The sequence below is a fragment of the Ranitomeya variabilis genome, chromosome 5 (assembly GCF_051348905.1).
Source record: "Ranitomeya variabilis isolate aRanVar5 chromosome 5, aRanVar5.hap1, whole genome shotgun sequence".
In the NCBI taxonomy this organism is placed as follows: domain Eukaryota; kingdom Metazoa; phylum Chordata; class Amphibia; order Anura; family Dendrobatidae; genus Ranitomeya; species Ranitomeya variabilis.
The window spans coordinates 82,085,261-82,222,083 of NC_135236.1; the positions used below are offsets into that span (position 1 = coordinate 82,085,261).

General features: G+C 44.5%; 1 protein-coding gene across 3 annotated transcripts; it reads right to left on the reverse strand.

The window, feature by feature from the left end:
• Positions 1–15,438: 15,438 nt before the first annotated feature.
• Positions 15,439–74,909, reverse strand: LOC143774904 (cytosolic purine 5'-nucleotidase-like). Of its 3 annotated transcripts, none has more exons than XM_077262687.1 (18): positions 74,546–74,909; positions 68,924–68,997; positions 68,481–68,598; positions 65,981–66,076; positions 60,416–60,507; positions 57,912–57,969; positions 49,588–49,681; positions 46,675–46,728; positions 45,642–45,725; positions 45,521–45,562; positions 33,582–33,689; positions 32,733–32,799; positions 30,563–30,733; positions 30,218–30,269; positions 23,246–23,306; positions 19,622–19,798; positions 16,430–16,519; positions 15,439–15,813 (listed from the first exon to the last, which is right to left on the reverse strand). In XM_077262687.1, the coding sequence occupies exons 1-18, from the start codon at positions 74,668–74,670 to the stop codon at positions 15,703–15,705; spliced, it is 1,674 nt and encodes a 557-aa protein (XP_077118802.1). In that variant the 5' UTR covers positions 74,671–74,909; the 3' UTR covers positions 15,439–15,702. The 3 variants fall into 3 exon arrangements, with proteins under 3 accessions (XP_077118802.1, XP_077118804.1, XP_077118803.1); XM_077262689.1 differs by lacking the exon at positions 74,546–74,909 and adding an exon at positions 73,801–73,843; XM_077262688.1 differs by lacking the exon at positions 65,981–66,076 and having other exon boundaries at positions 15,566–15,813; positions 74,546–74,791.
• Between the last annotated feature and the right edge of the window lie 61,914 nt (positions 74,910–136,823).

A 136,823-nucleotide genomic window follows, 5' to 3' on the forward strand; every position in this document is an offset into this window, starting at 1 on the left:
GATTACATCTATGGTTGGGAATAGAGTTGTGATTAGGGTTAGGGGTGTGTCTGGGTTAGAGGTGTGGTAAGGGTTACCGTTGGGATTAGGGTTAGGGGTGTGTTTGGATTAGGGTTTCAGTTATAATTGGGGGGTTTCCACTGTTTAGGCACATCAGGGGCTCTCCAAACGTGACATGGCGTCTGATCTCAATTTCAGCCAATTCTGCGTTGAAAAAGTAAAACAGTGCTCCTTCCCTTCCGAGCTCTCCCGTGCGCCCAAACAAGGGTTTACCCCAACATATGGGGTATCGGCGTACTCGGAACACATTGGAGAACAACTTTTGGGGTCCAATTTCTCCTGTTACCCTTGGGAAAATACAAAACTGGGGGCTAAAAAGTAATTTTTGTGTAAAAATGTTTTTTTTGTTTGCATGGCTCTGCGTTATAAACTGTAGTGAAACAATTGGGGGTTCAAAGCTCTCACAACACATCTAGATGAGTTCCTTAGGGGGTCTACTTTCCAAAATGGTGTCATTTGTGGGGGGTTTCTACTGTTTAGGTACATTAGGGCCTCTGCAAACGCAATGTGACGCTTGCAGAAAATTCCATCTAAGTCTGCATTCCAAATGGTGCTCCTTCCCTTCCGAGCCCTCCCATGCGCCCAAACGGTGGTTCCCCCCCACATATGGGGTATCAGCGTACTCAAGACAAATTGTACAACAACTTTTGGGGTCCAATTTCTCATGTTACCCTTGGAAAAAAACAAAACTGGGGGCTAAAAAATAATTTTTGGGGGAATTTTTTATTTTTTTTATTTTCATGGCTATGCATTATAAACTGTAGTGAAACACTTGAGGGTTCAAAACTCTCACAACACATCTAGATGAGTTGCTTAGGGGGTCTACTTTCCAAAATGGTGTCACTTGTGGGGTTTTTTTACTGTTTGGGTACATTAGGGCTCTGCAAACGCAATGTGACACCTGCAGACCATTCCATCTAAGTCTGCATTCAAAATGGCGCTCCATCCCTTCCGAGCCCTCCCATGCGCCCAAACAGTGGTTCCCCCCCACATATGGGGTATCAGCGTACTCAGGACAAATTGGACAACAACTTTTGGCATCCAATTTCTCCTGTTACCCTCGGGAAAATACAAAACTGGGGGCTAAAAAATAATATTTGTGGTAAAAAAATGTTTGTTTTATTTTTACGGCTCTGCATTATAAACTTCTGTGAAGCAGTTGGTGGGTCAAAGTGCTCACTACACCTCTAGATAAGTTGCTTAGGGGGTCTATTTTCCAAAATGGTGTCACTTGTGGGGGGGTTTCAATGTTTAGGCACATCAGTGGCTCTCCAAACGCAACATGGCGTCCCATCTCAATTCCTGTCAATTTTGCAGTGAAAAGTCAAACGGCGCTCCTTCCCTTCTGAGCTCTCCCATGCGCCCAAACAGTGGTTTACCCCCACATATGGGGTATCAGCGTACTCAGGACAAATTGTACAACTTTTGGGGTCCAATTTCTTCTCTTACCCTTGGGAAAATAAAAAATTGGGGGTGAAAAGATAATTTTTGTGAAAAAATATGATTTTTTATTTTTACGGTTCTACATTATAAACTTCTGTGAAGCACTTGGTGGGTCAAAGTGCTCACCACACCTCTAGATAAGTTCCTTAGGGGGTCTACTTTCCAAAATGGTGTCACTTGTTAGGGGTTTCAATGTTTAGGCACATTAGTGGCTCTCCAAACGCAACATGGCGTCCCACCTCAATTCCTGTCAATTTTGCATTGAAAAGTCAAACGGCGCTCCTTCCCTTCCGAGCTCTCCCATGCGCCCAAACAGTGGTTTACCCCCACATATGGGGTATCAGCGTACTCAGGACAACTCGTACAACAACTTTTTGGGTCCAATTTCTTCTCTTACCCTTGGGAAAATAAAAAATTGGGGGCGAAAAGATCATTTTTGTGAAAAAATATGATTTTTTATTTTTACGGTTCTGCATTATAAACTTTTGTGAAGCACTTGGTGAGTCAAAGTGCTCACCACACCTCTAGATAAGCTCCTTAGGGGGTCTACTTTCCAAAATTGTGTCACTTGTGGGGGGTTTCAATGTTTAGGCATATCAGGGGCTCTCCAAACGTGGCGCCCCATCTCAATTCCAGTCAATTTTGCATTGAAAAGTCAAATGGCGCTCCTTCGCTTCCGAGCTCTGTCATGCGCCCAAACAGTGGTTTACCCCCACATATGGGGTATCGGTGTACTCAGGACAAATTGTACAACATCTTTTGGGGTCCATTTTCTCCTGTTACCCTTGGTAAAATAAAACAAATTGGAGCTGAAGTAAATTTTGTGTGAAAAAAAAGTTAAATGCTCATTTTTATTTAAACATTCCAAAAATTCCTGTGAAACACCTGAAGGGTTAATAAACTTCTTGAATGTGCTTTTGAGCACCTTGAGGGGTGCAATTTTTAGAATGGTGTCACACTTGGGTATTTTCTATCATATAGACCCCTCAAAATGACTTCAAATGAGATGTGGTCCCTAAAAAAAATGGTGTTGTGAAAATGAGAAATTGCTGGTCAAATTTTAACCCTTATAACTCCCTAACAAAAATAATTTTGGTTCCAAAATTGTGCTGATGTAAAGTAGACATGTGGGAAATGTTACTTATTAAGTATTTTGTGTGACATATCACTGTGATTTAATTGCATAAAAATTCAAAGTTGAAAAATTGCGAAATTTTCAAATTTTTCGCCAAATTTCCATTTTTTTCACAAATAAACGCAGATAATATCAAATAAATTTTACCACTATCATGAAGTACAATATGTCACGAGAAAACAGTGTCAGAATCACCAGGATCCGTTGAAGCGTTCCAGAGTTATAACCTCATAAAGGGACAGTGGTCAGAATTGTAAAAATTGACCCGGTCCATAACGTGCAAACCAACCTTGGGGGTGAAGGGGTTAAACTTGTTTGGGTCACTGCCGTTTCACTGTGTATGGTCATACCGCTGCATCACAGTACCTAATGGCAGTCAGGCTAACTCTGGCGAGCACATGGAGGGCTGTGCGGCCCTCCAAAGAAATGCCACCCCACACCATTACTGACCCACTGCCAAACCGGTCATGCTGAAGGATGATGCAGGTAGCAAGAGGAAGACATAACATCTAGAACATCTACTACAGTTGTGAGGACCTAAGGGCTCATTTCCACTGGCGAGGAAAACGGACGAGTGCAATCCGATAAAAAATCGGATTGCACTCGGACCAATGTTATTCAATAGGTGTCTTTTCATTTGCGATTTTTTTCTCTGCCGAAATCGGACTGAGAAAAAAATCGCAGCATGCTGCGATTTGCTGCGAGTCTCGGACAAGACTCGCCAATGCAAGTCAATGGGTGCGAGAAAAAAAACGGACGGAATACGGACCATCCGTATTCCGTCCGTTTTTAACGGATACATCACCATTCTGTGGCCTAGAACACTGTCCATGGTCCTGTAAATGACTGTCTAAAAATAGTTGCAGAGAAAAAAAACGGATGTCATACGGATGTAAAACGGATTGCACTCGCATTACACTCGCATGACAATCGCATGATAGTCGCATACGCTACATCCCTTTTTTCGGTCCAGATTACGGACCGATTTGTCTCTCGCCAGTGGAAATGAGCCCTTACCGAGAAGCTCAGCAGGGAGGTACTACAACACACAGGCACTAGAGGAAGGCTACTGATTTCCACCTGGATAAGGGGACTCTGGATTTGCCTTCAGACTGGCCGGACTCTGCCTGCCCTGTGGTCTGTACCCTGGACTGTGGATGCTGAAGTCTTCAGTAAGGCCGGCGTCACACATGCGAGTTTTACGGACGTAATAGCGCAGAAACTACGTCCGTAAAACTCGCATTACATACGGCACAATTATTCTCAATGGGGCTGCTCCTATTAGCCGTATATTACGGTTCAGTATTATACGGCTTTCTACGGCCATACAAAATCGCAGCATGCTGCGTTTGTCAGCGTATTGCGCAAAAAAATCGCTAATGAAAGTCTATGGGGGCGAGAAAAATACGGATTCCACACGGACCAGCAGTGTGACTTGCGAGAAATACGCAGCGCTGTTAGTGACAAGCCGGTAATTCAATTGCCGGCTTTTCATTTCTCCTGCCTAAACCCGACAGGATATGAGACATGGTTTACATACAGTAAACCATCTCATATCCCCTTTTTTTTTGCATATTCCACACTACTAATGTTAGTAGTGTGTATGTGCAAAATTTCAGCGCTGTAGCTGCTGAAATAAAGGGTTAAATGGCGGAAAAAATTGGCGTGGGCTCCAGCGCAATTTTCTCCGCCAGAGTGGTAAAGCCTGTGACTGAGGGCAGATATTAATAGCCAGGAGAGGGTCCATGGTTATTGGCCCCCCCATGGCTAAAAACATCTGCCCCCAGCCACCCCAGAAAAGGCACATCTGGAAGATGCGCCTATTCTGGCACTTGGCCACTCTCTTCCCACTCCCTGTAGCGGTGGGATATGGGGTAATGAAGGGTTAATGCCACCTTGCTATTGTAAGGTGATATTAAGCCAGATTAATAATGGAGAGGCATCAATTATGACACCTATCCATTATTAATCCAATTGTTGGAAAGGGTTAAAAAACACACACACATGATTTAAAAGTAGTTTAATGAAATAAACACAGCGGTTGTTGTAATAATTTATTGTTCTCTCAATCCATTTGCAAACCCTCGCTTGGCAAAATAATAAACGCACAAGATACATACCTTCTGATGTCCTATCACGTCCCACGAGGTAATCCATCTGAAGGGGTTAACTAATATTACAGGCAGGAGCCCTGCTAATGCAGCGGTGTGCTCGTGCTTGTAATCCCCCGGCAAATGAATGAAATGTAGGTCATTGACCTACATTTCCTTCAGTCGCGGTGATGCGCGTGGATGTCCTCATATGACCTGGAGCGTGGGAAAAAGTTCCCAGGCTGCAGTTCATGAGAACATCCAGCAGGGGCGCATCACCGCGACTCAATGTAAGTACAGATCCAGCTTTCCTTTCAGCACCCGGGGATTACAGGCACGAGCGAGTGGTTTATCGCAGCTCGTGCCTGTAATATTAGTTAACCCCTTCAGATGGATTACTTCGTGGGACGTGATCTGACATCAGAAGGTATGTATCTTGTGCGTTTATTATTTTGCCAAGCAAGGGCCTGGAAATGGATTGAGAGAACAATAAATTATTACAACAACCGCTGTGTTTATTTCATTAAAATACTTTTAAATCATGTGTGTGTGTTTTTTAACCCTTTCCAACAATTGGATTAATAATGGATAGGTGTCATAATTGACGCCTCTCCATTATTAATCTGGCTTAATGTCACCTTACAATAGCAAGGTGGCATTAACCCTTCATTACCCCATATCCCACAGCTACAGGGAGTGGGAAGAGAGAGGCCAAGTGCCAGAATAGGCGCATCTTCCAGATGTGCCTTTTCTGGGGTGGCTGGGGGCAGATGTTTTTAGCCACGGGGGGGCCAATAACCATGGACCCTCTCTAGGCTATTAATATCTGCCCTCAGTCACTGGCTTTACCATTCTGGCGGAGAAAATTGCGCGGGAGCCCACGCCAATTTTTTCCGCCATTTAACCCTTTATTTTAGCAGCTACAGCGCTGAAATTTTGCACATACACACTACTAACATTAGTAGTGTGGAATATGCAAAAAAAGAGGGGATATGAGATGGTTTACTGTATGTAAACCATGTCTCATATCATGTCGGGTTTGTGCAGGAGAAATGAAAAGCCGGCAATTGAATTACCGGCTTTTCACAGATATCGCGCAGAATGAAATATAAATACAGAATATATATGTGTCTCAATGACATATATATATATATATATACTGTATATATGTTTTCCCTAACATTTGAGCACATAAATCCATTAGATGTCGGTTTTGCAAGCCTGCGCGAAAATCTCGCAGTACGGATGCCATACGGATTACATACGGAGGATGCCATGCGCAAAATACGCTGACACACCCTGACTACGGATCAATATTTTGGGAACATTTCTCCGTATTTCGGCCGTAGTACGGACGTATAATACGTGGCGTATTGTCTTACGCCAAGTGTGACGCCGGCCTAAAGGTAAAGAGACTGCAACCTTTGTGTCCTCGTTCTTCACTGCGCCTCTCACTATCATCATCTACACACTGGGATGCCCTGGGGATACACTTCACCTGTGGGAAGGTATACCATCTAGCTGCCATAACATCACCCCAGCGGACCCCTAAGCAGCGTCAGTCGCCCTAACCGAATACCACAGGTGACGTCATGAACCACCCCTTTAAAGACCTTTCCAAAAACCATAAAAACTATTCCTTTTCTTGGACGTCCCTCAAAGGGCCACGGACCGGGTCGGGCCACCGTGACATCCCCGAACCGAAGGACCCGGTGCCGGGTACCCAATTGCCCTTACGTGGGGTGATGCACAACCGTCGCACGCGGATGCAACGTGTGGCAATTCGTCGTTAATGCAAGTCTATGGAGAAAAAACGCATCCTGCAGGCAATTTTGCAGGATGTGTTTTTTTTTCCAAAACGACGCATTGCAACGTGCGTCGTACGACGCTAGTGTGAAAGCAGCCTTTGCTGTTCATTCCTTCCTATCTTCAACATCTGATCTGCCCTCCCTGTTAACTTAAATGCTATCCCCCCTCTCCATGCATGAAGTAAAAAGGCCCAAATCTCTGGAACTACTGTATATGGCAGATAAAAAAAAAGAAAAACTAAACTGAGTACTTCTGAAGCCGCGAGAATAAAATAAGAAACTGGACACTTATAACTTGGTGACAGGTTCTCTTTAAGTCTTGAAGAAAAAAAATTAGGACTTTGGAGAGAAAATAGTTTGTGCTATGTGTCGCTGTTTTTCGAGACCTGTAACATTTTTATTTTTCCATTGATGGATCTGTGTGAGGGTTTGTTTTATGTGAGGTGAGTTGATATTTTTTGTTATTGATACTAATAGGGGGTACATACAAGATTTTGATTGCGTGTGTTTTTTTGTTTTTTTTTGTTTTTTGTTTTTGTACAGAGGAAAGTTCACAAAAAAAGTTATTCTATACTTTGACTAGACTTTTGGAGATGTGGCGATACCAAAAATAGTTTATTTTTATCGAGGGGGGGGAAGAGTGAGATTGGAATTTTATTTTCTAATTGTTTTTGTCCCCTTAGGGGATTTGAACCTGCAACTACAGTGTTGCGGTATGTAGGGAAAATCATGGTCTCCTATAGAGCTCAACTTGTGGTCAGGGGTACCACGAGACCCCGGCTGTCATAGCCTGCAGTCAGAATACTGAGGGCTGATGGGAGATTGTGCACACATGCATCAGCAACCGCTCTATTTATATGTTGCTTTCAGAAATTGACAGCAGCATCCAAATGGTTAACGGCCCGAGCTCAGCTCTTGCTGCAACTATCAGACACAGATGCCGACTGTGTAATATAGCCGGCATCTACCGCATGTGGAAGGCGGGCTCGGCTCTTCAGCATCCTCCACACTTGCGGACCCCTGCCCAGGACGTTTATTGACGTCCTATTGTAGGAGGGGGCTAAATAAGATGTGTTCCTTACCTTTCCCGCTCCCCGCTGCTTTGTTGGGAGCAGAAGTGTTTACTGTATGGACAGGATCTCATCATTTCTGGTCCTGGGGGACACCGGAGTGGCTGCTACGGCGGCGGGGGTCGGAGCGGTAACCTTCTTTTAGATTACAACATCCCTTCCTTCTCGCCGCTTTTGCAAAATGGATGGAAAACACCTTCAGAAGGTAACTATCATTAAGAAAACAAAATTATCCATCAGAGGTCTGTGCTGGGTTTTGAGCAATTAGTGGGGGCTTCAAAATACCGCTCTGAAGTGCACATTTAAAAAAAACAAAAGCTACCCTATTAGTAAATTATTGCCTCACTTTGCATATTTTTTACATAGTTGGATATGAAATGCAACCATAGAAATGTTTATAACCCAGTATTTGTAAGAAATTGACCAAGTTTTTATTGCAATATTTTTTATTAAAAATCCAAAGTAAAGCTGATTTGGAAAGAAGTAAAGAATGGACTTTTTTTTTTTTTTTTTTTTTTTTAATCTTCATTTTATTATTTTATTTGTTTTGAAAGTGTGGTTTAGCATAGCACCCAGCCTTCTCTCATTGTGCGGGACTCTCCCGGTTTTGATGCTTTGCCCCGCTGTCCAGCACGGGACACTCTGCTTCCCACAGACAGCAGGAGAAGCAACCGACACGCCCCCTTGTGTTAAGCCATGCCCCTTCCATATGTAGTGCAGTACGTATCAGCCGGTCATCCCTGCACCAACAGAGCCTTACACCACATATTGGCTGCCTGCTTTGTGCGCACAGGACCTGTGATGAGGTCACAGGAGGGGAGGAGTCAGGGGTCACATGATCCGTGGATTGCAGGACTCAGCTGTGCTGGTTGCCAACTTGCCATGGTGCTGCTGGATGAGGTAAGTAAGCTGCCTTGTGTGGGGTCAGGAGGTGTTTACAGTGTGGATGTAGCAGAGCCATGTGTGTACGTGGTGTATGGAGCGGAGCCGAGTGTGTACGAGGTGTACGGAGCAGAGCTAAATGTGTACGGAGCGAAGCCGTGCGTGTACGAGGTGTGCGGAGCAGCGTGTGTACGAGGTGTATGGAGCGGAGCGCGTGTGTGCGGAGCGCGTGTGTGCAAAGTACTGAGCGTAGCAGCGTGTGTAGGAGTAGCTATGCGTGGCCATTATACGGTACGAAGTATCATGTGCGGCCATTATACAGTATGGAGCATCATGTGTGGCCATTATACAGTATTGAGCATCATGTGCGGTCATTATACAGTATTGAGCATCATGTGTGGCATTATACAGTATGGAGCATCATGTGCGGTCATTATACAGTATGGAGCATCATGTGCCGTCATTATACAGAATGGAGCATCATGTGGGGCCATTATACAGTATGGAGCATCGTGTGGGGCCATTATACAGTATGGAGCATCATGTGCAGCCAGTATGGAGCATCATGTGCGGTCATTATACAGTATGGAACATCATGTGTGGCCATTATACAGTATGGAGCATCATGTGCGGTCACTATACAGTATGGAGCATCATGTGCAGGCATTATACAGTATGGAGCATCATGTGCGGTCATTATACAGAATGGAGCATCATGTGGGGCCATTATACAGTATGGAGCATCATGTGCGGTCATTATGCAGAATGGAGCATCATGTGGGGCCATTATACAGTATGGAGCATCATGTGGGGCCAGTATACAGTATGGAGCATCATGTGCAGCCAGTATACAGTATGGAGCATCATGTGCGGTCATTATACAGTATGGAGCATCATGTGTGGCCATTATACAGTATGGAGCATCATGTGCAGTCACTATATAGTAGAGCATCATGTGCGGGCATTATACAGTATGGAGCATCATGTGGGGCCAATATACAGTATGGAGCATCATGTGCGGTCATTATACAGTATGGAGCATCATGTGCGGGCATTATACAGTATGGAGCATCATGTGTGACCATTATAAGGTATGGAGCATCATGTGTGGTCATTATACAGTATGGAGCGTCATGTGTGGTCATCATACAGTATGGAGCATCATGTGTGACCATTATACAGTATGGAGCATCATGTGTGACCATTATACAGTATGGAGCATCATGTGTGGCCATTATACAGTATGGAGCATCATGTGCGGTCATTATACAGTATGGAGCATCATGTGTGGCCATTATACAGTATGGGGCACTGTGTGGCCATATTTTTTTGTTTATAATTATTGTATATGAAACAGTGTGATCAGCAGTGCTAAATGGGTGTGGTTGGGATGTGGATATAGGTGTGACTAGTTATGAATGGGTGTCCCCCATGAATGGGTGTCCTTTGTCCCTCTTTCCCATCTTCAAAAGTTGGGAGGTATGGGTTTAGTGTGAGATTGTGGCCAACCGCAACCCGACAAGTTCACCGTAATGTTGTCCAAAAAAGTGGTGTAAATTCTATCAGAACCTCCCCAGGTTTATTGCTGGAGTAGGTTTCTGATCGTGCGGGTGCCATACTAATACCTGGGGAAGGTGGTGAGGATGGAGGTGACGGGCAAGTGATCAGAAATAATCTTTATTATTGTTTATGGAATACCGGGGGCAGCACTGGACTCGTCATGACTTTTGTCCTCGGCCGGATCTTCTATGCTTTCTCTAAAAAAACGGTATTGTTTTCGAGTAAAATACACCTGCATGCAATTGCACAGACAAACTCTGCTTCATGCTGCCCATGATTCGGGAAGCATGAGTCTTATCACATGATCCCTTTTATTGTAGGTAGTGTGTGGTGACCTAGATGGCATATGTCATGTCACCTCCTAGTCCTGTAGTTGCCCCTCTGCAGTACACAAACGGCTCCTCCTCGCCGCTTAGTCACAGAGCTCAGCAGTTTTCCTCCTCCCATGGTGCCCACTCCACCTTTTCCATTTAAATACTATTTCTACAGCTTTCTAGAAATTGATGTTAGTCATTGGGAGCCCTGCACCACCCTGATGACCAGAAGCCAGCAGCTGCAGGGAGAATATAACTTCAATCTTCATTTCTCCCTGCAGCCGCTGCTCCAGTAAACCAGTTCTATAGGATTTTAATGCTATTTACCTGCAAATTAGCCCTATATATGCGGGTAAATAGAGTTTCTGGAAGTGACAGGTACCCTTTAAGTGGTGGGGGCGGGGTCCGTCCCATGGCGCTTGGGCCTTTGATCTTGACCCTGGGGTGTACACACATTTACTAGGATAGACACGGCAGGAGAGATGATGGCTCTCCTTAAGTGGGTGGGCGTTCAATCTACGGGACATTTTTGGGTACATAATGGGGGCATATAGTAATGCAAAATTAAAGATGTCATGGACTTGTCATTTATTTATTAAAAAAAAAAAAAACACAATAAAGATGGATAGAAAACAGACTTGACCTGCATAACATAGTGTAGCTGAGCAGTGCTACAAAGGGGATCTGACATGTTGGAAATGGATCTGCAGGCAGGACGCCTCTCCTGTATGACTGTGCATGCAGAGTTAGCTGTCAATCACTAGTAGACCCGCCCACTGGACTCTTCTACAAACACCAGGGATTTCAATGAATAGCATACAAGTCATCCTGCAACTTTCCCCATAAATCTATATATCATCCACTCAGGTTATCTATACCGTGATGTCCACAGATCGGACTCCAGGTACAATGTGACCGGCTCCCTGGGGATCATCCTCATTGCTGTGTAATCAGTTTATTTCGGCACCGCTGCTTTTGGTAGCCATGTTTGCATCCTCACCAGGATTTGTACTGCTGTCTGTTCGGCACATGTGCAGTGAGATCAGTATGGAGCACGGCCGAGCCTGCGCTGCCCCCGTACAGGTCTATGGGCCTGATGCCACATTCATGCAGCTGTGTCCATTCTTTCCTCTGTGTAAGCGGACGCTTTTATCTGTGTTGCATTCGTTTTTCCCCTCATCCATTTTTGAAACCTGAAGCCGGTAACGGTCTGCCTCTGTTTATCCATGGACCCTTCACGGATAAAAGGAAACACTGATGTCTCCCATTTTACATCCAAAAACGGATGAGAATAGGACGTGCTGAGAGTCAGACGGGTCCAGTAAGGGCCTCCCTCATGTGTCTGTATTTCAGGGATGTGTTATATCCATGTTTTTTCACAGATACCACACGTACCCATTATAATCTATGGTGCTGCACACATGGAAGCAGAACTGAGCCTATGCCATAGATATGGGAGCGGAACAGAATTTACCACTGAAATATGGGAGCAGAACAGATTTACTCCAGAGATATGGGAGCAGAACCGAGCTTACTACAGAGATATGGATCAGAACGCAGAATACTCCAGAGATATGGGAGCAGAACCAAGCTTACTTCAAAGATATGGGAGTAGAACCAAGATTACTACAGAGATATGGATCAGAACAGAGAATACTCCAGAGATATGGGAGCTGATCGGAGCTTACTACAAAGATATGGGCGCAGAACCGAGCTTACTACAGAGATATGGGAGGAGAACCAGATTAGTACATTTACCGCACATTTAGCGTTTCCTACTCCCATACTACCTCTTCATCTCGCCATCTCTCTGTTGGTGTCCCTCAAGGCTCTGTCCTAGGGCCCTTACTCTTCTCAATCTATACTCTCGGCCTGGGACAACTCATAAGGTCCTATGGCTTCCAGTACCATCTATATGCTGATGACACTCAGATCTACCTCTCTGGCCCAGACGTCACCTCTCTGTTCTTCAGAATCCCAGAGTGTCTATCAGCCATATCCTCCTTCTCTCGCTTCCTCAAGCTCAATGTGGACAAATCTGAACTAATTATCTTTCCTCCATCTCACATATCTTCCCTACCTAATCTATCAAAATAAATGAAATCACACTTTCCCCTGTCCCCAAAATCCGCTGCCTCGGAGTAACTCTTGACAACCCTCACTCTACCAAAATGCTTGAGCATGCCCTCATCATCTCCCGCCTTGACTACTACAACATCCTTTTCTGCAGCCTCCCTGCTAACACTCTCGCACCCCTCCAGTCCATCCTTAACTCTGCTGCCCGACTAATTAATCTCTCTCCTCGCTACACTCCTGCTTCCCCTCTTTGCAAATCCCTTCACTGACTCCCAATTTCTCAGCGTATCCAGTTTAAACTACTAACACTGACCTACAAAGCCATCCATAACCTTTCTCCTTCATATATTTCCAAACTAATCTCTCAATATCTTCCCTCATGTAATCTCCGGTCCTCCCAAGACCTCCTTCTCTCCTCCACGCTTATTCGCTCCTCACCCAATCAACTCCAAGACTTCTCCCGAATATCACCCATCTTCTGGAATTCAGTGCCCCAACACGTCCGGTTATCCACCACATTTCGATCCTTCAAAAGAAACCTGAAAACCCATCTCTTCAAAGAAGCTTACAACCTGTAATGACCACACGGCCACCTCAACACCATCGGAGCTACCGCAACCCCCGACCTACTGTCTCCTTCCTCATAATCCTGTAGAATGTAAGCCCGCAAGGGCAGGGTCCTCTTCCCTCTGTATCAGTCTGTCATTGTTAATTTTACTGTAAGTGATATTTGTATTTTTATGTAACCCTGTCTAATGTACAGCACCATGGAATTAATGGTGCTATATAAATAAATAATAATAATAATGCCCTTTCTTTACCAGCAGCTCGGATGACAAGGGCCAATACAAGTCTATGTGTCCGTGTAAGACACAGCGCTCTGTGTCATCCATGTGCTGTACATGTCTAACATTGCAGAGTATAGGAGAAGCTGTGGAATTGATTTTTCTTAAACCATACTGGAAAAAAACAGATTGCACACTGATGACCCGCTGATGGCACACTGATGACACTGGCACACTGACCCGCTGATGACACTGGCACACTGATGACACTGGCACGCTGATGACCCGCTGATGGCACACTGGTACGCTGATGGCACACTAATGACTGGCACGCTGATGACCCACTGATGGCACACTGATGACCCGCTGATGGCACACTGATGACCCGCTGATGGCACACTGATGACACTGGCACACTGATGACCTGTTGATGGCACACTGATAACACTGGCAAACTGATGACCTGTTGATGGCACACTGATGACACTGGCACACTGATGACCCGCTGATGGAACACATTACACTGGCACACTGATGACCCGCTGATGACACTGGCACGCTGATTGCACACTGATGACACTGGCACACTGATGACCCGCTAATGGCACACTGATGACACTGGCACACTGATGACACTGGCACGCTGATGACCCACTGATGGCACACTGATGACACTGGCACACTGATGGCACACTGATGACACTGGCACACTGATGACCCGCTGATGGAACACTGATTACACTGGCACACTGATGACCCGCTGATGACACTGGCACGCTGATTGCACACTGATGACACTGGCACGCTGATGGCACACTGATGACTGGCACACTGATGACCCACTGATGACACTGGCACACTGACAACACGCTGATGACATGGGCTTGCTGATGGCACACTGATCCAAAGACAGTGATGAAACCAGTACTATTTTTTCCGCTACCTATATTCTACAGATGTGTGAAGGAGGCTCAAGAAACACAGGACATGATATGCACAACAGATGAGTGAATGTAGTCGCATACAAATGGCTGAGTGCTCCCAGTAGATCTGTTTTATGCTGAAAAACCTTGGAATCACAGAAAGGCTCCCTTCCAGCAGTCACACAATGCCATCCCTCACCCGTCTGCATCCTTAAAGCACCACTCCAGAGTGGTGTTATTAATGTAAGTTCCATGCCCCTAGTAATATATTTACCAGTCGCCGTCTTCTGTCCTTGCGCCGCTCCGGTCGCCTGCTGTTAGTTGTGACCGGCCGGGTGGCTCCAGTGTTTGCTGGGTGAACAATGCAAGTTTGTCAGATGCAGAACGAGGCCCTCATCGACTTACACTGAGAGCTTGGGATCGTTACCCCCAACTTACCTTCAGTCAGAAGCTGCCGTCACAAGTGGCAGTGGGTCCATGGTGCGGCGCTGGGAAGAGTTGAAGACTGCGACTGGTGAGTATATTACCAGGGGAAAGGAACTTAGATTAGTGGCACCTCTCCAGCGGTATGACTGGAGTTGGTGCTTTAATCTGATTTTTCTGGGACTGTGAGCGGCGATCATGTTACTACTTAGATATAGACGAGTATACATAGGCAAACGCCTGACAAACATGCAATATGCTTTTTTTGTCTGGTGCAATGGTTTTTCAGCTTGTTTAAATCTGACATCCACTTTTAGAAAATCTTCTGGACTCGCCTTGAATCAATTCCACCAAAAGCTGACAGTCTTCAGGCTTAAGCTTAACAACATGATCCACAGGTTGAAAACCCTAGTTCTCCGCTCCTTCTTGTCACGCACCTTAGAGGGGTCATCCTATTAATACTGGATAGATAATAAATGTATGATCCTGATACCCGGCGCTGATCCTGAGGACAGGAACCCAAAGTCGCACAGGTCAATGAGCATTGAGCATGTGCGACCACTTGAAACAGTGGTCGCACGTGCTCACTACTGATCTATTCTCACAGGAGACTTTGGGACCCTCTTTCTCGTGATTATTGAGATTCTCAACATTAATACATTTATGAATATGACCCAGAATGATAATCTATAGGTTTGTAGTGCTCCATAATAGCATTTTTGGAGTTCAAAATAGCTAAGTGACAACCCCTTTGCCGGCTGTAATGACCGTCATTCCGATAGTGATGGAATAAAAATTGGAAAAATTGCAAAATGTAACATTTTAACAGAAGAGACTTGGAATTTGTTGTGATTTTCCTTTTCTTTTTTCATGAGAGGCAATTATTTATCTGCAATTATTCAGCGTAACACACAAATCTGCCCATTTATCCGACGCTGTAGACCAGGCATTATATATAGTGTAAACATGTGTCCTGTAAACTGAGTTCATTACTGTAACAACCACAATTCCCATCATTTCTCGACGCACGGTGTGTGATTATTGCCCCTCCAGCTGCCTTCTGCCATGAGTTTTTAGTGAGTGTCTGATCTAATCCCATAATATGTGCCCGTTCCTCTAATGGCTGCTCAGGACTAGTACAGCATGACGCTAGGGGGATTTTTCTCCATTTCAGGCTTTAATGTTGGCGAGTCGTGAAGACTTAACCTGGCGGTGTTCAACAGCTGCAGCCAATCGTCTTGAACCTGAATCAGGAGAACAAAAATGGTGGAAGGGTTACTATTATCCACAACACTGGGACATATTTACTAATCCTGGTCCCTCTTTAGACTACACCGTTCAAAAATCTGCCGGGGCACAGTGGCTCATGCTGGATGATAAATTTTAAGCTCTTTTCTAGCAAGGCCTTACGACTGCTCATGAAGTCAACTCCAATTTTTTGTGTGAGCCGCTAGACATAGCAGAAACAGAGGTAAAGCTATACCAAATTTGCATGGAAATGTTCCAAAATTTGACGTATTTTCCACCAAAGTCATGGCACATGCACAATAGTAAATATGTGCTAATATCTTTATGTAAACCCGACATCCATCCAGAAAATGTCTAGGTGCGTCTTATGGTCTGGAGCATCTTATAGTCCAAAAATAGGTAATTATGATATACGGTTTTAATAATAGAAGTCAGTACAAGACAAAGCCTAACGAGTGCATGTTTGACCTTCACATTCACCTCGCCACAGAGCAACACTGCCATGTATACATGCAAATTCACCCCGGCGGGGAGTACCACCATCATGAATACTGCAGTCTCATATTTTCATAATTTTTAACACATCGGAGGTTACACATGTCCCGTACTTACATGTTCCCTTTTGATATATTTCAGATGTTGACCAAGAACCTTGCTGGCATCTGCTCCACTTACATGGTCCATTGTGGATTCATGTGGCATCTGGAAGCAATAACATGAAAAGTTGTTACAGGGAAGGTATTAAATAACATAGAAACCTATTACTACTAGACATGTGCTGCCCTGTCCAGTGTCCACTTGAGTCCTCCAAATCAGCCTGACCAAAGCAGTCTTGATGCCTGCACCTGGAATCTTGGGCACCTCTTGCACTTAATATGCCGCACAACATCTGTCATGATGGAGGACAGGACTGGACGTTGGACCAGGGCAGTGCAAATCTTTCTCAACTCTATTTACTATGTAAGATTACATTTCCTATTCTTACTTTATTAAAGTTTACATTGCTGATACATGCCAAATATAAAATGACCTCGAACACGTTTCATTAGGATATTTTATTACATGGGTTACCCCACTGTTGCCCATCTTTTGTGACCATCCACTATTTAGTTTGAGCAACACATAAAAAAAATCTCAAAATGACTAGGGGCAATACATAGTCAGTCTCCCCATCTGCCACTCATCTTTTTTCTCTAACTTTCGCCTTTGGCCTTTCACAGCTGACTAACTCTCCTACACATGAGAACAGGAATACTCTGGACCTTGTCTTCTCATGACTCTGCTCGCTGAATGACTTTACTAACTACTCTCTCCCACTCTCTGACCACAACCTTCCTTCTTTCTTTGTCAAGAACTGTCTTAACACCTAAGACACCCCCACTTACCACACACAGAAATCTACGTGAAATCCATACCCTGCAGCTTATTAACAATCAACAGATATCTTTAGCTCCCTTCTCCTACCTCTTCTGTCAAGACTTAGCATTGTCACATTATAATGCCTCTGATGCCGGTGGCCGTAGCTTATATATAAAATGGGGTGACAGATTCCCTTTAACTAAGTGATGGCACATGAGTGCTGGCATATGCAACTTGAGGCATGGTGCCGTGTATAGACTATGGGGGGAATGGACCCTGTGGTGATGTTATTAGATATATTGTGATTCAATATCTGGTAATTGGTGGGGTATTTTAGGGGGGTGTTGTGTCTTCATGTTTATAATTTTCATAGTTGTAAAATAACACACACCTGTCAATTTTTTCTTTTTTACTATTTTCAATAAAGATTATATAAATTTTATTAGGAGTAGTACATCTTTATTCCCTAGTGGAATTGGGCTATGAAACTGCCCTTACTAAAGTCTCTAATGGCCTATTAGCAGCAAAATTCAACGGTCACTTCTCCCTGCTGATTCTCCTGGATCTCTCTGCCGCACTTGACACTGTGGATCACCAGCTCCTCCTCACTATGCTCCGCTCTATAGGCCTCAAGGACACAGCCCTCTCCTGGTTCTCCTCCTATCTCTCTGACGGCTCCTTCACTGTATCTTTTACTGGCTCCTCTTCCTCTTATCTTTTCCTTACTATCGGTAATCCCCAAGGCTCAGTCCTAGGCCCCAGACCTCTTCTCCTTGTATACTGCCCCTATTGGAAAAACCATCAGCAGATTTGGTTTCCAGCATCATCTCTATGCTGATGACACCCAACTAAACATCTCTTCACCTGACATCTCCCTACTTTAATACAAAATAGCAGGAATTGTCTGTATGATGTCTCTAACAGTATGTCCTCCTATCTGCAACAAAATCTCTCCAAAACACAACTTGTGTTTCCTCCCTCTACTATCCTAACTATGGCCGACTTTGCAATTTCCTTGGATGGTTCAACCATAACTCCCAAGCAGCAAGCTCGCTGTCTTGGGGTCATATTTGACACAGAACTTTCCTTTATTTCTCATATCCACTCACTCGCTCGTGTCGCCTTCACATTAAAAACAAATCCAGAATCCGACCTTTTCTCACCTTTGAAGCTGCAAAAACTCTTACTGTCGCTCTTATTCACTCTCTTCTGATCAATCTCCCTCTAACCAAACTTTCTCCTGTCCAATCCATCCTGAATGCAGCAGCCAGGGTCGTATTTCACAGACGCCTCTACACTGTGCCAGTCCTTGCACTGGTTACCCATTCATTACAGAATACTATACAAACTCATCTCTCTCACCCACAAAGCTCTCCACAGTTCTGCACCGCCCAACATCTCCTCCCTCATTTCTGTCTATCGCCCTTCCCGTGCCCTCCGTTCTGCAACTGATTTAACACTAATATCCTCCATAATCCGATCCTCACACTTCTGTCTCCAAGACTTCTCCCATGCTGCGCCAGGATTCTGGAATGCGCTACCCCAAACAATCTGACTGATATCTAGCCCCATGTTTTTAAGCGTGCTTTAAAACACATCTGTTTAGACAGGCCTATCACCTCCACTCACTAACCTAACTCTCCCCTGTTCCCTTCTAAATGTTAATCATAATCTACTCCCTTCTACTCATCTCTCTCCACATCCTCCCTGCCCCCAATAGCATACGGTAACTGCACTCGTCGGATCATACAGCTTTATATGATAACTGTTATTTATTATAATGATGTCTGGACCGTACCTGACAGCCCGTTCTACCTATTGTGTCCCCCTATTTCCTTATAGATTGTAGCTGAGCTGTAGGACCATCACTCCTCCTGCAGAGCTGCAGAATATGTTGGCGCTATAGAAATAAAAATTATTATTATTATTCTGAATCACTCTCTCCCCCATGAGACAAGAGGATGGGGTTGTCTGGCTGAGCTTCTCATTATATGTGACCACCAGCACTAGATAATTTAGGGTATGACAACACTGCCTGCACTGCATCCATGCTTTCTGGATTTGCAGGTGGAAAATCCTCAACATGGTTTTTGTAGCAGCAAAGTGGATGAGATGTTAACAAATTTGATCTATGATATGTAGAAAAAAATCTGTACGGAAATTATCATGTGGAGTGGGTTTATATCCACAACATGTCCGTTTGTCGGAAATTTCACTCGCTGTAGTCCATAGGGTGATATTTGTGTTGGAAGAGTCCGCAAAATTCCCCTAGGTGACCATTGGGAGAGGGTCTTAGACCATCACTGGGGATGGGGGACGCCATGAAAATTCGTTTACCCCATATCAGAGCACTCCGTCAGAGCTGGACTTTGTGAGTGTTCCCTCTATGTGACATCAATGTTGGATTTACATGGTCGTATAACCGGGGCTGGTCCAGATACAAACCAGTACAGGAAGAGCTCGGAACACGTAGCTGAAGGAATAGTACAGGAGGTTGAGGAAGGAGGACGCGTACAGGTCTGCGTAACGGATCAGCTGGCTGGAGAAGAGCGTCTGCCGGGAACCGCAACGGAACAGGCTGCCCATCTTCCCGTAACATGAGTCCATCTCTTGGGTAATTTTCTGTGAAGAAGATCACACTTTTACAAGAAATGCAACTGCTGGTGAGCTAGTCATAATATACTCTATAAGGACAAAAGGAATATACTCTATAAGGACAAAAGCATATTACACCTACAGGAGATCTTATGACCTGCCATTCTAAATCCATGGACATTACTATGGAGTTGTCCACCATTGCAGCTATTACAGCTTCCACTCTTCTGTGAAGGGTTTCTACAAGATTTTGGAGGTGTCTATGGGAATCTCAGCCCATTCATCCAAATGATCATTTGTGACGTCAGACACTGATGTTGGAGGAGAGCCCGGGATCACAATCTCCGATCTAGTTCATCCAAAAGTGTTCAGTAGAGTTGAGGCCCAGGCTCTGTGTGGCCGGTCAAGTTCTTCCAAACGAAAGTTGCCCAACCAAGTTTGAAGCAACAATTGTACAAAATGCCCTGGAAAGCTGAAGGATTAAGATTTCCCTTCACTGGAACTAAGAGGACGATCCCTGAAAACCAACCCCAGAGCTTATCCCTCTTCCATCAAAGTTACAGCTGGCACAATGCCGTCGGGCAGGTAACATTCTCCAAGCATTCACCAAACAACCAGTGGTCTCAGATAGAGAAGGGTGATCCAGCACTGCACAGAACATGTTTCCTCTGCTCCACAGTCCAGTGGTGGTGACTAGGGTTGAGCGACCTTTACTTTTATAGGATCGGGTCGGGTTTCACGAAACCCGACTTTTTCAAAAGTCGGGTCGAGTGAAATCGGCCGATCCTATAAAAAAGTCGGGGTCGGGGTCGGCCGAAACTCGAAACCCAATGCAGTGCATTGGGTTTCCAATGGTTCCCAGGGTCTGAAGGAGCGGAAACTCTCCTTCAGGCCCTGGAATCCATATTTAAGTGTAAAATAAAGAATTAAAATAAAAAATATCGCTATACTTACCCTCTGACGGGCCCTGGTACTAACCGGGAACCTTCCTTCCTTAGAATCAGCCTTCCAGGACCTAGCGGTGACGTCGCGGTGACGTCCCGGCTTGTGATTGGTCGCGCGGCCGCCCATGTGACCGCTCGCACGACCAATCACAAGCAGCGACGTCACCGTGACGTCACCGAAGGTCCTGGAAGGGCTGATTCTTAGGAAGGAAGGCTGCCGGAAAGAAGCAGGGCGTGTCCGAGGGTGAGTATATACCTAATAGGAATATACTCACCCTCGGCTTCGTTCCGGCAGCCTTCCTTCCTAAGAATCAGCCCTTCCAGGACCTTCGGTGACGTCACGGCTTGTGATTGGTCGCGCGAGCGGTCACATGGGCGGCCGCGCGACCAATCACAAGCCGGGACGTCACCGCGACGTCACCGCTAGGTCCTGGAAGGCTGATTCTAAGGAAGGAAGGTTCCCGCTTAGTACCAGGGCGCATCAGATGGTAAGTATGGCGATATTTTTAATTTTAATTCTTTATTTTACACTTAAATCTGAATTCCGATACCAATTCCCGATATCTTAAACATATCGGGAATCGGTATCGGAATTCCGATTCCAGATTCAGAAGATCGCCGACTTCATGGCCGACCCCACACAGGGGTCGGGTTTCATGAAACCCGACTTTGCCAAAAGTCGGCGACTTCTGAAAATTGCCGACCCGTTTCACTCAACCCTAGTGGTGACTTTACACCACTCCATCCAAAACTTGGTATTGTGCTTGATGATTTAAGGCCGCATGCAGCTGCTTTGCCATGAATCTCCAAGCAGGGGCGCAATGTTTGTGTCACGCTGTAGTACTGAGGTGGCAGCGGAGAGAGCCGAGTCAATACCAGGAGATAACGCAGTATCAAGGGATAACCAAGGAGCAGAGTCAGACAAGAGCAAAAGATCAGTACAGGTCAGTAGCAGAAATACCAGAAGGAAGAAACAGAATCTGGTCAGAGCCAAGCTAAAATCAGTACCGGGAAATCCAAACACACAAGGGAAAAGGGCAGGAACGGCTAGAAGGAAGGTAAATACACATGGGTCGGGTCAGAAAAGCGCAGCAGCACAGATCAGGGACTCGCCAGAGCCAGCTAGCACGCCGAAGGCAAGCAATATAACTGGCACTGCAGACAGGTAGCAGCACCAAGATATAGCAGACCGGACATGGGAACGAGGCAGGGAAAGTTAACCCCTGACAAGATCAGACCGGGAAAGGAGAGGCAAAACCCGGCCTGGATCTTGACAGTTTGTGCTGAGTTTAATACCAGAGGAGGTCTGGACAGTTATGAAGTCAGCAAAGCGTTGGTAGCTTTCCTGTCCTCTGTTCCTCAGCACTTGGTGACCCCGCTCTGTAACGTTACGGAGTCTCCACTTCGTGGCTGAGATGCTGCGGTTCCTTCCCATCTCAATATTATCACTCACAGGTAAGATTTAGGACGGAAAAAATGCCATGATCAGACTTGTTACCCCAGTGGCCCCAATTACAGGACCGCGCTGGTATCAGTGAGATCTTTACCACCTATTCTGTCACATGTTAGTAAAGGCAGACGGCATGGCGGGGGTAGTGCGGTTATACACTGGGGTGTTATGATCTGGTGACCTTGGAGCCGCATGAAACTTTCTCTGGAGTCGGTGGAACCTGTACTGACCGCAAATCCTGAACTAACACCGCAACTAGAAGTAGCCGTGGGGTGTGCCTAACACTCCCTAGACACCTCGACACAGCCGGAGGACTAAATACCCCTATAGATGGAAAAAGGAATGCTACCTTGCCTCAGAGCAGACCCCCAAAGGATAGGCAGCCCCCCACGAATAATGACTGTGAGTAGGAGAAGAATAGACACACGCAGGTAGAAAACAGGATTTAGCAAAAGAGGCCACTCTAGCTAAATAGGAAAGGATAGGACAGATTACTAGGCGGTCAGTATTAAAACCCTTCCAAAAATATCCACAGCAGATAATACAAAAAGTTCCACAATCTAACTAAAGACATGGAATGTATATCTGCCACTCCAGAGAATCCAACAAGACTGAGAAAATACTGACACAATCTAAGCTGGACAAGAAAACACAAAGAATAGCACTGAATTGTGAAGCACATAGCATGTGTGCCACAGGAAAAAAAACCCAGACACTTATCTTTGCTGATTTGGCAGAAAGGCAGGAGGAACCAAGCAGAGGTCCAACACCTCCCAACAACAATTGACAACTGGCAAGGACTAATGAATCCTGCATGCCTAAATACCCCAGTCAGAACTGCAATCAGCAGATACACCTGACCAGGACTGCAACTCAGGGGCAACTGCATTACCACCTACAACCACCGGAGGGAGCCCAAAAGCAGAATTCACAACACTGGGGGCAATGGGACTGAAGGAAAAACCCAAATTCAAGATTAAGAGGTTTGCCCCAATACTTGTTTCTATATACTGTATATACGCATGCGCAGACAGACATGTACAGGTCGTTGACTTGCAGACAGCAGAGGGGTCACATTACCTGAATCTTCTTCTGAATGGAGCTGATATTTGGCTGCTCACAGCTGCCGCTGTCTATGTGTCTGGAGGAAACATGAATATACAAGGATAATTAGGTAACTAGACTGATTGTGGACATTAATAGTAATTATTTCCTGCGTATTCCCACTAGTAAAAATGCTCCTCTAATAGACAGAGAGATGGTTTCCGCTAATTTGTCATCTGATGATCTGGCTCATGATTCAGTCTCCCCACGTCTGAAACAAAACACTAGTAAATGTAGTGTCAAGTGCAACCATCAATATATCATGCTCCAGGACTAGACAGTAATCTTTAGCCGGTGGTTTTTTTTTCTATAATTCCAGTATTTTGATCTATCTGCTGTTCTGTGATCCTGCAATATAACACCAGGCAATACAATATAAGATAAAGTCAGCATTAGGCTAGCGAAGATCTAAGGGGTAGAAATTCTTCTAAAAGGGAATCTGTCACCAGGTTTTTGCCACATAATCTGAAAGCAGCATAACGAGGAGGCAGTCACACGGATTCCAGCGATGTGTCACTTACTGGGCTGATCCCTGTAGGTTTGATAAAATCACTGTTTCACCAGCAGAAGATTATCACTAGAGGACTAGTAACCTGCTGCCATGTATTACAACCTGTCCCCACCACTCATAGGCAGGCTAAGCTCAGTGTACACACAAAGCTGCCAATCAGTGGTGTGGGCGGGGTTATACAGGGCTCAGCATTCCAAGAACTGGTAGATCTGCAGCAGATAAAACAGTGATTTTATCAAAACTGCATCAAGCAGCCCATTAAGTTATATATCCCTGGAATCAGTGTCTCTGCCTCTACATTATGCTGCTCTCAGATGGGGTAGCAAAAAATGGTGACAGATTCCCTTTAATGAAACTGCCTAGCTGGTGTAAGGAGACTTATAGGCCATGCAATGCTTCCTTGGGCAGAAAGTTCCAAATAACCTCTGCACAGAGCGGAGCTGCTAATGCGGCCTGTTGTAAATATAAATCCTAGATGTCAAAATTGACTCTTTAAACAGCCTTTCCACATTATTTATGATATAAAGTCAACCAAAAATCACCAACTTGGCAAGGTTGTTAAGGAAAAACTTTACCCCCTAGACCACTTGTCAAGGGCCTCTTGTGCAGACTACTATGTGTCCCACTTTGCAATTATGCAAGAACCCCAAAACTGATGTGTGCAAGTTAAGATTTAGTTTTGCTTTATATCATAAGGGCATATGTAAGGGATGTGCCGGGATCGTGCAAACATCCCTTGTTCTCATGATGTTGTATATATGTGCATTACTGCAGTACATTTACTAAATTGTGTTTTGTACATTCTTTGGCTAGTAGGGTGAATTACCTCAGATTGGCCACTAGATGGGGCATAGTTGAACATGGGAAATAGTTATGGTTCACATAGGAGGGGCACAGTGGGATAAGTTAGGAGGGACTTCCTGATAGGGGTCAGTCGGGGTGAGGGCGCCCATCAGCTCAGGAGGACTGGCTAGCCTTGGGCAACATCGTGTCACGCAACGTTCAGCTCAAGCCGAAGGCCCAGCATATTATATCTGTGACCAGGATTGTTACAGAGGGATCTACAGCAGTGCAGCAGGGTGGGCAGTGCAGAATAAGTGGGTCTGCAGTTGCCACCAGAAGACGAAGCAGTTCGGGCAGGTTACCCAGGATGTGGCAGCTTATCACGTGGGCGGATGCCCTCAGGACTGGGGCGAAGCGGTCGTGGAGGCCCTCTAACGGATTAAGCCTGCTCAGGGTAGACGCTGAGGATACGGAAGGTACGATCCGTCCCGGAAACGGGCTTAGTGGTAGAGAGAAGTAAAGGGAGAGAAGAGAAGTTGTATGTTGTGAACCCTGATGATGATGATGCTGGAAAGGATATGAATATGCTGTGTACAAGTCTCAGTAAAGTTGCTCTGTTAAAAGTTGAACTGGACTGTGACTCCGTTATTTCTAAAGTGGATCCGGAAGTCCTCCAGAAACGTACAGAGGACCCTAATGGAGCTGTGAAAGGCACTGTAGGTATGCTGATTGATGGGCAGCGTGTTTATGTGATGGGAGGCCAGGGCACACTGTTGCAGATGCTGGTGGCCACGACTACTGCCCTGACCGTCCCTCACACATATTTACAGCCATTGAACAACCGTCGATAGATTATTAATCTCTTCACCTCCGAGCCTCTTTTCACCATCCTAACCAGGCCAATTTTTACAATTCTGACCAGTGTCACTTTATGTGGTAATAACTCTGGAACGTTTTGTCATGACACATTGTACTTTATGGTAGTGGTAAATTTAGGTCGATTTTTTTTGTGTTTATTTGTGAACATATCAGAATTTTGGAAGAAGTTAGTAGTTAATAAATAACATTTCCCACATGTCTACTTTACATCAGTGTAATTTAAAAAAAAAAAAACAACTTTTTTTTGTTAGGAAGTTAGAAGTGTTAAAATTTATCAGGAATTTTTTCTAATTTTCCCAACAAAATTTACAAAACCAATTTTTTTTTTTAGGGACCACATCGCATTTGAAGGGCATATATGAAAGAAAATACTCTAAATTGAGACCATTTTAAAAGCTGCACCTCTCAAAGTGCTCAAAACCACATTCAAGAAGTTTATTAACCCTTCAGGTGCTTCACAGGAGCTAAAGCAATGTGGAAGAAAAAAATGAAAATTTTACTTTTTCTCACAAAAATGTTGCTTTAGCCCCAAATTTTGTATTTTTCACAAGGTTATCAGGAGAAAATTGATCATATGATTTGTTTTGCTATTTCTCCTGAGTACATTTATACCCCATATGTGGCGAAAAACTACTGTTAGGGCACACGGCAGGGTTCGGAAGGGAAGGAGCACCCTTCAAGTTTTGGAGTGCAAAATAGGAATAGATAGTGGACGCCATGTCGTGTTTGGAGCGCCCCTGATGTGCCTAAACAGTAGAAACCTCTGACAAGTGACCAAATTTTATAAAACTACACCCCTCAAGAAATGTATTTAGAGCCATGATTAGCACCTTGAACCCACAGGTGGGACACCAAATTTTATAACGCTGAGCCGTGAAAATGAAATAATATATTTTTCCCACAAAAAAAAATTGTTTTTGCCCCAAAGTTTTCATTTTCTCAAGGGTAAAAGTAGAAAATGGACCATACAAATTGTTGTGCAATTTCAGCTATACCTCATAGGTGGCACAAAACTACCGTTTAGGTGCACGGAAGGGCTTGGAAGGAAAGGAGCACCAATTGAATTCTGGAGCGCAATTTTGTCTGGAATAGATTTCGGATGCCATGTCACATTTGAAGAGCCTCTCACATGCCAAAACAGCAGAACCCCCCACAAGTAACCTCATTTTGGAAACTAGACCCCTCAAGGAATTCATCGAAGGGTGTAATGACCACTTTTAACCCTCAGGCGATTCAATGAATTGTATAACATTGGGCTGAGTCACTGGAAAATGACCATTTTTTTTGCTTTGGCCAGTTTTTATTTTTCAGTGGGGATAATAGTAATGGTACAATTTTATTTCTCCTGAGTACGCCAATATGCCATATGTGGTAAAAAAAAACCCACTACTTTTGAGGCACAGTGCAAATCTCAAAATGGAAGAAGCACCATATTGGAGTTCAGATTTTGCTGGAATGGTTTGAGGGGGGCCATGTCACATTGGCAGAGCCCCTAAGGTAACAGATCCCAACATAAGTGACCCCATTTAAAAAACATCACCCCAATGAATTCACCTAGGAGTGCCGTGAGCATGTTGAATTTTATACAATTGGGTGGTGAAAAAAGGATAAATACATTTTGACTTAAAAAATGTTGTTTTAGCCCCAAGTTTTTGATTTTTAGAATAGGAAAAAATGGACCTCACAGTTTGTTGTGCAATTTCTCCTGAGTGTGCCAATACCCTACATGTAATCGGGAAATACTTTTCAGGCACAGTGCAAAACTCAGAAGGGAAGAAGCTCCATATTATAGTGCAGATTTTACTGTTATGGTTTGTGGGTTCCATGACCCACTGGGAGAGCCCCTGAGGTGCCAGACCTGCAGGACACTCCATAAGAGATACCATTGTACAAACTACACCTCTCTATGAATTTATCTAGGGGTTCAGTGATCATATTGACACCACGGGTGTGTCACAAAATGTTATACCATTGGGTAGTGAAGAAAAAATAACTAAATTTTTACCACAAAAATGTTGTTTTAGCCCCAGATTTTACATTTTCACACAGAGAAATGGGTAAAAATGGCACCAAAATTTGGCACACCATTTCTGGGGAACATGGGAACGTCCCATACTCACATAGCAAGACTCGAAGGGACGGAGCGCTATCTGACTCCTGGAGCGCAAATTTTCCTAGAATAGGTTGCAGACTCCATTTTACAGAGCCCCTAAGTGCTAGAAGAGATGAATCACCCCTCAAATGATCCCATTAAGGAAACTACATCCCTTGTGCTAACAGTCACATGAAAGCTCCCTATATTTCCATTAACAGATGGCGGACCTGAGTGGGGATTTGTATTTTTTTGTGGATTGAGATGAAGCTTTTATTAGGAACATTTTACATTACATTTTGGATCACATTTATCCTGCGCTCTACATTGAGCACTAACATCGGGGTTTCCTTTTTAAATCTCTGAATGACATGATTTAGATAAAATACCTGAGGAATCCTTTCACTATAATGAGGCAGTAGAGTTTCTCTGGACTCCGTCTGGCCTCTGTTCGGCAGTGTCCTTCTTTTCAGAGGTGCACAAAACTGTGATGGACTGCGCTTTTATGTATGCCTAAAAACAGACGCCGCCGGATCACAGATCCCATGCAGTCCACAGTGACTCCATATATCTCATTATAGGGATTCTTCTGCCAGGGGTTCCGTCTGAATCACGTATTTCAGAGCGTTACATGAAAACCCTGGTGTAAGTGCTCAGCGCAGAGTGCAGGATAAATGTGAGTCAAGCTTTACTGCGCTCTTTGGAAGGCAGAATGAAAAAATCAACAGCAGGTGTAGAATTGCTTTTATTTAGTTTTTACGCCGTTCCTCATGCGGTATAAATAATTAGATGACTTTATTCTTTGGGTCGGCGCGATTACAGCGATACCAGAGTTATATCGGGTTTTTATGTTTGGCTGCTGTCACACACTAAGGCTACGTTCACATTTGCGTTGTGCGCCGCAGTGTCGGCGCCGCAACGCACAACGCAAACAAAAACGCGGCAAAACGCATGCACAACGCTGCGTTTTGCGCCGCATGCGTCCTTTTTTCTATTGATTTTGGACGCAGCAAAAATGCAACTTGTTAGTTAGTCCCTCTATAGAACTTTAACTTTTATCACCCTGATCGCTGATACAGTGGCATGTAAAAGTTTGGGCATCCCTGGTCAAAATTACTGTTATTGTGAACAGTTAAGCAGGTTGAAGATTAAATAATCTCTAAAAGGTCCAAAGTTAAAGGGGCTGTTCTCTACTAGGACAATCCCTTCTCAATCTAAATGTTGGGCACTGAGAAAATAAAAAATCTTATACTAACCTCTCGTGTCTGTGCCGTTCCAGCGGTGAACATGAAGAGAACATGAAGAGGAAGTCCGGGCTGCAGCTGATCTCTGACTTCCTCTTCATGTTCAGTTCATACGAAGGTGGAGACAGTGACGCCAGCGCTGATTGGGTGCCAGGTACCACGTGTCATGCAACCTCACAAGAGCCCCGGGGCCGCGAGTGCCGACACCACTGGAAAGGCTCCGGCATGGGAGGTGAGAATAAGCTTTTTTTGTTTTATCAGGGTCAAACATTTAGATCGAGAAGGGGATGTCCTTGTGGAAAACCCCTTTAAAGTTGACTTATTTCTTTTGCATTCTAGGCAAAAAAAAATCCTTTTTTTTTTTTCATTTTAAAAATGACTAAAAGGAAAATGGGTTGATGCAAAAGTTTGGGCACCGTTGGAGATTTGTCTGTTCAGATAACTTTGACCAAGGTTTCAGACCTTAATTAGCCTGTTAGGGTTATGGCTTGTTCATTATCATCGTTAGGAAAGGCCAAGTGATGCAAATTTCTCAGCTTTATAAAAACTTAGCCTCCGCTAACCTTGTGCCAAAAAACAGCAGCCATGGGTTCTTCTAAGCAGCTGCGTAGCACTCTGAAAATGAAAATGGTGGAGGTCCACAAAGCTGGAGAAGGCTATAAGATGATAGCAAAGTGTTTTCAATTTGCCCTTTCCTCAGTTCGAAATGTAATTAAGAATATGCAGTTAACAGGAACAGTGGAGGTCAAGATAAGGTCTGGAAGACCAAGCTAAATTTCAGTGAAACTTGCTAGTAGGATTGCTAGAGAGACAAATCAGAACTCCCGCTTGACTGCAAAAGACCTTCAGAAACATTTAGTAGACTTTGAAATTGTGGTACATTGTTATACTGTTCAGAGACACCTGCACAAATACAGCCTTCATGGAAGAGTAATCAGAAGAAAACCTCTCCTGCATCCTCACCATAAAATTCAGCGTCAGACGTATGCAAAAGAACATCTAAACAAGCCTGATGTATTTTGGAAACAAGTCTGTGGACTGACGAGGTTAAAATAGAAATATTTGATCACGATGATCAAAGTTACAGTATGTGTGGAGAAAAAAGGGCACAGAATTTCAGGAAAAGAACAACCCTGCCAACCTTTAAGCATGGGGGTAGATCAATCATGATTTGGGGTTGTATTGCAGCCAATGGCACAGAGAACATTTCACAAGTAGAGGGAAGAATGGATTCAATGAGATTTCAACAAATTCTTGAAGCAAACATAACACCATCTGAAAAAATAACTGAAGTTGAAAAGAGGATGTCTTTGGACAACCCCTCTCCCCACTGATCCTGGAGAGCTCATTAAATCTGCTGGTTACGGGCCGTATATCAATATGTTTATATGGTGAAATATACAGGTGATGCCACGTTTATACCTAGACTGAAGACTTACTCGTATATCTGACCAAGAAAGAGGTCCAGACTCTTCAGCTCATTGAAAAGCTCTGAAAAAAATATGAAGTTATCAAAGGTAAGTACTTCCGCATATTTTACAGCAAAATATATGTCTTTTATGTTGGCTGGTCTTTAGTCTACAGCTAAAGCAGAGGATCCCCCACATCGGGCCGATCTTCACTGGGAATAGGGACCAGATACTCCTGTTCCTAGGATTGTTGACGTGCTACCAGCAGTTGGATTTCACATGCGCATACACAATTAATAAACCAAACAGATCTGCTGAGCAAATACCCCTATAAGTTCAATTAACTACATAAGTAGTCTGTAGGCAGGTACCCACCACTCTTCTCAGTCCAGATGTTCAGCTCTTTGGCCAGTTCGGGCACCACTAGAAATGTTCTCCATCCCTGTCTTTTTTTAGACTTCAGGATATCACCAAAGATGTGGTCCCCCACATACAGGATGTCTTTTCCTTTCACCCCAAGAAGGTCACATACAATGTCAGAGGAACCTGCAGACAAGAAAACACCAACCACAATGTACAGAGAAAACCACATGAGTGTGAACTCCCGCCAGTAACCCCAATGATGCGCACATAGACATATTGGCTTCAAGGGAACCTGTCACTAGATTTTTGCTATGTAATCTGAGAGCAGCATGATGTAGGGGCTGAGACCCTGATTCCAGCAATGTGCCTCTTTGTTTACTGGGTGCAGAAGTTGTGATAGAATCACAATTTTCTTTGCTTAAGATCTAGCAGAGCTCAAATGCTGAGCTGTGTATAGCCCCGCCCACACCACTATTTGGCAGCGTTCTGTGTATAACCCCGCTCACACCACTGATTGGCTGCTTTCTATGTATAACCCCACCCACACCGCTGATTGGCAGCTTTCTGTGTATAACCCCGCCCACACCACTGATTGGCAGCTTTCTGTGTACACTGTATATTGACAGAGAGCTGCTAATTAGTGATGAGCGAACGTGCTCGTGTAGCGCCCCCACTGCCGCAGGGCCGAGGGGTACCCGGTACCGGGCTTCTGAGTCTCTGCTCTGGGGTTGTCACGGTGGCTAGACCCGGTCCGTGACCCTGCTGAGGGGCGTACAATAATAGATGTGGATGGTGGTGGTGGTGCGGTGTAGTGCCGGTCGCAGTTAATAACGAGGACACCAGGTTGCAGTCTCTTTACCTCTTTACTGAAGGCTTCAGGTGTCCAATCCAGGGCACTGTTAACCGGGCTGTCTGAGACCGGCCGGTCCGACGGCACATCAGTAGTCCCCTTCACAGGTGGGAATCAGCGTCTACCTTCTAGCGCCTGTGTGTTGTAGTCCTTCCTTGCTGAGCACCCCAGGATAGTCCTCACAACTGCTTCTGTCTGTCTCTGATCTCGTTCTCTCCGTCCCCCAGATGATATGGCAGGACGCACCCGTATGACGGGGTAGGCCTGGAGTTATTCTGGGACTCTAGAGTCGCCCCTCTCCCACAGCTGCCTCCGTTGTCTGCTTAGGTGATATATGTGAGACAGCCAACCTATAATTGGCTGTCCTGCCGTGGTTTGAAGTATAGCTTAGAGTCTCTTACTTTCTCGGCGTTCCGGCCACCGACTGTTTGCGCCTCAGAAAGATGTTGCCTCGATCTTACAGCACGACTCCCTCTGGTCCTATTGCCTCTTTGCTGTATTCCTGCTTTTCTCACTCGGCACAATAAACTTCGCTTCTTGTCCTTTCTTAGGAATCTGTCAGGATCCCATCCCTGACAGGTCCTCTCTCTAGCTCTTCCCAGTTACTTCTCTCTGTCTTCCTGTCCAACCCCCAGTTTTACCAGAGTGTGAGGAGTGGCCTACTAGATAGAACCACTCCCCCTGGTGGCCGGAGTGTGAAGTGTAATGTGAGTGTTACCTGATCAGGTGAACTCCTTTAGTGCAGTCAGACGTAACATCACTCCCCTTAGCGGCAGAGCGACATTACTGCAACGACCAGGACTCTGGGGCGCTGCACTCGCATAAGGTGTTATCTGAGAATGCTTGGGTGCTAACCAAGTGTCTATGACGTGCTCGAAAAATATGTTTGAGTCCCCACGGCTGCATGTCTCGCAGCTGTTAGACAGTCGCAGCACATGCAGGGATTACCTGTTTGTTAGGCAATCCCTGCATGTGCTTTGCGGCTGACAAACAGCTTCGAGACATGCAGCCGCAGGGACTCGAAACTTATTATTCGATCATGCCGAAGTCACTTGGTTAGCACACGAGCATGCTCGATTAAGTCCTTATATCAGCACATTTGCTCATCACTACTGCTAATCACTGGCGGGGTCATGGCTGGACTAGCAGGCACCCGACAGCTAGTGAGAGAGTGATAATCTAATGCTGACTAAGCACTAAATTTATTGAAACACAGCCCAGTAAGTGACACATCCCTGGAATCAGTGTCTTAACCTCTACATCATGCTGCTGTCAGATTACATAGCAAAAACCTGCTGACATATTCCTTTTAATAGAGAAAGGACCACCTACCTCCTGAGTACACGGCACAGTGCTGGTGGGGTCCAGTGTACGTTCCAATTCGCAGCTTTCCATTATCCTAAAATAAAGCAACAGTGAAAATGATTGCAGCTCTACATCTAGGCATCGATTCATCAAAATTGGCATTTTGCACAGCAGGCTTCATAAACAGTGCTCTGGAGTTCATTAAGAGACCTGGCATAAAAATGCCAAAAGTCATAACCCTTTTGCCCAAGTAGCACCCAGGTCCTGGACCCCGACGAGGCCCCAGGGCTCCTCCACCACATAATAAGACACCAGTTTTATAAATGACACCTAGTAGGTGGGGGGGATCTGTTACAGATTCTACATTCAGGCTGACTTTCCAGGGAGAACACCCCCATCTCTATTCCATAAGAGGTCATTCTTGGCCATGCTTACAAATTACCCATTTGCCTATTAGTTCTTTTGGGGGTAATGGAAGCGAGCTGAGTTTGAAGTCAATGTTTTATGGAAAAAATACATTCAAATTAACTTTCTCCTGGAAGAAAGTTGTCACTTTTTGTAAGCAGAGTCATTGTCTGACACTTTAAGAAGCCTTGCAACATGGCTGGTGAAATCAGTCAAGGTAGATAGTTGAGTCGGAGAACCTGGTTTGGCAGGCCGAATACTGAATTATGGAAGCCAACTAATCTTGTCTGCTTAGATCAGAAGCAAAGGATAAGTTACCAAAGGGCACTTCACCCCTTTCAGAAATTCTGAATTCTTAAGAACAGCTACAAGAGTAGGTGAGAAGAGAGAACTCAACTCTTCTGTACTAAACCTCTAGCTCAAAAACTGAGAGCCGCACCAACAAAAAGTTGCCTCCATAATGGCTCTTACCGTATTAACTTGGCGAAGAACGGTTCCTTCTGCAAAGAAGAGCGGTTTCCTGGTGTCCACAACAATCAGATCAAAGTAGGACCGCCATATTTTCTTCTTGGGGTCATACTATTCGAAGGAAGAAGAGAAATAGACAGTTTAATGTTGCTCCTCCGTCCGTCAGCTTCATGTAGTGAAGATGCGACAATGAAACAAGTCCAAAGTGACTACACAACAGAATATCAAGTCAATGTAGAATTTTGCTCCCAGCAAACATAAGAGACATCCATGAAACTAGGTCATCAACCCATGGATAGATGCACGTCCAAAAATTCCAAGGAGCTCACGTGGAAACATCAACCGTGAGAAGAGTAGAAAGGTGGACAACATCCAAACTTGAGTGAAGTGAATAAATCTTCTTTTATTCTGCCAAATGCATGCAACGTTTCGACAATACAAGTCTTTGTCAAGCATGCTTGACGTTAAGATTAAGGTCTGGTGACATAAGGTTGCAATGTCCCTTTGCCATCATCGCAAGTAATGATGGTGAATGGGTCCACGCAGAAATCAGGTAGGGTTGCAGAAAACCTAGAGTCATAAATCCTAGAGTCATCTGCTGCCTAGTTATACCTGTTACTACAATGCATCAAAGTATTCCACAAGTCCTCTATGATAAATCTGCCCCTTAGTGCTGCATATTACGCATCTATACTAATTCTGTTGTTTTGTTTTGTCTTTCATACACTTAAATGTTTTTATCCCCAATTTCCATTTTAAAAACCTTTTATTCCATGCACCTGGATTTTTTTTCCAATACAAGAATGTTTTATTAGATCTGTTTTAGCCCATAGAAGTCAATGGGTTGAATTTCAAACTACATGTTGGCATAGTTCACACTTAGAGATTTAGTTTGTTTTTTTATCATCTGTATTTTAGAAACCAAAATTTTGTCATTCCTTTAACCAGAAATTGAATAAATACAGATAAAAATGCAGAATGCCATATGGAGCAGAATGGAATCTGATAAAGAAGCAAATATACAACAAATTGTAATAAAAAATGAATCTGTATTTGAACTGTATTTTCTTATGAAAACATTCTGCAGTTGCAGAGCTAGGCCACTTTGCTGTTCAGGGATCTGGAAAAAATTCATACAGACGTCCGTTTTTATTTATTTTTTTGCACACAAGAATGGACTGTTTTTCATAAGTTCAATAGATTCGATCTTCAGCCATTTTTGAACCGTTAATTTTACTATCAGGGTATCTGGTTTTCTTGTAAGCAAAAAAAAAAGATATCAAAGCTTCTACCCTCAAAACAGTAAAAAAAAAAAAAAAATAGGATAGCATTCAGCTGACAAGTAGATGGCATATTGGTCATGAAAGTCCTATCCATTTATTTCATGGAATTGTTCACTTGACTGGACACATCTGATCCACAGTATGCCCGATGTGAGGATTCACAAGTCTGCAGTCCCATAGAGTATCTGCAGACTTGTATCCTGAGGCTGGACAGCCCCATCACATGTTGTTGCCCTCATATATACCAGAGTCCATCGGGGATATAACCCCAGATTCAGATATCTGCAGCAGCTGATGTTCTTCTATTACAAGTGACTTCAAACACAAATTATCCGTAATGTTCTGCCATTGTCTGAAATAGATCTGCTGCCTGTATTTAAAGGGTCCAACAAACCAATTACCTGTAACCCTAGTAGATGCGACCTTGAAATAATGTTATGAGGACAGGAATCCTAACACAAACCCTGAGGTAATTGTTGTAGTATTACATGGGATTGTGGCGGCATCAGGGGGATTCTCCGCAGCTGCTGCTTCATCACTCGTCGTTCCTATAATCTCACACAATAGTAGATTCCTGCACATGACAACCTAATAACTACGAGACCACCCAAACTGGAGGTGGTCCAAGTCCTCAATGTCCCATCACGGGCGATTAAACCATTACACAGTCAGGCCCAGCCAGCTAACTGGGATGTGAGGTACATGGCACATCAAAAGAAATGATAGTGGATGGTGCCTCACAGAAATCCAGTAGTGTTGGATTTCTGCTGACCAACAAGTCATGGCCTGTGCAGGTCCATTCACTGTCTATACAGTGAGCGTCTGTATAAGACCATGTTCACAAGTTCAGTATTAGGTCACTTTTTTACCTCAGTATTTGGAAGCCAAAATCAGAAATGGGTGAAAAATAAAAAAAAGTGGTGACATGTTTCTATTAGATTTTTTATCTAATTGTTCCACTCCTGATTTTGGCTTACAAATACTGAGGTAAAATACCGACAAAATAATGAATGTGTGAACGTGGCCTAACACGGCTTTCTCATGTCGGCTGCTATGACCCCTGCTGATCCCAAGGTCCTTTGTATGAATGGAGCAGTAGTGAGCATGTGTGACCACCACATCTGTAGATTACAAATGGTCGCACATGCTCACTACCTCTCTATTCACACAGGGAACTTCTGAAACCCCGATCTCATGATCTATGGTGGTCTCACGAGCTGAAGATAGATTATATGTGTTTACCGAACATACTTCTGACAACTACTTTTAATGTTAATTACCATACCTATAGGGTCTGTAACTCCATATTTGTGCATTCCTTGAATGTAAGGTAAATCCTTATTTTGAGGCTATGTTCACACAACCGTATATCTGACCCTACTGACATCATACAGACAGCACTCAGACCAAGGTTATTCAATTATGTTTTTCGGATGACCAAGTGTCCGTGTAAAAACATTCTCAGCACAGACTATACTCATACAGATTTCGGATGAGTTAAAAATATGGGAACACAAACAAATCGGATCCCATATGGATCAACTGTGTAGCATCTAATCCATCCATAAATTTTGCAATTCTTAACACAGGAAACTGGATTTGGTCTTATAAATTGTATTCGCTAATATATAAAAATGGATTCCACACGGATGAAAATACAGATGAAAAATAGTTTTCTTCTGGATGAGAATCGGAAAATTTTTATATGGTCAAGTGAATATAGCTTAGGCTTTTTCCCATGGCGTAAATGAGGCTGTTGAGGAGACACATGGCAGGTCCAGATATAGTAGTTTGTACCCGGATTGTGGATGTCAGACATGTGAAACCAGCCCTAGGCCGGGGTCAGACGAGCAAATGAAAAATTGTCCAAGTTTCATCCGGAAAACAAATGATTTTCATCCATATTGTCACAACGTGCCATCTTGTGTGTCCATTTTTTATACATCAACATTCTAAAATGTACAAGATCAAATGCAGCTTTCTAGGTCAATAATTGCAAAGTATTAGCTAAAATTGGATGATCTGCATAGCATATGATTTTTTGGGGCACCCATAGAATTGTATAGATGAATCTCATTTGATAAGGAAGAGCGCACTCCGATTTTAATAACATGGACTCTCAGTTATCCGGACAGCCTGACTGAATTTCGTTGGTCCGTGTGCCGTCCATGTACTATCTGATTTTTACTTGGACAGCACATATCTTAATAATAGGCTCATCTAACCAAACCCTTATGAACAGGTTTATATGCTATGCAGGATTTACAATAAGCTGGGTCTGATAACCACATTATTATACCTGAATACTTTATTTTCCTCTCGGTGTATGATAAATTCCCATGTAGTTATCTGCCCCAATAAAGCATTTCTAGAAAACGCTTTAAGTTATGGGGGATTTCCAGCCTTCCTTTGAAGTGAGATTTTACCCGAGTGGGCTACTAAAAATAAGCCAAATACTTGCACCTGTTGTTTTGTTGTAGGACACCACACAATATCTATGCTGGTCTTCACCTGTCATGGAGATACGATGCAGCTCAGAACACATGGTGCTGCATATTTTCTCATCGAGCCATGTCTCTAGGGGGAATATCGCCATCATATACAGAAGTGTGATGATCAAGCTCACAGAGCGTACAAACGCTATCTGGGCTAGTGTGCCAGTGAGGTCTCCATCACCTTACAGTCATTAGCAGAAGCAGAAAGACTAGTTTCACCTCCCTTGTGTTCTCTATTAGGCTATGTTCACACACAGAAATACAAAACACTTTTATGAACATCTGAAGAAAATTAACACTGCCAAGATGGAGGCAAGACATTGCCAAAAGTGACTCCATCCATCTCAGGGCTCTGTCAGGGTTTCCATTGGAATCCTGTTTTTCTCGTAATATGATGGAAACCCTGATGCAATGCTCAGTGGAGAGCACTGTATGTGTGTGAGCCTAGCCTAAGGCCTCCTTCACCTGCCTTGGTGATTCATGTACAGGAAAAACCAGTACTGGTGAGATCCGTGGTCCGTGTCCATGTGCCATCTGTATGCAGAATGTGACATCTATGTGACATCCGTGTATCCGTTTGCTGTCCGTGTCCGTGTGTCTCCATCCATGTGCTGTCCATATGACAAGTACCGGTGCCTAGTAAAAGTGGTACAGGTTGCTTTCCCCAGGTACCTGGTGCTGAAGGCAGCTCTCATTATAGACTCCTGGTCTTCCTGTGATCAGCACGACCAGGCAAAAATGATGGGAGTTGTATTCAGCACCTGCTGTGTACATCGTGTGTAAAATGAAGAATTAATTAAAAAAAATGGCGTGGGCTCCTGCATAATTTTGAGAGCCAGCAGTGGGAAAGCCCACGGTTGGGGTCTGATGTTACTAATCTGGGTAAGGGGGCAATGTTCCAAAAGGTTCACATGCTCTTAATAACAGCTCATAGCTGTTTGCTTAGCCTTTACTGGTTAGTTTACAGGGGACCCCAGAAAAAAAATGATGTAGGATCCCCCTATAAATTCAAACCAGCAAAGGCTAAACATACAGTTGTGGTTTAATATTAATACGGTAGCTTGGGAAGGGGCCAGGGATATTGCCCCCCTCCCAAGCTACCAACATCAGCCCTCAGCTACCCCAAAAATGGCACATCCAGAAGATCATCTTTCTTCCATCTCACAGATCTTCCTTACATGATCTATCTATCACAATTAATGACATCACGCATTCCCCCATACCGGAAGTCCGCTGCCTCTGAGTAACCCTTGACTCGGCCCTGTCCTTCAAAACGCACATTCAAGCTCTTTCCACCTCCTGTCGCCTCCAGCTCAAAAATATCTCCTGAATCCGTCCGTTCCTCAACCTACTAAAGTGCTTGTGCATGCCCTCATCATCTCCCGCCTTGACTACTACAACATCCTTTTCTGTGGCCTCCCTGCTAACACTCTCGCACCTCTCCAGTCCATCCTTAACTCTGCTGCCTGACTAATTCATCTCTCTCCTCTCTACTCCACAGATTCTCCCCTCTGCAAATCTGTTCACTGGCTCCCATTCCATACTCAGAGTATCAAGTTCAAATTACTAATACTGACCTCGCCCCTCAGTATCAGTCTGGCATTGTTAGTTTGCTTACTGTAAGTGATGTCTGTAATTTTTATGCAACTCCTTCTCATGTACAGCACAATGGAATCAATGGTGCTATATAAATAAATAATAATAATGTGCCAAATCTGGCGCTTAGCCTTGCTACTCCAGCTTGATCTGGTACAGTGGCAAGTGGGGTATTAGGGTTGTGATTGATGTCAGCTTTGTATTGTCAGCTGACATCAAGCCCAGGAGTTAGTAATGGAGAGGCTTCAATAAGACACCCCAATTACTTACCCCACAGTCATATTGTAAAAGAGAGACAGCAAAGATAAAGTCCCTTATTTGAAATAAAACTCCACAACCTATTTTACATATTTATTTAAAAATATACTCACCTTTTCCCCTATAATAAACTGAAGCCTATGTCCGCTGTAAAAGATCCCCAAAAAAACACACCATATTCCTCGCCTGTACAATGATAATCCATTGAAGCTCATATCCCCTATAAAACACCAAAAATAATAAAACACCATATTCCTCACCTGTCTGATGAGAAGATAATCCATTTGTCCCACGCCATAATCCATCTCTGTTTTATCTGGATGCCCCCGGAAGAAGCTAGGGCAAAACGTACGTTGGGGGTGAGGAGGGTCTCTCCCTTGGCTCTAGTGTTTGGTCCCTGTCTCTTTGTGCTCGCTGCATTCTACTCTGCCAGCAGGTAATGTTCTCTATTTATTTATGTATATCTCTAATTGCTCTGGGACTCTTTATCGAGTCATTAACTGAGGAGTTAATATTTTTCTGCTGCATAGAATATTTGCTGCACACTTCATGTGATATAATTGAATCCTAAGTTTAAGATCCTGATATAATGACATATGCTGTGAACCTTTTTATTTATTGAGACCAGTACTCAGGTCACTCTAGCTCCAAGTATTCTCATTAGAATCTACCGTATTTACTATGTTTCATATTTTATAATAAGTATTATTTACTTCTTATTAGTCTTATTCTATATTGTTACTGAATCTCAGAGCTATAAATTCACCTCTATTTTTATGTGACTTTACTCGACACTTTTGTTTTGTTTTTTTTCGCTTTCTTTATTTTTGTTGCCTTAACTTTTTTCATAATACACTGCTCAAAAAAATAAAGGGAACACTTAAACAACAGAATATAACTCCAAGTAAATAAAACTTCTGTGAAATCAAACTGTCCACTGAGGAAGCAACACTGTTGGACAATCAATATCACATGCTGTTGTGCAAATGGAATATACAACAGATGGAAATTATTGGCAATTATCAAGACAGAGTCAATAAAGGAGTGGTTCTGCAGGTGGTGACCACAGACCACATCTCATTACGAATGCTTTCTGGCTGATGTTTTGGTCACTTTTGTATGTTGGTTGTGCGTTCACACTCGTGGTAACATGAGATGGACTCTACAACCCACACAAATGGCTCAGGTAGTGCAGCTCATCCAGGATGGCACATCAATGCGAGCTGTGGCAAGAAGGTTTGCTGTGTCTGTCAGCGTAGTGTCCAGAGGCTGGAGGCGCTATCAGGAGACAGGTCAGTACACCAGGAGATGTGGTGGGGGCCGTAGGAGGGCAACAACCCAGCAGCAGAACAGCTACCTCAGCCTTTGTGCAAGGAGGAGCAGGAGGAGCACTGCCAGAGCCCTGCAAAATGACCTCCAGCAGGCCACAAATGTGCATGTGTCTGCACAAACTGTTAGGTCATCCTCATGGAGTCGGTTTCTGAGTGCCCTAAGTCCACAGATGGGGTTGTGCTCACAGCCCAACACTGTGCAGGACGCTTGGCATTTGCCACAGAACACCAGGATTGGCAAATTCGCCACTGGCGCGCTGTGCTCTTCACAGATAAAAGCAGGAGTCACGCTCATGCCCTGACTGGTAGGCGTGAGCTCAGGGGGTTTGTGGCCCCACTGTGCCACAAACCAGACTACCCTGGAAGGGGCATGACTATGACAGCTGCCTGGGTTTTCACTGGAGCCTCTGATGGTGAGGTCAGGATTGTGCAGAAGGCAGCTGCCAGGTGCTACTCCAGGGTGGTGTCTGGCTGTGGCTGCTGATCCCACTTGGGAGACAGGAACACCAGGATTGGTGCGGCCATCAGGCAGGACTGGCAGAAGAGCACGGCTAAAACTCAGACGAGTAGGCTGGCATGGCTGAGACACAGGGCTGGCAGAGACACGGCAAAGAACACAGGGCTGGCAGAGACACGGAAAAGAACACAGGGCTGGCAGAGACACGGCAGAGAACACAGGGCTGGCAGGAACACAGGACTGGCTAGGACGGCAGGAAACACAGGACTAGAAGGCACGGCAGGAACGGCAGGACTGGCAGGAACACTGGATTGGAAGGCGCGGCAGAGAACACAGGACTGGTTGATGTGGTGTATGAAGGAACAGGTAGGGACCTGTTCACACTGGAGGTGCAGGTACACATATGTAGTTTGGAGGAACAGGTAGGGACCTGTTCACACCGGAGGTGCAGGGACGGATGTGAAATATGAAGGGACAGGTAGGGACCTGTTCACACAGGAGGTGCAGGAAAGGAAACAAGCAGAAAGGGATAACTGTAGCAGCAGAGCAGAACTGCAAGGAATGCGGAGAGGAGCTGCAGCAAGAGATTACGGCAGCTGCAGAAGCTAAGCAGAGTAGAAAGGAGCAGAACCGCAGGAGTGCGGAGCAGAGGTAAAGCCACAAAGGTACAGAGCAGGCAGAGCCGCAAGAGTGCGGAGTGTAAGCAGACTGAGAACACGAGGAAAGACACAGCAGTGAAGGAAGCCACAGACAAGGAGACCGAGATAAGACTAAGTTCAGACAAGGAAAAGGAACAAGACAAGAAACAAGGACAAAGACACAGGGACCAGGATAAAAAATAAAGAAAGATGGCTGACAGCACTCACTTACTGGGGCGCCCGTTCAAAGTCCAGGGAACCTTTCAGGACAATCAAGTAGCTTCAAACAAAAGGATCACAGCGCTCCATCCAGATGTAATAATTTCAAAAAGGTAGCTTTATTATGCCATCAAAGCGACATTTTGACCTAACAGGTCTTTATCAAGCTTGATAAAGACCTGTTAGGTCGAAACGTCGCTTTGATGGCATAATAAAGCTACCTTTTTGAAATTATTACATCCGGATGGAGCGCTGTGATCCTTTTGTTTGAAGCTACAGGGACCAGGATATTCTGCCTCCTGGAGGGCGGACAACAAGACCAAGGCAATAGCACAGAGAAAAGCCTCCAGAGAGGGAGTAACACAGAGCAAGGCCTGGCAAACTCAGAAGCTAAACACTAACTGAGCTAACACATTGCACAGGCCCAGTCCACTGGGTGGAACTGCACTAGATACTGGAGGCCTCCTGGCAATTGGTCAGGAACAGATTAGACAGATGCACCTGATTCCTATAAGAACCAGAGAGTTCAGGCACCGGCCCCCTATACACAAAGCCAGGAAGCATGCAGAGACACAGAACATGCAGCTGGCATGAAACAGAAACCACATCATGGCCTGGAGCAGTGGGTAAGACAGTGTGAGAAATGAGATGCCATGCCGTGATGCCAGCAGAGTTGTTACAGCAGGTTCACACTGTGCACATGTGACAGACGTGACAGTCTGGAGACACCGTGGAGAGCGATCTGCTGCCTGCAACATCCTTCAGCACGACCAGTTTGGCAGTGGGCCAGTAATGGTGTGGGGTGGCATTTCCTTGGAGGGCCGCACAGCCCTCCATGTGCTCACCAGAGGTAGCCTGACTGCCATTAGGTACCGAGATGAGATCCTCAGACCCCTTGTGAGACCATATGCTGGTGCGGTTGGCTCTGGGTTCCTCCTAATGCAGGAGAATGCCAGACCTCATGTGGCTGGAGTGTGTCAGCAGTTTCTGCAAGATGAAGGCATTGAAGCTATGGACTGGCCCACCCGTTCCCCAGACCTGAATCCGATTGAACACATCTGGGACATCATGTCTCGCACCATCTGCCAACGTCACGTTGCACCACAGACTGTCCAGGAGTTGGCAGATGTTTTAGTCCAGGTCTGCGAGGAGATCCCTCAGGAGACCATCCACCACCTCATCAGGAACATGCCCAGGCATTGTACAGTAGGGAGGTCATACAGGCACGTAGAGGCCACACACAATACTGAGCATCATTTCCTTGTCTTGAGGCATTTCCACTGAAGTTGGATCAGCCTGTAAGTTCATTTTCCACTTTGATTTTCAGCATCATTCCAGCTCCAGACCTCCATGGGATATTAGTTGTGATTTACGTTAATCATTTTTAGATTTTATTTTTCTCAATACATTCCACTATGTAATGAATAAAGATTTACAACTGTAATATTTCATTCAGTGATATCTAGGATGTGGGATTTTAGTGTTCCCTTTATATTTTTGAGCAGTGTATATGCAGCGCCCCAGAGTCCTGGTCGTTGCAGTACTGATGCTCCGCCACTAAAGGGGGCTATGGTACGTCTGATGGCACTGAAGGAGTTCACCTGACCAGGTATCACAGACACCAATACATTTCACAGTCTGGCCTCCAGGGGGAGCTAAGGGCACTATGCATTAGGCCACTCCTCACAGTCTGGTAAAACTGGGGGTTGGATAGGAAGTTAGATCAGAAAGCTGACTGGGTTGGAACCAGGCAACACCTTGTGGCAAAGAGTGTTGTAGGGGAAGACTCAGAGGGGTCCCTGTCAGGGGTGGGATCCTGACAGAGGCCTAGCAACCAGAGAGAACGTTACGGGACCGCGCCTGCACGATATAGCGGCGGTACCCCAAGAAAGGACAAGAAGCGAGGTTTATTGTGCTGAGTGAGAAACGAGATCAACGCAACAAGGAGAATACCAGTAGGAGTCGTGCTGTAAGACGAGGCAACATCCTACTGAGGCGCGTAACCGGTGGCCGGAACGCCGAGGAAGTATAGAGCTCCAGGCCAAACTTCAAACCTACGGCAGGACAGTCAGTTATAGGCGGGCTGTCTCACCCAATTAACCTAGGAAGACACAGGGGGGTAACAACAGGAGTGGGGCGACGTTAGAGTCCCGGAAGAGCTCCGAGCCTACCCGTCATACGGGTGCGTCCTAACCATAAGATCTGGGGGACGTGGAAGAACATCAGAATCGAGTTGTGAGGGAACACGAGAAACAGACACAACAGTTGTGGGGACTATCCCGTAAGCACAGCAGGGGAGGACCACAACACACAAGCGCTAGAAGATAGGCACAGATTTCCACCTGCAAAGGGAACTCTGGAGGTGCCATCGGACGGGCCGGACTTGCGCAGCCTGGTTAACCGTATTCCGGACTGAGGATCCTGAAGCCTTCAGTAAAGAGGTAAAGAGACTGCAACCTGGTGTCCTCGTTATTTACTGTGGCCAGCACGGCACCGCACTACCACCACCATCCACACCTTTCATTGGGCCCCTCAGCAGGGTCACGGACCGGGTTTAGCCACCGTGACAACCCCAGAGCAGAGACTCAGAGGCCCGGTACCAGGTACCCCTCGGCCCTGCGGCAGTGGGGGCGCCACATATATTCAAAATAAAGTGTTTTAACCTATATATGGTTCGCTTCTTTGGACTACCTGTGTTGTAAGTGCACTGGTGGTAATATATTGTCTGAAGTGCCATACTTGTTGTGATTTATAGGGACATACTTCTGATATACTCATTTTCAGCCCTCTTGCAAGCTAATTTCCTAGCAGGGCTCCTCCCATTTGTCTATTTCAGTTCGTTGCTGGCATAGTATGCAGCTTCCCATGTCAGTGATGACTTTTGTTGGTCTAATAAGTAACAGCACATTTACATTTTATACATGGCATAAAGGAGTCAGCGGGGGCATATTTCTAATGTAAAGTACGCACGATTATTGTACTAAGAGGCCAGAAACATCTTGGGGTATGTGCACACAACGACTTTTATAGAGTTTTTCAAAGAGAAGACCCCTCTGGAATCGCCAGTGGTTTTATTTTCCCTGAAGTCTTTTTTTTATGTCTTTTCGGCCACTTCCAGAGCGCTTGGTCACCATATTTGTCAATGGCTTTAATCGTTTTATCAGCATTTTGGGTAATCTTTTGTACTGGCATTTAATGATATATTTCTTTTCTCTTTTTTTTCTATCCTTTCAACATTGAAACGAAAACTGTGTGAAAACACTCAAAAGATGCCCAATCTTTCACATTGACTGTTACTATAAAGTATAGAACTCCTTCTGAGCAGAAAATGCCTAAATAATGGTCGGCTCACGTTTTTCGCCATCTGGTGGCTTTGGAAACCTGAAGCAGTTAAAAGATTCTCAAAAGAGTGAAAATAGGAACAAGGCGTTTTTTTTTTTTACATAGGAATGTACAGTATATGTTCATTGTGTTGAGCGTTTTTGAGTGCTTTTTCAGGCGGGTTTTAGAGTGGACCACCTGAAAAAGATGTTGTGTGGATATAAAGGTTTAACTAATTATTAACCAATCTGACTTCTCCAGAGACCTCTCTATAGATATTAGATGTAACTCTATGTAATATCCATCAGATACTCATTCCATGAGGTTGTAGGCATCAGACTAACCTTATCTTCAATTCCATCATCAAACAGGTAGGACATGATGGCCTGGAGGAAGGAGACAGAATATGAGGCACTGTGCAGGATACGGGGAGTGACCGATGCTTCGAGGGTCGGACATACTCACGTTGGTATATTTGTAATCGCTGTTTGTGGCTAGAAAAACTTTTCCCACGTCTCGTAAACGATTCAACAGCAAATGGATTCTCTCCTGGAAAAATCATGTATTGCAGTCATGCAACGAAATAAACAGCTATCTATAAGTTAAAAAAAAAATAGATAGGAGGTGGTGGTCTGTCATTCAAGGACCCTCGTCTATCAGCCTTTGTGATGTAGGACCCAACACGCACATGCATTGCCCGGACAGCCTTGTCATTTTAATGGGCATCATGTAATGGTTTCTGTTCTCTGTGGTGATGCTGGAGAGGTACTGGGTAGTGATGAGCAAACGTGCTTGGATAAGGTGTTAACTCAGCATGCTCAGGTGCTAACAGAGTGCCTAGGGCAGTGTTCCCCAACTCCGGTCCTCAAGAGCCACCAACAGGTCAGGTTTTCAGTATTTCCTTAGTATTGCACAGGTGATAATTGCATCACCTGCATGGGCAATAATTCCATCACCTGGGCAATACTAAGGAAATCCTGAAAACATGACCTGTTGGTGGCTCTTGAGGACCGGAGTTGGGGACCACTGGCCTAGGGCATGCTCGAAAAATATGTTCGCACTCGGATGTCATCTGCATTTTGTTTGTTTTTTACTGTTTAACGGGTGAGAAGAACGGATACTACACTGATGGTAAAAATGAACTCTCTAACCAATCATGGAGGAAAATTGGATCCAGCACACTGATGAAAAATAGTCCATTTGTTTCTTCTACGCATAAGAAACTAATGTCTGAATAAGACCATAAAGGGAACAGTGCGCCCGACACATAAGTGTAGATTCCACACACGTGTTCCTTGGTGCCCTTGATTATATTGATCTATACATGAGCAAATCTCTCCCATAACATATAAACATATGTATCTACAACTTAATGTACCGTCTCTTTAAATCTTACAACCTCATTAATGGAGGATGCATAATTTGGGTGGGTATTCTTTAATATGAAGAGAATCTGACTCTGTTTTACATGTCCTTCTTTGGTTGGAAAAAAACTTACGTCTTTGAGAACGTATTTATCCAGATCTTGCAGAGTCTTTTCTTTCAGAACACCCTATTGAAATATAGAATTGGGTAATAGAATCAGTAAATTAGACAGTCATGACCGCATATTAATGAAAAAAATAGTAAGAATTAAAATATAAGTAAATAAAGTATCAAATATTTGTCAAAATTTCTAGAATATATCTCCTTAGGCATTGTACGCCTTTATAGTGTTAACTGTTAGGAGCCAGCCCAGGTTGGGAGGGGTTACATGGGCACATGAGAAACTAGTTCCTGTTTGTGAGGAGTTAATGAATAGCTGCTGAGGAGATAAGAAGGATTGCGGATTAGGAGAAGGCTACAAGTTAGAGAGTGTGTTTAGCAACAGAAGATTTTTGGATAGAAAGTTGTGGTGAAATATGTATATATCTATATGTGTGTAGTGACATATGTCTAGGGTTATATGTGTAACTAGCAGTAGTTGAACATCTGTCCTGAAACTGCAAGCCTCACAAAGGTCACAGCATACATATCTTTAGAAGGCAGACTACTGTCTCCACTCTCGCCAGGGGGTCGGGCTGGGAACCAAGAAAAAGGGAAACATTTGACACCTCCTAGCTCTTTGAAGAGAGATGTCAATTACAGCCTGACACCATCTATCTGTGAGAACTTTTACACAGGGAATCTCAGAGCAAATAATATATTCATTTGGGGAGCGGCCGCGGTCCAATAAAAAACAAGCAATTATGATATTAACCTGAGGGTCTGGTCTAGAAATCTGACCTCCAGAGTAAATCTATAAATTAGGTCTGTATACATAGAATTGTGTTCACATGTGAGGGCAGCCTGGGAAGCTGATGTGTTCCACCAACTCCATATTTACCCCCCCTCAGGGAGAAGAAAGCAGACTACAAAGTTAGACGTTTCTGTAAGTTTTCTCCAGTTTATTTTATACTGTTTTGCATACCTGTATGTCTTTTTATTATCATATTTTTATACCTTTTTCTTACTGTAAGCACTGAATCTTTTTTATATTAAAGCATAAAACTTTAACAAGTTGAACCTTGAATGTTCTAAAAAAATCCATAGCCTTAAACTGTGTGAGCCTTATGAGTGGTGGACAATATTAGTAGTATTTCCGGGACTCATCGCCAGTGTATTCGGTGAGTGGTGGCAACATGTATGAGCGGGTGAGTGGCCTGGGTCGGTGTGTGATTTATGCTCCCATTACAGCTTAGGACAGAGGTTAAATGCTGGACTGAGAGTGGGGAGATAGATTAACCCTTGCAGGCACAACCCCAAGTCACGTGCTGAGAGCAGGCACGTGACGAATTAGTGACACCATGGAGAGGGATCCGTGACACAAGTTTCAGAACAATTTCCTACTAACTGATTACTTATAGGCCAGAGTGCAGAGATTGAAGGAATTCCTATTCCAACCAGGAGAGGACATGAGGTACTACCTGTGGTGGAGGATAAAGAAAGTGAAGATCAGAGCTCGAAAGCTTGAAAAGTTCTCCATCACTTGTGTATAACACCAATACTATAACCATTCTGCTGCCTCGCCATCGCCAGAGCAGCCGCCTCACCACCGCCAGAGCTGCTGCACCCCCGACCTTCTGTCTCTTCCCCACTATCCCATAGAATGTAAGTCCGCAAGGACAGGGTCCTCTCCCCTCTATACCAGTCTGTCACTGTAAACTTATTTACTGTAAACGATATTTATATCCCTGTATGTAACCCCTTTCTCATGTACAGCACCATGGAATTAATGGTGCTATATAAATAAATAATAATAATAATAATAATACCATCGAAATGCTGTGCATTTTACGTATACGAAATTTACTCAAAGTATTATGACTGCTATCTCCTGTTGTAGTTCTGCAGTATATTTGTCATGCTGTGACTGTAAGTGATTAGGGAAAGGGGCCCTGCACTGTCCCTAGAGCTGAGGCCCTAACTATCCCTGCTTCCAAAGATACCTCTAAAGGTGAGGAGGTTTGGGCCACCAGCCTTACTGTTCTCATGTTATATCCTAAGCTGTCCCCTCCCACTCACCCAGAATGCCTAGGACAGAAATGCTAGTGTATAAACACATAAGACGAACAGGGATAACAAAAAGCAACTTACATACAAAACACTCACCAAAGGGATAGGGGAATATAGGGAAGGGTAGGAATGTACAAACCAAATGGGAATAGGATAATGGTGAAAGCATACACCCCAAAACAGCAGACAACAATCTACAGCAGCAACAACAAACTCCAACTTCAGCACTGCGACTCAAGTAAACTTTCACTGATGAGGAAGAGAAGGTCTGGCAAGATTTTAAGGAAAGAGGAAATGAGACAGTCAGGTTCAACTGTGAGATGGAGCTGCATGTTTCTAACCAGCATAGAAAGGGTTGTTAACCTCTTCAGCACCAAAGGAAACAAAATCCATTTAATATGGGGAATAAAACACACTGGCTAAATGAAAGACCTGTGATTCACAATTCGTAGTGATTTCCAAATTCCCAGATCTACCATGAGGACGTGACAATATTAGGCTACGTTCTCACGATGATCTCCAGAGCTCAGGATCCAAAAGATGTAGTCCAGGCCTGGGCGCAATCTTGCCTCCATGGTTCTAAAATATATTATCGTGCAAGAAAACTTGGGATTGTTTCTGAAAAATAATGGAGATGTGCTTTGTTCTCTATGTGATATTGTGGAGATATGTAAATGTTACACATGGAGATCTGATAAATCCATCGCTACGTGAGGCCTGAGGAGTGACTTGAGCCATTGATAATTCCACCTCCGTACAGAAAGGCGTAGAGTACTGGGCGCTCTTATCTATTCCATATTGGGCTCCTCTGTGTGTTGCTGACAGTCATGATGACGAGATAATATGTCAGAGCTCCACACCCCTCCCGTGATCTCACCGAGTCGTGCATGTAGTCCATGGCTTCTCTCACATCCTGGAACATACTTTTGTAGGACATAAACAGATTTCCGTGGCGATATCCGGTGTCGTAGCTACAAGGGAATTCAGATACAAAATCACTAACGTTTTCTAACATATAATACCATCATCTTAAATTCAGCTATCACACTGAGGAATTGTTTGAAAAATGCCACTGAAGTTTTTGATGCATTTTATTTTAAGCCAAGACCAGAAGTGGATCCAGAAGAAGAAGTAGAAGTAGAATTCCCTTCTTTATATCCCATTTCGATTCCACTCCTGGCTTTGACTCAAGAAAAAAACACTTAAGAAGCTGTCACAATAAATTTTACATTTTTCAAAAAATTTCTGTGTGTTAATGGGATATACCGTACATTTTTTTTAATGAATACCTAGTAGCTAGAAGAGACTGTTGAGTCTTGTGCCCTGGGCAGAGCTCGTGCCAGCCCGCTGTAAACCCTATAAGTGTTGGGGTCCAAGATGCCTGAAGGGCCCACAATGCCCAGGGTTCAGCTGAAGGCATCTGCCATACATGTAAGGTGGATGTGAGCACCAAATGTATGGAAGAGGTGTAAGGAGGTGGCGGGGAACCTCAGTTGCCTCCTTTCTCCTACCCACTGCGCCCATGCGGCACCCTAATGGTTCCCTCATGTTTTATGGGTAATGTATAAAGTGTAATGTCTAATGTGCTGTACATGCTATGTAACTGCATTTTTATAAAGTTAGTTCAGAGACAGAAGGAGTTAAAAAGTGTGCCGCTCCAACAGGTTTACAGGGAAGGGAATTCCTGTTCCTGTAGCAGAGCCCGGGCAGGCTTGCCCGAGGCAGGACACTCTTCACTGCCAGGAGCAGAGGGTGCCAATAGCATTGTCACGGCAGCTAGGGGGGCCTAGTGATGACCCTGTAATATTTATACTGCAAACTCGCCTTTATAGGAGAAAAGAAATTTCACAAAACACTTCAATATTATAGTATTGCAATGAATTGTAGAATCTATCAAGTGATTGTAAGCTTACGTTTGCTAAGAGAACCAATAAAAATGTAAAAAAAAAACCTCTGTAAAAAAAACTAAAATTTGTTCCCACCGCAAGCATAACTCTCAGAACAACACTCATGACATTGAAATTGCAACACCAAAAAGGAAAGTAATGGAATTATGGACATCACAGGATGGAGACATGTTACTGATATGCAAATAGTGAATGTCACGGGTTTGTCACGACAGAGAGGAGCCAGAAGACCGCAGCGTCTGATTTCTCCTACTCCTGCACTAACTAGAAGCACTTATCCTTCATATTAAACGGTGTAAATTCCTTTTAGTAGTGAGGGGTTAATCTGCTCAGTTGAGAGCTCCTGGAAGTTTCTCTGCATTAAAGCTCTCAGCTGTCCTCTGTTAGCCACTCCCATCTCCTATATAATCTGGACTCTGGCTAGCACTCATTGCCAGAGCTAGCTTATGCTGTAAGGTTCAGGAATTGGTGGAGAGTTGTTGCTTGAGACGCGGCTTGTGGATTTATCAAAGACTGTTGTGTGGTTTAGGTTGTGTACTAATCCTCTCCTCCTACTTAGTTTTTCCCCCTTCCTCCACTCCCCAGTGTTTTCCTCTGTTGTTTGTGTGTAGATATTTGTATTATTTGTATTTTCCTTTATCCTAGTTCATATTACCTTGTTAGTCTAGCTGATGTATTGCCATACACTACTACTCCCTTCTTCCCTAGATGGGGGAATGTTGTGAATTCTGTTTGTGGGCTCCCCCGGTGGTGTTTTATGGTAGTGCCACTTATTTGCCTTTTTCTATCCTTGATCACCTGTTGACACCCATTAGGGGAGTTTCCTATTTAAGGCTGCTTGGCTGCTGGTCTGATGCCGGCCAACAATGTATCAGTAGCATTCTGTTGCATTCTCCTGCCTCAAGATCCTGTTCAGCTAAGTTGAATTTTGTTTCTAGTTTATTCTATTTTTGTCCAGCTATTTGCAATGTGACTCTCTGTAGCTGGAAGCTCTCGTGGACTGGAATTGCCACTCCAGTGGCATGAGTTGTCACTGGAGTTTTAAAGTAATTTCAGGATGGTGTTTTTGAGTAGTGTTTTGAAGTTGACCGTGAAGTGACTCTTTCCTGTACTTCTGCTATCTAGTAAGCGGACCTCACTGTGCTAAATCTGCTGTTCATCCTACGTATGTCTTTTCCTCTTGACTCACCGTCAATATCTGTGGGGGGCTGCTATCTCCTTTTGGGGTTCATCTCTGGAGGTAAGGCAGGCCTGTATATTCCTCTGATAGGGGTAGTTAGATCTCCGGCTGGCGCGTGGTGTCTAGGGCATCGTAGGAAACACTCCCCGGCTACTTCCAGTGTCGTGTCAGGTTCAGGTCACGGTCACTTTAGTTCCCATCACCCGAGAGCTAGTCCGTTGTTATTTTGATTTCCCTGCCATTGGGAAAATCATAACAGTTTGGCCGGCCCACATGTGTTAAAACTATGCACTAAAGCAGAGATCTTAATCTCTGAATGGCTTTGGTTACACCTGTTTGAATCATGGATCCACAGAGTTTGGTTGCAGGTCTGAATAACCTGGCTACAAAGGTCCAGAACTTACAAGATTTTGTTATACGTGCTCCAATGTCTGAACCTAAGATCCCTATGCCTGAATTTTTTTACCGGAGACAGATCCCGTTTTTTGAATTTCAGAGAGAATTGTAAATTGTTTTTGTCTCTGAAATCTCACTCTGCTGGTGATCCTGCGCAACAGGTTAAAATTGTTATTTCTCTATTGCGGGGTGACCCACAAAGTTGGGCATTTGCATTGTCGCCAGGGGATCCTGCGTTATTAAATGTAGATGCGTTTTTTTTGGCTTTGGGGTTGCTTTATGAAGAACCTAATTTAGAGATTTTGGCTGAGAAAGCCTTGATAGCTCTTTCTCAAGGGCAAGATGAAGCTGAGATATACTGCCAAAAATTTCGTAAATGGTCGGTGCTTACTAAATGGAATGAGTGCGCTCTAGCAGCTAATTTCAGAGAAGGTCTCTCTGATGCCGTGAAGGATGTCATGGTGGGGTTCCCTGTGCCTACAGGTCTGAATGATGCCATGAAATTGGCTATCCAGATTGATCGGCGTTTACGGGAGCGCAAATCTGTGCACCATATGGCGGTATCTTCTGAGCAAAAATCTGTGCACCATATGGCGGTATCTTTTGAGCAAAAACCTGTGCACCATATGGCGGTATCTTCTGAGCAAAAACCTGTGCACCATATGGCGGTATCTTCTGAGCAAAAACCTGTGCATCATTTGGCGGTGACCTCTGAAAAGGCACCAGAGCATATGCAATGCGATAGTGTATTGTCTAGAGGCGAACGACAGAATTACAGGCGCAAAAATGGGTTGTGCTTCTATTGTGGAGATCCAGCTCATGTTATATCAGCATGCTCTAAACGCATAAAGAAGGTTGATAAAAAGGTTGATAAATCTTTTTCTATGGGTACCTTGCAGTCTAAATTTCTTTTGTCCGTGACATTGATTTGTACTTTATCATCTGTTACTGTGGATGCTTATGTGGATTCTGGCGCCGCTCTGAGTCTCATGGATTGGTCCTTTGCCAAGCGTTGTGGGTTTGATTTAGAGCCTCTGGAGGTTTCTATTCCCTTAAAGGGTATTGATTCTACACCTTTGGCTAGCAATAAACCACAATATTGGACACAAGTGACTATGCATCTGTCCCCAGACCATCAGGAGATTATTTGTTTCCTTGTGTTATATAATCTACATGACGTATTAGTACTTGGATTACCATGGTTACAAATTCATAATCCAGTCTTGGACTGGAGATCAATGTCTGTGCTGAGCTGGGGATGTCAGGGGATTCATGGGGATGCACCTTTGGTTCCCATTTCTTCATCTACTCCCTCTGAGATCCCAGCATTTCTGTCAGATTTTTATGATGTCTTTCAGGAGCCTAAAACTGATTCTCTCCCTCCTCACAGAGAGTGTGACTGCGCTATTGAGTTGATTCCCGGTAGTAAATTTCCTAAGGGTCGCTTGTTTAATTTGTCTGTACCTGAACATACTGCTATGCGGGAGTATATCAGAGAATCTTTGGAAAAGGGTCATATTCGCCCCTCTTTGTCTCCACTGGGGGCAGGGTTTTTCTTTGTGGGTAAAAAGGATGGTTCATTGAGACCTTGTATCGACTATCGACTTCTGAATAAGATTACAGTTAAATACCAGTATCCGTTACCTTTACTGACTGATCTTTTTGCTCGCATAAAGGGGGCGAAGTGGTTCACTAAGATCGATCTACGTGGTGCGTATAATTTGGTGCGGATTAAGCAGGGGGATGAGTGGAAGACCGCATTTAATACGCCTGAAGGCCATTTTGAGTATTTGGTAATGCCTTTCGGTCTCGCGAATGCCCCTTCCGTTTTTCAGTCCTTTATGCACGATATTTTCCGTGAATATCTGGATAAATTTATGATTGTGTATTTGGATGATATTTTGATTTTTTCGGAGGACTGGGAATCTCATGTTCAACAGGTCAGGAGAGTTTTTCAGGTTTTGCGAGCTAATTCTCTATTTGTGAAGGGCTCAAAGTGTATTTTTGGGGTTCAGAGAATTTCCTTTTTGGGATATATTTTTTCCCCTTCATCTATGGAGATGGACCCTGTTAAGGTTCAGGCTATTTGTGATTGGGTACAACCTACTTCTCTAAAGAGTCTTCAGAAATTCTTGGGATTTGCTAATTTCTATCGCCGATTCATAGCGGGTTTTTCTGCCATTGCTAAACCTTTGACTGATTTGACCAAGAAGGGTGCTGATGTTGCTAATTGGTCCTCTGCGGCTGTGGAGGCCTTTCGGGAGCTTAAGCGCCGCTTTTCTTCTGCTCCTGTGTTGCGCCAGCCTGATGTTTCGCTCCCGTTCCAGGTTGAAGTAGATGCTTCCGAGATCGGAGCAGGTGCAGTTTTGTCGCAGAAAGGTCCTGACTGCTCAGTGATGAGACCATGTGCGTTTTTCTCTCGAAAGTTTTCGCCCGCTGAGCGAAATTATGATGTTGGAAATCGGGAGCTCTTGGCCATGAAGTGGGCATTTGAGGAGTGGCGTCATTGGCTTGAGGGTGCTAGACACCAGGTGGTGGTCTTGACTGACCACAAAAATCTAATTTATCTTGAGTCAGCCAGGCGTCTGAATCCTAGACAGGCGCGCTGGTCGTTGTTTTTCTCTCGATTTAACTTTGTGGTTTCATATCTGCCTGGGTCTAAGAATGTGAGGGCGGATGCCCTCTCTAGGAGTTTTGAGCCTGACTCGCCTGGTGATTCCGAACCTACTGGCATCCTGAAGGATGGGGTGATATTGTCAGCTGTCTCCCCAGACCTGCGGCGCTCTTTGCAGGAGTTTCAGGTGGATAGGCCTGATCGCTGTCCGCCTGGTAGATTGTTTGTCCCTGATGACTGGACCAGTAGAGTTATTTCGGAGGTTCACTCTTCCGCGTTGGCAGGTCATCCTGGAATTTTTGGCACCAGGGATCTGGTGTCTAGGTCCTTCTGGTGGCCTTCCTTGTCTCGAGATGTACGTATTTTTGTGCAGTCTTGTGATGTTTGTGCTCGGGCTAAGCCCTGCTGTTCCCGGGCCAGCGGGTTGTTGTTGCCCTTGCCTATTCCTAAGAGGCCTTGGACGCACATCTCTATGGACTTTATTTCTGACCTTCCTGTTTCTCGTAGGATGTCCGTCATCTGGGTGGTGTGTGACCGTTTTTCCAAGATGGTTCACTTGGTACCTTTGCCCAAATTGCCCTCCTCCTCTGAGCTGGTCCCTCTATTTTTTCAGAATGTTGTGCGTTTGCATGGTATTCCTGAGAATATAGTGTCTGACAGGGGTACTCAGTTTGTGTCTAGATTTTGGCGGGCGTTCTGTGCCAGGATGGGCATCGACTTGTCTTTTTCGTCTGCATTCCATCCTCAGACTAATGGCCAGACTGAGCGTACTAATCAGACCTTGGAGACTTACTTGAGGTGTTTTGTGTCCGCTGATCAGGACGATTGGCTTGATTTTTTGCCATTGGCAGAGTTTGCCCTTAACAATCGGGCCAGTTCTGCCACTTTGGTTTCTCCATTTTTTTGTAATTCAGGGTTTCACCCTCGCTTTTCGTCCGGTCAATTGGAGTCTTCGGATTGTCCTGGAGTAGATGCTGTGGTTGATAGAATGCATCAGATTTGGGGACAGGTTGTGGACAATCTGAAGTTGTCCCAGGAGAAGACTCAACAGTTCACTAATCGTCATCGGCGTGTCGGTCCTCGTCTTTGTGTTGGGGACCTGGTTTGGTTGTCTTCTCGATTTGTTCCTATGAAGGTCTCGTCTCCTAAGTTTAAGCCTCGGTTTATCGGCCCTTATAGGATTCTGGAGGTTCTCAATCCTGTGTCCTTTCGTTTGGACCTCCCAGCATCTTTTACTATTCATAATGTTTTTCATCGGTCATTGTTGCGGAGGTATGAGGTGCCGGTTGTTCCGTCTGCTGATCCTCCTGCTCCTGTGCTGGTTGAGGGTGAGTTGGAGTATGTGGTGGAAAAGATCTTGGACTCCCGTGTTTCCAGACGGAAACTTCAGTATCTGGTTAAGTGGAAAGGCTATGGTCAGGAGGATAATTCTTGGGTGACAGCATCTGATGTTCATGCTCCTGATTTGGTTCGTGCATTTCATAGTGCTCATCCAGATCGCCCTGGTGGTTCTGGTGAGGGTTCGGTGCCCCCTCCTTAAGGGGGGGGTACTGTTGTGAATTCTGTTTGTGGGCTCCCCCGGTGGTGTTTTATGGTAGTGCCACTTATTTGCCTTTTTCTATCCTTGATCACCTGTTGACACCCATTAGGGGAGTTTCCTATTTAAGGCTGCTTGGCTGCTGGTCTGATGCCGGCCAACAATGTATCAGTAGCATTCTGTTGCATTCTCCTGCCTCAAGATCCTGTTCAGCTAAGTTGAATTTTGTTTCTAGTTTATTCTATTTTTGTCCAGCTATTTGCAATGTGACTCTCTGTAGCTGGAAGCTCTCGTGGACTGGAATTGCCACTCCAGTGGCATGAGTTGTCACTGGAGTTTTAAAGTAATTTCAGGATGGTGTTTTTGAGTAGTGTTTTGAAGTTGACCGTGAAGTGACTCTTTCCTGTACTTCTGCTATCTAGTAAGCGGACCTCACTGTGCTAAATCTGCTGTTCATCCTACGTATGTCTTTTCCTCTTGACTCACCGTCAATATCTGTGGGGGGCTGCTATCTCCTTTTGGGGTTCATCTCTGGAGGTAAGGCAGGCCTGTATATTCCTCTGATAGGGGTAGTTAGATCTCCGGCTGGCGCGTGGTGTCTAGGGCATCGTAGGAAACACTCCCCGGCTACTTCCAGTGTCGTGTCAGGTTCAGGTCACGGTCACTTTAGTTCCCATCACCCGAGAGCTAGTCCGTTGTTATTTTGATTTCCCTGCCATTGGGAAAATCATAACAGGGGAAGGGAACAGACTAAGGGTGGATTCAGGGGCTCAGTAAGGTACGTGGCCCCGGCGTCTTCATCATTAGAAGTAATCCAGGGATAGCTAGGGCACCCCTAGCGTTAGAAATCGGGAAAGAGCCCTTGGTCCTGGGATACCCAACAACACAGTTGTGACATTGAAAAATTGAAACAAAATTTTCAAAACTTCTCGATTTATCAAGTATAAGCGCCACATGCATCAACATAACATCAGGTTATTAATGGTTGTCTGAGGAATGTTATGCCTTTCTGAATGCACTTGGGGAAATCATCAAGATCCACAGCTGGCAGCTCCCTGTGTAATTGCTGATCAATGACGTCCCAGGTGTGTGCAATGGGAGACAAGTCTGGAGACTCTGCTTGTCATAGTAGCACATTTAGGCCATGCAGGTTGCTTACAGAAGCACAGGCCTAGTGTTGTGTTGAAAAAACGGTTCCTGTGACACGTTGTAGAAACATGTCTATTAATCCCTTGATTTTCATAATTCCATTACTTTTTGGTGTGGCAATTTCTGTATTGAGAAGTGTAATAAATTATCCAAAAAAGGATAAAAATTAAAAATAGGAATTAGGAATAAAAAAAAGCCATAGGGTCGCCATGAAAATTTTAATATTTCAACTTTTTATTTTTAATATAGATTGTGACATGTAAAAAAGAAAATCATTGTCCAAAATAAATTAAAAAAAATACACAAAAATCTGATTTAAGAAATAGGCAATTTTCTGATGATGCATTCTCATGAAATTTTTTTTAATGAAAATAAGGCTTTAAGGAGCTGCAATATAGAGTGGGGGATAGATACTTACTTGACATATCGTGGGCAGTCAGTAAAAAAATCCACCAGGCAGGCATATAGATAGGTTTCTGTGGAGAGAGGCAGCAAAGGTCATGAGCATGTATTCTCAGTTTGGAAAAAGAAGACAACATCTAACTAATGTGGTTGAAATCCGTTAGCTAGATACCCTTAAAAAAAAAAAGAGATTAATGTGTCTGTAAAAGGGGTTAGATTATAAAAATGTGTAGATTTATTATTGGTGTTTACCAGTTTTTAGGTTTAGCTTAAAGGGGTGGTCCGAAGTCCAAAGAAATTTTCCTAAATGCCTATCTTATTTAATCATTTAATTGGCTGGACTATTCCTGTGCGATGTACGCTGTACAATGTGCACAATGACTGACAGTGCGCTCTCTCGCCGCTGACTCAGATCAGCAGTAACAAGCCGGCAACAGAGCGCACTGTCAGAATACCCAGCACTGGTCAGTGTGAAAATTGCAAGATTGCTAATTTGTTTCTTAAACATTGTGATATGACAAAAAGACATTGTCAAACTTAAAAAAAAGTGTAACCCAAAAACATGATTTAAACAATAGTTTATTTTCTGCCAAAACATTCCGTATTGGTTACTCAGAGAAAGAAAGTGTCAGTACATATTGTTCTGGCAGACATGAAAGCATCTGTACATACAAATAAAAATCAAGTGGATGGCCTTATGGTGTCCACCAGTTTTAAGCCTTTTTTTTAAGCTAAGCCCACTGCACTCAAGGTGGGTGCTGGCAGTGTTATACCTCCCACCGTATCTAGCTGCAATTAATACCATTTAGGTCAGACCTGTGAAAACTGCAGCACATGGGCCACATCCAGCTCTCTGTGTGTTCCAGTCTGGCAGAGACAGCAGAAGGGCTGAAACAATGCCCACGGGCTGCACCATGCCCTACCCCGCCGGCCATCCATCTGCCATTGCTGCCAACTATCAGGATGCAGACAGCGGTGATACATTAATGGAGGACGGGACCGCCAGCTTCATCGTTCACCGATCAGCGTGTGAGACAGCAGATGCAATGACAAAATTTAATCGCGCCTCTGCTGATTAGACTCAGTGTACAGAAGACAGAAGCAGAGCGCCAGGGGAATGGGGGTGAGTTGAGTATGTGGTTTTTTTTTAATGTGTATCGGATATTTGTATGTAGATAGGAGCCTATATGGGCCTCACACTGTATATAGGAGATTATATGGGGCTCACCCTATGTACAAAGGCTTTGTGATGCTTACACTGTATATATGGAGCCTATCTGAGGCTTACACTGTATATATGAATGCTATGTGGGGCTCACATTGTATATAGTGAGGCTATGTGGGGCTCATACTGTATATTTAGAGGCTATGTGGGACTCACACTGTATATACAAGGGCTATGTGGGGGGCTCATTCTGTATATAGGAGACCATGAGGGGGCTCACACTGTATATATGGAGGCTGTGGGAGACTCACACTGTATATAGTGAGGCTATGTGGGCCACATGCTGTATATAAGAGGCTATGTGGGGCACATGCTGTATATCAGAAACTATGTGGCACATATGCTGCATATCAGAGGCTATGTGAGCCCCACACTGTATATAGTTTCTTGTAGAGAGGCTATGTGGGGTTCACGCTGTATGTAGGGAGAAAATATAGGGGTTCACATTATATATAAGGAGGCTATGTGAGGCTCATGCTGTATATAGGAGCCTATGCCGGGCTCGCACCATATATTGTATGCTATGTGGGGCTCACATTGTATATATTGAGGCTATGTGAGGCTCACACTGTATCTATGGAGTCTATGTGGGGGGTTCAAACTGTATATAGGAGGCTATGTAGGGACTCACTGTGTATACGGAGGCTATGTGGGGGTCATACTGTATATAGGAGGCTATGTGAGGTATATGCTTTATATAAGAGGTTATGTGGGACACATGCTGTATATGAGAGGCTATGTTGGGCACATGTTGTATATCAGAGGCTATGTGGGGTTGACGCTGTATATAATGCTGTTATGTAGTGCTCACTGTATATCTGGAGTATGTGTGTGGAATTATACTGTGTATAGGGGGCTATGTTAGGGCTCTTTCGGTATATAAAGGGCTGTATGTGGGCACATACAGTATATAGGGGGATTTCAGCATACTTAATTCTGCTCAATATTAAGTTATACTATTAATATTAATATCAATAATTATAGTTAATATGTTAATATTAATATTGAGCAGAATTAATTCCAGCCTATTGGTTCGGCCTCCACAGCAATCACGATCCCTCATGTGGCCCCTCAGGAAAAATTGTTGTTCACCCCTGATTTAGATCAACCTCTGACAGTAATTGCGACATTCAAAACTACAACTCGTACCTCAAAGTTATGACTCTTGAAAAAAGGGGCGGGAAAAAAAACAAAAGCACAAAAATGGAAAATAGCCTAAACTTGAAGGGGTTAAAAAGTCAGATTGGAGAAAACACTAGTAGCCTGCATCATGCCCAAGTTTAACTTTAACTTACCTGACAGGTTGAACAGCGTGTTGAGGATATGATATCTCTTGGTGTCATCTCTCTGAATGAATTTATTGGGGTATTTAATCCAGATCTCAGCCCTGAATAATACAATGGAAAGGGGTTGGAACATTTTTTTCCTGACATCTGTTAATTAGATTAGATCATGCTCCCTGAGGAAGTAGGAGGAAACACGCGTCGGGGTGGTGGGACATGGCACCCAAAACTCTCATCCTCTACAATTCAGGCAAGTGCAATAGGGCCATAGCACCATCTCCTATAATTATTGGATAAGTCTATCATTTTGCACACTGTTACTATAAATAAAATGCAAATTAGTTGTATTTTTATCATACAATATGATTTTCCAGTTTTTAGTTTTAAATTCTGTCTCCCACAGTTTAAGTGTGCCTACGATAAAAATTACAGACCTCTCCATTCTTTGTAGGTGGGAAAACTTGCAAAATCGTCAGTGTATCAGATGCTTATTTCCCCAGTACGTGTACAGCACATATCATATTATATCATTGTGTGATCTTGTATAGGATCACAAGTAACAGGAGTGCTATGTGTGAGTAGGGTTGTGCAGCATTGTCGCATTGAGTACAATTAAAGTGTTTGTCTGGCCTTAGGTTACAAGTCTGCAGATGCTCTATGTGACTACAGAGTTTACTCCATGTTACTGTAGACTTGTGAATCCTCACATCGCAGACACTCTGCGTTGTGAGTCTCTGGAGTAAGGAGCGGGCAGTTATATGACCAGTGCAGCACCCCAGGTGGCCGGTTGGTGCAGTGATGTTGCTTTTCCTTCGGGGAAGGTAATGTCATACTCAGAGGCAATGGAGTTCTCTTCACCATGTAAGGCACACACATGCAACACATTCTGAATCCAGGCCAGGAGGGTGAGCTCAGCACCCGGATTCAGGGGAGCTTCCCTAGGCTTTATGTATCCTGACCTGGAGGAGGAGCTAGGGAGTTGGTCCTAGGAGACCAAGCAGCCAGACGTCTAGGAGAGACGCAGTGCAGAGAGAGAGGCCTGGCTGCCACGAGGGAGCTGCAGCCTTTGGAAGGACAGATAACCTGGAAGGGTTGGATGTGGAGTAGCCGGAAGGGAAGGAGCACAGGAGAGGAACAGAGCTCTGAGGGGAACTGTGGCAGGTCACCCTCAGGGCTGAAGCGCAGTATCCGGGAACTGGGAGCCCAAGGCTTTTGTGGGACTCTAGGACACAGAGCAGAATCGGAGTGCACGAAACTACACGTTAACTGCCTGCACCACACCTGAGACGCAGCAGCACCTGATGAGTCCGGGGCATGATGAAGTCCCTGTAAAAATGCTCAAGCTGCCCGTCATACACGTACCTGTCTCAGGACAGGGGGAAAACTGGAGGACTCTGTAGGAAGCTTCAGGCAGCAGGGACCTCTCCTTTAACGGCGCTAGTTGGAAAGGTTCATAGACCTCTACTGGAGAAGGGAACCCTCTATTGCCTCTGAGCCGGCCGGACCACCATCATCCGTGCCTGGTACCCTGGACTGTGGCCAGCAACCTACAGTAACCAGGTGAAGACTTACAACTTGTCTCCTCCATTTATTTACCGGTTATACCATCCACGCCCTACATCATAGGACCCCTGGGGACCCGCTTCATCTGTGGGAAGTGTAACAACTGTGCTGCCCCAACATCCCCCAGGGGACCCCTTTAATGCAGCGTCAGTCCAACTACTAACCGAACTCCACAGGTGGCGTCACGACAAACTTTGAACATTTTCCCCTTTAACGTTGAGGCCCAGGGCAACGGACCGGGTCGCAGCCACCGTGACATCCCCTTTGTGACCGGACCCGTTACTGCGTACCCCACTGCCCTGGGGGCGACTCACCACAAGTATACGATTTGCATACTTCTGGACACATTCCGACTAGCCGTGTCCTGCCTATCTCACTCCACTTGCATTGAGTGAGGCTGTGCCTATCTAGTTGGCATGTGACCGCTTGCAAGCAAATAACATACTGCAGTCACACAGAGTGACTGCAGAATTATAGCCTGAGGCCGGACAACCCCTTTAAGGGCAACATAAAAACGGTTCCCTTCCTCCAAAATACAATGGTTAACCTGGCTACCTTTGAAATTGGTCACTGTGTGAATGTATAGGAAATAGGAATAGTCATTACAATCTGTGTGCAACGCTGAACAATATGTTGTTGATATACTGTACTGCTCATAAATATAAGCAGGCATGGAGAAAATGCTTCAAATTAAGAATGCTTTAAAGAAATGTAAGTATTGATAGTATTATTTTTATCAATTAACAAAATGTAATGTGAATGAAAAAAAAGAGAAATCTAAACCAAATCATTATTTGGTGTGACCACACTTTGCTTTCAAACCAGCATTACTTCTTCTAGGTACTTGTCACTTGCACACAGGTTGTAAGGGATCTCAGCAGGAGATTCTTCCAAACATCTTGGGGAACTAACCACAGATCTTCTGTCAGTGCCGCTTACGCAAATCCTTCTGTCACTTCATGTAACCCCAGACAAGAGTGGATGATGAGATCAGGGCTCTGTGAGGCCAGATCATCACTTCCAGAACTCCTTGTGCTTTACCCGGAAGATTGGCTGCATGTTTGGGGTCATTTCCCTGCTTCAGTATAAATTTTGAACCAATCAGACGCCTCTCTGATAGTATTACATGATGGATAAAACATACATCCACAGAAGATCTGTGGTTAGCTTTCCAAGATGTTTGGAACAACCTTCCTGCCAAGTTCCTTTAAAACTGTGGGCAAGTACAAGTGTACCTAGAAGAACTGATGCTTTGATGCTGTTTTAAAAACTGGTCACACCAAATATTGATATGATTTCAATTTCCTTTTTGTTCCATTGGCATTTTAGTAATTGATGAAAAAAAAAACAGTTAATTTTTCTACACTTGAAAGCATTGTTACTTTTTTGAAATGGCCACAGTGTGAATGTGCTCTTACACTTTGAACATTTACCAGCTTCTACATTGGCATGTAAAAGTTTGGGCACCCCTGGTCAAAATTACTGTTTTTGTGAACAGTTAAGCAAGTTGAAGATGAAATGATCTCTAAAAGGCCTAAACTTAAAGATGACACATTTCCTTTGTATTTTAGGCAAAAAAAAACCATCCATTGTCATTTTTTTACATTTTAAAAATTACAAAAAGGAAAATGGGCAGATGCAAAAGATTGGGCACCCTTGGAGATTTATGTGCTTAGATAACTTTGACCAAGGTATCAGACCTTAATTAGCCTGGTAGGGTTATGGCTTGTTCACTATCATCGTTAGGGAAGGCCAGGGGATGCAAATTTCCCATAAACACTCAGACTTCTCTAACCTTGTGCCAAAAAACAGCAGCTGCCTAACTGTAGCACCGATGTTCCTGCACGCTTCCTCCCTCCCCCGGCATGGGAGCCAACTTATTCACTGCTGAGAGCTGCTCGTAGGATTGCTAGAGAGGCAAATCAGAACCCCCACTTGATAGCAAAAGACCTTCAGAAAGATTTAGCAGACTCTTGAGTTGTGGTAAATTGTTCTACTGTTCAGAGACATCTGCACAAATATGGCCTTCATGGAAGAGTCATCAGAAGAAGACCTCTCCTGTGTCCACATTGTAAAATTCAGGGTCAGAAGTATGCAAAAGAACATCTAAAACAAGCCTGATGCATTTTGGAAACAAGTACTGTGGACTGATGAGGTTAAAATAGAACTCTTTGGCCACAACGACCAATGTGTGGAGAAAAAAGGGTACAGAATTTCAGGAAAAGACCATTTTGCTAACATTAAGCATGGGGGTGGATCAACTATATTTTGGGGTTGTGTTGCAGCCAATGGCATGGGGAACATTTCATGAGTAGAGGGAAAATGGATTCAATCAAATTTCAACATATTCTTGATGCAATCATAACGCCATCTGTAAAATAGCTGAAGTTGAAATGAGGATGGCTTCTACAAATGGATAATGATCCTAAACACACATCAAAATCCACTATAGACTACCTCAAAAGGTTTTACAATGGCCCTCACAGTCCCCTGATCTGAACCTCATTGAAAATCTGTGACTAGACCTCAAAATAGTGCATGCAAGACGAACCAGGAATCTCACAGAACTGGAAGAATTATCCAAGAAAGAATGGATGAAAATTCCGTAAACAAGAATTGGAAGACTCTTGTCTGGCTACAAAAAGAGTTTAACAATCTGTGATACTTTCAAAACATGATGCTACTAGGTACTAACTATGCAAGGTGCTCAAACTTTTGCATCGGACCATTTTTTATTTTTTTTAACTTTTAAAATGTAAAAGATGGAAAAAAAAACATATAAATACATATTTGCCTAAAATACAAAGGAAATGTATAATCTTTAACTTTAGGCCTTTTAGAGATCATTTCAATTTGCTTAACTGTTCACAATAGCAGTAATTTTGACCAGGGGTGCCCAAACTTTTACACTCCACTGCAGTCCAGCTCATTTCATTCGTTTCGTAGCACTGTTATTTTAGAGCATTTTTCCCACACCTGCCTAAAACCTTTGCAGAGTGTTGTATAAGCAGCAGAAAATAAATACTTTGAGTTAATAATAATATATACTTTCTAGAAACTGTCAGCAAGATTTACATATAGAAGTAGATCTATGACTGTATAAGAGATTGTCCACCAACAAAAACGATACTTTTTTTTTTGTAGAGATCCGATATGCAAGTCAGGAGAAATGAAAGCATAGAACCCATATGCAAATCAGGCTGGAAGTGCACTAGGGGTGTGTCAGTGACATTGAAAAAAGTAAAACAAGTGCATTGACACGCCCACAGTGCACTTCCAGCCTGATTTGAATGTCTATGCTACATTTCTCCTGACTTACACATCAGTTCTTGAAATTGAATAAAGTCTGACATTTTGCAAGGGTCCATATACTGTTCCTGCACTGGGGCCCTCTTCTGTCTGTGTCAGCCCCTTACTTGGTCCCTGTATAGTTTGCATCGGACCATGTAAAAGCAACTTAATTGACTAATTACCTCTTCGATCATTGTTCATTAGGGGCAAATGTAAGCAGAATATAAACCCAGCTTAAAAAGCAAAGGCGATATGGTGATCCAGGGCTTAGCCCCTCTGTCCAGGGGCCCCGCAGCAATCACCCTGGCTGCCTCTGCGGGATTTATGCCCTCGCTGGGCAGATTTGCTGTCTAGGAACTCTAGAAGCAGGAGATCATAACACAAGAACTGGTATTTGCCAGTGATATTATGGAATAGAGAAGATACTTATTAGACTCATCACTAATTAGGACGTCGTTTGATATGTACAGTAATTAAGTTGTGGAGTCAGGGTGGCTCACAGAGAGGACGAAGTGTAGACTCGGGAGGAATTCTGGCCGCCGGACAATGGATTTCTGTATAGAAATATTAAACCCTCGGGACTCTTCTGTCAGAATTTAGGATAGTGACAGCACCCCACAAACATGTCACTCTGGATCCAGACCCTATTTCCGTCCCGTAGATGAGCCGGAGCACGGTCACGCCGGTCACTGGTGTGTTCTTCACAGGCTTCTATTAACTCACCCTTTTAAGACGCGGAAACCATGAGTGCAGACCAGCACATTGCCATTAGCGTCAACTTTCAGCAAATTTCCATAGAGACTGTCAAACACCAGGCCCCTGCCGAAGACACAAGGCGTGAGGATTCAGTAAAATCTGAGCTTTTCATTTAGCATCAGGGCCGCCATCAGGACATTACACGATGTATTATGAGGGAAGGGGCGCAGGGGTGGCTGCACTGGATGCAAAATTCTTAAGAATGCAAAAATCCACTACCCGGACAACTTCTTCTTAAATACTTCACTCCTCAATGTAAAATATAAACACCATACACTGGCCTCCCACACCAGCACAGCTATGCCGGCGTCGAGTAACCCAGGGCTCTTGTGACCTCTTTATTCCACATGAGCCCTGAAACCAGTCAGCGGCTGTGGTGCCCTAACTTACCTCAGATGAACCTTGGATGACTGAGGAAGATCACTCCTGTGACTTAGGTATGGCACATGAGCCCCGTGTGACCAGGGGCCGACATTGCCGGTGCAGGAGGTGACTAGAAGATGTTTTTACTTCACATTGGGGAATGTGGTATTTAACAAGGCCTTGTCTGAGTAGTGGACAACCCCTTTATTAGGAAAAAAAAGAAAGCAACAGCGGCGGCGCTAGCTCTGAAGAATCGGGGCAGTGTCATGTCCCGGATTTCAGCCCCGGTGTCCTGGATCTCTGTCCAGGCGGTCACCTCATTGAGCTTTATTGACGTCAACACTGATAATGTTGGATCTTGTGGTAGGGCAGGGAGGCGTCCTACAGGCAACGGTTGTTGTACGCCTGCGGCCTACAAGATGTCGGTGTCCTGATGGCAGCAGCACCATGACATCAGCGTACTGCCCCTGTGCCGGCTCGCTCTGTGGGAAGGAGAGAAGAGCACACGGTCGAACTAATTAGGTAAGAAGAACTCGATTGGCTGCAGCGCTGCCGACGTGATATCAGCGCTGCAGACAATGACAGACTCAGCGCCGGACCAGGGGTAAAACAAACTCCAGCTGGGGACTGGGGTTCTCCAAAGCCAGAAAACCCCTTTAATAGTTCAGTGGGCATTAATGAGGTGCACTCACGGGGTAATTATTACTGGATTATGGGATGGTATTCCTACCTCGCCCCGGGCACTAGCAGCCCCCCACTACGCCACTGTTTAGCAATGCCTTATCTCTAGTCTGCAGGTGCAGTGGGGGAATGCGCCATTCTGACCTGACACCACACAATCTTGCAGAATACAATTGTGGTCACAGGGCAGATAGCGCTTTATCGTCAGTGCACTACAGTGCAGCACTGGACAATGTGTGTACGAGAACATAACACCACGCCGTGCGTGCGGCAGGATAACCTTATCAGTTAGAAGCAGATCATGTAAATACACCGTAGAAAAAAATGTGGTGACGTTACATGACAAGGCGGTGAGGGATTCCTCCCCTTTCGACACTAGCGGTACAATGTTATTCTATAAGGCAAGAGCTCTGTGAATGGAAACATTTACTATAAATGGTAAACTATACTGCACCACCTGCAGGTGGGATGGGGAACTACACCTATAATGTGAGAAACGAGTGGAAAGTTGAGATGAACTGCAATTGAAAATTAGTTGTTTTAGCATCACTTCAATTTTTTTGCAAGCCAAATCCAGGCAAAATAAACAATCTCAGAAATGTCTGTAATAAACTACAAGGAAAAACATAATAAAAAATGACACTAAACAAGTCATAAACAAATAGGATATGCTGTAACGACTCTGTATACAGTATGTCCAATAGAAGTAAATTGAAAATCCCATCTATGCAGTGTGGTAAAAAAAAATCTGCACAGACACTGACCTTTGGAGAAGATTTTAAAGGGAATCTGTCACCAGGTTTTTGCTATGTAATTGGAGAGCACCATAATGTAGGTGCAGAGACGCTGATTCCAACGATGTATCACTTACTAAGCTGGGTTTTACTGTTTATATACAGCCAGTGTTTTATCAGCAGGATATTATCACTACAGGAGATCTGGCCTCGTGCCTCCTAGTCCAACCCTACCCCAGCACTGATTAGCAGCTCTCTATCACTATTCAGTGTACACAGAAAGTAGCCAATCAGGGGTGTGGGCGGAGTAATACACAGCTCAGCATTTGAGCTTTGCTAGATCTACAACAGAGAAAACTGTGATTCTATCACAACTGCTGCACCCAGTACACTAAGTGATGCATCATTGGAATCAGGGTCTCTGTCCCTACATCATGCTGCTATCAGATTACATAGCCAAAAAACTGCTGACAGATTATCTTTAAGGTTGGATTGTATACTGTGTTTTCAAGTCATCTCATGTTATTTATCAGGTTTCTGTGGACATTGTCTATGTACATAAGGAGCGGTGAACATATAGGTTGACCTCATGGACGAGACATAAGTAAACGTTCTCCTCCCGGAGACAGGCGGATGCTAAGATGGCCGAACCCTTACTCAGAAATTCCAATAAATCAGAAGACACACACCTGGTCGGGAAGTTTGGATCGTACTTATACTCCAGAATTTCATGAGGATATCCAATGGAAACCAGTCTGTCCAGTAGAAGCTCAAAGCCAAGTTCCTCGTAGTCTGGGGACCGATACACTGGGGAAAAAATCAGTATAAAATAAATACATATAGAATATAATACATTTCTATAGAATCTGCAGCGATAGTGCCAGTTCAGGTTCCTTTCCCATCTAACAGTCTATGAAAATCATGCAGCAGTCGGATGCCATCCGATTGCTGCCATTTGTTTCACAGAAATAGAAACACATTGTCGATTTTGATATGACAGTTGGATCAAAATCGGACCTGATTCTATGATTTTGCGCAGACCACTCGGAAACCAAACATATAGTCATTATCATCACCTTTTTCTAGAGATACTCTAACGTTTTGCATTTAGGGATAACAAAAAACCACTTACTTGCCAATGTATAATCCATATCAAATCCGAAACATTTTATATTCTCCAGGCCCAAACTCCGATTTACAAAAATCCTGCAAGGATATAAGAAAAACATCACATATAGTGATTCCCAGCAGCGACCCGACATGTATCAGGGTACGTTGTAAAATCAGGCTAATTAATGACAGATATATAATCTAATTTACACAACCTTTTTTTTTTTTGCATACAAGAAAAACAAAACCATTTTTCATCATTTTTCAAACCGATTTTCATATTTTTGGTCCATCTGTCATCCGCGTCCTGTTTTTGGAGCGCCCCCATGGGGCCATGGGGTTAATCGGTATCGGGTCCTTTGGTTCACAGGGGGATGTCACGGTGGCTGACCTGATCCGTGGCCCTGGGACGTCCGTGTAAAAGGGAAAGGTCTTTAAGGGATATGTTCGTGACGCCACCTGTGGTATTCGGTCAGGGTGATCGACGCTGCTTTAGGGGGTCCGCTGGGGTGATGTTATGGCAGCTAGATGGTATACCTTCAACCAGGTGAAGTGTGTCCCCAGGGCTTCCCAGTGTGTAGATGGTGGATGATGTAAGGCGCAGAGAAGAATGAGGACACAAGGTTACAGTCTCTTTACCTTTACTGAAGACTTCAGCATCCACAGTCCAGAGCACCAGATCACAGGGCAGGCAGCGTCCGGCCGGTTTGGAGGCAAGTCCAGAGTTTCCTTGTCCAGGTGGAAATCAGTAGCCTTCCTCTGGTGCCGTGGTGATGTAGTCCCTTACTGCTAAGCTTCTCATAAGGTCCTCACAGATGTTGTAGATGTTGTGTCTCTCTCTCTGTCCCCCAGATGGATAGGACAAACCCGTATGACCGGTGGCTTGAGGCGTTTTACAGGGACTCTATCATGCCCCAGCCTCTAAGGGGTGCCACCTTGCCTCCTGGGTGTAGGGGCGGACAGGTAACATGAAATTAGCTGTCCTGCCGGTCTCTGGAGCAGGCATAAAGGATTGTTGCTCCCTCGGTGTTCCGGCTACCGGGATCCTGCGCCTCAGAAGGAGGCAGCCTGTGTAGGGCTGATCCCCTCCTGGTATCCACTCCTTTGCTACGACTTCTTCCACCCTCTCTGCAAAACAGTTCTCGTTCAGTGTCTCTTTCTGTAAGCTGCAGCTCTGAGGGCATACACAGCTCCGTGTCCTTCTTCCTGCCAGGGACCAATCGCTCAGCCAGCAACTAAATAACTTTTTTTCCTACAGGTCACCAGTTTTACCAAAGTGTGACCTAATAAATAGGAGCATAGCTCCCCCTGGTTGCCTGGAGTATGAAATGTGTTGCATGTTTGTGATACCTGGATGCAGTTGTCCTTCTTTGCCTCCAAACGTAACATCACTCTCCCCTAGAGGAAAATGACATTACTGCAACGACCAGGACCCTGGGGCACTGCACTTTTCTCACAGACTCGTTGATTTGAATGGGCAAATTTAATCTGTGACTCTGTGATAAAACATGAATATGTCTCATTTTTTTGTCGACACTTGGTCCCTAAAGAACGCGGACATATGAACATGCCCAAAGACCAAAATGAGCACGAGTTCTATGCTCCAAAAGACAGATGGAACATGTATGCAAATCACAGGTCTCTTAATGAGACCTAAATATCGCTAAGAACGCTGTGCTGCGGCTATATGTCAGCGCAATACAGGTCACGGTGAATGGAATCACATTGTGACCCACTAGGCTACCTTTGCTCCACTGTTTGGCTAGGGGGCAGCAGGAGAAAGCCAAGCACAGCGTTCTGCTATTTCTCTCAGTCCCATAGACAATGAATGAAACAGTGGGGGCCATGTTTGACCTCTGCTCCAGTCACACGAGGTTCTGCACAGCCTCGTTCTTGAGGACACAGGAGATCCCAGCAATCAAACCCTCAGTGAGTCTGATGGGCCCAAGTGCAGGATTTTAACTGGAACCCCCCAAATTCTGCTTAAATTATACATATATGTACAGTATACTGTATATATACTGCATATATATACCGTATATACACCGTATATATATATATATATATATATATATATATATATATATCTTATCCTTCCTTATCCTGGTATATATATCCCCCATCCTGGTATATATGTCCCCCATTCTGAAACTGTTCTTTAATGTATAGAAGAAAATAAACAATTACACTTACCAGGGGCGTACATAGAAGTCATGGGGCACCATAGAAGAAGTATAATGCAACCGATTGTCCTCCATATAATATACTGCACAGTCCATAATCATCCATGTACTAAAATGCACAGCCCATAGTCATCCATAAATATAATGCACAGCCCGTAGTCATCCATAAAGTATAATGCACACCCCATAGTCATCCATAAAGTATAACGCACAGCCCATAGTCATCCATAAAGTATAATGCACAGCCCGTAGTCATCCATAAAGTGTAATGCACAGCCCATAGTCCTCCATAAAGTATAATGCACCCCATAGTCATTCATAAAGTATAATATACTGCCTATAGTCATCCATAAAGTATTAAGCACAGCCATTAATCATCCATATAGTATATTGCACCCCAATAGTCATCCATATAGTATAATGCACAGCCCATAGTCATCCGTAAAATATTAAGCACAGCCCATAGTCATCCATATAGTATAATTCACAGCCAATAATCATCCATAAAGTATAATGCACAGCCTATAGTCATTTATATAGTATAATGCACAGCCCATAGTCATCCATAAAGTATAATGCACAGCCCATAGTCATCTATAAAGTATAATGCACAGCTCATAGGTATCCATAAAGTATAATGCACTCCATAGTCATCCATAAAGTATGATGCACCCCATAGTCATCCATAAAGTATAATGCACAGTTCATAGTCATCCATAAAGTATAATGCACCCCATAGTCATCCATAAAGTATAATACACAGGCCATAGTCATCCATAAAGTATAATGCACCCCATTGGCACCCATAAAGAATAATGCACAGCCCATAGTCATCCATAAAGTATAATGCGCAGCCCATAGTCATCCATAAAGTATAATGCACAGCCCATAGTCATCCATAAAGAATAATGCACAGCCCATAGTCATCGATAAAGTATAATGCACCTCCAAAGTGATCGATAAAGTAAAATACACCGCATAGTCATTCATAAAGTATAATGTACTGCCTATAGTCATCCATAAAGTATTAAGCACAGCCCAAAGTCATCCATATACAGTAGTATAATTCACAGCAATAATCATACATATAGTATATTGCACCCCAATAGTCATCCATATAGTATAATGCACAGCCTATAGTCATCCGTAAAGTATTAAGTACAGCCCATAGTCATCCATATAGTATCATTCACAGCCAATAATCATCCATAAAGTATAATGCACAGCCCATAGTCCTCCATAAAGTATAATGCACAGCCCATAGTCATCGATATAGTATAATGCACAGCCCATAGCCATCCATAAAGTTTAATGCACAGCCCATAGTCCTCCATAACGTATAATGCACAGCCCATAGTCATCTATATAGTATAATGCACAGCCCATAGTCATCCATAAAGTATAATGCACAGCCCATAGTCCTCCATAAAGTATAATGCACCCCATAGTCATCCATAAAGAATAATGCACAGCCCATAGTCATCCATAAAGTATAATGCACAGCCCATAGTCATCAATAAAGTATAATGCACAGCCTATAGTCATCCATAAAGTATAATGCACCCCATAGTCATCCATAAAGAATAATGCACAGCCCATAGTCATCCATAAAGTATAATGCGCAGTCCATAGTCATCCATAAAGTATAATGCACAGCCCATAGTCATCCATAAAGTATAATGCACCCCCATAGTCATACATGTACTAGTATGGCCACTGATTTAAAAAAAATAAAATAAATACTCACATTCCCTCCACTGCCCCACCACATGCGTCCTCTTGTGAAGTCGGCAGCTGACTTCGGCATGCGACGGGAGCGCATGACGTCACTACCATGAGCCCCATCACATTGACTGGCAGTGTGCATTGTCGCGCATGAACCCAATGGGTCTGTGAGGTGTAATACACTTCAACTTGATGTGCGTCCAAGGACAAACATCCAATTGAAGTTACCGTTGGTGTCGGAGGGCCCCTGACCTACCGGGCCCGGTCGCAACGGTGACCGCTGTGACCACGGTTGTTACACCCCTGATAATCAGAATGTATCCCATGAATAGGTGGCATCTTAAAATTTTGGGAAAAAAACGTTAAGATTTACTTTTGTTTATTCCAGAAATGAATTTAACCACTAGATCTGACCAGAGGACAAATCAGAAAAGTCCGAAAACAACCTCTTGGGCTAATATAATCCAAGCAAATCACTGCTAGCTGTTGAATTGGATCCATACAAAACACTGTGGGGAATTTTGGTCATAATGTACAACCTGCATCTGATTTTGATTGGATCACCTGAGCCCAATACATACAAAAGCTATTTGTCCATCACTGTACTGATAGAGGACCACTAGATGGTCAGGATCAGCCAGCTAACTAATGCATGGAGGTGTGCTGACTTCAACATGCCCCATACTTTACTCTCCTAGAACAAAAGAAACTACCATGGGAAGTGGTGTGTTCCTTTGTCCCCATCACTCAGCCGGGCTGCAGAACAAGCATTCAGCCAATATTCAACATATTGAAGATACATGGAAAATCTAGAGTTTTCTGAAGATTAATCTTCAGGAGCGCACCTCTCCCCTGCCTCCCGGATTCCTGATTGTCTGGGGATAGTGCGCTCCTGATGACTGAACCTTGCCTCCGCAGCATCGGAGCTCCAACTTCTGAGTAGCATTTGTAAGCGCTATAGTATAGAGTATGTAAGTGCTGCTCTCCTTACCTAAAAGATCAGCCACTTCTGATGGAAGCAGGGGCCGGTGACCTAGGCAAAGAGCAGTAAACCATAGAAATTAAAAATCCCTCTGTTCTTGCTGAGTACATCTCCATGGTGGCTCAATTCAAAGGCTACTAATCCAGCTGGAAAGATGCAATCATTTGGAAATAGTTTCCAAATCATCTACGTAAGTCTATTTCCCATTGACATCTATATTTGCTGATGTTAACAAATATTTTTTGACCATCACTTCAATGTTCCCAGCACCCTATCTACCGAACAGGTGTGTTATTTCTAGGAATGATGGGCGGTAAGATGCTAGACACCATTACTCCTCCCGGGGGAAACAAAGAATCTGACAGGTATAAATCTTATGGCTATTCTTTCCCCAAGAGGGAAATATCAGGATGGTACCCTTTGGAGATCGAGGAGTTCACCTTTATGGGATTCCCTTTAAAGTGGTCAAAATAAAAAATGTCATACAGCCAACTCATGGCACTGGAAGGCTATAGATTTCCCATTGAGATCAATGAAAATTATGAGTATCTTTAAATTTCAACTATGATGATGGCTAGTAACCAAAATATACCATTTTGTCATACCGGACATGCGGCTATTCCTGTGCCCACTCATTGGGCAGATTGGCTAAAATATTGTCATATCGATGGTCATTTTAGAAACATTGGAAACTGATGACAGAAGAAGACTTGGTCCATCTTGTCCTCAGAAATAAGAACACATTGTCACTCACCTGTGGTGGTAATCCTTCTTCAGCTTCCGTAAATCCATACCACTGGTGTTGGCGGAGCTGAGACAGTGGTCATGCAGCTGGTGCCCATCGGTCCCCAGGTTATGCTCCTTACTGATGCTCCCCATGGCCGATCTCTGTGCCACCTGAACGTTCGCTGCTGTTCTCACTGTGCTCTCAGTACCATGTCAGTAAAGCTAAACACCCAAGTCCAAGGGTCTATCTTATGCTGCAGATCATGTTATCAGAAGGGGACAGCCGCTGCCTCATCCCTCCCTCCTACTCCTGTTCCAGCGGCCCCCTCCTCTCTCCAATCCCTCCGGTTCCCAATTCTCTAAGTCTCATTCAGTCTTCCCCTGCACAGTCTGTCACATACACAACTTGTCTGTTTATCTATGTTTCTCACATTTCATCTATCTCACCGTCTCACATAGTCCTTTATTTTTGTCACACATCTCCTTCCTCTCAGGTGTGCCTACATTATTCATATAGTACCTATCGTGATGGGCTACACCTCCCAAATGACCAGTTATCCCATATACAGTGCCTTGCGAAAGTATTTGGCTCCCTGGAACTTTTCAACCTTTTCCCACATATCATGCTTCAAACACAAAGATACCAATTGTTAATTTTTGGTGAAGAATCAACAACAAGTGGAACACAATTGTGAAGTTGAACGAAATTATTGGTTATTTTTAATTTTTGTGGAAATTCAAAAACTGAAAAGTGGGGCGTGCAATATTATTCGGCTCCTTTAACTTAATACTTGGGGTATGTCTCGATCAGTTTTGTACATCGAGAGACTCAAATTCTTGCCCATTCTTCCTTGGCAAACAGCTCGAGCTCAGTGAGGTTTGATGGAGATAGTTTGTGAACAGCAGTTTTCAGCTCTTTCCACAGATTCTCGATTGGATTGAGGTCTGGACTTTGACTTGGCCATTCTAACACCTGAATACGTTTATTTGTGAACCATTCCATTGTAGCTTTTGCTTTATGTTTGGGATAATTGTCTTGTTGGAAGACAAATCTCCGTCCCAGTCTCAGGTCTTTTGCAGACTCCAACAGGTTTTCTTCAAGAATGGTCCTGTATTTGGCTCCATCCATCTTCCCATCAATTTCAACCATCTTCCTTGTCCCTGCTGCAGGCCCAAAACATGATGCTGCCACCACCATGTTTGACAGTGGGGATGGTGTGTTCAGGGTGATGAGCTGTGTGGCCTTTACGCCAAACATATCGTTTGGCATTGTTGCCGAAAAGTTCAATTTTGGTTTCATCTGACCACAGCACCTTCTTCCACATGTTTGGTGTGTCTCCCAGGTGGCTTGTTGCAAACTTTAAACAACACTTTTTATGAATATCTTTGAGAAATGGCTTTCTTCTTGCCACTCTTCCATAAAGGCCAGATTTGTGCAGTGTATGACTGATTGTTGTCCTATGGACAGACTGTCCCACCTCAGCTGTAGATCTCTGCAGTTCATCCAGAGTGATCATGGGCCTCTTGGCTGCATCTCTGATCAGTCTTCTCCTTGTTTGATATGAAAGTTTAGAGGGACGGCCGGGTCTTGGTAGATTTGCAGTAATATGATACTCCTTCCATTTCAATATGATCGCTTGCACAGTGCTCCTTGGGATGTTTAAAGTTTTGGAAATCATTTTGTATCCAAATTCGGCTTTAAACGTCTGCACAACAGTATCACGGACCTGCCTGTTGTGTTCCTTGGTCTTCATGATGCTCTATGTGCTTCAAACAGAAGCCGGAGACTATCACAGAGCAGGAGCATTTATACGGAGACTTGATGACACACAGGTGGATTATATTTATCATCATAGGCATTTAGGACAACATTGGATCATTCAGAGATCCACAATGAACTTCTGGAGTGAGTTTGCTGCACTGAAAGTAAAAGGGACGAATAATATTGAACGCCGCACTTTTCAGTTTTTGAATTTCCACAAAAATTTATAATAACCAATAAATTTAGTTCAACTTCACAATTCTGTTCCACTTGTTGTTGATTGTTCACCAAAAATTTACATTTGGTATCTTTAGGTTTGAAGCATGATATGTGGGAAAAGGTTGAAAAGTTCCAGGGAGCCGAATACTTATGCAAGGCACTGTAACTCATTATTCAATGTGACAAATGATATCTAGACTTCAGGTGCCCCGTAATGCATGGAAAAAGTGACTTTGTACCTGTTCTGTTAATGAGGTGCTGGCACTTAATACGGGGTGGGGCTGTAACTGACACTTCTAGCCCGCCTGGTGCTGGCATTAGTAGGGGCAGTAGATGTCTATCTGCCACAAATACAACTGTTTGTTGGCACTTATGGTGCACTGTGACAATCCAATTTATTGGTTCACTATATATATTTTTTTTATTTGAATTCTTACGCATTCTGGAGTTCTGAGTCCAGAGTGAATTTCTACCCACTGACTGACAATATCTGATGATTTGTACGTCTTGATGATTTTGTTTGTTCCACCATTTGGTAAGAGGATTCGTAGGCTGATGGGCTGCAAAATGCCATTTCATAGTGGCTGACAGCGGGAGTGAGAATTTTATGACTGCCAGATTATAGAAGAAGGTGGAAATGGCAGCAAAGGCCTAAGAAGAGTCCACCCGTGGTGGAGGTATGTCTTGTGGAGCAGAATCAGTACAACATAATGCCAATAATAGGGGGTAAAAAGGAATATGAGGGAGCATGCCCTAAAAACCTGATGGCCTTTGTGCATGTTAGACTCTGACTTGTCCATCTTGAGAAAGTTGGCGAGCTGGAGGCCAGAGTGAGTGAAGAGGATCCTGTGGAAATGTGGCAAAGTTGGTTTCAAAGAGTCTGTAGAGTAAGGACCCAGAGGATTAAAATGCCATTGCAGTATCGCTTATATGTGGTAGGCCATAAGTGCCATCAGCCTTGAGTAAGAACAGCTTGAGGACATCTGCGCAGACAACGAACTGTTGTTGTAGTGGTATCGGCTTTGAGTCTTGCAGAGGTTAGCTCTGGGAGATCCATGTGGACTATGGGAGACTTCAGGCCTGTGAGAAACCATTGCACAGATGGTAGATGGCATAGGCTGTGTGATTACATTTGCCTTGTGGTAAGTCAACCTTGAGGGACCAAGTGGGCTGTGTGGGACCTGAGCCCTAGAGGGAGTTATAGCTGGGTCAGGCTGGGTTGTGAAAGGCTTCAGCTTTTAGAAGAACTGCAATAGTGATTGAGAATACACTTGAGCACCCTGTTTATCTGTAAGTGGTCTGTGGTTTGTTAGTGACCTGTAAAGCTAGTGGACTGGTGGGATCTGAAGGGAGAGTGTTAGCCCAATGGCTCTTGGAGGTGAAGCCAAGAATTTAGAATGTATCCTTCCTTCTGATTTCATAAAAAGTTTATATGTTGCATGTCATGATGCGGGTTGAAATGAACCTGTTTTGATTGGTTTCTGCTTTATTAACACTGTCCTGTGAGGAGATAAAGTTGACTAGTATGAAGTAAATGCATATTCTATAACATGCACATTTCCTAAACCACCAAGAACCAAGAAGCCAATCCATGCTACTGGAAGCATTTTATAACCATCAAGCATATTGTAACCTTCACTATGAACTGTAACCATCAGCCGTATTGTGTGATTCATTGTGAAATGTAACCATCAAGCATATGGTGCCTTTCATTGCGAACTGTAACCATTAACTGCATTATGTTCCTCATTGTGGATTGTAGCCATCAACCATATTGTACTCTTCCCTGTGTACTGTAACCATCAACCATATTGTGCCCTTCATTGTGAACTGTAACCAATTATAGTGTACTCTTCATTGTGACCTGCAACTATCAAGTATATTGTGATCTTCATTGTGAACTGTAACCATCAAGTATATTGTGCCCTTCATTATGACCTGCAACTATCAAGTATATTGTGATCTTCATTGTGAACTGTAACCATCAAGCATATTGTGCCCTTCATTATGACCTGCAACTATCAAGAATGTTGTGCTTTTCATTGTGAAATGTAACCATCAAGTATATTGTGCCCTTCATTATGACCTGCAACTATCAAGTATATTGTGCCCTTCATTATGACATGCAACTATTGTATATTGTGCTCGTCATTGTGAACTGTAACCATCAAGTATATTGTGCCCTTCATTGTGAACTGTAACCATCAAGCATATTGTGCCCTTCATTGTGACCTGCAACTATCGCGTATATTGTGCTCTTCATTGTGAACTGTAACCATCAAGTATATTGTGCCCTTCATTATGACCTGCAACTATCAAGTATATTGTGCTCGTCATTGTGAACTGTAACCATCAAGTATATTTTGCCCTTCATTGTGAACTGTAACCATCAAGCATATTGTGCCCTTCATTGAGACCTGCAACTATCACGTATATTGTGCTCTTCATTGTGAACTGAAACTATCAAGCATATTGTGTCCTTCATTATGACCTGCAACTATCAAGTATATTGTGCTCTTCATTGTGAACTGTAACCATCAAGTATATTGTGCCCTTCATTGTGAACTGTAACCATCAATCATATTGTGCCCTTCATTATGACCTGCAACTATCACGTATATTGTGCTCGTCATTGTGAACTGTGTTGTGAATTTGGATTCTGGGCTCCCCCGGTGGCTACTGGTGGAATTGAACTTGTGACATCATCTTCCCTGTTCACCTGTTCTGATTAGATCTGGGTGTCGCTATATAACCTGGCTTCTCTGTTAGATGCTTGCCGGTCAACAATGTTATCAGAAGCCTCTCTGTGCTTGTTCCTGCTCCCAGACATCTACTAGATAAGTTGGGCATTCGTCCATGTTTTGTTTTTGTATTTTGGTTCCAGTTCACAGCTGCAGTTTCGTTACTGTGTCTGGAAAGCTCTTGTTGATCAGGAATTGCCACTCTGGTATTATGAGTTAATGCCAGAGTCCTAAAGTAATTTCTGGATGTGTTTTGTTAGGGTTTTCTACTGACCATGAAAGTATGCTTTCTGTCTTCTGCTATCTAGAAAGCGGACCTCAAATTTGCTAAAACTATTTTCCTGCTGCGTTTGTTATTTCTTCTAAAATCACCGCCAATATATGTGGGGGGCCTCTGTCTCCTTTTTTTTTGGGCATTTCTCTAGAGGTGAGTCAGGTCTTATATTTCCCTCTGCTAGCATTATTTAGTTCTCCGGCCGGCGCTGGGCATATAGGGATAAAAAGTAGGACATGCTACCTGGCTACTTCTAGATGATGCGGTAGGTTTAGTTCATGGTCAGTATAGTTACATCTTCCAAGAGCTTGTTCCTATAGAGGCTTATGCTAGTTCTCTGGCCATGGAGATCATGACAGTTTGACCGGCCAACTAAAGGGTTAAAATCCTTGGCTGAGAAAGGAGAGAAATAAGAAGTCTGCTGAGAGTTTTTTTTTTTTTTTCCTCTGTGCTCTTGATTGGATCACTTGCCAGTCTGTCTATGCTGCAGTCTTTCTTTTTTTTCTCTCTCCTTATAATCTTTGAATGGCTTTGTGTTCACCTGTTAATAATGGATCTTCAGAGTGTAACTGCAGGTTTGAATAATCTCACCACGAAAGTACAAAATTTGCAAGATTTTATTATTCATGCTCCGGTATCTGAGCCGAGAATTCCTTTGCCGGAATTCTTCTCAGGGAATAGATCTAGCTTTCAGAATTTTAGAAATAATTGTAAGCTATTTTTGTCCCTGAAATCTCGTTCTGCTGGAGACCCTGCACAGCAGGTTGGGATTGTGATTTCCTTGCTCCGCGGCGACCCTCAAGACTGGGCTTTTGCATTGGCACCAGGGGATCCTGCGTTGCGCAATGTGGATGCGTTTTTTTTGGCCTTGGGCTTGCTGTATGAGGAACCTCATTTGGAACTTCAGGCAGAAAAAACTTTGATGTCCCTATCGCAGGGGCAAGATGAAGCTGAAATTTACTGCCAAAGATTCCGTAAATGGTCTGTGCTTACTCAGTGGAATGAGTGTGCCTTGGCGGCTACTTTCAGAGAGGGTCTCTCTGATGCCATTAAGGATGTTATGGTGGGGTTCCCTGTGCCTGCGGGTCTGAATGAGTCCATGACAATGGCCATTCAGATCGATAGGCGTCTGCGGGAGCGCAAACCAGTGCACCATCTGGCGGTGTCCACTGAGAAGACGCCAGAAAGCATGCAGTGTGATAGAATTCTGTCCAGAAGCGAGCGGCAGAATTTTAGACGGAAAAATGGGTTGTGTTTCTATTGTGGGGATTCTACTCATGTTATATCAGCATGCTCTAAACGTACTAAAAAGCTTGATAAATCTGTTTCCATTGGCACTTTACAGTCTAAATTTATTTTGTCTGTGACCCTGATTTGCTCTTTGTCATCTATTACTACTGACGCCTATATCGACTCTGGCGCCGCTTTGAGTCTTATGGATTGGTCCTTTGCCAATCGTTGTGGGTATGATTTAGAGCCTTTGGAAACTCTTATTCCTCTGAAGGGGATTGACTCCACCCCATTGGCTAATAATAAACCACAATACTGGACACAAGTGACTATGTGTATTAATCCGGATCACCAGGAGACTATTCGTTTTCTAGTGCTGTATAATCTACATGAGGATTTGGTGCTGGGATTGCCATGGCTGCAGTCTCACAACCCAGTCCTTGACTGGAGAGCTATGTCTGTGTTGAGCTGGGGATGTAAGGGGACTCATGGGGACGTACCTTTGGTGTCCATTTCATCATCTATCCCCTCTGAAATCCCTGAGTTCCTGTCTGACTATCGTGACGTCTTTGAAGAACCCAAGCTTGGTTCACTACCTCCGCACCGTGAGTGCGATTGTGCTATAGATTTAATTCCGGGTAGTAAATACCCAAAGGGTCGTTTATTTAATCTGTCTGTGCCTGAACATACTGCTATGCGAGAATATATAAAGGAGTCCTTGGAAAAGGGACATATTCGTCCATCGTCATCTCCCTTAGGAGCCGGTTTTTTCTTTGTGTCAAAAAAAGACGGCTCTTTGAGACCATGTATCGATTATCGGCTTTTGAATAAAATCACTGTAAAATATCAATACCCATTGCCGTTGCTGACTGATTTGTTTGCTCGCATAAAGGGGGCCAAGTGGTTCTCTAAGATTGATCTCCGTGGGGCGTATAATTTGGTGCGGATCAGGCAGGGGGATGAGTGGAAAACCGCATTTAATACGCCCGAGGGCCACTTTGAGTATTTGGTGATGCCTTTTGGTCTTTCTAATGCCCCTTCAGTCTTCCAGTCCTTTATGCATGATATTTTCCGCGATTTTTTGGATAAATTTATGATAGTGTATCTGGATGATATTCTGATTTTTTCGGATGACTGGGACTCTCATGTCCGGCAAGTTAAGAGGGTTTTTCAGGTTTTGCGGTCTAATTCTCTGTGTGTCAAGGGTTCTAAGTGCGTTTTTGGGGTTCAGAGAATTTCCTTTTTGGGATATATTTTTTCTCCCTCTTCCATTGAGATGGATCCTGTCAAGGTTCAAGCTATTTGTGATTGGACGCAGCCCTCTTCTCTTAAAAGTCTTCAGAAATTTTTGGGCTTTGCCAACTTTTATCGTCGATTTATTTCTGGTTTTTCGGATGTCGTTAAGCCATTGACCGATTTGACTAGACAGGGTGCTGATGTTGCTAATTGGTCCCCTGATGCTGTGGAGGCCTTTCAGGAGCTTAAGCGCTGTTTTTCTTCTGCCCCTGTGTTGCGTCAGCCTGATGTGACTCTTCCTTTTCAGGTTGAGGTCGACGCTTCTGAGATCGGAGCTGGGGCAGTGTTGTCGCAGAAAAGTTCTGACTGCGCCGTGATGAGGCCTTGTGCCTTCTTTTCCCGTAAATTTTCGCCCGCTGAGCGGAATTATGATGTTGGGAATCGGGAGCTTTTGGCCATGAAGTGGGCGTTTGAGGAGTGGCGCCATTGGCTCGAGGGGGCCAGACATCAGGTGGTGGTATTGACTGACCACAAAAATTTGATTTATCTTGAGACCGCCAGGCGCCTGAATCCTAGACAGGCGCGCTGGTCATTATTTTTTTCTCGGTTTAATTTTGTGGTATCGTACCTACCAGGTTCTAAGAATGTTAAGGCGGATGCCCTTTCTAGGAGTTTTGAGCCTGATTCACCTGGCAACTCTGACCCCACAGGTATTCTTAAGGAGGGAGTTATCTTGTCAGCCGTTTCTCCAGACCTGCGGCGGGCCTTGCAGGAGTTTCAGGCGGATAGACCGGATCGTTGTCCGCCTGATAGGCTGTTTGTTCCTGATGATTGGACCAGTAAAGTCATCTCTGAGGTGCATTCTTCTGCGTTGGCAGGTCATCCTGGAATTTTTGGTACCAGGGATTTGGTGGCAAGATCCTTCTGGTGGCCTTCCCTGTCACGAGATGTGCGAGGCTTTGTGCAGTCTTGTGACGTTTGTGCTCGGGCCAAGCCTTGTTGTTCTCGGGCTAGTGGATTATTGTTGCCCTTGCCTATTCCTAAGAGGCCTTGGACACACATCTCGATGGATTTTATTTCAGATCTGCCTGTTTCTCAGAAGATGTCTGTCATCTGGGTGGTGTGTGACCGTTTTTCTAAGATGGTTCATTTGGTTCCCCTGCCCAAATTGCCTTCTTCTTCCGAGTTGGTGCCCCTGTTTTTTCAAAATGTTGTTCGTTTGCATGGTATTCCTGAGAATATCGTTTCTGACAGAGGAACCCAATTTGTGTCTAGATTTTGGCGGGCATTTTGTGCTAGGATGGGCATAGATTTGTCTTTTTCGTCTGCTTTTCACCCTCAGACTAATGGCCAGACCGAGCGGACTAATCAGACCCTGGAGACATATCTGAGGTGTTTTGTGTCTGCTGACCAGGATGATTGGGTTGCTTTTTTGCCATTGGCGGAGTTCGCCCTCAATAATCGGGCCAGCTCTGCCACCTTGGTTTCCCCGTTTTTCTGTAATTCGGGGTTCCATCCTCGATTTTCCTCCGGTCAGATGGAATCCTCGGATTGTCCTGGAGTGGATGCGGTGGTGGAGAGATTGCATCATATCTGGGGGCAGGTGATGGACAATTTAAAGTTGTCCCAGGAGAAGACTCAGCTTTTTGCCAACCGTCACCGTCGTGTTGGTCCTCGGCTTTGTGTTGGAGATTTGGTGTGGTTGTCTTCTCGTTTTGTCCCTATGAGGGTCTCATCTCCTAAGTTTAAGCCTCGGTTCATCGGTCCGTATAAAATATTGGAGATTCTTAACCCTGTTTCCTTCCGTTTGGACCTCCCTGCATCCTTTTCTATTCATAACGTTTTTCATCGGTCGTTATTGCGCAGGTATGAGGCACCGGTTGTGCCTTCCGTTGAGCCTCCTGCTCCGGTGTTGGTTGAGGGTGAGTTGGAGTACGTTGTGGAAAAAATCCTAGACTCCCGTGTTTCCAGACGGAGACTCCAGTATCTGGTCAAGTGGAAGGGATATGGCCAGGAGGATAATTCTTGGGTCACTGCATCTGATGTTCATGCCTCTGATCTGGTTCGTGCCTTTCATAGGGCCCATCCTGATCGCCCTGGTGGTTCTGGTGAGGGTTCGGTGCCCCCTCCTTGAGGGGGGGGTACTGTTGTGAATTTGGATTCTGGGCTCCCCCGGTGGCTACTGGTGGAATTGAACTTGTGACATCATCTTCCCTGTTCACCTGTTCTGATTAGATCTGGGTGTCGCTATATAACCTGGCTTCTCTGTTAGATGCTTGCCGGTCAACAATGTTATCAGAAGCCTCTCTGTGCTTGTTCCTGCTCCCAGACATCTACTAGATAAGTTGGGCATTCGTCCATGTTTTGTTTTTGTATTTTGGTTCCAGTTCACAGCTGCAGTTTCGTTACTGTGTCTGGAAAGCTCTTGTTGATCAGGAATTGCCACTCTGGTATTATGAGTTAATGCCAGAGTCCTAAAGTAATTTCTGGATGTGTTTTGTTAGGGTTTTCTACTGACCATGAAAGTATGCTTTCTGTCTTCTGCTATCTAGAAAGCGGACCTCAAATTTGCTAAAACTATTTTCCTGCTGCGTTTGTTGTTTCATCTCATATCACCGCCAATATATGTGGGGGGCTTCTGTCTCCTTTTTTTTTGGGCATTTCTCTAGAGGTGAGTCAGGTCTTATATTTCCCTCTGCTAGCATTATTTAGTTCTCCGGCCGGCGCTGGGCATATAGGGATAAAAAGTAGGACATGCTACCTGGCTACTTCTAGATGATGCGGTAGGTTTAGTTCATGGTCAGTATAGTTACATCTTCCAAGAGCTTGTTCCTATAGAGGCTTATGCTAGTTCTCTGGCCATGGAGATCATGACAGAACTGTAACTATCAAGCATATTGTGCCCTTTATTGTAACCTGCAACCATCAAACATATTGTGCCCTTCATTATGACCTGCAACTATCACGTATATTGTGCTCGTCATTGTGAACTGTAACTATCAAGCATATTGTGCCCTTTATTGTAACCTGCAACCATCAATCATATTGTGCCCTTCATTATGACCTGCAACTATCACGTATATTGTGCTCGTCATTGTGAACTGTAACTATCAAGCATATTGTGCCCTTTATTGTAACCTGCAACCATCAAACATATTGTGCCCTTCATTGTAACCTCGAACCATCAAGCATATTGTGCCCTTCATTATGACCTGCAACTATCAAGTATATTGTGCTCTTCATTGTGAACTGTAACCATCAAGTATATTGTGCCCTTCATTGTGACCTGCAACTATCACGTATATTGTGCTCTTCCTTGTGAACTATAACCATCAAGCATATTGTGCTCTTCATTGTGAACTGTAACCATCAAGCATATTGTGCCCTTCATTATGACCTGCAACTATCAAGTATATTGTGCTCCTCATTGTGAACAGTAACCATCAAGTATATTGTGCTCTTCATTGTGAACTGTAACCATCAGATATATTGTGCCCTTCATTATGACCTGCAACTATCAAGTATATTGTGCTCTTCATTGTGAACTGTAACCATCAAGCATATTGTGCCCTTCATTATGACCTGCAACTATCAAGTATATTGTGCTCTTCATTGTGAACTGTAACCATCAAGTATATTGTGCCCTTCATTGTGACCTGCAACTATCACGTATATTGTGCTCTTCATTGTGAACTATAACCATCAAGCATATTGTGCTCTTCATTGTGAACTGTAACCATCAAGCATATTGTGCCCTTCATTATGACCTGCAACTATCAAGTATATTGTGCTCTTCATTGTGAACTGTAACCATCAAGCATATTGTTCCCTTCATTATGACCTGCAACTATCAAATATATTGTGCTCTTCATTGTGAACTGTAACCATCAAGTATATTGTGCTCTTCATTGTGAACTGTAACCATCAAGTATATTGTGCTCTTCATTGTGAACTGTAACCATCAAGCATATTGTGTCCTTCATTATGACCTGCAACTATCAAGTATATTGTGCTTTTCATTGTGAACTGTAACCATCAAGCATATTGTGCCCTTCATTATGACCTGCAACTATCAAGTATATTGTGCTCTTCATTGTAACCTCCAACCATCAAGTATATTGTGCCCTTCATTGTAACCTGCAACCATCAAGCATATTGTGCCCTTCATTGTAACCTGCAACCATCAAGCATATTGTGCCCTTCATTGTAACCTCCAACCATCAAGCATATTGTGCCCTTCATTGTAACCTCCAACCATCAAGCATATTGTGCCCTTTATTGTAACCTGCAACCATCAAGCACATTGTGCTCTTCATTGTAACCTCCAACCATCAAGTATATTGTGCCCTTCATTGTAACCTGCAACCATCAAGCATATTGTGCCCTTCATTGTAACCTGCAACCATCAAGCATATTGTGCTCTTCATTGTAACCTCCAACCATCAAGCATATTGTGCTCTTCATTGTAACCTCCAACCATCAAGTATATTGTGCCCTTCATTGTAACCTGCAACCATCAAGCATATTGTGCTCTTCATTGCAACCTCCAACCATCAAGTATATTGTGCTCTTCATTGTAACCTGCAACCATCAAGTATATTGTGCTCTTCATTGTAACCTGCAACCATAAAGCATATTGTGCCCTTCATTGTAACCTGCAACCATCAAGCATATTGTGCCCTTCATTGTAACCTCCAACCATCAAGCATATTGTGCCCTTCATTGTAACCTGCAACCATCAAGCATAATGTGCCCTTCATTGTAACCTGCAACCATCAAGCATATTGTGCCCTTCATTGTAACCTGCAACCATCAAGCATATTGTGCCCTTCATTGTAACCTGTGTTATGATCCGGTGGTAGGATCTCAAAACTGACCTGACACATGTGACCAGAATATAGGACCAGTTCTGGGGAGGTGGAAGCTATACTGACCGCAAACCTGATCCTACCCACAAACACTAAAGGCAGCCGTGGAGCGTTCCTAAAATCCTAGACGCCACGTTCACAGCCTGAGAAACTGACTACCCCTAGAGAGAAAGCAAAGACCTCACTTGCCTCAGAGAAATAACCCCAAAGTTTTAGTCAGCCCCCCACAAATAATAACGGTGAGTTAAGGGGAAAAGACAAACGTAGAAATGAAACAGGTTTAGCAAATGAGGCCCGCTAACACTAGATAGACTGAAAATAGGTAGGAGTCTGTGCGGTCAGTACAAAAACTATCAAAACTAAACCACGCAGAGAATACAAGAACCCCCACACCGACTCACGATGTGAGGGGCGCACTCTGCACCCCAGAACTAACCAGCAAGCGAAAAATCACATATAAGCAAGCTGGACTGAACTCATCATATACAGAGAAACGTTTTCAAGGAAATAATGAGCAAAATGAACAAACAAACTTAACTTCTCCAGCAGGAGACTGGTCACAAGGAATATTCAGGAGCTCTCAGAAACAGGACTGAATACACCGACAGCAGGCAACAAATGAAGGGCCAGGTGAATTAAATAGGCCTCAGCATAGCAGGAAATGAAGAAACTAAGCCCAGCCAAGACCAGCCAAATCGCTAAAGGCCACCAGAGGGAGCCCCAGAACAAACTCACACAATACCGCTCATGACCACAGGAGGGAGCCCGAGAACGGAATTCACAACAGTACCCCCCCCTTGAGAAGGGGTCACCGAACCCTCACCAGAGCTCCCAGGCCGATCAGGACGAGCCGAATGAAAGGCACGAACCAAATCGGCCGCACGGACATCGAAGGCGACAACCCAGGAATTATCCTCCTGACCATAGCCCTTCCATTTAACTAAGTACTGAAGCCTCCGTCTCGAAATACGAGAATCCAAGATCTTCTCCTCCACATACTCCAACTCTCCCTCGACCAAGACCGGAGCAGGAGGATCAACAGAAGGGACCACAGGCACCACGTATCTCCGCAACAAAGACCTATGGAACGGAACGGAATTCACAACAAACCTGCAACCATCAAGCATATTGTGCCCTTCATTGTAACCTGCAACCATCAAGCATATTGTGCCCTTCATTGTAACCTCCAACCATCAAGCATATTGTACCCTTCATTGTAACCTGCAACCATCAAGCATATTGTGCCCTTCATTGTAACCTGCAACCATCAAGTATATTGTGCCCTTCAATGTAACCTGCAACCATCAAGCATATTGTGCCCTTCATTGTAACCTGCAACCATCAAGCATATTGTGCCCTTCATTGTAACCTCCAACCATCAAGCATATTGTGCCCTTCATTGCAACCTGCAACCATCAAGCATATTGTGCCCTTCATTGTAACCTCCAACCATCAAGTATATTGTGCCCTTCATTGTAACCTGCACCCATCAAGCATATTGTGCCCTTCATTGTAACCTGCAACCATCAAGCATATTGTGCCCTTCATTGTAACCTCCAACCATCAAGCATATTGTGCTCTTCATTGTAACCTCCAACCATCAAGCATATTGTGCCCTTCATTGTGACCTGCAACCATCAAGCATATTGTGCTCTTCATTGTAACCTCCAACCATCAAGTATATTGTGCTCTTCATTGTAACCTGCAACCTTCAAGCATATTGTGCCCTTCATTGTAACCTCCAACCATCAAGCATATTGTGCCCTTCATTGTAACCTCCAACCATCAAGCATATTGTGCCCTTCATTGTAACCTGCAACCATCAAGCATATTGTGCTCTTCATTGTAACCTCCAACCATCAAGTATATTGTGCCCTTCATTGTAACCTCCAACCATCAAGTATATTGTGCCCTTCATTGTAACCTGCAACCATCAAGCATATTGTGCCCTTCATTGTAACCTGCAACCATCAAGCATATTGTGTCCTTCATTGTAACCTGCAACCATCAAGCATATTGTGCCCTTCATTGTAACCTCCAACCATCAAGCATATTGTGCCCTTCATTGTAACCTGCAACCATCAAGCATATTGTGCCCTTCATTGTAACCTCCAACCATCAAGCATATTGTGCCCTTCATTGTAACCTGCAACCATCAAGCATATTGTGCTCTTCATTGTGACCTGCAACCATCAAGCATATTGTGCCCTTCATTGTAACCTCCAACCATCAAGCATATTGTGCCCTTTATTGTAACCTGCAACCATCAAGTATATTGTGTCCTTCATTGTAACCTGCAACCATCAAGCATATTGTGCCCTTCATTGTAACCTCCAACCATCAAGTATATTGTGTCCTTCATTGTAACCTCCAACCATCAAGCATATTGTGCCCTTTATTGTAACCTGCAACCATCAAGTATAGTGTGCTCTTCATTGTAACCTGCAACCTTCAAGTATATTGTGCTCTTCATTGTAACCTGCAACCATCAAGTATATTGTGCCCTTCATTGTAACCTCCAACCATCAAGTATATTGTGCTCTTCATTGTAACCTGCAACATTCAAGTATATTGTGCTCTTCATTGTAACCTGCAACCATCAAGCATATTGTGCCCTTCATTGTAACCTGCAACCATCAAGCATATTGTGCCCTTCATTGTAACCTGCAACCATCAAGCATATTGTGCCCTTCATTGTAACCTGCAACCATCAAGCATATTGTGCCCTTCATTGTAACCTGCAACCATCAAGCATATTGTGCCCTTCATTGTAACCTGCAACCATCAAGCATATTGTGCCCTTCATTGTAACCTCCAACCATCAAGTATATTGTGCCCTTCATTGTAACCTGCAACCATCAAGCATATTGTGCCCTTCATTGTAACCTCCAACCATCAAGCATATTGTGCCCTTCATTGTAACCTGCAACCATCAAGCATATTGTGCCCTTCATTGTAACCTCCAACCATCAAGTATATTGTGCCCTTCATTGTAACCTGCACCCATCAAGTATATTGTGCTCTTCATTGTGACCTGCAACCATCAAGCATATTGTGCCCTTTATTGTAACCTGCAACCATCAAGTATATTGTGCTCTTCATTGTAACCTGCAACCTTCAAGTATATTGTGCTCTTCATTGTAACCTGCAACCATCAAGTATATTGTGCCCTTCATTGTAACCTCCAACCATCAAGTATATTGTGCTCTTCATTGTAACCTGCAACCTTCAAGTATATTGTGTTCTTCATTGTAACCTGCAACCATCAAGCATATTGTGCCCTTCATTGTAACCTGCAACCATCAAGCATATTGTGCCCTTCATTGTAACCTGCAACCATCAAGCATATTGTGCCCTTCATTGTAACCTGCAACCATCAAGCATATTGTGCCCTTCATTGTAACCTCCAAACAACAAGTATATTGTGCCCTTCATTGTAACCTGCAACCATCAAGCATATTGTGCCCTTCATTGTAACCTCCAACCATCAAGCATATTGTGCCCTTCATTGTAACCTGCAACCATCAAGCATATTGTGCCCTTCATTGTAACCTCCAACCATCAAGCATAGTGTGCTCTTCATTGTAACCTCCAACCATCAAGCATATTGTGCCCTTCATTGTGACCTGCAACCATCAAGCATATTGTGCCCTTCATTGTAACCTCCAACCATCAAGCATATTGTGCCCTTCATTGTAACCTGCAACCATCAAGCATATTGTGCCCTTCATTGTAACCTCCAACTATCAAGCATATTGTGCCCTTCATTGTAACCTGCAACCATCAAGCATATTGTGCCCTTTATTGTAACCTGCAACCGTCAAGTATATTGTGCTCTTCTTTGTAACCTGCAACCTTCAAGTATATTGTGCTCTTCATTGTAACCTGCAACCATCAAGCATATTGTGCCCTTCATTGTAACCTGCAACCATCAAGCATATTGTGCCCTTCATTATAACCTGCAACCATCAAGCATAATGTGCGCTTCATTGTAACCTTCAACCATCAAGCATATTGTGCCCTTCATTGTAACCTCCAACCATCAAGCATATTGTGCCCTTCATTGTAACCTGCAACCATCAAGCATATTGTGCCATTCATTGTAACCTCCAACCATCAAGTATATTGTGCCCTTCATTGTAACCTGCAACCATCAAGCATATTGTGCCCTTCATTGTAACCTGCAACCATCAAGCATATTGTGCCCTTCATTGTAACCTCCAACCATCAAGCATATTGTGCCCTTCATTGTAACCTGCAACCATCAAGCATATTGTGCCCTTCATTGTAACCTGCACCCATCAAGCATATTATGCCCTTCATTGTAACCTGCAACCATCAAGCATATTGTGCCCTTCATTGTAACCTCCAACCATCAAGCATATTGTGCTCTTCATTGTAACCGCCAACCATCAAGCATATTGTGCCCTTCATTGTAACCTCCAACCATCAAGCATATTGTGCCCTTTATTGTAACCTGCAACCATCAAGTATATTGTGCTCTTCATTGTAACCTGCAACCTTCAAGTATATTGTGCTCTTCATTGTAACCTGCAACCATCAAGTATATTGTGCCCTTCATTGTAACCTCCAACCATCAAGTATATTGTGCTCTTCATTGTAACCTGCAGCCTTCAAGTATATTGTGCTCTTCATTGTAACCTGCAACCATCAAGCATATTGTGCCCTTCATTGTAATCTGCAACCATCAAGCATATTGTGCCCTTCATTGTAACCTGCAACCATCAAGCATATTGTGCCCTTCATTGTAACCTGCAACCATCAAGCATATTGTGCCCTTCATTTTAACCTCCAACCATCAAGCATATTGTGCCCTTCATTGTAACCTGCAACCATCAAGCATATTGTGCCCTTCATTGTAACCTCCAACCATCAAGTATATTGTGCCCTTCATTGTAACCTGCAACCATCAAGCATATTGTGACCTTCATTGTAACCTGCAACCATCAAGCATATTGTGCCCTTCATTGTAACCTCCAACCATCAAGCATATTGTGCTCTTCATTGTAACCTCCAACCTTCAAGCATATTGTGCCCTTCATTGTGACCTGCAACCATCAAGCATATTGTGCTCTTCATTGTAACCTTCAACCATCAAGTATATTGTGCCCTTCATTGTGACCTGCAACCATCAAGCATATTGTGCTCTTCATTGTAACCTGCAACCATCAAGCATATTGTGCCCTTCATTGTAACCTCCAACCATCAAGCATATTGTGCTCTTCATTGTAACCTCCAACCATCAAGCATATTGTGCCCTTCATTGTGACCTGCAACCATCAAGCATATTGTGCTCTTCATTGTAACCTCCAACCATCAAGTATATTGTGCCCTTCATTGTGACCTGCAACCATCAAGCATATTGTGCTCTTCATTGTAACCTGCAACCATCAAGTATATTGTGCCCTTCATTGTAACCTCCAACCATCAAGTATATTGTGCCCTTCATTGTAACCTGCAACCATCAAGCATATTGTGCCCTTCATTGTAACCTGCAACCATCAAGCATATTGTTCCCTTCATTGTAACCTCCAACCATAAAGCATATTGTGCCATTCATTGTAACCTGCAACCATCAAGCATATTGTGCTCTTCATTGTGACCTGCAACCATCAAGCATATTGTGCCCTTCATTGTAACCTGCAACCATCAAGCATATTGTGCCCTTTATTGTAACCTGCAACCATCAAGTATATTGTGCCCTTCATTGTAACCTGCAACCATCAAGTATATTGTGCCCTTCATTGTAACCTGCAACCATCAAGTATATTGTGCCCTTCATTGTAACCTCCAACCATCAAGTATATTGTGCCCTTCATTGTAACCTCCAACCATCAAGCATATTGTGCCCTTCATTGTAACCTCCAACCATCAAGCATATTGTGCCCTTTATTGTAACCTGCAACCATCAAGCACATTGTGCTCTTCATTGTAACCTCCAACCATCAAGCATATTGTGCCCTTCATTGTAACCTGCAACCATCAAGCATATTGTGCCCTTCATTGTAACCTCCAATCATCAAGTATATTGTGCTCTTCATTGTAACCTGCAACCATCAAGTATATTGTGCCCTTCATTGTAACCTGCAACCATCAAGTATATTGTGCCCTTCATTGTAACCTCCAACCATCAAGTATATTGTGCCCTTCATTGTAACCTCCAACCATCAAGCATATTGTGCCCTTCATTGTAACCTCCAACCATCAAGCATATTGTGCCCTTTATTGTAACCTGCAACCATCAAGCACATTGTGCTCTTCATTGTAACCTCCAACCATCAAGCATATTGTGCCCTTCATTGTAACCTGCAACCATCAAGCATATTGTGCCCTTCATTGTAACCTCCAATCATCAAGTATATTGTGCTCTTCATTGTAACCTGCAACCATCAAGTATATTGTGCCCTTCATTGTAACCTGCAACCATCAAGTATATTGTGCCCTTCATTGTAACCTCCAACCATCAAGTATATTGTGCCCTTCATTGTAACCTCCAACCATCAAGCATATTGTGCCCTTCATTGTAACCTCCAACCATCAAGCATATTGTGCCCTTTATTGTAACCTGCAACCATCAAGCACATTGTGCTCTTCATTGTAACCTCCAACCATCAAGCATATTGTGCCCTTCATTGTAACCTGCAACCATCAAGCATATTGTGCCCTTCATTGTAACCTCCAATCATCAAGTATATTGTGCTCTTCATTGTAACCTGCAAACTCTAATTCAACCTTCCAATTTCTAATTTTTTAACAGGTTGTGCTAGAACAGACGCAACATTATTGTAGCCATGTAGAGTCCGGTATCTGCTGGTGATTACCTTTTGTTGGACCATAGTAAAGGGGTAGTGCACATCTGCATTATAGCAATGGAAATTTATGAGAAATCAGGTAAAGTTCATTCATTACTTTGAAACTGCATGATTCCATAACTCGCCTCTAGAGGGCACTACTGATCTGCTAAGGAACAACAGGGAAGACAACCGTAAAAGCTGGATAAAAAAACATGTAGCTTAAAAGTCAGGGGGGGAAAGACGTGGATCCAGGGGGTTATCGCTCCAAAATAACTTATGCCTCATCCCAGTGATTGTAATGCAGTCACATTTTCGTGCACGTACTATGAGCGCTACACGATTCTAGTAACTCAAAGTTACATCACTGCCTTACGGTAATTTAAATTTGGTTCTCCAGGTCCTAAGGATCTCAGTCGTAATAGGGAGCACTAAAATGTGGATGCATTAGGGACTGAGTGAGGTTTTACAAAAAGTAATATACAGCAGACCACTTCATAGATGAAGCGTATTCGCTGCGTATCACAAAAACTTTGCCAATACTTTTGAATACGGGGATAGTAATGGGGGCGTCTTATAGCCATCTCTTCATTACCAACCCTGCCGGGCCAAACGGGGCAGTGGGTAGGACAGTGTAGTTGGAGAGGCTGGACGGCGAGTCACACTGTGTGGAAAAGTGGAAATGGCTATGCCTGATGGCATGTCAACAGAGAACTGGATGGCATATGAACAGCGGGGAATAGTGAAGCTGGAAATGCAGGATGGTACCTCGGTATAGCTGAGCCGAGTATGTGGCCAGGCACTTTCAGACAGCAGAGACGGGTGTGCAGACAGGCATCTTGATACATTGATACAGCAGAACAGAATGTGCATAGAGCACCTTGAAACAGTTAAATACGGTTTTCAGCACCTCAGTACAGCGCAGTGAGCTTTGCAGTCAGGAATCTTGATGCAGCAGAGCTGAGTTCATGACCAATACTTTGGAACAGCATAGCTGGGAGATGCAGAGATTAAGTGGTCTTTAGCAATTCAACCAAGGTGGTCAGAGTGGACACCGCACTACCTGAATACTCTGATGGTAAGACGCCGTCTGAGCCGGATAAGGGGAGTGACATCAGAGGTGCACGCGGTGGTACCGTCGTAATCTGATGGGTACTAGTACAGAGTGAGCATCTGCTGGACATAGGGGATGTAATGTCTGGTGCTGGAAGGGGGACTTGTGACTAACAGCAACTATGATATGAGCCCCTCCTATTTTCTTAATTTTTAGTTTAATAAAGTCTTGTTATGTAAAAGTTTTGCCACAGTGGTTCACTGATCAACCATAACATTAAAACTACCTGCCTAATAATTGGTAGATGCCTTTGTTATTCTAAAATAGCCCTGGTCCATACTGTAAAGGTACAGCCTGTACAAGACCTAAAGCCCTAGCCCAGGGGCGGGGAACTTCCGACCCGCAGGCTGCATGCGGCTTTTCATGCAGCCCGCGGGAAGGTCCCTGGAGTCCTCAATGCTCGGGCGGCAGCCGTATCCTGTCGGTCGTCAGCCGTATCGTCAGCTGCCGGTCCTTTAACCCCCAAGTGCACGGTACGCAGCATTCATTACAGAACGCTGCCTGCACATGAATGATGATGGCATCAGGGTGGGGTTAGCAGCCAATGCGCTCCCGTGCTCCTGACCCTCCAGCTACATACCTCCTGTAATCTCTGGGCCCCCAGCTATGTGCCCCCCTGTGATCCCTGTTCCCCCTGTGATGTCTCTGCCCCTCCAGCTATATGCCCCCCTGTGATTTCTTAACCCTCTAGCTATATGCCCCCTATGATTTCTGTGCCCTCCAGCTATATGCCCCCCTGTGATTTCTGAGCCCTCTAGCTATATGCCTCCTATGATTTCTGTGCCCTCCAACTATATGCCCCCCCGTGATTTCTGTGCCCTCCAGCTATGTACATCCCTGTGATCTCTGTGGTTCCCAGCTTTGTGCCCTACTGTGAACTATGTGCCCCCCTGTGATTCCAGTGCCCCCCCTGCTATGTACCCTCTGTGATATTTGTGCTCCCATGTGATCTGTGCCCCTCCATGAGCTCTGTGCCCCCCAGCTATGTGCCCTCCTGTGATCTTTGTGCCCCCTTTGATTTCTGTTCCCCCCTGTGATCTTCGTGCCACCCCTGGAAAAGCAGCTGTGAGAAGCAGCATGATCAGTATCACCTAACATCACAGCTGCACCAAAGAGAAGCAGCTCCAGCCATCACATTAAGGCTGCCGTCACACCATCAGTATTTGGTCAGTGTTTTACATCAGTATCTGTTGCCAAAACCAGGAGTGGGTGATAAATACAGAAGTGGTGCATATGTTTCTATTATACTTTTCCTCTGATTGTTCCACTCCTGGTTTTGGCTTATAAATACAGATGTAAAATACTGACCAAATACTGATAGTGTGACCGTAGCCTAAGGGTGAGTTACCATAATTGACTAAATATACCGGGGTCATTTTCAAGGTGATAATTTTTATGTGGCCCCCAATTAATTCTAGAAATTTCCAAATGGCCTCCGGCTGGAAAAAAGTTCCCCACCCCTGCCCTAGCCCATCAATACACAGACTCTACAGGACCTTTGATGGTGTCCTGTTGTATCAGGCACCTAGATGTTAGCAGCAGATCTTTTAAAGGGGTATTACTATCTCCAAGATCCTATTCCAATATGTAGTAGGTCTAATAATAATAATAATAATATTAACTAATACCTCCAATTAGAAATTTAGTATAGTTCTTCTGATTTGCTATGTTTCTTACCTCATGTGCAAGGCATGGCAGTAGCTTAGGTATCCATGGTTACAAATGACAGTTGTTAGTGGTCGTAACCATGTATATCTAAGCTACTGCAATGCTCTGCACATGGGGTTAGTGACATAGCAAATCAGAAGAACTATAATATGTTTTTAATTGGAGATATTTGATAATATTATTATTATTACACCTACTATGTATTCAGATAGGATCTTGTAGATGGGAATACACCTTTAATTCTTGTGGCCGCTTCACTCTCACTTCCTATGGACAAAACTGACATCCAGAAAAAGCGAAAGCTGCTGCTGCTCTCTGGATGTCAGTTATGACCGAAAGAGGGGAGATTGAAGTGGCCGCTGATTGGCTGCAGGGCTCACATGACATGACATCATCACCCAAAGCTCGGGAGAGCAGGTGCTGACACTGCTTGGACGGCACGGGAGGTGAGCATAGCTGTTATTATTTTACATGAGGAAATATAGTAGTAGTGGCGGACAACCCCTTTAAGTGGACTATCCCTTTAAGAACACAATGTTTATAGCAAAATTTAAAAAAAAAACATATAATTTGATGTTTGTTTAAGTGAAAACAACAGAAATAAAAAAAAATGTAGAAAAGGTTAAGTGCGAATGATATTTTTAATGCTGGAATTTCTTTTGTTGTGTTGTTCATTGAAACATGTGATCTCATGTCAATGTTTGTACTGAGCACAGCGTGATAGACGGGACGTGGTTACCCGAGCGCCATAATAACGCTCTACATAAAGAAAAGATTAATGGTCTCCACCAGCACGGTCACACCTCAGCTGTCGGACGCCGTCACGGGTTTTAGAAGGAATGCTGCATACCGCAGCAGTGGCCCACATGACCGGTGTCCGGGTGAACGGCACGTTTCCAGGTCCATAAACGTACCGGTGATTGTGTCCACTAACCCACAAGGTCAGCGAAGAATGAAATCTCGGAACACCAAGACATCCTGCCGTTTAATCACCTGCGAGCAAATATCAGAGCGGACAAAAATCATTTAATACCAGATTTTGGCACATGGTTCAATATTTACTATATTAAAAGATCAACCAGGGCAGCACGGGAATGTGGAACAAGGAATAGTCCACTTTATCTCTATGTTATCAAGCTTAGGACCTAATACTGTGGCACTTACTAATATATATTTATTGCAGGTTCTCGTCCCTCCTCACTGGCTGCACTGCAGCACTGTTATCCTCCAATTAGAAATGTTGTATAGTTCTTCTGATTCGCTATGTGAATGGTATTGCAGTAGCTTAGGTATCTATGGTTACGACCACTAACAACTAATTATCTGTCACTATATGAATGGTCTTAACCATGGACACTTAAGCTACTGCAATGGTCTGCATATGAGGTAAGCAACATGGTAAATCAGATGAACTATACTATAGTTCTAATTGAAGGTATTTAGCATATTATTATTATTATTACACCTAGTATATATTGGGATAGGATCTTGGAGTTGAGAATACCCCAATAAATAGCCCTTAAGACTGAAGTTACAATAACAAGAAGGAAAAGTCTTGGATTTATGGAAATCACAGGATGGACAGACATGTTAATGATATGTAAATAGTGGAAAAAGGAAACAAAACTCTCAAAACTTCTTGATTTATTCAGTATTAAGTATGAAGATAGAAATCACCGCATTTACAGCCTTGGCTGATATCAGTGAGGTTATTAATGGTTGTCTGAGGAATTTTCTGTGGCGCTGAATGCACTTGGGCAAATCATCAAGATCCACTGCTGGCAGCTCCCTTTGTAATTGCCGACCAATGACGTCCCAGATGTGATGGGAGACAAGTCCAGAGACGCTGCAGGCCATGGTAGCATGTTTAGGCCACGCAGTCTGCTCACAGTAGCATGGAGAACATATGGCCTGGAGTTGTCATGTTGGTTCCTGGGACACTTTGGAGAAATGGCCGTACCACTGGTTCTATGACCAAATCAATGTAAGGCAAAAATTTAAAAAAGTCATACGTACGCCAAAGTGCTATTGATAAAAACCACAGGTTACCACACACACAAAAAACTGACCGTCATACAACTCTGTTATCAGAAGCATAAAAAGTCATAGCTCTTGGAATGCCAAGAGGAAAAATAAATAGCAAAGAGGGACCCGCTGTGACCCTGCTGCCCAAGAACCTGTATGGACCGGAAACCAGCACTGACGCACAAAAACACCACCAAGTGGAGCCCACTGACGACTTATCCATCTCCCAATCAGAGGAGGCCACAGTGGTCAGACCCCCACTGACCTGACATTGGTGACATATGCTGATAACATGCCCTCAACATCTCTCCTGAGATAGCTACTTTCAAAGCTGTAACCAAAAGAAAAAGGATCCACGAGGTCCCCGACAATCACGTGTCATTTGTAATACTGGAGCATTTTTATGTGGTACAGGGGCGTATGGGCCTTTTGGGGTGCGACTGCTACCTCTGCGCCCCTAGAGCTACAACTCTGAATGTAGCATAGTCGCCCTTGGCCACATCAATTCATCACTAATCAGACAGGTTCAGTGACATTAATGTGAAAGGGCCTGTGGCAGAGAGCAGAGATTGTGCCAGGCGAGTGACAGGGTTACATGGTCAGTGATGTTGGCAGAATAGAGCTGCAATAAATTAGAGGAGTGACCTCAGGGTGAGAGTCCACAAAGTGAGCTGAGAGATGGGGGTTGTGTAGGGGAGCACAAGGTTATATTTGCCTTGCAATAAATGCTGATCCCATGAAAGGACACACTGTCACCTGCTGAAATCCTGTTATTGCCATTTCGCAATTCCTGATCTGGGGGAACATCGAGGGAGCTGTAAGCCCTGAGGACAAGAAAGGTCAACTCCTGATCTGGGTGAATATTGAGGGAGCTGGAAGCCCTGAGGTGAAGAAAGGTCAACTCCTGATCTGGGTGAACATTGAGGGAGCTGGAAGCCATGAGGTGAAGAAAGGTCAACTCCTGATCTGGGTGAAAATTGAGGGAGCTGTAAGCCATAATGACAAGAAAAGTCAACTTTTGATCCTGGTGAACATCAAGGGAGCTGTAAGCGCTGAGAACAAGAAAGGTCAACTCCTGATCTGGGTGAACATCAAGGGAGCTGTAAGCCATAAGGACAAGAAAAGTCAACTCCTGATCTGGGTGAATATTGAGGGAGCTGTATGCCCTGAGGACAAGAAAGGTCAACTCCTGATCTAAGTGAATATTGAGGGAGCTGTAAGACCTGAGGACAAGAAAGGTAATCTTCTGATCTGGATGAACATCAAGGGAGCTGTATGCCCTGAGGACAAGAAAAGTCAACTCCTGATCTGGGTGAATATTAAGAGAGCTGTAAGCCCTGAGGACAAGAAAGGTCAACTCCTGACTTGGATGAATATTGAGGGAGCTGTAAGCCCGGAAAGACAAGAAAGGTCAACTCCTGATCTAGATGAACATAAAGGGAGCTGTCTTCCCTGAGGACAAGAAAGGTCAACTCCTGATCTGGGTGAATATTGAGAGAGCTGTAAGCTCTGTGGTGAAGAAATGTCAACTCCTGATCTGGGTGAATATTGAGGGAGCTGTATGCCCTGAGGACAAGAAAAGTCAACTCCTGATCTGGGTGAATATTGAGGGAGCTGTATGCCCTGAGGACAAGAAAAGTCAACTCCTGATCTGGGTGAATATTGAGGGAGCTGTAAGCCCTGAGGGCAAGAAAAGTCAACTCCTGATCTGGGTGAATATTGAGGGAGTTGGAAGCCCTGAGGTGAAGAAAGGTCAACTCCTGATCTGGGTGTCATGTCGGACGCTGTTCAGACCAGGTCGTCCGACAGACAGCGGTAATTCCGCTTTTGACCACTATTTGCTCATTGGCGTCTGCTAGATTTTTTCTAGCTGTTCCGGTGTTAATTTACCTAATCCTCAGATTGGAAGCTGGGCCATTCCCATGGCCTTTAAATAGTTCTCTGTTGTGAATTTGGATTCTGGGCTCCCCCGGTGGCTACTGGTGGAATTGAACTGGTGTCTTCATCTTCTCTGTTCACCTGTTCCCATCAAGATGTGGGAGTCGCTATATAACCTTGCTGCTCTGTTAGTTGCTTGCCGGTCAACAATGTTATCAGAAGCCTCTCTGTGCTTGTTCCTGCTCCTAGACAACTACTAGATAAGTTGGACTCTTGTCCATGTTTGTTTTTGCATTTTTGTTCCAGTTCACAGCTGTAGTTTCGTTACTGTGTCTGGAAAGCTCTTGTGTACAGGAATTGCCACTCTGGTGTTATGAGTTAATGCCAGAGTTTTAAAGTAATTTCTGGATGGTGTTTTTGATAGGGTTTTCAGCTGACCATGAAAGTGTCCTTTCTGTCTTCTGCTATGTAGTAAGTGGACCTCAAATTTGCTAAACCTATTTTCATACTACGTTTGTTATTTCATCTCAACTTACCGCCAATACATGTGGGGGGCCTCTGTCTCCTTTCGGGGTATTTCTCTAGAGGTGAGCTAGGACTAATATTTTCCTCTGCTAGCTTTATTTAGTCCTCCGGCTGGTGCTGGGCATCTAGAATCAACGTAGGCATGCTACCCGGCCACTGCTAGTTGTGCGTTAGGTTTAGTTCATGGTCAGCTCAGTTCCCATCTTCCAAGAGCTAGTTTAGGACTAATATTTTCCTCTGCTAGCTTTATTTAGTCCTCCGGCTGGTGCTGGGCATCTAGAATCAACGTAGGCATGCTACCCGGCCACTGCTAGTTGTGCGTTAGGTTTAGTTCATGGTCAGCTCAGTTCCCATCTTCCAAGAGCTAGTTCCTATATATGCTTATGCTATGTTCTCTTGCCATTGAGATCATGACAGTTTGACCGGCCCACAAAGTGTTAATTGTTTGGGCTGAAGCAGGAGAAAAAGAAGTGTTGAAGGGAAATATTTTTTTTTTTTTTTTTTCCCCCTCAGAGTTTTGCTGCCTAGCCCTTAATTGCTGTCTAGCTGCTTCTTACCTCCTCTTAACCCTTGAATGGCTCTGTGTCCACCTGTTTGTAATGGATCTTCAGAGTGTAACTGCAGGTTTGAATAATCTCGCCACGAAGGTACAAGATTTGCAAGATTTTGTTTGTCATGCACCTGTATCTGAGCCGAGAATTCCTTTGCCGGAATTTTTCTCGGGGAATAGATCCGGGTTTCAGAATTTTCGAAATAATTGCAAATTATTTTTGTCCCTGAAATCTCGCTCTGCCGGAGACCCTGCACAGCAGGTCAGGATTGTGATTTCTTTGCTCCGGGGCGACCCTCAAGACTGGGCTTTTTCATTGACACCAGGGGATCCTGCGTTGCTCAATGTGGATGCGTTTTTTCTGGCCTTGGGGTTGCTTTATGACGAACCTCATTTGGAGCTTCAGGCAGAAAAAACTTTGATGTCCCTATCTCAGGGGCAAGATGAAGCGGAAATTTACTGCCAAAGATTCCGTAAATGGTCTGTGCTTACTCAGTGGAATGAGTGCGCCCTGGCGGCGACGTTCAGAGAGGGTCTCTCTGATGCCATTAAGGATGTTATGGTGGGGTTCCCTGTGCCTGCGGGTCTGAATGAGTCCATGACAATGGCTATTCAGATCGATAGGCGTTTGCGGGAGCGCAAACCAGTGCACCATCTGGCGGTGTCCACTGAGAAGTCGCCAGAGAGTATGCAGTGTGATAGAATTCTGTCCCGAAGCGAGCGGCAGAATTTTAGACGGAAAAATGGGTTGTGTTTCTATTGTGGTGATTCTACTCATGTTATATCAGCATGCTCTAAGCGCACTAAAAAGCTTGGTAAATCTGTTTCCATTTGCACCTTACCGTCTAAATTTATTCTATCTGTGACCCTGATTTGCTCTTTGTCATCTATTACCACGGACGCCTATGTCGACTCTGGCGCCGCTTTGAGTCTTATGGATTGGTCCTTTGCCAAACGCTGTGGGTATGATTTAGAGCCTTTGGAGACTCCTATTCCTCTGAAGGGGATTGACTCCACCCCATTGGCTAATAATAAACCACAATACTGGACACAAGTAACTATGCGTATTAATCCGGATCACCAGGAGATTATTCGCTTTCTGGTGCTGTATAATCTACATGATGATTTGGTGCTAGGATTGCCTTGGCTGCAATCTCACAACCCAGTCCTCGACTGGAGAGCTATGTCTGTGTTGAGCTGGGGATGTAAGGGGGCTCATGGGGATGTACCTGTGGTTTCCATTTCATCATCCATTCCCTCTGAAATTCCTGAGTTCCTGTCTGACTATCGTGACGTCTTTGAAGAATCCAAGCTTGGTTCGTTACCTCCGCACCGAGAGTGCGATTGTGCCATAGATTTAATCCCGGGTAGTAAATACCCAAAGGGTCGTTTATTTAATCTGTCTGTGCCTGAACATGCTGCTATGCGAGAATATATAAAGGAGTCCTTGGAAAAGGGACATATTCGTCCATCGTCATCTCCCTTAGGAGCCGGTTTTTTCTTTGTGTCAAAAAAAGACGGCTCTTTGAGACCATGTATTGATTATCGGCTTTTGAATAAAATCACTGTTAAATATCAATACCCATTGCCGTTGCTGACTGATTTGTTTGCTCGCATAAAGGGGGCCAAGTGGTTCTCTAAGATTGATCTTCGTGGGGCGTATAATTTGGTGCGAATCAGGCAGGGGGATGAGTGGAAAACCGCATTTAATACGCCCGAGGGCCACTTTGAGTATTTAGTGATGCCTTTTGGTCTTTCTAATGCTCCGTCAGTTTTCCAGTCCTTTATGCATGATATTTTTCGCGATTATTTGGATAAATTTATGATTGTGTATCTGGATGATATTCTGATTTTTTCGGATGACTGGGACTCTCATGTCCAGCAAGTCAGGAGGGTTTTTCAGGTTTTGCGGTCTAATTTTTTGTGTGTGAAGGGTTCTAAGTGTGTTTTTGGGGTACAGAGGATTTCCTTTTTGGGATATATTTTTTCCCCCTCTTCCATTGAAATGGATCCTGTCAAGGTTCAAGCTATTTGTGATTGGACGCAGCCCTCTTCTCTTAAGAGTCTTCAGAAATTTTTGGGCTTTGCTAACTTTTATCGTCGATTTATTGCTGGTTTTTCGGATATTGCTAAACCATTGACCGATTTGACTAAGAAGGGTGCTGATGTTGCTGATTGGTCCCCTGATGCTGTGGAGGCCTTTCGGGAGCTTAAGCGCCGTTTTTCCTCTGCCCCTGTGTTGCGTCAGCCTGATGTTGCTCTACCTTTTCAGGTTGAGGTCGACGCTTCTGAGATCGGAGCTGGGGCAGTGTTGTCGCAGAAAAGTTCTGACTGCTCCGTGATGAGGCCTTGTGCCTTCTTTTCCCGTAAATTTTCGCCCGCTGAGCGGAATTATGATGTTGGGAATCGGGAGCTTTTGGCCATGAAGTGGGCTTTTGAGGAGTGGCGCCATTGGCTTGAGGGGGCCAGACATCAGGTGGTGGTATTGACTGACCACAAAAATTTGATTTATCTTGAGACCGCCAGGCGCCTGAATCCTAGACAGGCGCGCTGGTCATTATTTTTCTCTCGGTTTAATTTTGTGGTGTCATACCTACCGGGTTCTAAGAATGTTAAGGCGGATGCCCTTTCTAGGAGTTTTGAGCCTGACTCGCCTGGTAACTCTGAGCCCACAGGTATCCTTAAGGATGGAGTGGTATTGTCAGCCGTTTCTCCAGACCTGCGGCGGGCCTTGCAGGAGTTTCAGGCGGATAGACCTGATCGTTGCCCACCTGATAAACTGTTTGTTCCTGATGATTGGACCAGTAGAGTCATCTCTGAGGTTCATTCTTCTGCGTTGGCAGGTCATCCTGGCATTTTTGGTACCAGGGATTTGGTGGCAAGGTCCTTCTGGTGGCCTTCCCTGTCACGAGATGTGCGAGGCTTTGTGCAGTCTTGTGACGTTTGTGCTCGGGCCAAGCCTTGTTGTTCTCGGGCTAGTGGATTATTGTTGCCCTTGCCTATTCCTAAGAGGCCTTGGACGCACATCTCGATGGATTTTATTTCAGATCTGCCTGTTTCTCAGAAGATGTCTGTCATCTGGGTGGTGTGTGACCGTTTTTCTAAGATGGTCCATTTGGTTCCTCTGCCCAAGTTACCTTCTTCTTCCGAGTTGGTTCCTCTGTTTTTTCAAAATGTTGTTCGTTTGCATGGTATTCCTGAGAATATCGTTTCTGACAGAGGGACCCAATTCGTGTCTAGATTTTGGCGGGCATTCTGTGCTAGGATGGGCATAGATTTATCTTTTTCGTCCGCTTTCCATCCTCAGACGAATGGCCAGACCGAGCGGATTAATCAGACCCTGGAGACATATCTGAGGTGTTTTGTGTCTGCTGACCAGGATGATTGGGTTGCTTTTTTGCCATTGGCGGAGTTCGCTCTCAATAATCGGGCCAGCTCTGCCACTTTGGTGTCCCCGTTTTTCTGTAATTCGGGGTTTCATCCTCGATTTTCCTCTGGTCAGGTGGAATCTTCGGATTGTCCTGGAGTGGATGCTGTGGTGGAGAGATTGCATCAGATCTGGGGGCAGGTGGTGGACAATTTGAGGTTGTCCCAGGAGAAGACTCAGCTTTTTGCCAACCGCCACCGTCGTGTTGGTCCTCGGCTTTCTGTTGGGGATTTGGTGTGGTTGTCTTCTCGTTTTGTCCCTATGAGGGTCTCTTCTCCTAAGTTTAAGCCTCGGTTTATCGGCCCGTATAAGATATTGGAGATTCTTAACCCTGTTTCCTTCCGTTTGGACCTCCCTGCATCCTTTTCTATTCATAACGTTTTTCATCGGTCATTATTGCGCAGGTATGAGGTACCGGTTGTGCCTTCCGTTGAGCCTCCTGCTCCGGTGTTGGTTGAGGGTGAGTTGGAGTACGTTGTGGAGAAAATCTTAGACTCTCGTGTTTCCAGACGGAGACTCCAGTATCTGGTCAAGTGGAAGGGATACGGCCAGGAGGATAATTCTTGGGTGAATGCATCTGATGTTCATGCCTCCGATCTGGTTCGTGCCTTTCATAGGGCCCATCCTGATCGCCCTGGTGGTTCTGGTGAGGGTTCGGTGCCCCCTCCTTGAGGGGGGGGGTACTGTTGTGAATTTGGATTCTGGGCTCCCCCGGTGGCTACTGGTGGAATTGAACTGGTGTCTTCATCTTCTCTGTTCACCTGTTCCCATCAAGATGTGGGAGTCGCTATATAACCTTGCTGCTCTGTTAGTTGCTTGCCGGTCAACAATGTTATCAGAAGCCTCTCTGTGCTTGTTCCTGCTCCTAGACAACTACTAGATAAGTTGGACTCTTGTCCATGTTTGTTTTTGCATTTTTGTTCCAGTTCACAGCTGTAGTTTCGTTACTGTGTCTGGAAAGCTCTTGTGTACAGGAATTGCCACTCTGGTGTTATGAGTTAATGCCAGAGTTTTAAAGTAATTTCTGGATGGTGTTTTTGATAGGGTTTTCAGCTGACCATGAAAGTGTCCTTTCTGTCTTCTGCTATGTAGTAAGTGGACCTCAAATTTGCTAAACCTATTTTCATACTACGTTTGTTATTTCATCTCAACTTACCGCCAATACATGTGGGGGGCCTCTGTCTCCTTTCGGGGTATTTCTCTAGAGGTGAGCTAGGACTAATATTTTCCTCTGCTAGCTTTATTTAGTCCTCCGGCTGGTGCTGGGCATCTAGAATCAACGTAGGCATGCTACCCGGCCACTGCTAGTTGTGCGTTAGGTTTAGTTCATGGTCAGCTCAGTTCCCATCTTCCAAGAGCTAGTTCCTATATATGCTTATGCTATGTTCTCTTGCCATTGAGATCATGACAGTTCTCCTGTTCATTGGGCGTCGCCGATTATAGCTTCTATCTTGTGCGTTGTTATCTCGGTCTGGAGTGGAGAGCTGGTTGTTGGTGATTCGTTGCTGGTGGTGTATTTTCCTCTGTCTTATTTACTCCTTCCTATATTTGTATTTATTTTGCCCTGCACATTTATAGTGTATTCCTGAGTGACTGCGGCATGGTGTATATTTTCCTTTATCCTTGTCTGTGCTAACTGTGGGTATTGGAATATTACCTCTTCACTGGGTGGAGGGCGGAGGTATCAGCCTAGGGTTAAAACAGGAGTCAGGGTGAGGTTCGAGGCCTGGACATGCACACCATCAGTGTAAACTCCATGTAGAGGGTCAGTCAGGATTTCCCTAGTCTGAGGGAAACTGCCGGGGGCCGGGTTTTTAGCTCTCACTCATCTAGTCTCCCCGTGACATTATAATCAGCCCAACAACAACAACAAAAAAAAGGGGTTTCTTTTTTTTTTGTGTTTTGTCATGGATCCCATGACTTCCATAACCCGCCAGTTGGAGGCGCTGTCCCTACAGGTCACTGAGTTGAGAGGGGCAGTGCAGCAACAGGGACTAGCAGTATCTAATGTGCAGGCTGGAGAGACAGGAAGAGTTGCTGAGCCTAAATTTCCTTTGCCTGAAAGATTTACTGGGGAACGCAGTGTTATGATCCTTAGTGGTTGAGGATCACAAATTACTCCAGCTAAGTAACATACATAGGACAAGCTCTAGGGAGGTGGCAAACTGGACTGACCGCAAATCTGAACCTATCCAAACACACTAGAAGTAGCCGGTGAACGTGCCTAAAAAATCCTAGACGTCTCGAGCCAGCCTGAGGAACTAACTACCCCTAGAGAGAAAGAAAGACCTCTCTTGCCTCCAGAGAAATAATCCCCAAAGAAATAGAAGCCCCCAACATATAATAACGGTGAGGTAAGAGGAAGGCACATACACAGGGGTGAAAACAGATTTAGCAAATGAGGCCCACTAATACTAGATAGCAGAAAATAGTAAAGGGGTCTGTGCGGTCAGTAAAAAACCCTTACAAAATATCCACACTGAGATTTCAAGAACCCCCGCACCAACTAACGGTGTGGGGGGGAGAAACTCAGTCCCCTAGAGCAACCAGCAAGCGAGGAAATCACATTTTAGCAAGCTGGACTAAAAACATAACAAATGCTGATAATCAAAAAATGATCAAACAAAAACTTAGCTTGTCTTGGAGAGACTGGGAGCAAGGTAGTCACAAGGAATGTGAAGAGCACTGAATACATAGAGAGCAGGCAAGGAACTGAGTATCCAGGTGAACTAAATAGGAAACCCAACCAAGGATAACGAACCAGCTGATGCTGCCAACCTGCAGAAAGACAACACTACACAGTACCGCTTGTGACCACTAGAGGGAGCCCAAAAACAGAGTTCACAACAGTACCCCCCCCTTGAGGAGGGGTCACCGAACCCTCATCAAGACCCCCAGGGCGATCAGGACGAGCCGCGTGGAAGGCACGAACCAAATCGGCCGCATGAACATCAGAGGCGACAACCCAGGAATTATCCTCCTGACCATAGCCCTTCCACTTCACCAAATACTGAAGCCTCCGTCTAGAGATACGAGAATCCAAAATCTTCTCCACCACGTACTCCAATTCGCCCTCGACCAGCACCGGAGCAGGAGGCTCAACAGAAGGAACCACAGGTACCACATACCTCCGCAACAAAGACCTATGGAACACATTATGAATGGCAAACGATGCTGGGAGATCCAAACGAAAAGACACCGGGTTAAGGATTTCCAAGATCTTATAAGGACCGATGAAGCGAGGCTTGAATTTAGGAGAGGAGACCTTCATAGGAACATACCGAGAAGACAGCCACACCAAATCCCCAACACGAAATAGAAGCCCCCAACATATAATAACGGTGAGGTAAGAGGAAGGCACATACACAGGGGTGAAAACAGATTTAGCAAATGAGGCCCACTAATACTAGATAGCAGAAAATAGTAAAGGGGTCTGTGCGGTCAGTAAAAAACCCTTACAAAATATCCACACTGAGATTTCAAGATCCCCCGCACCAACTAACGGTGTGGGGGGGGGAGAAACTCAGTCCCCTAGAGCAACCAGCAAGCGAGGAAATCACATTTTAGCGAGCTGGACTAAAAACATAACAAATGCTGATAATCAAAAAATGATCAAACAAAAACTTAGCTTGTCTTGGAGAGACTGGGAGCAAGGTAGTCACAAGGAATCTGAAGAGCACTGAATACATAGAGAGCAGGCAAGGAACTGAGTATCCAGGTGAACTAAATAGGAAACCCAACCAAGGATAACGAACCAGCTGATGCTGCCAACCTGCAGAAAGACAACACTACACAGTACCGCTTGTGACCACTAGAGGGAGCCCAAAAACAGAGTTCACAACACGCAGTAAATTTGTTTCTTTTCGTGAAGCTTGCAAACTATATTTCCGCATGCGCCCGATCTCCTCGGGTAATGAGGCTCAGCGTGTGGGCCTGGTGTTGTCATTGTTAAGCGGGGATCCCCAAGCATGGGCATTTTCTTTGCCATCTGATTCTGTTGCATTTGACTCTGTGGAGAGTTTTTTTTCTTCTCTTGGGAAAATCTACGATGAGCCAGACAGAATGGCTCTAGCAGAATCTAAGATACGCGCTATTCGCCAGGGGGAGCGAGTTGCAGAGGATTGCTGTTCTGAATTTAATCGCTGGGCGATCGATACACAATGGAATGATCCAGCATTGCGGAGTCAGTTTATACATGGGATTTCTGGAAGGGTTAAAAAAGCCCTTCTGATGTACGAGACTCCTGCTTCTCTAGATTCCGCCATGAGTCTGGTTGTCCGCATTGATCGTCGTTTGCGTCAGAGGGAGCATGAGACACCACCTATGGGAGAGGGTTTAGGTTCACGTGAGGTTGCTGCAGGTGAGCCCACGGAACCTATGCAAATCGCAGGGGTGTCACATGTCAAGCGTCAAGCCCCTGAGCTCAGGAAGCAGGGAGCCTGTTTTTACTGTGGTAAAACAGGTCATTTTATTAACATCTGTCCTCTGCTGTCTAAGAATTTGTGGCTGAGGTGAAACTCCACATAGGAGTTCTACATTCCGAGCGGGTTACATGTAAGGTGCTCAGGAATCTTCCTGCTCAGGTGGTTTTGGGTTTTCCTTGGTTGTCTATGCACAACCCGGTAATTGACTGGAAAACTCAGGACATAATTCAGTGGAGCGAGTTCTGCCAGGAGAATTGCCTGGCCACATGTGTGGCTGCGGTGACTTCAAGCGTTCCGGAGTCACTTCTGGATTTTGTGGATGTGTTCTCTGAGAAGGGTTGTTCAGAGTTGCCGCCACATCGTCCTTATGACTGTTCTATCAGGTTTAAACCAGGGGCCAAATTGCCTAAAGCAAGGATGTTTAACATCTCCGGTCCGGAGAGACAAGCGTTAAAAGATTACATTGCTGAAAGCTTGAGCAAAGGGCACATCAGGCCGTCATCCTCGCCGGTGGCAGCAGGGTTCTTCTTCGTGAAGAAGAAAGATGGCGGATTACGCCCGTGTTTGGATTTCAGGGAGTTGAACCAGATTACGGTTCGTGATCCATACCCTATGCCTCTGATACCAGATTTGTTCAACCAGGTGGCAGGTGCTAAGTGGTTTACCAAGCTTGACCTCAGGGGGGCGTACAACCTCATAAGAGTCCATCAAGGTGATGAGTGGAAGACGGCTTTTAATACCCCTGAGGGTCATTTTGAAAATTTGGTGATGCCTTTTGGGTTGACTAACGCACCTGCAGTGTTCCAACATTTCATCAATGATGTGTTCTCGCATGTTTTGGGGAAATTCGTTATCGTGTACCTAGATGACATTCTCATATATTCTTGCGACCATGATGCTCATTTAGATCATCAAGTAAAAAAGGCAGCACACTGCAGCGCTAAGACATGCAAACATGAAACATGAAAACTGAACTGCAATACTGCACTAGAAATATGAAAAATGAGAGCGTTTAGCGCATAAAAATGGCCAATTTTATGTGTACCTGATAGCCCCTTTACGGCATCTCTCTTATATCAGGTCCTACGCTTGCCTACCTCGCTGAGAATAAACGTCTCCATGTGAATGGGTACCTGTGAAAAACCTCTTCCTAGACTCATATTCTCTCTCTCTGTGGAGGGGTACTGGACCTGCTGTAATTAAAACACCTGAGGCTAGGAGGCGGAGTGCTCAGTCAGAAGGCTAAATAATATATTTGAAAAAACTGACCGTCACATCCATACATAGACTAAGTGTGAACAGGTGCTGAACCTAGAGTAACCAACTCATATACAGTCAAGTAAAAAAGGCAGCACACTGCAGCGCTAAGACATGCAAACATGAAACATGAAAACTGAACTGCAATACTGCACTAGAAATATGAAAAATGAGAGCGTTTAGCGCATAAAAATGGCCAATTTTATGTGTACCTGATAGCCCCTTTACGGCATCTCTCTTATATCAGGTCCTACGCTTGCCTACCTCGCTGAGAATAAACGTCTCCATGTGAATGGGTACCTGTGAAAAACCTCTTCCTAGACTCATATTCTCTCTCTCTGTGGAGGGGTCCAGTACCCCTCCACAGAGAGAGAGAATATGAGTCTAGGAAGAGGTTTTTCACAGGTACCCATTCACATGGAGACGTTTATTCTCAGCGAGGTAGGCAAGCGTAGGACCTGATATAAGAGAGATGCCGTAAAGGGGCTATCAGGTACACATAAAATTGGCCATTTTTATGCGCTAAACGCTCTCATTTTTCATATTTCTAGTGCAGTATTGCAGTTCAGTTTTCATGTTTCATGTTTGCATGTCTTAGCGCTGCAGTGTGCTGCCTTTTTTACTTGACTGTATATGAGTTGGTTACTCTAGGTTCAGCACCTGTTCACACTTAGTCTATGTATGGATGTGACGGTCAGTTTTTTCAAATATATTATTTAGCCTTCTGACTGAGCACTCCGCCTCCTAGCCTCAGGTGTTTTAATTACAGCAGGTCCAGTACCCCTCCACAGAGAGAGAGAATATGAGTCTAGGAAGAGGTTTTTCACAGGTACCCATTCACATGGAGACGTTTATTCTCAGCGAGGTAGGCAAGCGTAGGACCTGATATAAGAGAGATGCCGTAAAGGGGCTATCAGGTACACATAAAATTGGCCATTTTTATGCGCTAAACGCTCTCATTTTTCATATTTCTAGTGCAGTATTGCAGTTCAGTTTTCATGTTTCATGTTTGCATGTCTTAGCGCTGCAGTGTGCTGCCTTTTTTACTTGACTGTATATGAGTTGGTTACTCTAGGTTCAGCACCTGTTCACACTTAGTCTATGTATGGATGTGACGGTCAGTTTTTTCAAATATATTATTTAGCCTTCTGACTGAGCACTCCGCCTCCTAGCCTCAGGTGTTTTAATTACAGCAGGTCCAGTACCCCTCCACAGAGAGAGAGAATATGAGTCTAGGAAGAGGTTTTTCACAGGTACCCATTCACATGGAGACGTTTATTCTCAGCGAGGTAGGCAAGCGTAGGACCTGATATAAGAGAGATGCCGTAAAGGGGCTATCAGATACACATAAAATTGGCCATTTTTATGCGCTAAACGCTCTCATTTTTCATATTTCTAGTGCAGTATTGCAGTTCAGTTTTCATGTTTCATGTTTGCATGTCTTAGCGCTGCAGTGTGCTGCCTTTTTTACTTGACTGTATATGAGTTGGTTACTCTAGGTTCAGCACCTGTTCACACTTAGTCTATGTATGGATGTGACGGTCAGTTTTTTCAAATATATTATTTAGCCTTCTGACTGAGCACTCCGCCTCCTAGCCTCAGGTGTTTTAATTACAGCAGGTCCAGTACCCCTCCACAGAGAGAGAGAATATGAGTCTAGGAAGAGGTTTTTCACAGGTACCCATTCACATGGAGACGTTTATTCTCAGCGAGGTAGGCAAGCGTAGGACCTGATATAAGAGAGATGCCGTAAAGGGGCTATCAGGTACACATAAAATTGGCCATTTTTATGCGCTAAACGCTCTCATTTTTCATATTTCTAGTGCAGTATTGCAGTTCAGTTTTCATGTTTCATGTTTGCATGTCTTAGCGCTGCAGTGTGCTGCCTTTTTTACTTGACTGTATATGAGTTGGTTACTCTAGGTTCAGCACCTGTTCACACTTAGTCTATGTATGGATGTGACGGTCAGTTTTTTCAAATATATTATTTAGCCTTCTGACTGAGCACTCTGCCTCCTAGCCTCAGGTGTTTTAATTACAGCAGGTCCAGTACCCCTCCACAGAGAGAGAGAATATGAGTCTAGGAAGAGGTTTTTCACAGGTACCCATTCACATGGAGACGTTTATTCTCAGCGAGGTAGGCAAGCGTAGGACCTGATATAAGAGAGATGCCGTAAAGGGGCTATCAGGTACACATAAAATTGGCCATTTTTATGCGCTAAACGCTCTCATTTTTCATATTTCTAGTGCAGTATTGCAGTTCAGTTTTCATGTTTCATGTTTGCATGTCTTAGCGCTGCAGTGTGCTGCCTTTTTTACTTGACTGTATATGAGTTGGTTACTCTAGGTTCAGCACCTGTTCACACTTAGTCTATGTATGGATGTGACGGTCAGTTTTTTCAAATATAGCTCATTTAGATCATGTCAGGCAGGTGTTACAGCTTCTCAGAGAGAATAAGCTGTATGCTGAACTTGAGAAATGTGTATTTTCTGTTCAAGAGTTGCCTTTCTTGGGTTATATTGTGTCTGCTTCTGGGTTTAAAATGGACGCCGCTAAGGTGCAGGCGGTGCTGCATTGGGAACGTCCTGATAACCTGAAAGCACTTCAGCGGTTCCTTGGGTCTTCTAACTACTATAGGAAATTTATCAAGGATTTTTCCATCATTGCTAAACTGCTAACTGACATGACTAAAAAGGGTACTAATTTCTCCGTTTGGCCTGAGGCTGCTGTGCGCGCATTTGAATTTCTTAAGAACAGTTTTGTTTCAGCCCCCATTCTTGTGCAGCCAGACGTATCAAATCCCTTTGTTGTGGAAGTCGATGCGTCTGAGGTTGGTGTGGGGGCGGTACTGTCTCAAGGCTCATCTTTGAGTGGTTTATGTCCGTGCGCCTATTTCTCCAAGAAACTGTCGTCCGCCGAACGTAACTACGATATCGGCAACAGGGAGTTGTTGGCAATTAAGTTGGCCTTTGAGGAATGGCGACACTTCTTGGAGGGGTCGGTACATCAGGTTACTGTTATTACCGATCATAAGAATCTGCTGTACTTGGAGTCAGCCAAGCGTCTGTCCCCCAGGCAGGCTCGCTGGGCATTCTTTTTCACGCGGTTCAATTTTGTGGTCACTTACAGACCGGGGTCTAAAAACACTAAGGCGGATGCTCTGTCCAGGTGTTTTCCGGGGGGAGAACCTCGGGAGGATCCAGTACTCATCCTCCAAAAGGGTGTTGTGGTTTCGGCTCTCACTACCGAGGTTGAGGCTGAGATTGCCGAGGCTCAGGAGGAGGTACCATCTGAGCTTCCCATCAACAAATCTTTTGTACCGCTTCATCTCCGCCTAAAGGTTTTGGCGGAGCATCATGATGCTGTCCTGGCTGGCCACCCAGGGGTTAGAGGTACCTTGGAGTTGGTGTCACGTCGGTTTTGGTGGCCCAAGATCCGACAGGACGTGGTCTCATACGTGTCAGCTTGTACCACGTGCGCTAGGGCTAAGACGCCTCTCTCCCATCCTGTTGGCACACTACTTCCTCTTGAGGTACCTAGTAAGCCTTGGACGGAAATCTCCATGGATTTCATCACTGATTTGTCCTCCTCAGCTGGGAACACGGTCATCTTGGTGATTGTTGATCGGTTTTCTAAAATGTCGCACTTTGTGTCTTTACCTTCGATGCCTAACGCTAAAGGCCCCGTCTCACATAGCGATTTACCAACGATCACGACCAGTGATACGACCTGGCCGTGATCGTTGGTAAGTCGCTGTGTGGTCGCTGGGGAGCTATCACACAGACCGCTCTCCAGCGACCAACGATCAGGGGAACGACTTCGGCATCGTTGAAACTGTCTTCAACGATGCCGAAGTCCCCCTGCAGCACCCGGGTAACCAGGGTAAACATTGGGTTACTAAGCGCAGGGCCGCGCTTAGTAACCCGATGTTTACCCTGGTTACCACCGTAAATGTAAAAAAAACCAAACAGTACATACTTGCCATCTGATGTCCGTCAGGTCCCTCGCCATCTGCTTCCTGCTCTGACTGAGCCGCCGTACAGTGAGAGCAGAGCGCAGCGGTGACGTCACTGCTGTGCTGCGCTCTCGCTGTACGGCCGGATCTCAGTCAGAGCAGGAAGCAGACGGCAAGGGACCTGACGGACATCAGATGGTGAGTATGTAGTGTTTGTTTTTTTTTACATTTACGCTGGTAACCAGGGTAAACATCGGGTTACTAAGCGCGGCCCTGCGCTTAGTAACCCGATGTTTACCCTGGTTACCAGTGAAGACATCGCTGGATCGGTGTCACACACACCGATTCAGCGATGTCAGCGGGACCTCAGCGACCAAAAAAAGGTACAGGCCATTCCGACACGACCAGCGATCTCACAGCAGGGGCCTGATCACTGGTACGTGTCACACATAGCGAGATCGCTACTGAGGTCGCTGTTGCGTCACAAAACTTGTGACTCAGCAGCGATATCGCTAGCGATCTCGCTATGTGAGACGGGGGCTTAAGACTCTGGCTCAGGTATTTGTGCAGGAGGTGGTCAGACTTCATGGGGTTCCGTCTGACATCGTGTCTGATAGGGGGTCTCAGTTTGTGGCAAAATTTTGGAGAGCATTTTGCTCACGGCTGGGGATCAAGTTATCTCATTCTTCGGCATTTCATCCTCAGTCAAATGGTCAGACTGAGCGTATGAACCAAAATTTGGAACAGTACTTATGCTGCTTTGTCTCTGATAACCAGGAGGAGTGGTCTACCTTTCTTCCTTTGGCTGAGTTTGCCATCAATAATCACCGCCAGGAGTCGTCTGGGGAGTCTCCGTTTTTTTGTGTTTACGGGCTACATCCTCAATTTTGTACCTTGAGTCAGAGGGGCTCTTCCGGCGTTCCGGAGGAGGACCAGTTGGGGACACAATTGTCATCAGTCTGGAGGAGAGTTAAGCAGCGCCTGTTGAGTGTGGGTGCTAGGTACAAGCGTGTGGCTGACAGTAGGCGTGTGCCAGGTCCGGACCTGAGTGTGGATGACTGGGTGTGGTTATCCACAAAAAAATAAGACTCAAAATACCGTCCCTTAAATTGGGTCCACGGTTTATTGGTCCATTTAGGGTCACCGCCGTCATTAACCCAGTAGCTTACCGATTGGAGCTTCCTACGTTGTATAAGATACACAACGTGTTCCACAGGTCTCTTGTAAAGAAGGTGGTGGGTTCTGTGGACGCAGCACCTATGCCACCTCAAGTCTTGGTGGATGGTAATTTGGAGTTTGAAGTCTCCAAGGTGGTTGACTCTCGTGTAGTGCGTCACACTTTACAGTACTTGGTACACTGGCGTGGTTATGGGCCTGAGGAGAGGTCCTGGGTACCAGCCTCGGACATTCATGCGGATCGGTTGGTCAGGTTTTTTCATCGTCGCCATCCAGACAAGCCGGGTCCTATAAGCCGTGAGGGCCCTGGGTTCCCTCGTAGAAGGCGGGGTACTGTCATGTCGGACGCTGTTCAGACCAGGTCGTCCGACAGACAGCGGTAATTCCGCTTTTGACCACTGTTTGCTCATTGGCGTCTGCTAGATTTTTTCTAGCTGTTCCGGGGTTAATTTACCTAATCCTCGGATTGGAAGCTGGGCCATTCCCATGGCCTTTAAATAGTTCTCCTGTTCATTGGGCGTCGCCGATTATAGCTTCTGTCTTGTGCGTTGTTATCTCGGTCTGGAGTGGAGAGCTGGTTGTTGGAGATTCGTTGCTGGTGGTGTATTTTCCTCTGTCTTATTTACTCCTTCCTATATTTGTATTTATTTTGCCCTGCACATTTATAGTGTATTCCTGAGTGACTGCGGCATGGTGTATATTTCCCTTAATCCTTATCAGTGCTAACTGTGGGTATTGGAATATTACCTCTTCACTGGGTGGTGGGCGGAGGTATCAGCCTAGGGTTAAAACAGGAGTCAGGGTGAGGTTCGAGGCCTGGACATGCACACCATCAGTGTAAACTCCAGGAAGAGGGTCAGTCAGGATTTCCCTAGTCTGAGGGAAACTGCAGGGGCCCGGGTTTTTAGCTCTCGCTCACCTAGTCTCCCCGTGACACTGGGTGAACATTGAGGGAGCTAGAAGCCATGAGGTGAAGAAAGGTCAACTCCTGATCTGGGTGAACATTGAGGGAGCTGTAAGCCATAATGACAAGAAAAGTCAACTCTTGATCCTGGTGAACATCAAGGGAGCTGTAAGCTCTGAGAACAAGAAAGGTCAACTCCTGATCTGGGTGAATATTGAGGGAGCTGTAAGCCCTGAGGACAAGAAAGGTCAACTCCTGATCTGGGTGAACAACAAGGGAGCTGTAAGCCATGAGGACCATTAAAGTCCACATAGTTGACTTTCTTCATGAACTTTTTTCATTATTTTAGGCCTCCTTCACACGTCCTGGTGAATTTTCTCACAGTGCTAGCGGTGATCTCATTGGGGTCATTGCAGTTCATCGTCTTGGCTCACAGTTCATAGTCCCAGTGATAACCTCTATGATGTCACTGCTCGTCACTGAAGCTGTGCTCTCAGCAGGCCATTGTGCCCTGGCTTTCAGCATGAACTGTGGCATCATGGCACAATCCATTTTCAAAATCAGATGTAGCAGAAATGGCATGGGATAGTATGGATTATCTTCACGTCGGACAGGTGAGAGATATGGTTGATTATTTTTTTCATTGGGGGATTATCTTCACGTCAGACAGGTGAAGGTTATGGTAATTTATTGTTTTTGTTTTTAAGCAGGGGACTTCAATGGATTAGGCGTAAAAGTGAGTATAACTTTGCTTTTTTATTTTCAAATCAATGTGTAAAATGTGTAAAACTTACTAAGGGGTTAGTAATGGGGGTGTTTTATAGAAGCCTCTCCATTACTAGCTCCTGGGCTTGATGTCAGCTGACAATACAAAGCTGACATCAACCCAACAAATGTTACCTCATTTGCCACCACACCAGAGCGAGACTAAGCCAGATTTGGCGCATCTTTGGGATCCACCATTTTTGGGGTGGCTGAGGGCTGATGTTAGTAACCTGGAAGGGGGATATCACTGGCCACTTCCAGGCTGTTAATATCAATGCACAGCTGTCTGTTTAGCCTTTGCTGGTTTGAATTTATAGGGGGAGCCTACATAATTTTTTTCTGCGCCCCTCCCCTCCATGTAAATTCACCAGTAAAGGCTAAGCAGCTGTGAGCTGTTATTAATAGCCTGGGAACAGCCTTATGGGATATTGTCCCAGATTATTAACATTGGTCCCCAGTCATGGGCTTTCCCTCTGCAGATCATGAAAATTGCGCGGGAGCCCATTTTTTTAAATTTAATTCTTTATTTTATACAGGAGGTACACTGAATAAAACTCCTATCATTGTCTCCTGGCCACACTGATTTCAGAGAGATCAGTCAACAATGATCAGAACTGTCTTCAGCATCCGATACCTTGGAACAGCGTGAACTGTATTGCTTCTTCCCAGGCACCGGTATGTGTCACATTGATGACACATGTGTGGGGCACAAATTTTCTTTATGCTGCTGATAAAAACCTGGCATGTCTGTGAGTTTTTCACACGGACACATGGTTTGTGTGAAAACCTGATATGTGTGCACCACCATTGAATATAATGTATGCGCGTGTGACCGTATTTGCGGCCCTTAAAAAACAGACAGCAAATGGACACAAAAAATGGACGTCAGAAAGGGGACTTACATTGATTAGTGTGTCTATTTGCCATACATGAGCAGTAAGGGTTCACATATCTCCTAGAAGCCAAATTCCACTTCCCAAATTTTTCTGGTGCCGTTTACACATTTGAAGAGGTGGTGGAAAGGGAAAGATGGACATGTGGGGCCATGGCTACGGTCACTTGCCACCAGTCTGCCCCTATCGTAAGATAGTCTATCAATGTTCAACTGAACGTAGATCCCTTCATTCTCAGGAGCGATAGAGGTCCTACTGTTTGGATCACCACCAATAAAGTGATAGTTGGCAAAATATTCCATGGGCAGTGGTTGGTGGACACAGACCGAAGAGGACCCATGTGCCAAGACAATACATGGGCCCTTTGCAGTCCAATAACTCATCATATTGTACAATTTTGTCTGCTTTGGGGGTGGTAGTGGCCCCCTTACCTCTTGGGCCCCTCAGCAGCTGCACAGATTGCACCAATGGTGATTTGATCAGCTGTCATGTGCCTCTAACAGCCGTGGGTGGTCTCGCGATCCACCTGCGGCTGTTAACATGTTAAATACCACTGTTCATCATTGTTTTCGGTGTCTGTTAATGACATAGTTGCTAGGGGTCCGGGCCCGTTATGTGTCTTACTCTCTAAATGTTTGTGACAGTCCTGTTGTAACTATTAAGGTGGTCCTGTCACCATCACTATTTTTCGGGTCCTGTGGCAGTCCCGGTTCAAGAGTCTTTTGACCTTCACATTTTAGGATTCCGTAGCTGTCACAGATGTGGAAATCCTGTGATTGGCAAAGTAACTGGAGTCATTTTAATTTATACGGGTATTCCCATCTCCAAGATCCTATTCCAATACGTAGAAGGTATAATAATAATAATAATAATAGTAGTAGCAAATACCTCCAATTAGAAATTTAGTATAGTTCTCCTGATTCACTATGTCTCTTTCCTCATGTGCAGGCATTGCTGGACCACTAGCAATTCACTAAATAACTGTCACTATATCAGTGGTCGTAACCATGGATATCAGTATTTGTAAAATACTTTTTGCTTTAACAGGCTTTTTGTCTCTCTGCAAATTGTCGCCTGCATAACGAGTTAACTGAGTTTCCTTCAGTGAGCTCATTGGAGAGTTTAAAGCTCTTTTATCTGTCATTTTTTCGGATCTCCTCTCAGCTGATTTATGACCCTATAGAGTTCAGATTAAGTTTGTGATCATAAATAAGCAAATGGGAGTTTTAAAAAAGACAAAAAGGAATTAAGAAAATTATAAAATGTCATAACAATTTCACTGATAGATTCCCAGTTGACTTTTTATGCAGGCAGCAACATTGTGCCGACAGACAAAACCTGCAAAAGTCAAATCGTGCAAAACTTCCGAAAGAAATCCAATTGCAAAAATTATTTTAGCACAAAATATGTATATTAATTAATAATTAAATAATTTACTTATTATTAAGTTTAAAAAAAAAAGCAAACAAGTCGTAAATCCAATATTACAAGAATCCATTTTGGTATATATTTTAATCTGTTGTGGCTAAAGCCTTTTATGAAATATTGCAGTTCCCATAGTGGCCACTAGATGTCAGTGCAGCACACATTGATTCCTCACTAGTACCAGCTCGCTTTGCAGCCTACAGCTTATCAGAAGGTTCATCAGAGTTGGAGGTTACAATGACAGGTTAACAGGTCTGTTGCAATGCTCTACATGTAGGTTTACACTGTTTGAGAAAGTAGATTTATATTATAGTTTATGTTACACTTTTATTGTGCAATTATTGACCATATTCTATAACGATTAATGTCAAAACAGAGCTTTATTGACTGTACACAGCATTTTACAATCCGGAGGAACATGTACTGATCATATCAGGCATTACAGAGCTGCAAAATAATCAACACTTCAAAACAAGAAGATTGAGGACCCTGCTCGCAAGAGCTTACAATCTACAGGAAACGGGGGACACGAGGGGTCTACGGCTGAAAGAAGGGAGCAGGTTCAGATGTAAAAAGTAGAAAAAGAAGAAATGGAGAGAAGTTGTGAAAATGACTAAACTGCCCCCAAACATGTATATTCAACAATTTTCTGGATCACAGTTAAAAGTAGTTGTCCAGCTTTTGGGAAAGGGTGACAGTTTTTTTTTTATCTTACTCAAATACATATATTTTTGGCTAAAATAAAACATTTTTATAATTGGATTTTATTACAAATTTTGCACCGTTCGCCTTCAAAAGCTGTTGTGTTGCATTCTCCATTGCTTGATGTTGAATGAGTTAACTGAGAATCCATCAGTGAGCTCATTCTGGGAGAGTTTTTTCAGGAAATGACACATTTTAGGCACATCCATTATGCTGAAATGTAAACGTTTGTCCAAACGTCATCTAATGTGTGAGGCCTCGTACTGTTGTAGGTAGAGTTGTCATCATTAGGGAAGTATGAAGTCACTTCAAGCCTATTAATCAGGAGAGGCGCCAGGGATGGCAGCAGGGAGGAGGACATGTGCAGGGGTTTTATCCGACAGCCGCGGACTACCAGGTTCCTGCAAATCTTTTTCCTCAGCTCAAGTTACAGGTATTTTGCGCCCTAAAATTCCTCAGTAAAATTCCAGCTCAATCCTATATTATCTGACAGTGAAGGTGGCAAGGTGACATTTCCAATGTTACTTGCCTAGCCCCTTTCTCAGGGTCCAACCTCTAAGTACTCCCCCCATGATGAACATAGCGAGTTGCGAGCTGTCCTGGAATCCTGACATCCTCACTTCAGTGGATAATGACTCTTTAGCTCAAGAATGTGGCACGCCTAGGAAGAAGTCAATTACATCTGCCACAGTCATACTCCGAGAAGAGATGTCGGACGCCGGATTAAAGTTCACTTTTACAGTTGTCACCGGATTTCATAATACAAATGTCAAACATTATTAGATGGATCTCTAAGACCTGATCAGGCCAGTGTTCTTACTTTGATTATTCCGGTCAAAATAGTTGTATATTACTGTATCTCCTCCAACCTAGCCTGACTGACAGATCCTCAGTGTCCCTCCTCCTCCCGCTGAGATCTCACACTGCTCAGTACAAGCTGCTGAAATAAATTAACTTTTTGATGATATTCTAATTTTACGAGAAGCACTCGGCTGTGTATTTCTTTGTACTACTACTGAAGCACAGGCTCTGGTGATGTCACTGGGAGAGTTTTGTATATCTGATCAGTACTGCAGGCTCTAGCTCCACAGACAGATTACCTAGAGATACATCTGTACATAGCAGTGTATCTTTATGCCTTTGCATTCTTGAGGGAAAATAAGAGACTTTTTTCTTTCTATAAAATTACTAAAAAATAATTATAATAAACATGACGAATCAGCAAATAATAGACAAATTTGTTGTCCCTGTAATCAGAACAACCCGCATAACACAGCGATCAGATTATTGTACATGTAGTGTAAATGCTGCTTTCTTTGCCCAGAAATTCTGCTGTATTTAACTGTCCAGCAAAGTGGATGTGATTTCATGAAAACTGCGCCCCCTGTGGTCTGAACACGCTGCTGAGCTGTGCAGTTTTGGTGCTTTTTTTTCTCTCTTGTCTTCTATGTGGAGCCTGAAAAAGCACATGGAGAAAACTGCAGATACATTTTAAAGTGCAAAATCAAAGCTTTTCTGTACTATAAAAAACACATTAAAAATGTGGCTTCATATCTGCACCAAAAATGCATCAAATAAGGTGAAAAAGACAAAAAAATGCAGCAAATAAGGGGGGAAAGGCTTAAAAAAAGCAGCAATAACCAGACAACATTGTTATTGTGCAGTTTGGTGTGAAAACGGCCTTACAGACACAAAAAGCCAGGTTTCGTATACTGAAGCTACATAAAGATGACAAAGTCCTGGCGGCTCCAACTGTGAATGAAGGAGCAAAAAATAATCCACAGGTGTCTACTAGAGAAGAGCAGGGCGCACAGATGACGTCCCACCGGCCCTGCGTGATCAAAAGCCGCGCTGGGGCCACCGGAAGGAAAGAGATTCGCAGCCTCCTGTCAAGTCGCCAGGTAGCACCGACCTGGACGCTGGACTGGAGGGAGACCGATGAATCCATCCGCTCATCTCTAGTCCCGGATACAGCGGACAGTCCCAGATTTGGGTTTACACCCGCCACCAACCCTCTGACAACTCCTCCTGCCGGGGAAGAAAGAAATGGTAAATGGGAGTGGATTGGGGTGTGGCCAGGGGAGGGGGCAAAATTAGCCGTGGTGCGTTGCTCTTTCTGTTCTTGAAAACTTGGGAGGTATGTTAAAACCGCTAGCGAGACCATTTCAGGGAAATGAACACCAGCGTTTTCCTGAAGTGGCATTACCGGCAGCTTACAGACACTGTGTGCATATAGCCTCTGTGTGTCATCAGTGATATTCACATATGAGGAAAATCAATGACAAAGCTTCTCTTATCCATTACAGTGTTAGTCACAGACTGCCCCCGGACTGTACACTGATGCCGTCCGTGTGCCATCCATGATTTGCACTAATCCGTAGACTTGTATGGGCAATTTTAAACTGACTCCCATCAAAAGCCGGACGTCTCCGTGATTTTTTTTCCGATACACTTTGTCACGATTCAGCTGGCGAGTGACCTGGGACCAGAGGCACCTTTCCTGGCTCTAACACTAGGGGGCGCCCTAGCTCGCCCTGTTCCCCAGGATACTTCAGATGGTGAAGACGTCGGGGCCTCCGTCCTTGCCCTATCTCCTGGATTAGTCCTTTGTCTGTCCCCTTCCCCCATCCAGGGAAGAGGGGGTGCTACTGTGCACCGCCTAGACCGTCACCAACACCGACCGACACCGCCTAGACCGACACCGTACACCAACTAGACCGACAGGGTAACAGAGACAAGGGTAAACTGAAAACTCACACACACAAAATATACACTCACATATAACAGAGGTATTCACCAGGGTGTGTAGGGGGGGGAAGAAAGGAAAAACGGGAAAGGATAAGGAATTTCCACGCGTACAAACCAGGCAACAGTCGCTAATAAGCACTCCTTCACAACACCAGCTTCTCCCACTCCTATGTCTTGCAGCATTTGCTAACTCTGACAATGACTTGGTAATCGAGCCCAGATTTTATAGGGAAAAGAAGAGTGAACTTAGCCTTACTGACGTACAGTGATCAACCAGTAAGGTTTGTTAACAGTAAGGTTTGTCACAAGGTTTGTAACGGTGGCTGCATAGACCTCCTGCGCCCTAATGCAAAAATCTCCCACAGAGCCCCCAGCCATCACGTGTCTTCGGCAGTACAGTCTTCTCAATTGGGCCATTTGGACTTTTTTGGCTCCAGGACATGGGTGTGACTGCAACCTCTGCCATACCTCTCAAGGAGAACCTGTCAGCACATTTTTTGTGATGTGAAGTAAAGACCTGGCTGTAATAGCGCTGTAATATGGATTACATTGAAGAAATCTCCTTTATTGTTGCTCTTTAATGACCACGTGAGGTTTTCTGCTAATTAGATTTCGGTGCACAGGGGCTGGACTGTGCACCGGGTCTTCTCCTCCCTGGTGACTCCCCGACCCCTCCGCCTGCAGCTGTACGGTGGATGAGGACACCCCGCAGACAATGCAAATGTGCTTAAGGTATAATGACAGAAAAAGGTAAGATAAGAGATTTTGAGGGCAATATTTCCCTTGATGTGCCCTGCCTGTCAGCGGGGGTTGGCACCCTATATTCCTGCCCAGATGGCGCCCACGCTTCCGACAGCTGTCCCTTCTGTCCCCAATGGTGCCATAGACATCATGCCATCATGGGTAAATAGAGATGGCTTCAAAAAAAGGGTAATAAACGGGGAGAAGGAGTAAATAACAACCTCATTACATTAGTCACCATCAGATGAACAGTATGAGCTGACAGCATTCGCAGTTAATCACAATTTGTAAATGGGATTGAGGACTATGCCGCCTTATTAAGTTGGGTAAGTGTATGACCAACAGTAGATGATTGGACAAGAAAAGTCAATATACAGTTGAGTGAAACTTCTCAAATACACATTAGTACTGACAGCTTAATATTAACTCACGATAAATCACTGAGATTAGGGACTGTGCCACCTTCTAGAGTTAGGCTACTTTCACACTAGTGTCGTGCACTGCATGTCGCTATGCGTCGTTTTGAAGAAAAAACGCATCCTGCAAAAGTGCTTGCAGGATGCGTTTTTTCTCCATAGACTTGCATTAGCGACGCAGTGCCACACATCGCAACCGTCGTGCGACGGTTGCGTCGTGTTGCGTCGGACCGTCGCCAACAAAAAACGTTGCATGTAACGTTTTTTGGTGCGTCGTCTGCAGCATTTCCGACCGCGCATGCACGGCCGGAACTCCGCCCCCGCCTCCCCGCACCTCACAATGGGGCAGCGGATGCATTGAAAAACAGCATCCACTGCCCCCGTTGTGCGGCGCTTCCACAGCTAGCGTCGGATAGCCTTAGGCTACTTTCACACTAGCGTCGTACGCCGCACGTCGCAATGCGACGTGCCGACGTACCTATGCATACTGTGCAAAAAAAACACAACGGGGGCAGCGGATGCTGTTTTTCAACGCATCCGCTGCCCCATTGTGATGTCCGGGGAGGAGGGGGCGGAGTTCCGGCCGTGCATGGGCGGTCGGAAAAGGCGGACACGACGCACCAAAAAACGTTACATGTAACGTTTTTGTGCCGACGGTCCGACGCATCCGTCGCACGACGGATGCAACGTGTGGCAATCCGTCGCAATGCGTCGCTAATGCAAGTCTATGGAGAAAAAACGCATCCTGCAAGCAAATTTTGCAGGATGCATTTTTTCTCTAAAACGACGCATTGCGACGTGCGTCGTACGACGCTAGTGTGAAAGCAGCCTTAGATAGATACCTGACCAACAGTAGATCATTACACAAGAAATTTTTGATAACTTGTGTAAAATTGCAGACACTTTTTAGGCCTATGGGCCCCAGACTACACCATATACAGTGGCGAAAAAAAGTATTTAGTCAGCGACCAATTGTGCAAGTTCTCCCACTTAAAAAGATGAGAGAGGCCTGTAATTGACATAATAGGTAGACCACAACTATGCGAGTCAAAATGAGAAAACAAATCCAGAAAATCACCTTGTCTGATTTGGCAAGATTTGTTTTGCAAATTATGGTGGAAAATAAGTATTTGGTCATTAACAAAAGTTCATCTGAATATTTTGTTATATATCCTTTGTTGGCAATGAGGTCAAACGTTTTCTGTAAGTCTTCCCAAGGTTGGCACACACTGTTGGTGGTATGTTGGACCATTTCTCCATGCAGCTCTCCTCTAGCGCAGTGATGTTTTGGGCCTGTCGCTGGGCAACACGGACTTTCAACTCCCTCCAAAGGTTTTCTATGGGGTTGAGATCTGGAGACTGGCTAGGCCACTCCAGGACCTTCATATGCTTCTTATGAAGCCACTCCATCGTTGCCTTGGCGGTGTGCTTGGGATCATTATCATGCTGAAAGACCCATCCACGTTTCATCTTCAATACCCTTGCTGATGGAAGGAGGTTTGCACTCAAAATCTCACGATACATGGCCCCATTCATTCTTTCATGTACATGGATCAGTCGTCCTGGTCTCTTTACAGAGAAACAGCAAAAAGCATGATGTTGCCACCCCCATGCTTCACAGTAGGTATGGTGTTCTTTGGATGCAACTCAGCATTCTGTCTCCTCCAAACAAGACGAGTTTTGTTTCTACCAAACAGTTCTACTTTGGTTTCATCTGACCATATGACATTCTCCCAATACTCTTCTGGATAATCCAAATGCTCTCTAGCAAACTTCAGACAGGCCCGGACATGTACTGGCTTAAGCACGGGGACACATCTGGCACTGCAGGATCTGAGTCCCTGGCGGCGTAGTGTGTTACTGATGGTAGCATTTGTTATGGTGGTCCCAGCTCTATGCAGGTCATTCACTAGGTCCACCCGTGTGGTTCTGGAATTTTTGCTCACCGTTCTTGTGATCATTTTGACCCCACAGGGTGAGATCTTGCTTGGAGCCCCAGCTCGAGGGAGATTATCAGTGGTCTCGTATGTCTTCCATTTTCTTATTATTGCTCCCACAGTTGATTTTATCACAGCAAGCTGCTTTCCTATTGCAGATTCAGTCTTCTCAGCCTGGTGCAGGGCCACAGTTTTTTTTTCTGGTTTCCTTCAACAGCTCTTTGGTCTTTACCATAGTGGAGTTTGGAGTGTGACTGTTTGAGGTTGTGGACAGGTGTCTTTTTATACTGATAACAAGTTCAAACAGGTGCCATTACTACAGGTAATGAGTGGAGGACAGAGAAGCCTCTTAAAGAAAAAGTTACAGGTCTGTGAGAGACAGAAATCTTGCATGTTTTTAGGTGACCAAACACTCATTTTCCTCCATAATTTGCAAAAATAAATCTTGCCAAATCAGACAAGGTGATTTTCTGGATTTGTTTTCTCATTTTGACTCTCATAGTTGTGGTCTACCTATGATGTCAAATGCAGGCCACAGAGGGAGAACTTGCACAATTAGTGGCTGACTAAATACTTTAATTCCCCACTGTATATATTCCTCCTTCCTCCCCGTCTCCCCTCTATCCTGACAGGGCCTTATAGGGGTAGAAAAGTCAGCCGTCAAGGAGCCGGGGCGCCAGTGCGCAGGTCTAGGGTACCAACCTACGCAGCAAGGCAGAAAAATCGCCACAACCTGACTGGATCAGGCACCTCCCTGGCTCCTATCCTTTACTTTTAAAGGGTGATGTGGTCCCTTGTTTGTTTGTGGTTTGTCACGTTAATTTTGGTATTCTTAATTTTTATAAATAAAGGTTATATTTTAATATGATTCCTTATTCTACACCTGTACAGAGATAATTTTTGGAAACTGTGAATTACAATGGGGACAGGGACCGTATCTTTATCAATGCACTTGTTATGAGGGTTGTCAGTAATAAGAGGCACATGATAGGAGCTCTATGTGGATCATCGATCATCGAGCTCTATGAGGATCATATTGCTTGTTCCTGAGAGCAGGGTGACACATACTTTTGCACTAGGGCCCCTTTCTGTCAATGCGATTTGCTTCTTGTACACATTGCACAATACAACAGTTCTACGACATGTTGAGAGACACAGGAAGAAATGAGTATCGGCATGTGCATGATGAAATGTACAGCTTTCTGCATGTAACTGAGGAATGAAGTGACCTGTAAGGACATAACTGGGAAGCTGAGAGCGGCATTCTCTAAAAAAAGGATTATACATTTTAGGTATTTTGCACCTCCAACTTCTGAAATGCTGCAGGCTTCACAAAGAACAGTAGATTATACAGAGAGGCCTCATTGACAACGTGTTGTTACCTGTGCACGTTACATATGCAGTCATGGCCGAAAGTGTTGGCACCCTTGAAATTGTTCCAGAAAATGAATTATTTCTCATGTTTTGTTATACACAATTTTTTTTTCGTTTGTGTATTGGAACAACACAAAAAATAGAGGGAAAAAAAGGCAAATTGGACATATTTTCACACAAAATCCCCAAAATGGACCGAATAAAATTGTTGGCACCCTCAACTTAATATTTGACTGCACCCCCTTTGGAATAAATAACTGCACTCAATCGTTTCCTATAACCCCCAATAAGCTTCTTGCACCTCTCAACTGTAATTTTGGAGCATTCTTCTTTTGCAAACTGCTCCAGGTCTCTCATATTTGAAGGCGCCTTCCCCCAACAGCAATTTTAAGATCTCTCCACAGGTGTTCAATGGGATTTAGATTCAGAGTCATTGCTGGCACTTCAGAACTCTCCAGCGCTTTGTTTTGATCCATTTCTGGGTGTTCCTTGTATCCTTGGGGTCATTGTCCTGCTAGGAGACCCATGACCTAGGACACAAACCCAGCTTTATGACACTGGTCACTACATTGCGACCCCAAATTGTTTGGTAATCTTCAGCTTTCTTGATGACTTGCACACCGTCAAGGCACCCAGTGCCAGAGGCCGCAAAACAACCCAAGACATCTTTGAACTTCCACTGTATTTGCACACAGTCAAGGCACCAGAGGCAGCAAAACAACCCCAAGCATCATATTTGATTGTAGGTAGTGTTCTTTTCTTTGAAGGCCTCGTTCCATTTTCAGTAATCGGTAGAATGATGTGCTTTACCAAAAATCTCTATCTTGGTCTCATCTGTCCACAAGAAACTTTCCCAGAAGTACTTTGGCTTACTCATGTACATTTTGGCAAATAGCAGTCTAGCTTTTTATGCTTCTGTGTCAGCAGTGGGATCCACCTGGGTCTCTTGCCGTAGCGTTTAATTTAATTCAGATGTGGATGGATTGTTCGCGCTAACTCTGATGCATCCTGAGCCTGCAGGACAGCTTGAATTTCTCTGGAACTTGATGGGAGCTGTTTATGCACCATCTGAACTATCCTGTGTTGCAATCTTTCATCATTCTATCTGTTCCATCCATGTCATGAAGATGCACCGTGGACAAAGGAACATCAAGAACTCTGGAGATAGACTTGCCAACTTGAGGCTGTTAATATTTTTCAACAATTTTGGAATTCAAGTCGTCAGACAGATCTCTTCTCTTTCTGTTCTCAGTGCTTGGTGTGGCACACACAGACACACAATGCAAAGATTGAGTCATCTTCTCCCCTCTTTTTATCTGGTTTGAGGCATACCTCCCAACATTCGAGGGAGGGAAAGAGGGACAAAGTTAGTGGTGCGCTGCTAACATGATGCTGCATACTGTATAATGGCCACACATGATGCTCCATACTGTATAATGGCTCCACATGATGCTCCATACTGTATATTGGCCACACAGTGCTCCATACTGTATAATGGCCACACATGATGCTCCCTACTGTATAATGGCCACATGATGCTCCATACTGTATAATGGCTACACATGATGATCCATACTGTATAATGGCCACACATGATGCTCCATACTGTAAAATGGTCACACATGAAGCTCCATACTGTATAATGGGCACACATGATGCTCCATACTGTATATTGGCCACACAGTCTCTATACTGTATAATGGCCACACATAATGCTCCATACTGTAAAATGGTCACACATGAAGCTCCATACTGTATAATGGCCACACATGATGCTCCATACTGTATATTGGCCACACAGTCTCTATACTGTATAATGGCCACACAGTGCTCCATAGTGTAAAATGGCCACACATGATGCTCCATACTGTAAAATGGCCACACAGTGCTCCATACTGTATAATAGCCACACATGATGCTCCATTCTGTATAAAGGCCACACAGTGCTCCATACTGTATAATGGCCACACATGATGCTCCATACTGTATAAAGGCCACAGGATGCTCCATACTGTATAATGGCCACACATGATGCTCCATACTGTATAATGGCCACATTATGCTCCATACTTTATAACAGCCTCACATGATGCTTCGTACTGTATAATGGCCACACATGATGCTGCGTACTGTATAATGGTCACACATGATGCTCCATACTGTATAATGGCCACACATGATGCTCCTTACTGTATAATGGCCACATGATGCTCCATACTGTATAATGGCCACACAGTGCCCCATACTGCATAATGGCCACACATAATGCTCCATACTGTATAATGGCCACATTATGCTCCATACTGTATAATGAGCCCCATATATTGCTCCATACAGTATAATGGTTACACATGATGCTCCATACTGTATAATGGCCACACAGTGCTCCATACTGTATAATAGCCACACATGATGCTCCATTCTGTATAATGGCCACACAGTGCTCCATACTGTATAATGGCCACACATGATGCTCCATACTGTATAATGGCCACGTGATGCTCCATACTGTATAATGGCCACACGTGATGCTCCATACTGTATAATGGCCACATTAAGCTCCATACTGCATAACAGCCTCACATGATGCTTCGTACTGTATAATGGCCACACATGATGCTGCGTACTGTATAATGGCCACACATGATGCTCCATACTGTATAATGGCCACACATGATGCTCCTTACTGTATAATGGCTCCACATGATGCTCCATACTGTATAATGGCCACACAGTGCCCCATACTGTATAATGGCCACACATAATGCTCCATACTGTATAATGGTCACATTACGCTCCATACTGTATAATGGCCCCACATGATGCTGCATACAGTATACTTGCCCCACGTGATGGTCCATACAGTATAATGGCCCCACATGATGCTTTGTACAGTATAATGGCCCCAGACGATGCTGGGTACAGTATAATGGCCACACATAATGCTGGGTTCAGTATAATGGCCCCTCATGATGCTCCATACAGTATAATGGCCCCACACAATGCTGGGTACAGTATAATGGCCAGACATGGTTACCCCACCCCATCATTGCCTTCTCCATCACTACACACACACCTTTCACTGCGCACCCTCGCTGCAGCCGACAGCTTCCACTCCCATGGCGCTGAATGGTGTCATCCAGCTGCGCCGCTGACTGCTCACATCGCTGCAGCTGTGATACACCACTGATAAAGACCTCTCCGTGTCTCCTGTGCCAGGCAGTGTCAGAGCGAGGAGCAATATCTGCTCCGATCCGACACAGCCAGCGTCCGCTCCGTACACCTCGTACACATGCGACTCCGCTCCATACACCTCGTACACACACGACTCCGCTCCATACACCTTGCACATGCGGCTCCGCTCCGTACACCTCATACACACACGGCTCTGCTCCATACACCTTGCACATGCGGCTCCGCGCCGTACACACAAGACTCTGCTCCATACACCTTGCACATGCAGTTCCGCTCCGTACACCTCGTACACACACGGCTCTGCTCCGTACACCTCATACACACACGGCTCCTCCCCACTCACCTGGTACACACACGGCTCCACTCCGTACACCTCGCACACACATGGCTCCGCTCCATATACCTTATACACACACGGCTCCGCTCCGTACACCTCATACACACACGGCTCCTCTCCATACATCTCGTACACACACGGCTCCTCTCCATACATCTCGTACACACACGGCTCCACTCCGTACACCTCGTACACACATGGCTCCGCTCCATACACCTCGTACACACACGACTGCGCTCCATACACCTTGCACATGCGGCTCCGCTCTGTACACCTCGTACACACACAGCTCCGCTCCGTACACCTCATACACACACAGCTCCACTCCGTACACCTCGTACACACACGGCTCTGCTCCGTACACATTGCACACGCTGCTCCGCTCCGTATACCTTGCACACACATGGCTCCGCTCCATACACCTCATGTACACACGGCTCCTCTCCATTCATCTCATGCACACACTGCACCACTCCGTACACCTCGTACACACACGGCTCCGCTCCATACACATTGCACACGCTTCTCCGCTCCGTATACCTTGCACACACACGGCTCCGCTCTGTACACCTCATACACACACGGCTCCTCTCCATACATCTCGTACACACGGCACCACCCCGTACACCTCGTACACACACAGCTCCGCTCCATACACCTCATACACACACGGCTCCACTCCATACACCTTATTCACACATGGCTCCGCTCTCTACACCTCGTACACACATGGCTCCGCTCCATACACATTGCACACGCTGCTCCGCTCCGTATACCTTGCACACACACGGCTTCGCTCCGTACACCTCATACACACACGGCTCCGCTGCATACATCTCGTACACACACGGCTCCACTCCGTACACCTCGTACACACACGGCTCCACTCCATACACATTGCACATGCTGCTCCGCTCCGTATACCTTGTACACACATGGCTCTGCTCTGCACACCTCGTACACACACGGCTCCTCTCCATACACCTCGTACACACACGGCTCCGCTCCATACACCTCGTACACACACGGCTCCGCTCCATACACCTCGTACACACACGGCTCCGCTCCATACACATTGCACACGCTGCTCCACTCCGTATACCTTGCACACATGGCTCCGCTCCGTACACCTCATACACACACGGCTCCTCTCCATACATCTCGTACACACACGGCTCCGCTCCATACACATTGCACATGCTGCTCCACTCCGTATACCTTGCACACATGGCTCCGCTCCGTACACCTCATACACACGGCTCCTCTCCATACATCTCGTACACACACGGCTCCGCTCCATACACATTGCACACGCTGCTCCACTCTGTATACCTTGTACACACATGGCTCTGCTCCGCACACCTCGTACACATGTAGCTCTGCTCTGTACACCTCGTAAACACGTGGCTCTGCTCTGTACACGTCTTACACACACGACTCTGCTCCATACACCTTTCACATGCTGCTCCGCTCCGTACACCTCATACACACGGCTCCGTACACCGCGTACACATGGCTCCATACACCTCTTACACACACGACTCCGCTCCATACACCTTTCACACGCTGCTCCGATCCATACACCTCGTACACACACGGTTATGCTACATCCACACTGTAAACACCTCCTGACCTCACACATACGCTTACCCTCCTCCAGCGCCATGACAACCAGCAGAGTCCTGTACACAGAGGTCCTTCCGCTCATGTGACCCCCTGACTCCTCCCATCCTGTGACTTCATCACAGGTCCTGTGCGCACAGAGCAGCCAATATGTAGTGTGCTGCTCTGCGGGTGCAGGGGCTCAGGGAGCTGACCGGGTGATATACACCTCCCAACCAGTGCGGGACAACTAATGTTCCGCCCCGGATCGCGGGGCTGACTGTCAAAATCGGGACAGTCCCGCTGGATCCGGGACGGTTGGAAGGTATGTTGAGGTGTGATTTTCATATTGTCCACTGTTGTTCACGTGGTGTGGAATCACTGTGCCATGGTCTCGGAAGAGCCTGGAGGAGCGTAACTGGTTCTTCACTAGAGCCCCTGATGGTGTGGTTAGACTTGAACTTAGGTGGATGATAGGTGCTACTCTAGTGGAGTGGACAGGGAGCAGGAACAGCCAGGAACTGGTTAGCAGGAGGTGTGCAGGATTGGTAAAGATACACAGGATGGCCACAAGTATGGGATCACAGGTGCAGATTTACAGGTGCAGGTCCAGAATGGTCAGGATCATGACTAGGCACAAGCAGGGCAGGTCCGGGTATAGGTACAGCAGAACGGACTGGATGAGTTGCAAACTGGATGGACAGAGTTAGGTAAACGGGACGGACAAGAGCAGATTCAGAGTAAGAGTACAGGGACCTTACAGCTAGGTAGCAGGAAACTCACTGGTACTAACATTGCAAGGGCACCTCCCATTTGGGGAAGGTGCCTTAAATAACTAATGTCTCCCAGCCATGACTGGGGAAATTTTCTGAAACGCGCTTGCGGTACCTTTAAGAAGCAAAGAGCATGTAGGCGTCCTAAGCATTCTACCAGGATCGCATGCTGTGCGAAGGTCCTGCGAGGAGACAGAGATGGCAGGGACCAGAGCAACATGGCAAGGTGAGTTAGCTTGTTGGCGCCAGTGCTGTTCTAACACCCACACCTGTTACTAGCCACAGGTGAGTTTGAAAGTGTACCATATGCTTGAAGCAAAGTCCCCATAGTCTTCCATATGGTATAATGCACCTCCATAGTCCTCCATTTGGTATAATTCGCCATTCATATTCCTCTATATAGTATAATGCACCCCATAATCCTCCATATAGCATTATCCACCCCATAGTCCTCCATATAGTATAATACACTCCACATCATCCTCCATACACTATACTCCACTCCCCACAGTCCCTTATAGAGTATACTGCACTCCCCATCATCCTCCAGACAGCATACTGCACTCCCCATAGTCCTCTATATATTATAATGCACCCCATTGTCCTCCAAACAGCATACTGCACTCCCCATAGTCCTCCAGAGTATAATACACTCCCCATAGTCCTTTATATATATAATGCACCCCCATAATCCTCCATATGGTATAATGCACCCATAGTACGCCATATAGTATAATGCACCTCTTTTGTTCTCCATTTGGTATAATTCGCCATTCATAGTCCTCTATATAGCATATTGCACCCCATAATCCTCCATATAGCATTATCCACCCCATAGTCCTCCATATAGTATAATACACCCCATAGTTCTCCATATAGTATAATGCACCTCATAGTCCTCCACGGTGGATCAGTGGTTAGCACTGCAGTCTTGCAGCCCTGGGGTCCTGGGTTCAAATCCCACCAAGGACAACATCTGCAAGGAGTTTGTATGTTCTCCCCATGTTTGTGTGGGTTTCCTCCCACACTCCAAAGATATACTGATAGTGAAACTAGATTGTGAGCCCCAATGGGGACAGTTCTGATAATGTCTGTAAAGCGCTGTGGAATTAATGGTGCTATATAAGTGAGTAAAATTAATAAATAAATAAATGTAGTACAACACACATCCATAGTCATCCATAAAGGAAAATGCACCCCCATAGTCTTCCATTTCGTATAATACACCAACCATAGACAATGCACCACCACAGTCTTCCATTTCATATAATGCACCACCCATAGTCCTCCACATAGTACAATGCACCCCATAGTCTTCCATTTCGTATGATGCATTACGCATAGTCCTCCATATAGTGTAATACACTCCCCATAGTCCTCCATAAAGTATTCTGGCCCCCACAATGTACTCACCGATTTTAAAAAATAAATACAATACTCACCTCTCCTTCTCATTCCCTCGCTGCTCCGGTCTCTGCAGTGAGCCTTCTGAAGCTTTGTCTTCACTGCTTGGCACAGCGGACGCAAAGAAATTATGTTATTCGCACCCAGTGCACTGAGACATCAGATCTCAGGAGCCAAGGGAGAATGATGAGGGAGAGCTGTCTCTCTTTCAGCATTGCTTTCAACTGTATTGGCATCCATCCAAAATCTATGAAGGACCTATATTCTCCGGTGTGGACGACTTGCAGTCCTACTAGCAGTACTACCACTAATACCTCTTTCTACAATTCAGCAAATAAATCACATCACACAATGCTAAGGTAGAAAAATGTAGCGAAACACTGTTCCAGTATAGTATGTAATGAGTGTTCGTTACTCGCAGGACTGGCATGCTTAACAGGTGCCAGGGAACCCTTTTACAATGGCACAATGGATTAAGGTTAGGACTTTGACTAGGCCACTCCAAAGTCTTAATTTTGTTTTTCTTAATCTATTCAGAGGTGGGCTTGCTGGTGTGGTTTAGATCATTGTCCTGCTTCATAACCCAAGTGCGCTTCAGCTTGAAGTCACAAACAGATGGCCGAATATTCTTTTTCAGGATTTTTTGGTAGACAGCAGAATTTGTGGTTCCATTTACCACAGCAAGTCTTCCAGGTCCTGAAGCAGCAAAACAGCCCCAGACCATCACACTACCACCACCATATTTTACTGTTGGTATGATGTTCCATTTCTGAAATGCATACGTTACTTTTATGCCACAAGTAATGGAAAATACACATTGCAAAAATTTCTATTCTTGTCTCGCCAGTCCACAGAGTATTCTCCCCAAAGTCTTGGGGATCATCAAGATGTTTTCTGGCAAAACTGAAATGAGCCTTTGTGTTCTTATTGCTCAGCAGCAGTTTTCACTCTGGCATGCATGCTATTTTTGCCCAGTCTCTTTCTTAAAGAGAATTTCCCATAAAGTAACCATTCCTTCACAAAACACTGACACATAATGTTTGACTCATCAGGAGTCTTGGTGTATAGTTTAGCTCAAGAAATATAACCCCACCCAAATGGCTTTACGATCATTGTGTGGACTGTACGCTATTTACAAGGGGCAGCGGGGGGTCTAGACTGATGATATTCATTTCAGGATGATGTCATTGTGGCAGAATATGCCTATTGTTCCAATAACTCTGAAGTCAATGAGTGGAAGTGAGACGTTGCAGGTGGGGTGGTCTCTTTTTATTACCATTGTACTACAGGAAACCATTGAAGTTCTATTCTTACTGACTGAAAGATGAAGACATTTCCTATTTTCATATTCTCATTATTTTATAGTGCACCTATACATAGTACAAACATGCACATATATAAAATACACACATAACACATTCACATTCGCTATTATACTGTATTTTTGTGATGTAGTTGTGCAGACAGTGTTTTTTTGTTCACTTGTTCGTCGTTGTAACAGCCATGTTTTTATTGCGAGATGAGCTGTAATTTTTGTAAGTGCAGTTTGGCAAACAAATATTGTCGAAAGTGGAGTTATGAGTTATACAGATCACAGGCTGGGGGGCCTTGGATCATTGCCTGCACCTCATGCTGTGGACAGGTAATTGAAGCAGGACAATGATCCAAAACACACCAGCAAGTCCACCTCTGAATGGCTTAAGAAAAACAAAATTAAGACTTTGGAGTAGCCTAGTCAAAGTCCATGATGATGATGGAGAGCAGACATGGAGTGTGTATATTAGAGTGATACAGAAAAGATATATATCTTGGTACCGTGTTAGCCAGTAGACAGAAAAATATTTAGAATTGAGAGTCCTCAGTGGTTTATACCTTTTAATGGCTAACTGAAAAGATGGCAACAAATTGCAAGCTTTTGAGACTACTCAGGTCTCTTCATCAGGCATAG

What these genes read in the sequence shown, in the direction of transcription:
- LOC143774904 (XM_077262687.1), bottom strand. Translation starts at nt 74,670, where the DNA reads ATGGGGAGCATCAGTAAGGAGCATAACCTGGGGACCGATGGGCACCAG. An exon ending in TTCTTCGCCAAGTTAATACG is followed by an intron (nt 32,800 to 33,581) that starts GTAAGAGCCATT and finishes GCTTTATTTTAG; the next exon opens with GATAATGGAAAGCTGCGAAT. An exon ending in CATCTGGACTGAGAAGAGTG is followed by an intron (nt 30,270 to 30,562) that starts GTGGGTACCTGC and finishes TATTTTTTTCAG; the next exon opens with AGCTTTTCAATGAGCTGAAG.